At 45.6% G+C, this 144,179-nt stretch overlaps 2 protein-coding genes across 2 annotated transcripts; one reads left to right on the plus strand and one right to left on the minus strand.

Moving 5' to 3' along the window:
• Window positions 1–2,264: 2,264 nt before the first annotated feature.
• LOC121000858 (gastrula zinc finger protein XlCGF17.1-like) lies at window positions 2,265–4,076 on the plus strand. Its single transcript, XM_040431590.1, has one exon. The coding sequence runs from the start codon at window positions 2,618–2,620 to the stop codon at window positions 3,770–3,772; it is 1,155 nt and encodes a 384-aa protein (XP_040287524.1). The 5' UTR covers window positions 2,265–2,617; the 3' UTR covers window positions 3,773–4,076.
• A 13,335-nt stretch (window positions 4,077–17,411) lies between these two features.
• On the minus strand, window positions 17,412–85,178 carry LOC121002649 (gastrula zinc finger protein XlCGF26.1-like). Its single transcript, XM_040434085.1, has 4 exons — window positions 85,009–85,178; window positions 80,326–80,390; window positions 55,320–56,654; window positions 17,412–17,803 (listed from the first exon to the last, which is right to left on the minus strand). The coding sequence occupies exons 1-4, from the start codon at window positions 85,020–85,022 to the stop codon at window positions 17,412–17,414; spliced, it is 1,806 nt and encodes a 601-aa protein (XP_040290019.1). The 5' UTR covers window positions 85,023–85,178.
• Window positions 85,179–144,179: the final 59,001 nt, after the last annotated feature.

A 144,179-nucleotide genomic window follows, 5' to 3' on the forward strand; every position in this document is an offset into this window, starting at 1 on the left:
TAAATGCCAATCTGTTCTAAAACATCTTAAATACATCCTTACATCCGATGCATATCCAGAGCAGATTACATGAACAAACTGGCCCATGCAATCGCCAACTGGATACATCTAAGCTCAAGATTGCCTAGCATTGTTCCACAACACTTGTTACTGGCAAATATAATGTCAGTGATGTATATCGGTGACAACAGATCAGCCAGTGCTAAAAATGGCAGATGATCGATTAGAAAGCGTGCTGATAAATATTCCTATTGTGTGATTACAAAATAGTGAAATAATGTTATATAAAAAATACCCAGTAAAAACATGTTATACTGAATTGGACTTCAATATTCAAAACGGAATCTTCTATCTATCTACATTGTTTGCATTAAACTCAATATTTAACCCATGAGGTTGTAGAGCCTGTAAAGTAAAAATCCATTTCAGTTCTTTTTTCTTTAATATACGTTCCCTGTCACTTCCTCTTTTTGGAATTGGAACAGAGTCGATGACTCGGAATCTCAATTGGCTGACAGAGTGTCCACAGTCCACAAAATGTTTGGCCACTGGTTTGTCTACCATTTTTTTCCTTATTGTACTTTTGTGTTTGTTGATGCGCTCTCTAATCTCCATGGTCGTCTCCCCCACATAGATTAGGCTGCAGGGACAGACGATCATGTAGATGACAAACTTGGAACGGCATGTATAGTATTCCCTGATGTTGTATTTTTTGCCACTGTCTGGGTGAACAAAGGTGTTACCTTTCAGCATATTTCCACAATTGCAACAACCCAAGCAAGGGAAATTGCCTGTCTTCCTGGGTTTCAAGTATGTCTGGCCTCCTTGGTTAGCTTCCCCTATATCGGTCTTAATAAGCTTGTCATGTAAATTAACACCACGTTTATATGCCATCAATGGCGGTTTCTCAAATTCACCAACAGAAGGAAGACCACTGTGCAAGACATGTCAGTCCTTTCTCAGGATCTGTGCAATATCCGCACTGTGGTGGCCAAAGGTAGAAACAAACGGGATTATTCCCGTGTTCCTACTCCTGGATGGAGCCTGTACGGTGGACACCCTGTCAGTCAAGGAAATCCGGGCCCTCGACCTGCACAGAAACCTGTTTGGATATTTTCTCTTAGCAAATTTGTTGCACATCTCATCTATCCGACTGATAAATACATCATCGTCTGACACCACTCGTCTCACACGCAGCATCTGGCTCCAAGGTAAGGAGTCCAGCATGCGGCGTGGATGACTACGGTCATATCTTAAAAGATTATTCCTGTCTGTAGGCTTTTTATATAGGTCAGTTTTTAATTTGCCATCCTCTAGGTATACCCTGACATCAAGAAACTGCAGCTCCTCGCAACTCTTTTTTTTTCCATCTACCCAATAGTAATAATGTCAGCATTGTGCCCATACTAGTAATCCTGTTCCCCTAGTCCCCCAGTAGTAATAATCCCCCTTATAATGTGTGCCAGTACAAAGATCTCCCCTTGTGTGTGCCAGTATAAAAAAAAGCCTCTTTGTGTGCCAGTACAAAAAATACCCCTTTTTAGTGCCCCACTCCCTAAATAATGTGTGCTAGTGGAAAAATGCCCTATCCTAGCACCCCCAGTTATAATAATGCGCACCCCGATGTGGCCAAACAGCATGCTGCAAAGAAAAAACAAATGAAATACCTCCATGTAGCTGTCAGGATACAGTGCGGTGCAAAGGCCTGGTCTGTGCCCTGAGCTGCGCTGGCCTCTGATGGGCTTCAGGCCTAGTGTCTGTAGCTTTGCAGAGGGGATGGCGGAGCAGGGAGGCATCCTACAGTTATATATGCAGAGATGAATCCTTCCACAATGGAAGCGCTCATTGCCCAGGTCCCTGCCACCAACCCCTAATTGACCCTACCTGGAACCGCCTCAGACAATCACCTCACGTTGCTTATTTGGCACTGCGACCCTGTGAACACCTTTATTAGCATATCAAATAATTTCTGAAAAACAGGACACTGAATTTCAAGAGAGGTTGTTTCACTCAGTGTGATCAACTCTAAGAAGCAGTATGTCTGGTTTAATAGGGTTGATCCTACTGACACATGCTTTTTAATGCATGTTTTATTTTATTTTAAGGGAAGAGAACATTCTAATAGAGAATGGTAATCCAGCCTTACACTGACTCCATAGCCATAGCCTCCTCATATATCACCGCACTGTTCCTCTTCACTGCCCTGTACGCCAGTGCATGTAGCTGTCAGGGAGATGGGCACCACCTAATTGCACTGACTCGCAGGTCCCTTTATGATTCTCCACTCGGCATTCGAGCCTGGTGGTCTGAGGTCTACTGTCTTTGTCAATTTATCATAGAATTTTGCTTCAAGTTTTGCAATTTGTATCAGAATTTTTATGTTATAAAAAATCAATATCATTTTAAAGATTATATTATTTAAGAATTATTTTTAAAAGTTTTGTTCTTGACAGACGACTGTACCGGGATCACAGAGGAACACCTTATACCTACATATTATGATGCGGATGATTCGGTTGTCGCACCAGATACATATGAAAACCGTGCCATTATCCCAGTTGTACCCTCAGACCTTCAAATCAAAAATCTGCCATCTGATCCTTTAAAAAAGACTGTTATGCAGAATGCAAGCCACAGAAGTGGTGCTGGATCCCAAAGAGCTCAGAAAGGGAAGAAGTCTTATTCATGTTCAGAATGTGACAAATGTTTTACTCATAAATCATATCTTGTGAGGCATCAGAATATTCACACAGGGGAGAATCCGTATTCATGTTCAGAATGTGGCAAATGTTTTACTCAGAAATCAAATCTTGTGAGGCATCAGAATATTCACACAGGGGAGAATCCGTATTCATGTTCAGAATGTGGCAAATGTTTTACTCATAAATCATATCTTGTGAGGCATCAGATAGTTCACACAGGGGAGAAGCCGTATTCATGTTCAGAATGTGGCAAATGTTTTACTGTAAAATCACATCTTGAGAGGCATCAGAAAATTCACACAGGGGAGAAGCCGTATTCATGTTCAGAATGTGGCAAATGTTTTACTCAGAAATCAAATCTTGAGAGCCATCAAAGATATCACATAGGGGAGAAGCCGTATTCATGTTCAGAATGTGGCAAATGTTTTACTGAGAAATCACATCTTAAGAGCCATCAAAGACATCATACAGGGGAGAAGCCGTATTCATGTTCAGAATGTGGTAAACGTTTTGCTAGGAAATCAATTTTTCATAACCATCAGAGAATTCACACAGGGGAGAAGCCATTTTCATGTCCAGAATGTGGAAAATGTTTTGCTTTGAATACTCAGCTTGCTGATCATTTAAAAAATCACACAGGGGAGAGGCCATTTTCCTGCCCAGAATGTGGAAAATGTTTTGCTCATAAATCAGTTCTTAAGGTTCATCAGCTTATTCACACAGGAGAGAAGCTATTTTCATGCCCAGAATGTGGGAAATGTTTTACTCAGAATGCATCTCTTTATAAACATAAGAAAAGTCACACAGGAGAGAAGCCATATTCATGTTCAGAATGTGGGGATTGTTTTAGCCAGAAATTTTATCTCCAGAGCCATCAGAGAATTCACATAGGGGAGAAGCCATACCATTGTTCCGAATGTGAGAAATGTTTTGCTAAAAAAGTATCTCTTCTTAAACATCTAAGATATCACACAGGAGAGAAGCCATTTTCATGCCCAGAATGTGGGAAATGTTTTACTCGAAAAGCAAATCTTGTTACACATCTGAAATCTCACACTGAGGAGAAGTGATATTTATGCCCAGAACGTGTTTTACAAAAAAATCTAAATTTGAGAATCATTAGGGAAGTCACACAGTGGTGCAGCCATGTTCATGTTCAGAATGTGGAAACTGTTTTATTCAGAAATAAGCCCTTGTTCAATATCAGAGAATTCATACAGGGGAGAAGAAGTTCTAACCCCTTGCCAACATCCTCCATATATGTACGGTGGATGTTGGGAATTTAAAGATGGTGCACACTCAAGAGTTAAGTGAGTGCCATAGGCGAAGCATGCGTGCGGTTTCACACAGCAGATGACTGCTGGCAGCGTCCATGATTGGCGATAGCTCTGATCGCTGACATTCCATCAGATGCTGTAGCCAACTGCAACCACAGAATCTGAGCAGTCATTTACTGGGAGCGAGTGAGGTGTTACAGCTTGAAGAGCAAATGAATTAGAACCATAGATAACTTCATAAAACCAAATATAACAATAGCCACATGATGTATCCTGAATAAAAGATATAACATAGAATGGATTGTAGTTCAAGGCCTTTACCATAGCTACCATAAACAAACCATTAGAGAGATTGCTTACATGATAACAGAGTTTTTTTCTGTTCTTGAATCAACATGTAGATAAAAGAAACAGCGGCACTCACCAGTATTCCTCCTGCAGCTTTTATTGATCGATTAAAACGGTGGATGCGGGTACGTCACTATCGCTACATAGGACAACTCGATATAAAACAGAGTACAAAAACAGAACTATACAAATACCGCTAAATCGTTCTTATCATTTAACCCCAAAGGACCCATTGCATTTGTCTTGATAATCCATGAAGCCTCTCTTTGTAGTAGTATACGGTTTCTGTCCCCACCACGATCTGGGACTTGCTCGATCTCTATTCCTGCACATGTCAATACATCATTTCTCCCTTCATGTGCTTCATGTACATGTTCTATCAATCTAGATGCTCCTATACTTGTCTCTATGGACCTCTTATGTTCCCTAAATCTCACATGCAGACATGTTATGGTTTTTCCTATATAAAATCTACCACAAGGGCAAAAAAATGACATATACCACTGTCAGGAATAAGAACCGCCTTATTCCTAGTTATTATAATGTTTGCTGTGATAATATATGTTTTATGGTTATGTGTTGTAGTGTAACATGTTCTGGTGTGATTCACATATATATATACAGTATGTATTTATGTTGCCACGCCAGCAGCCATTGATGAAGGTTGAAGGCTGCATATAGGCCGAGATGTCTGCCTCATACCTGGGAAAACAGCAGCCTGCTCCCCGGGGGGTGGTTAGCACAGAGATGCTAACGAGGATGGGCCCGTTTGCTGGTCACACTTGGGACAGGGGACAGCAGACTCCGGCGCCTTGTGTCAGCATGGGGGATTCCTAAACAGAGTATGATCCATAATCCTTCATAACTTGTTCAGGAGGGATCGGATGTCCCCAAAATCGAGCTGATCATCTCTAGTATGATGGGGGCATCGCATGGACACCAGACATGGCATATCAACTAGACTTCATCTTCTTAAAATAAGGATCTCCTCTTTTGAGCGTCCTGGACGTGTAGCGTTTGATATGCTAGGACTCAGAACGATGAGATATGAATTATGAAGAAGGGCTGTATCTTCACCAGGGCAACTGGGAAACTATCTTTTTGATATTTTCATACCTGTTTCTTACATGGCCAGAGGATCGGCTGCATGGGTAATGTAGCTTGGTCCAGAGGGGCTGAGCCAGAGATGGGAGTGGGAATCCCCCTCAGGCCTGCCCCTGGAGGAAAGGCATAAACATGCAATCCCTGGATAGTTGGGTGTCACAAATCGAATTTGTTTGTGCACCATTACTCTGCCCAAATGTCCTGGGTGGAAAGGACTTTTACCACACAAATGTTAAGTATTAGAACTTTCTTTGTTTTCTCCTTTTTATTTTACAATTGTTTGCCATTTATGTATGTCTCTTGTTAATCATTTTTTGCAACCAAGTACTGTCTATTTCTTATACATTAAATCTAAGAGTTTGATGGTTTGTCTTGTAACCTTAAGAACCTGTTAGCTCCATGAAGAGTGTGTGTGCCGTCTGAGTCTGTATGTTGTTTTTCCGTGAGGCTTGCTATCGTGTGAGTGTCTGCTTGCGAGTGGAACACTCAGGTGTCCTGTCGACCTTATAACTGATGGGTTGCGTGAGTGTGCTTGCAGGCCTCAGGTGGCGATTTATGATCAAGTTACGGCCCGGCGTAGGGCGTAACAGCGTGTGAGGGCATGATGTGAATAAGCCTGAAGGGCTTGGGCAACCCTTGTCACGTGACGTGGTGGGCCGGTCTGGTCCCCGGTATGTGACAACCACAAATTGTGTCTTACAGAATATGAAGTGTCTCACCACATGCTCAACCCCTCCTATCTTAAGATACTTACGTCTGCACATAAACCTACACATGGAGCAATGCCCACAACTAAAATTACCTTGTGGGGTACACTTTCCTAGCCAATCCAGGTCCTCTTCTTGGAAGCGACTTCTTAATTCAAAATCCTTAATAGTTCTACTCCTCCTCAAACTAATAATGGGATTAAATTGAGTTTTCTCTTTTAAGGATTCATCCTGGGCCAGTACATGCCAGTTGCTTAAAATGGCCATTTTATTTATAATTATTATTATTACATAACAACAGTAGGGTACGCAGACCCCAACAAAGAACATTTTTTATTAAGTCAATGCAATTGTATATATCTGGGGTATGCAAACCTCGAAACTATATCACCAGCAAAAGAGCTCTATAAATCCTCAAACAATGTCGCTTGCAATTAGGGTACATCTCTTATTAGGGTAAATAAAAATCAGTTTTTATGTTCAAGTGAAAGAAAAGGAAGAAATAAAAACATAAATTTTATGGAGGGCAGGGGAACTCGAAACAGTCATGGAGCTTGGGATGTTATAATGTTAACATATTTTGAGTTAGAGGATTAAAAGGGAATGAAAAAATAAAATGGGAATCAGAGGATAACTGCTAATTTTGCCTAATGATTGTAGAAGATTGTACACTGTATATGATGAGAGACGGGAATAATGCTAGAAATGTAATCTTCATGCTTCCGCTAATTGTTGTAACCAACTATCAACATGTATACCTTTTGTTTTTCCTTAACCGCCTCACGTCCGCCCATAGGATATAAACGTCCTATGGGTGGACGTCTATTTCTGAAAGCACGTTTTAAAACGTCCTGTCAGAAATAGCAGCTGCACGCTAATCGTGCAGCTGCTGATCGGGTTGCCAGCTGTCAGTGACAGCAGGGCAACCCAGAGAGGAGGCAGGGACAGTGCCCAGGTGTCCCTGCCTTCACGATCGCTGCAGACACAGCGCTCACCGAGCGCTGTGTCTGCAGAGCAGGAAGCGCTATGCGCTTCCTGTTCCGGCCCGGCGGTCATGTGACCGCCGTGACCGGAGTGTGCAGGAGCTGTGTGAGGTCTCTCAGAGACCTCGATCAGCCCTGCTCTGAGGCTGTACAGCGCTGGATTGCTGCTGTACAGCCTCTATAGGGGTGTATTTGTCCTGTAACTGGGGCTACTATCTCAGCCCCAGTTACAGGAGAAATCAACAGTGTAAAAAAAAATAAAAAGTGAAGTAAATGTCCCCCAGAGGTCTTGTATGACCTTATGGGGGACGAAAAATGTAAAATAAAATAAAAATAAAATAAAGGGTTGAAAAAATAAATAAAAAAAAAAGTTTCACATGTAAAAAAAAAAAAAAATCCCAAGTAAGGAATAAAAAAAAATATTAAAAATAGAAAAAATAAAATAGACATATTTAGTATTGCCGCGTCCGTAAAAACCAGCTCTATAAAAATATCACATGACCTAACCCCTCGGGTGAACATCGTAAAAAAAAAAAAAAACGGTGTCAAAACAAGCAATTTTTGTCACCTTGCATCACAAAAGGTGCAACACCAAGTGATCAAAAACGCGTATGTCCCACAAAATGGTACCAATAAAACCGTCACCTCATCCCGCAAAAAATGAGCCCCTACATAAGAAAATCTCTCAAAAAATAAAAAAACTATAGCTCTTAGAACATGGAGACATTAAAACATAATTTTTTGGTTTCAAAAATGCTATTATTGTGTAAAACTTTAATAAATGAGAAAAAGTATACATATTAGGTATCGCCACGTCCGTAACAATCTGCTCTATAAAAATGTCACTTGACTGAACCCCTCAGGTGAACGCTGTAAAAATAAATAAATAGAAACTGTGCTAAAACAACCAATTTTTTGGTCACCTTGCCCCATAAAGTGTTATAATGAATGATCAAAAAATCATATGTACCCAAAAATAGTACTAATAAAACTGGCACCTTATCCCCTAGTTTCCAAAATGGGGTCACTTCTTGGGAGTTTCTACTGTAAGGGTGCATCAGGGGGCTTCAAATGGGACATGGCATCTAAAAACCATGTGGAGTTCCTTTCCTTCTGCGCCCTGCCGTGTGCCCATACAGCAGTTTACGACCACATGTGGGGTGTTTCTGTAAACCGCAGAATCTGGGTAATAAATATTGAGTTTTGTTTGGCTGTTAACCATCGATGTGTTAAAGAAAAAAATTGATTCAAATGGAAAATCTGCCAAAAAAGTGAAATTTAAAAATTTGATCTCCATTTTCCTTTAATTCTTGTGGAACGCCTAAAGGGTTAACAAAGTTTGTAAAATCGGTTTTGAATACCTTGAGGGGTGTAGTTTCTACAATGGGGTCATTTATGGGGGTATCCACTATGTAGGCCCCACAAAGTGACTTCAGACCTGAACTGGTCCTTATAAAGTGGGTTTTGGCAATTTTCTTAAAAATTTGAAGAATTGCTTCTAAACTTCTAAGCCTTCTAACGTCCTAAAAAAATAAAATGACATTTCCAAAATGATGCCAACATAAAGTAGACATATGGGGAATGTTAAATAATAAATATTTTATGAGGTATCACTTTCTGTTTTAAAAGCAGAGAAATTGAAATTTAGAAAATTGCGAATTTTTCAAATTTTTGGGTAAATTTGGAATTTTTTCATAAATAAAGGTGAAATATTTTGACTCAAATTTATGACTATCATGAAGTACAATGTGTCACGAGAAAACAATCTCTGAATGACTTGGATAAATAAAGGCGTTCTAAAGTTATTACCACATAAAGTAAGATATGTCAGTTTTGCAAAATTTGGCCTGGTCAGGAAGGGGGCAAAGGGCCCAGATGGGAAGTGGTTAATAAAATTTGCTTAAAAAAACCCATACATTTTCAGATCATTATTTTTCTCCTGCCAATTAGTTATACCATGTTTCTTCCCTGTACTTGACCAAGGGTATCTTGTTTAGGAGTCACTTTGTACATGTCTAATGTCAGCAGCCTTTAATAACAACCTTCCCAGTTTCCCTCTTATCTGCTCAACTAGATACCATTATGTCAAAGAAAATGGCTGCGTTATGTGTTGTATTTCTGTGTCTGAGATATACCGGTGTGTGTGTATGTATATACGCTGCTCAAAAAAATAAAGGGAACACTTAAACAACACAATGTAACTCCAAGTCAATCACACTTCTGTGAAATCAAACTGTCCACTTAGGAAGCAACACTGAGTGACAATCAATTTCACATGCTGTTGTGCAAATGGGATAGACAACAGGTTGAAATTATAGGCAATTAGCAAGACACCCCCAATAAAGGAGTGGTTCTGCAGGTGGTGACCACAGACCACTTCTCAGTTCCTATGCTTCCTGGCTGATGTTTTGGTCACTTTTGAATGCTGGCGGTGCTTTCACTCTAGTGGTAGCATGAGACGGAGTCTACAACCCACACAAGTGGCTCAGGTAGTGCAGCTTATCCAGGATGGCACATCAATGCGAGCTGTGGCAAGAAGATTTGCTGTGTCTGTCAGCGTAGTGTACAGAGCATGGAGGCGCTACCAGGAGACAGGCCAGTACATCAGGAGACGTGGAGGAGGCCGTAGGAGGGCAACAACCCAGCATCAGGACCGCTACCTCCACCTTTGTGCAAGGAGGAACAGGAGGAGCACTGCCAGAGTCCTGCAAAATGACCTCCAGCAGGCCACAAATGTGCATGTGTCTGCTCAAACGGTCAGAAACAGACTCCCATGAGGGTGATATGAGGGCCCGACATCCACAGGTGGGGGTTGTGCTTACAGCCCAACACCGTGCAGGACGTTTGGCATTTGCCAGAGAACACCAAGATTGGCAAATTTGCCACTGCCGCCCTGTGCTCTTCACAGATGAAAGCAGGTTCACACTGAGCACATGTGACAGAGTCTTGAGACGCCGTGGAGAACATTCTGCTGCCTGCAACATCCTCCAGCATGACCGGTTTGGCATTGGGTCAGTAATGGTGTGGGGTGGCATTTCTTTGGAGGGCCACATAGCCCTCCATGTGCTCGCCAGAGGTAGCCTGACTGCCATTAGGTACCGAGATGAGATCCTCAGACCCCTTGTGAGACCATATGCTGGTGCGGTTGGCCCTGGGTTCCTCCTAATGCAAGACAATGCTAGACCTCATGTGGCTGGAGTGTGTCAGCAGTTCCTGCAAGACGAAGGCATTGATGCTATGGACTGGCCCGCCCGTTCCCTAGACCTGAATCCAATTGAGCACATCTGGGACATCATGTCTCGCTCTATCCACCAACGTCACGTTGCACCACAGACTGTCCAGGAGTTGGCAGATGCTTTAGTCCAGGTCTGGGAGGAGATCCCTCAGGAGACCGTCCGCCACCTCATCAGGAGCATGCACAGGCGTTGTAGGGAGGTCATACAGGCACGTGGAGGCCACACACACTACTGAGCCTCATTTTGACTTGTTTTAAGGACATTACATCAAAGTTGGATCAGCCTGTAGTGTGTTTTTCCACTTTAATTTGGAGTGTGACTCCAAATCCAGACCTCCATGGGTTGAAAATTTGATTTCCATTTTTTTATTTTTGTGTGATTTTGTTAGCACATTCAACTATGTAAAGAACAAAGTATTGCAGAAGAATATTTAATTAATTCAGATCTAGGATGTGTTATTTTTGTGTTCCCTTTATTTTTTTGAGCAGTGTATAATAAATCTTCTCCATTTTTGAAAGTGCTTGCTTGTGTGTGTGCCTATCTTTCATTATATCTGAAAGTTCCATATGGAACAATTTTTTTTAACTGTTCCATAATGGTGTTTAGTGTTGGCATTTCCATCTGTAACCATCTCTGTAATATACATCTTTTTACTACCATGCAAATCGAATGAAACAGGCTAGGATGAGACCTTCTTGTACCCTCCTCTTCCTCTGAGGGTAAATAAGAAGAGCTGTGAGGTTAATTCCACTCTCTGCCCCCAAATATCTCTGATCATGTCCCCCACTTCTTTCCAGAGTCCAGGGCCCATGGTATAGGTCTGTATATCCTTGTCCACATTTAGGACAGTTTGTTATACGGTCAGGCTTTTCTGGGTGTGGGGGTATATTAAAACCATATATGGCTCTATATATGATTCTCAGCTGCGTATCTCTCCATGCTTCATTTACAATATGTCTTCTCACTCGCATCCAACCTCTTTGTATCATCTGAGCTATGTATCTTCTAACTTTTCTGCCCATTTTTTTAAGTCCCTAACCCTTTCATTCTGTGATTCTTCTTTTCGCATTTTATAGAAGAGACTGAGACCCTCCCAACTCCAGGATTTTATCTAGTGTGCTTTGATTCATTTCCTTATGTACCACTACTAGGTTTGAAGTGATAGCTGCTTTAATCTGAGCAAACTGAATAGTCTGAAAGGGGTTAAGGGAGAATTTATCTATTAACTCTTTCTCCTGAAGCCACCTGGGTTCCAAATCATGTAGTAAGTGTCCGACTTGTGTAATCCCTTTAGCTTTCCACTCTGTGAAAAGGCTATTTGTATGACCATGTATGAACTCCATTTTTTCCATATTGGAAGATGTTTAGATATTCTATAAGACAGCCAAAACCTATTTTTAATATTCTCCAAGTTGCTATGGTGTCTTTTATAAGTATAGACTGTTTAATCCACCCGGGAATATGCGTCAACCTAGCGTGTAATAGCGCCACCAGGGAGCACAGAAACCTCTTTCCAGTGATAGAGCCCAGTAATAACTTGTCCCATTAATCCAATCCGCTATATGTCTAGCCATACACGCTAAGTTGTAGCCTCTAATATCTGGAAAAGTTATTCCACATTTCTCTTTAGCTGCCATTAATTTATGCAAATTAATTCGGGAACGTCTTCCATGCCAAAGAAACACCGTAATAGCTTTTGTTAACCTATTGATATCAGCATGTTTTAGTAATAAAGGAATGGTTTGTAATGGGTATAGCAATTTAGACATGGACATCATTTTAAGTAGATGATTGCGTCCCATTAGTGATAACGGGAGATCGTGCCATTGCTGCAATTCTCTCAGAATCTTAGTAATCAGTGGAGCATAACTTGACTTCAAGGTGTTCCCTATTTTGATTCCCAGATAGGTTATATGTGAATTTGCTACCGGTATGCCCTCTACTTCTGCTACTCGTTACCTGTGGTACTTATTCTGCATGAAAAGTATCTCACTTTTTGTATAATTAATTCGAAGTCCTGAAAAGGACCCAAAGGTTTTTAATACTTGCGTGACTTTGACCATGTTTTTAATAAGGTAAGCCATAAATAATACTATGTCATCAGCAAATAGCGCTAGGGGCATGATATATGCTGACCTACTTCCAGTCCCTCAAAAATCTCGGATGAGTCTAAGTATCTGGCTAATGGCTCTATTGCCAGGCCAAATAATAGTGGGACATAGGGCCCCCCTGTCTAGTACCCCTCTGTAGGGTAAAAAAGTTAGACATATCCCGCAGTATATATCCTAGCCTTTGGGTTTAAATATGTCCTTTTAAGAACTGTTCGGAATAGACTAGTAAAACCCATAGCATCTAAAACTAGATCCAGCCTGTGACGGGCTGAACCGTCACTGGGGCTGCTGGAGAAGCCTGAGGGCCAGCCTCCTTCCTACAGAGTATGGACCGAGAACTATGGAGACCCCCTCAGACCTTTTGGGGTTACAAGGAACTATGAACCCTGATTTATGTGTGTAATTTATATGCCTCATATTTCCTATTGCCCATTAAAAAGGCATGGTGTGGATTCAGCAACACAAAAAAGGTTAACTCTGCACTGAGACTCCCACTGATTGTGTTAGTGATGGGATTAAGATAGTTGATTATAATAGCAGCCGACTCCTATGATACACTCAGGAGATAATCCCATCACATGTGTTTCCTCGTCCCCTATTCATCCATTATGGAGGGGGTGAAGATATCTGTTTGCATGTTCATTGTTGATTGTGTCACAGACAATGCCATTGTGTTTGTTGAATAGGGTTAGTTTGTGTTTAAACTGTACAGGATTGGCTGCTATGTCATGTCCTCAGTATGTCATGTGTCTATAAGTCAATGCTGTGTGTTCAATAAATAGTTCCTGTTTTACCCTTCATCATGTTGAGGCTGGTGTTTGGGTAACTGATCGACACTGGGGATTGCTATACGCTGAAGATTTGCTATACTCCCCTGGCTATACTATTGGCTCTTGTAAGAGCTGTTCCTGGTTCCTGTGGTGGTTTTGGTGTAGAGCGGAGTGCTTGGAGTCCTCGGGAAGCACTAGGAGCATCCATCAACGGAGGTACCCGGTCGGGGTGCTAGGAGATCCGTTACACAGCCATTTCCAGCTAATACTGTCAAACGCCTATTCGGTGTCTAGCGTGATAATGGCTGAATTTCTCCCTTGATAGGTCGGTGATCTCGCAACCGACAACGCCAGTAGTACCTTGTGGATATTAGTAACTGCTGATCTACCTTTAATAAAACCCACCTGTCTTGTTGAAATTAGTGTGGGAAGACTAGCTGCTAATCTATTTGCCAATAATTTGGAAAGTATTTCCAGTTCTTGATTTATCAATGAAATTGGTCTGTATGAGGATGGGTCTTCCGGGTCCTTCACTTTTTTATGTATTCGGGTGATGAAAGCTGTATTCATGTGGTCAGATATTTTACTCCCTTCCACTATAGAAGAAAATAAAGTAGTTAGTTCTGGAGCTATCTGAGTACTCATTGCTTTATAAAAGTCAGAAGTATACCCATCTGGACCTGGGGCTTTTCCGGAAGGGAATGATTTTATAGTAGATTGAATCTCTCTGGCTGTTATCGGGGCATTTAAAGAGGCAAGCTTTTCGTTAGTGATTTTCGGTAGAGACAATGCATCTAGGAATGTCTGTCCCTCTCTTGATAAAACCTAGCAAAAAAATTCCCAAGTATTTCATTTATATGTTTATGTCTATGCTCCCTGTTCCCATCTCTCTTCATACTATTAATGTGCGATTTTCGGTAGAGACAATGCATCTAGGAATGTCTGTCCCTCTCTTGATAAAACCTAGCAAAAAAATTCCCAAGTATTTCATTTATATGTTTATGTCTATGCTCCCTGTTCCCATCTCTCTTCATACTATTAATGTGCGTCATCGGGAGCCTATCTCTTGTTAAAGAGGCCAACAGTCTCCCTGATTTATGTCCATATTTGTGCAGCTCTACTTCAAGTCGAGACCTTTTTATAGTTTCCGGTCAGCCCACACGTCAAAGTCTCTCTGGGCCGAGATCCATTTATCTTTGGTAATCTGGGTCTGAGCCGGGAGAAAGTCTGCATATGCCTTACTCAAGTCATCACTCATCCTTTTAAAATTTACTCTGGCCAACTTCTTTTTGGACGAGACATTTGCCATTAAGCGTCCCCAGGGCTTGAGGCAGCTCATATTCAAATATGTAGCGCAGATCTTTTGGCGGCACCGATTCAGTTATTCCTACCATTCTCAAGTTGCTCCGTCGAGATCTATTCTCTAAATCATCTACTCAATCATTTAGTCGGTTAGATATCTGGAATAAATCTTGTAGTCTGGTTGTGACCTCAGTGGAGTTTTCCTCAATACACGCCACCCTTTGTTCCACCTCAGAGAATGCTTGTGAAGTTCAACTTCTTCCTGTAGCTTGTTCAACGCTATTTGCACCGTGGATGACAAAGAGGCAATGATGTCTGGCGCTAGTTGTTTCACCACTTCTATGGAAAGCTGTTTTATGTCCACATTTTCCCCTGTATTATCAAACAGATCCACCTGTGAGTCCACTGGGTGGTTGTTGCGCTTTTCACAATCCCTATGCGCTGGGATGGAAGGTGGAGACAGCGCCATATTGGGAAGCGTGGGGCCCTGTGTGTTAGTAGTTCGGCCCGAGGAAGTAGTTTTCTGCCCGCTCGGGAGTAATGCTCCATACACTTACAGAAGCCAGTAAGTAGTAGAGTAATCTCCCGTTACTGTGGGAGGATATGGTCAAGTGGGCTTCTGTATAATTCAGTGGCGAGGAGCTGATGTCTCTGCGTCCTCACATATCGGCACCGGAACCGAAAGTCTCATGGCCTTTTTAGTAAAGAGAGCCATTGGGTTGTAATTAAAAGTAAAAACTGGTCTCTCACTCTTGCTTTTACCTCTAATCTATGTTTAATGAGGTCCGCTCGTTCTCGTGCAAGGGCCTTCCTATAGGCAGAGTATCACATTCTCTGGGTATCCTCTCTGCAAAAAACTTCTTTTTAACTTTAGATTGTTGAATGAACTCATCCCTATCAGTTACTATCCTTCTAAGGTGCATGAACTGTCCATACGGGACTGCCAATGGGGCGGGTGGAAGCTACAATAGTGCAAGAGTGAATTTGTGAAAGTGGGTTTCCTATAGACAGCAGTACATAGATTACTATCTCTTACACTAATCTTAATATCTAAAAACTACAACTCCTCAATGTATATCTTAGTGGTAAATTGCATATTCATGTGGTTGGTCACATTCATATATTCCACAAATGCATCAAATTGCGCCATTCTACCTGTAAAGACATCGTCAATGAATCTCACAAATACCTTAATATATGCCACAAAAGGATTCCTCACCGTAAATACATATAGATCTTCGAAAACTGCAAGAAACAAATTGGCAAAAGTACAGGAGACCGGAGTCCCCATGGCTGTCCCCGTTTTTTGTTTATGCCACTTTTTGTCAAACCTAAACGCATTATGGGTTACACTGGACCCCCAATTGTTGTGGTATCCTGGTATATAGGCTTTCTACTTCAATAGATGCCAACAAATATCCATCTTGCCATTCCAAATCCCTAATCACCTGCATTAGTGATGATGTTGATCAGTTGGATAAGCGAGTGATGGACACACTTTTGGAATTGCAGAGATGTGAACCACATACAGAGCAGGAGATGGTGAACGCTTTACTAAGGGTATTAGATCCACGTTTTCCCCACCCTTACCGGCTAGTGGCAAACTGGATTTATTTCAGAAGCAGGTACTTAAAGGAGTTAGAGCATTAGTGTACTCATGTAGTGAGAGCAACCTAAATGAGGGAGGAAAAAAAAAAGCTTTAAAATGGTTGAGTAGTCAAAGGGATCTGATTGTCAAACCGGCCAACAAGGGTGGGAATATTGTGGTGATGTATAGGAATTATTATTACGTAAGTGAAGCAGAAAGACAATTGAATAATGAAGATTTACAGGTGAAACTTGAAAAATTAGAATATTGTGCAAAAGTCAATTTATTTCAGTAATGCAAATTAAAAGGAATTGCATTAATGCAGCTTCAAATTAGAATTTTGTGAAAAGGTTCAATATTCTCGGCTCAAAGTGTCCAGACTCTATTCAGCTAATTAATCCGTACCCCCTGAGCAAAGGGTAGCTGAGATTGTGACTTTGGGGTTTCATAAGCTGTAAGCCATAATCATCCAAATTATAACAAATAAGGGCTTGAGATATCTCGCTTTGCCTGTAATGAGTTAATCTCATATGTTAGTTTCACCTTTTAAGTTGCATTACTGAAATAAATGAACTTTGCACGATATTCAAATTTTCACCTGTATATACAGACCTGAAGTCAAATCCCATGTATAAATATCACAACCAGTTGAGATCTTTTTTATGGAGATATACGGAAATGGGTTTTTTTGTCCATAAATCCTGTCGGAGAAACTATACCCACAGTTTCCTACTAAGCCTGTGTGGTATTTTATACCTAAAGTACATAAATCACTGGTGAATCCACCGGGGCGACCTATAGTGGCGGGGATTGGTTCAGTTACCGAACCCCTTTCACAATATGTAGATTGGCTACTTCGTCCTATTTGGAAGACACCAGTGATTTTTTTGGAGGTGGTTAGGGATTTACAATGGCAAGATGGATATTTGTTGACATCTATTGATGTAGAAAGCCTATATATAAGCCTCCCCTCCCCCATTTGCTAGCCAAGCTGTCTGTTTATGCAACAAGAAGAGCGGAGGGTGGCACGCAGCTCATCCTCACGTCTCACACAAGATGTGTCAACAATGATGAATGGACTGTAGAAGAATGCTTGAGCCAATTACCTAGTTAAATGATACTCATGTATACTCAGTGCCTATAGAAAAGCACCTCCTTGAAGTGTCACATATGAGGTATGCAGTATTGATTAGGGATGTCCCGATACCAGTATCGGGCCGATACCGGACATTTGCACGAGTACTTGTACTCGTGCAAATGTTGCCGATACCACGGCCGATACTTCATGGCCCTAGATCAGCGGTGGCGGAAGCGTGTCCCATCTTCCGGGCAGCGGCTGCAGCAGCGTGTCCCATCTTCTCCCGGGCGGCGGCTGCAGCAGCGTGTCCCATCTTCTCCCGGGCGGCGGCTGCAGCGGCGTGTCCCATCTTCTCTTCCGGCCGGCTGTGGCGCTGCTCCCAGCTGATCAGCGTGGGGATGGCAGCGGATATTATACACCTTGGGACGTGCTGGCTCGGCAGCGGCAGGAGGAGGCCGCCTCTGGCTGGGGTTCTGGATATTATCCTCAGGGGACTGCAAGAAGCTGGGCCGGAGGTGGAGAGATGGCAGGAGCTGCTGGAGCCCAGGTACTGCAGTCCATTCTTATGTTTGCCAGCCACATCTGATTCTGAGAAAGCTGTGTGACAGCCAATATGGCCGCCTCTCATAAGCAGAGCCATCCAGAGCAGAAACGGGAGGAGCTGGCATTGAGAACTTCAGGGAAAGTGGGTGACAACCCCTGTGACTGCTGTGATGATGGCTGCTGTGGTTGTCACCAAGGATCTACCAGACTGGGAGCACTCCTACAGTCTGTGACTACTCAGTCGCCTTCATTATGCTGGCCATTAAAGGGGTTGTCACAGATTTATGCCGGAAATATGTAATGAAGTAAAGAATATCGGAGAGGTCACGTGGCTGAACTCTGTGCATCTGCATGGGAGGATTACATCAGGCCAGGTGGGTATGATGCATGAAATGGAGAAGAAATCCGGTTAATTTCTCTCCATTTCATGTTAAAACAGACAAACAGTGAATAATAAAATAAGGTGGGGGGGGGGCAATAGGCATATAATAGTGATCCCCAACCAGTGTGCCTCCAGCTGTTGCAAAACTACACCTCCCCAGCATGCCCGCACAGCCAAAAGCTGGAGGCACATTGGTTGGGAAGCACGGTTATATGTCCATTTATTAATTTATTAACCCTTGTACAAAGGAAAAGTAAAGCAGTTGTCCATAGCAACCAAATTCCAGCTTTAATTTTTTTCATTGCTATCAGCAACTGCGCCGCTATTTCTTTGTACAAAGTTTGATAAATCTCCCCTAAGACTAAATTAAATTTGAAGTAAAAACATTACCACACCATAATTGGTATCGGTGAGTACTTAAATAAAAGTATCAGTACTCGGTCTTAAAAAAATGGTATCAGGACATCCCTAGTATTGATGTTAGAGCATCCAATAGCAGCAATTTGCAAATAGTTGAATATGTGTGTCACTCCACAAAGGTTCACCAAACACATGAACACACACATATAATGTAACATCATATTTTATTAATCAGAAATTCGTACAGTACATAATAAACATCATTAGTAAAAAAGCAGCAATGCAAGATATACTATGACAGAATGCTCCCCTCCCCCCCCGGGTACACCAGATCAGATGCTATATCTATTAGAGTCTGACATTAGTTGTCAATAACTGAACTCGGATGATAAGCAAACGTCCCAAGCCCTGCTCACGACAATGCCCACCTCAATGACCTATTGCCTACATATAATAGCAGTAAACCAGTGCCAATAGGGAATATCCCTCACTACACCGTATCAGGTACAGAATACTACATCAGGCAATCCAGCAATTGTAAGTGAATAATACAAGAGTACAGGGTAACCAAATACTGACCAGGTGTCACAATGCGGTCTTCTGGGAAGCGGGGACGGCCGGGGCGCGCTGATGATGCTCGCCCGTTCCCATGACAACCGCAATAGGGCTGAGTGCCGAGCTGATCACTCGGCGCTCGGATGCATCAGAACTCAGGAATCATGTGACGCTGGCCACGTCACATGACTCCACCAGCGCTCTATTTAAACAGGCAACCTGCTGGCCACAGATTGTCTGTTATTGAGGTCCTTCCTGCAGGATACTCACCTGGTTTGTTTGTTCCTGCTTGGCTTCCGATTTTCTTTCCGTCTCATCCTCTGGTCTTGGCGTGCTCTCCTGGTTTGACTTCGGCTTGTCCTGACGATTCTCTGCTTGCTCCTCCGGTACCTATTCTGCCCTCTTGGCTTTGACCCGGCTGGTTTGACCTTTCTGTTCTATGTGTTTGTCTTCCCTGCACTATCCGAGCGAAGGGTTTGTCGACCAGTTGTCCCTTGTCGCTAGGACTTGCAAGGCAAGTAGGCAGGGACAGGGGTGAGGGTGGAGTTCAGTGGTCACTACCCCACCCCCTGCGTGTGTGACACCAGGGACCTGGTGGGTCAGCACATGGACACACCCCTACCCTTTAAAAGAACCGGATCTGGCAGCCATTTTACATTCTGTCTTTTGTCAGTGTAGGGAGAGGTTGCTTTATTGAGTAGGGACAGTTAGGGACACCAAACGCTAGCTAATAGGGTCACAAAAGTCCTTTTAAGGACTAGTATAGGTGTGCTATCGATAGGTGTGACATACTGAAGGGTGTGATATACCTATAATATACTATCTAACATAGAAATTATAGTGCATTTGTATTGTGCAGCAGTTGTGTGCGGTTCTGCTGCGATACCGCAGCTAGATAGAGGGACAAATGCTATTGGAACAACTAATTGCAACGGGTGCGATATACCTGTTGCCCCCCCCAAAAAAAATGATTGAGGGGTGCGATATACCTGCTTCCACCAAATACTGATTGATGGCTGTGATATACCTGCTTCCATAAAACACTGATTGAGGGGTGCGATATACCTGTTTCCGCCAAATACTGATTGATGGCTGCGATATACCTGTTTCTGCCAAATACTGATTGAGGGGTGCGATATACCCGCTTCCACAAAACAAATGAGCTACCTCACATTTCTACAAATGAATGAGGCATAGATGTCGGAGGAATTCAACACCTGTGAGGACCACGTGTAACTGAATTTCCTCCTTGTCTTACTCCTCTGCCTCTCATTATGGTGGCGTATGAACCGCATTCACCATAAGGACCTTCTAATGTCACAGGGTCATGGACTGTGCCCCCCCGCCCTGTACTGTGCCCCCTTATAACCTGCATTTTGCCCTCTTACCACACCCAGTGCAGTGCCCCTAGTCATTCCCTATACTGTGCCCTCTTATACCCTTTTATCCGGTCACGGTATGGCGGTGTTATCTGGTCAATGTATGGCGTTGGTATCCAATAACTGGATGGCCATAACTGTATCCCTTTCCCTGCCCACGCCACCTTTTTTAGACCTGGCATGAGCGGGAAAAATATGCTAAGGACCTTTGCGCCACAATCTGTGTCAGAAATACATAGACGTATTTCTATATAATAAATTACCACCTAATTGTATTTTTTTTTGGGGTAGGGCTAATATCTTTATTTTATATTGATTCTAGTGTATTATACTGTGCCCTGTATTTCCCAGTAGAAAAATGATCCTTGGGAAGCACAGTCCTCACCCCTGACCACCAGGACCAGGCAGCGCTCTGTCAGTACATGGCGACCTCCCCTCTCCGCCACGCTGCTCCGCTGTGTACTGGGGCTTATTCTGACACTAGGGCTGGGTTCACATCCTATTTTTGCCATCCATTAAATGCATACCAAAAATGTATGCGTTAGCAGATGCCTCAGACTGATGCCGTACAGTGGCGTCCGTTCACCATACAGTTCCATGGTAGAAAAAAAAATTACGTTAATGTATGCATTGTTTGTATTTGGTGGCTGCAAGTATGACCTGAAGGTTTTTCCGGTTCGCCTGCTATTAAAGTCAATAGGCAGTTCGCTGTTGTACATTTTCATACGTATACAATATTATCTAATGACATTATAATCAAAATGAATGCTCATCTCATTGCCTTTAAGAATAAGATCAGCCTGAACCAAAGTTTTGTTATGTGGCTGAAAAAGCCAAGATGAGTTCATGGCAAGTTCAGTCTATATAAAATAAAAATAAAATTGTTAACATAAACGGACATTGTATTAAAAGTTATTGCTTAAGATATGAGACCATCTGTAAGGAGTATGCCAACTCCCTAAAACATGTCTGTCTGGAGGGAACAAGGTTACTCGATAAGGACTCATGTCCCTGAGGCACACCTGCTGTATGAGATTCAATTTATATATTCATAATTATATTTTATATATATCTCTGCATGGTGTATATTTAGTTTACAACATATGTTAATCAATAATTCATATAATGTGTTATCTATATGTAACAATGTATCGATTTATATATATGTTATACCATGTATTTACATTTAGAAGGTATAGAAACAAATAAGTTTAAGTTAATTGGATTTCAAAACAATAGTTATTCATGGATGTAGATAAATGAAATGTACAAGTTCCGATGCCAAGCATGAAAGCCGCTATATAAAACTTTCACCAAGTCAACCTATATTTCAAAAAGATAGGAGAAGACAGTCAACTCCAACAAGTCCAGGATATAGGTAATTAAAAGTGTCAGGAAAAGACCTTCCTCAATGATTTATAGTGAGAAAGGTCAACGAGGTCATATAAACATATTATTAGATATTTAATTTTAATGCTTAAAAGTTGGGATGTTCACCTACGGTACTGCAGTGCCATCTGGAGGCAGATGGGCAACATTATATTATTTCATTATTTATTCTATGCCATATTAGGAGTTGAGATAACGTCATGATGTTATTAGCATGCAAATACACCCACCCTACCTGATTGGGAATCCATAATCTAAAGGGGATGATTCTTAGATAAGGGGGGGAATAATTACTCGTGTGCGGGGTAGCATAAAAGGTTAGCAAGAGAAAAAAAAAGAGCTAGAGAAAAGATCCATATATCCATTGATCCATCCATTCATTCAATCAAAAAGAAAACTTTACCAGAAGAAACTTTGATTATTCTTTTTGGATTACTAGGAAAGTTCTTCAGAACTGGTCCCATCTGAACTCTGTCTACCTTTGACCCGGTAACGTATATTTTGTCTACTACTCGTGATATTAATAAGATATTTCTCTCAGTATATAGCCAAGAGTTCCCATATTGTGGAAATATATAGTGTTAGGTGCCTCCATAATGCTGATTATTCTCTTAGCAAAGATGCATATTGTTAATGGAAGATCTGACATTATTTGAAAAGAGGACAAAACCCTTGGAAAGTTATTTTCCCTAGTCTGATTGCCGAGTTGAATATTTTATCATATTAATATCATATATTTTTGATTGGTCATAGGAAAACAGAGTCAAGGGATAACAGTTATTTTCCTGTAAATCCGTATTGTATTGTTATAGCCTGTTTGATAACAGAAGATCCTAAGTTTCTCTTGGTATATGAGTCCGTTTGACACTGGTTGTCAAGAATCAATAAATCATACTGTGCTGATCAGATAGGGTGTGTGAACACCACCGTGTGGTACATTTTGGGTGTTACGTTGTAACGTCATCATTTGTTTTGCAATCGTATTGTTTTTATATTCTTTGTTTTTATAATAAACGATTATATATTTTTGCATATACAATTGTTCCTTTGTTTCACTGCTTGCACAAATCAAATTAAGATACTTGATAAAAAGAACTTAGAGGCGTTTTTTATGTCCGCCTGAAGGATAATATACTTTTTATATTTTTTTTTATCCTCTCTTTTATATGAAGATTCTTTTTCATATAGAAGATATATGACATAGAGCTCACGAATCGTCCCGGCCAATGTTCGTCCATCACTACTCACGATACCATGCCAGTCTTGCACATGAGCTGCTACTGCTAATATACTCATTAACTAATCTGAACCTGGGATTGTGGAGCATGCTACAATCATTACGAATCTTGGTTTATTCATACCCAAATCAAATCTGCCGACCGATTTATTCAATTTGGACCTAAAATGGATATCAAGACATTCACTTATCTCTAGTAAATTCATGGTAAGCAGGATAAGAAAAGAAAAGTCCATCTCTGAAGGTTTTGGGGGGTATGGCTGCCTGGTGGCATTAGAGGCAGAGCTCGTTAAGTAATTTGCATCCCTTTCTTCTCTGAAGGTTGTAGCAGACAAGTGTTCTTCTCTATTCTTGGTCTTCCACTGTCAGTGATGTTTCTGTGGCTCATGTTCGATATTTCCTCTTCCATGTAGAATAACTGAGTAATTGTAATCTTGACTGGATCAAGCAGCAATGTTGCAGTACCTCTTGGCATGCAGACCTCGGTAACAGATATTCTGGCTGAGATGTAATGACAGTTATTCAATATTCACTCTACAGCCCCTCGTACAAGTCCAGCTCCACTTCATACCTGCATCTTAACATTTTCTTGCACTCCTCCGGATTAATATTGAAGAATTTCTTGAAAATCTTTTAGTAACATCTTGTTGCAGAAGAGGTTTAGGTCGCTGCAAATAGCGCTTACTTCTGTAGAGGAACATGGAGTAGAATTATAAGAAAACAAAAAAGAACTGTGATTAGTAAGGAAATAAAAAAGAGAAATGTGTAAAAACAGAAATGATAAAAATAAAACCATTGACCCTGACGATACTCCTTCTGCCCCTTCCCACTGAGTGAATGGGACGGAGGAGCTGGGATTACACCTGCTCGACACTGCAATGTTGACGGCGAGCAGGTAAACAGCGAAGAGAATGCAGCGCTCACATAAGCGACGTGTTCTCTTCAAACAGCTGATTGGTAGGAAGTCAAACCTCCGCCGATACAATATTGATGACACCAGCGAATGCCTTCAATACATTGCCAGAGGGATCCACCCTTTGTCTTGATAAAGATGAATCCGGCACCTGCTGGTGAAGAGGACTTCCGAATGAAGCCCCTCTCCAGGTTTGCTTTAATGTAGACAGATATGGCGTACATGTATGTTTGTGGCAGAGACAATGGGAAGACATGGCCACGTGTTTATGCCTTTTATCACAGATTTTATTCGGTAAATCATTTTTCACTTACCTGCTGTTTAAGACTATTTGTTCCCATATCCCAGATTCCATAGTAAAACATCCACAGAGTACTGCTGATGCCACTACTACCCCTACACGGGCGCAGACACGGCTCTAACTGTACCCATTGCCTATCTATGTGCGCCTAATTCTCTCCAGTCCTCATAGTGCTCTCAAATGGTAATGGTATTACCCATTTGTGCCTACCATACATCAGTTGTGCCCTCACAAACTAATTATGCCCACATTGTGCCCCCATACAGTAGTTATGCTTCCATTGTGCCACAAAACAGTAGTTATATCCATATTGTGTCCTGATACAGTAGTTATGCCCACATTGTACCCCCACACAGTAGTTATTGTGCCCCTACATGGTACTTGTGCCCAACTGGTGCCCCACACAGTACTTATGCCTCTGTTGTGCACCCAGCAGTAGATATGCCCAAAATGTGCCCTAAAACAGTATTCTTATAGTGTCCTCACACAGTAGTTATGCCCACTGAGATATAGGTAATTGATCCTTTTTTTCTTCCTTTGGGGCCAATTAGATAAGGAAGTTGTGGAGAAGGTAGAGAAGACGGGGGAATTCTGCCGCATTGAGTAAATTGGCCTTGTGTACATATGATAAACTAAAATCCTTCCATTTACCCAACGTGGATTCTGAATTATTAATATACAGATTGATACTGAATATAATTTGGTGTCTCATCACGTAAACTCCCAAATATTTTAGGGGAACTGAGAAGGAAACCCGAGGACCAGAACAGTTTAGAAGGGCCCCACAGCATCGTTATTATTTTTGGTAAATGCCCCACATACTCCAGCTCCCGTATGAGGGAGGTCATAGTGACCATGAGCAGGATATCATCCACAAACGCTGGGACTTTCATCTCCCCAGATCCCACCGTGAGTCCCTTAGAAGTCGGGGTACACAGTCTGTGAAGCATGAAAGGGTCGATAGAAAGGTTAAATAAAAGGGCATCACTGGTTCCCCGGAAGAGATCTATTAGCGGTGAATTACACCCATTGGCCGCCACACTGGTAGTTGCATTTATATGAAGATACTGAATAGACTGATGAAACCATGGGCGAAATCTCCCCGCCTAACACTCTATAAAGACGGGGTCACTCCACCTTATCAAAAGCCTTTTTGGCATCTGAACTCATCGGCATTGCGAATGGCTGTAATGGGTCCTGAGCCAAAACAGTAGTTGCGACCACTAGCCTAATATTTGCCACACTACTGCACCACTGAGTAAAACCCGCCTGAGCCCCACAGCGAAGGCCAGGGAGGAACAATTGTAAACTATTTGCTACAATTTTCTCCTGTAGTTTATAAAGGTGGTTGAGAAGTGGGATCGGGTGATATGACTGGGGCATTAGAGGGTCTTTATTAGGTACAGGGAGGACATTAGTACGTGAATCAGTAATGGTCAATGGGAGCACCCCAAAGAAATGGCAAATTGGAAAGTTTAGTTAAAATGGGATCCATGTTGGGGGCCAGAATCTTGTAATATTCGGCTGAAAAACCGGGGTCATGCCCGGTAGGCGCAGCAGATAGCCTGTCTCACTGTATCCTCAGTGATCGCCACGTCCAACGCTTCCTCTTCTTCAATGGTCAGAGACAGCAAATCAGTACAAACAGGAGTTAATAGCGGGGCCAGGGGTCAGCGGGAAGGCTCTGTAAAGTCCCTCGTAGTAGTCACAGAATATCTGTGCAATCTCCGCACGGTCAGTAGTGGAGGACCACAATAGAAGGGCACCAGCCATGTGCACTCCGTGGTGCGGATGGGTTCGCGATCCGCAAGATATGGCCAGATAGGACATTCTTATCTTTTGCGGAACGTAGGCACGGATCGGAAACCCACTGAAACACTACAAAGAGCTTCCGTGAGATTTTGGGTCCATGCCTCCGTATCTGTCTTGGCTGTATCTTGCGGATCGTGAACCTATTCAAGTCAGTGGGTCGGCATCCGCACCACAGAGTACACATGACTGGTGCCTGTGCATTGACTAACAATTTACCAGTCTTGTTTCCCCAACGGTAACATTATTTTGGGATGGTTGGGAATGTATAAAGGAGTCTATAATGTGCTTGGCCATAGAGTGCGCTGATGCGTTTCAGGGGAAGGGATTGAAGCTTATGGGGGCACGATCTGAGATAAGTATGGGGGATGTGGACATGATTTGAGATCAGTTTGGGGGAAGGGGTGTGACAAGCACCCGCCAATCCCGTCGTACTATGCCACAGTTGCCATACAGGTCTCGTCCACTAGAGACTTCTGGAGGAGAATCCACTGTGAGCACAGTAGACGTTTAAGATTGGTTGGTGTGCCCATAGATGATACAATCGCGATTGTATGTACAATCGGTAAAATAAAATTATCGATTTCGCGCTGGAAATCAAATTAATTTGCTGCCACCACTCTTCGTATTGAATCGTGCGAAGAGACCCCGGCTAGCTAATCCTAAAGGGACGAAACGGTTATTTGCAACCTAGCTAACCAATTAACAATGTATAAAAATAAGACAAATGCGGTAGTATGTCTCCTCTGAGGACAGAGTTCTTAGCATAGACCAGATAATACGTAACAAGGGCAAAACTGGAACAATTAAATAGTTAGTTTTATTTTAAAAACTATACACAAAAATTTACATTAAAACTGACAGATAATATAACTGCCAGTCGAACAAATTGGTTGGATGAAATAGGTAAGAAATGGAAAGGAGTAGAATGTCTAAGTTCAGAATTACCGTGGTAGTGTCCAGTAAAAGATAAAGTCTTTGCAAGGAATATTCCAAGATGGCGGTGTGCCCGTGTCCAGCGGGCGGTCGTGATGTTAATCGACTTCAGATAGCAGGTGAAGGACCAGGACCTGAGTGGGTCACTGTGTTTTACCCCCTCTGTAGCGGGGAGTGGCTCTGACACGTACAAACCCAGCCCTGTGCAATTGGAAGAGGGTCAGTTCTTACCCTGAGAGGGAGAAAATCTTGCAGAATCTTGACTTTGCCAGTTTCTCCGTACCCGTAGGTCAAAGTAAGAAGTTCATATTTCCAATTGACTTGCGGATTTCCTGGAAGGTGGGTTAGAAGAACCGAAACATTTTCTGAAGAGATTGTTAATTTCGTATTTTCCTAACCCAGGAAATATGAAGGAAATATGGGAAAAATAAGAATATGGATTGGAGGTAACCTTAAAGGATAACTGTCATATTTTTATTTATTTGCTAGTTTATTAGAGCTCGGCATGTATACCTGCGTTAGTCTGTCAATGATTGCCAAAAGATCTGTAATTACCTTATAATAACAGCTTTCATTAATGTCCTCTGTCCCTCCTATAAAAGACCGTTACTAGGGCTTGTCTGTCTCCCAACTAATGTAAACAGAAGACAGGGGGCGGTCCTTCACACTGCATGCCTGCCTTAGGCTTCAGAGTGAGGAGGCGTGTCTCTCAGTAATCCAATCTGATTGGCTGGCAGGGAGCTGCTGGCTACAGCAAGTGTGTATGTGAAGTGAGGGAAAGCAGTTTTGGCCTAAAAAAACTGGCAGAGGAGCCATCTTGAGAAGGTCATCATAATGTAGGATTCAAAACAGCCGGAACTAAGGGGAAAACTCAAGGAAAACAGTGGTAAGTGAAGAAACTAAAGATTGCTTTATGCATAATGCTGCTACAGCAGTAACATACGCTAAAATAGATTTTTTGATGAAAATATGACAGTTATCCTTTAAGGTCATCTTCCTTCTTGTACCAACCAGCTGTGTGATAAGGATCTGTCCTTCTCTTTTGAAGATCTGACCAGGCTTAAGGAGTGTGAAAACTCATGCTGTGTTGGGGCCGCTCAGATTAGAGAGAAGGCCCTTTTATGAGGTTTTGTCATGATGATATCAGATTGATGGATGTATAACCTGACAGGGGGTCAGTAGGAATCTTTGGCCAGAGTTTGCTAATTAACCTCTGCTCTGTAAGCTGTAACAGGAAGTTTTAACTCTTTGTGTGCAGGAGAGGGCTCTGGCGATTCTGTGATTTTAGAACATGATGTAATCGCGATTTCTTCGTATTGCTGAGATCGAGAAGCGTCACAGGGGGCATGATGTGAGATCAGTATCTGGGGATAGGGACATGATCTGAGATCAGTATGGGGGGGATGGGGGCATGATCTGAGATCAGTATGGGGGATGGGGGCATGATCTGAGATCAGTATGGGGGCATGATCTGAGATCAGTATGGGGGGATGGGGGCATGATCTGAGATCAGGATGGGGGCATGATCTGAGATCAGTATCGGGGATGGGAGAAATATCTGAGATCAGTATGGGGGATGGGAGCATGATCTGAAATCAGTATAAGGGCATAATCTAAGATCAGTACGGGGGGATGGGGGAGTGATCTGAGATCAGTATCTGGGGATGGGGGCATGACCTGATATCAGTATCTGGGGATGGGGGCATGTTCTGAAATCAGTAAGGGGAAGATGGGGGCCTGATCTGAGATCAAGATGGGGGATGGGAGGGCACGATCTGAGATCAGGATGGGGGCAGCAGACAGTATCACACAGGATAGGATTAGATACACAGCTCAGCAGACAGTATCACACAGGATAGGATTAGATACACAGCTCAGCAGACAGTATCACACAGGATAGGATTAGATACACAGCTCAGCAGACAGTATCACACAGGAGAGGATTAGATACACAGCTCAGCAGACAGTATCACACAGGATAGGATTAGATACACAGCTCAGCAGACAGTATCACACAGGATAGGATTAGATACACAGCTCAGCAGACAGTATCACACAGGATAGGATTAGATACACAGCTCAGCAGACAGTATCACACAGGATAGGATTAGATACACAGCTCAGCAGACAGTATCACACAGGATAGGATTAGATACACAGCTCAGCAGACAGTATCACACAGGATAGGATTAGATACACAGCTCAGCAGACAGTATCACACAGGATAGGATTAGATACACAGCTCAGCAGACTGTATCACACAGGATAGGATTAGATACACAGCTCAGCAGACGGTATCACACAGTATAGGATTAGATACACAGCTCAGCAGACAGTATCACATAGGAGAGGATTAGATACACAGCTCAGCAGACAGTATCACACAGGATAGGATTAGATAGACTGCTCAGCAGACAGTATCACACAGGATAGGATTAGATACACGGCTCAGCAGACAGTATCACACAGTGTAGGATTAGATACACAGCTCAGCAAATAGTATCACACAGGATAGGATTAGATACACGGCTCAGCGGACAGTATCACACAGGATAGGATATTAGATACACAGCTCAGCAGAGAGTATCACACAGGATAGGATTAGATACACAGCTCAGCAGACAGTATCACACAGGATAGGATTAGATACACAGCTCAGCAGGTAGTATCACACAGGATAGGATTAGATACACAGCTCAGCAGGCAGTATCACACAGGAGAGGATTAGATACACAGCTCAGCAGACAGTATCACACAGGATAGGATTAGATACACAGCTCAGCAGACAGTATCACACAGGATAGGGTTAGATACACAGCTCAGCAGGGAGTATCACACAGGACAGGATTAGATACACAGCTCAGCAGACTGTATCACACAGGACAGGATTAGATACACAGCTCAGCAGACAGTATCACACAGGATAGGATTAGATACACAGCTCAGCAGACAGTATCACACAGGATAGGATTAGATACACAGCTCAGCAGACAGTATCACACAGGACAGGATTAGATACACAGCTCAGCAGACAGTATCACACAGGAGAGGATTAGATACACCGCTCAGCAGACTGTATCACACAGGATAGGATTAGATACACAGCTCAGCAGACAGTATCACACAGGTTAGGATTAGATACACAGCTCAGCAGACAGTATCACACAGGATAGGATTAGATACACAGCTCAGCAGGCAGTATCACACAGGATAGGATTAGATACACAGCTCAGCAGACAGTATCACACAGGATAGGATTAGATACACAGCTCAGCAGACAGTATCACACAGGATAGGATTAGATACACAGCTCAGCAGACAGTATCACACAGGACAGGATTAGATACACAGCTCAGCAGACTGTATCACACAGGATAGGATTAGATACACAGCTCAGCAGACAGTATCACACAGGTTAGGATTAGATACACGGCTCAGCAGACAGTATCACACTGGAGAGGATTAGATACACAGCTCAGCAGACAGTATCACACAGGATAGGATTAGATACACAGCTCAGCAGACAGTATCACACAGGATAGGATTAGATACACAGCTCAGCAGACAGTATCACACAGGAGAGGATTAGATACACAGCTCAGCAGACAGTATCACACAAGAGAAGCTGTGATCCAGGCTCAGCAGACTGTATCTCACATGAGAGGCTTAGATACGGCTGTGCTGGCCGCTCCCAGTGTTTGGGGCTCTGGAGATGGTGAGGGAAGCGTCTGTGGCCCTCAGTGATGTGAGGAGAGGAGCAGGAGCCATGTCTGGGTGTACTAACATGGCCGCCGGAGGTGTAGGGGGCGGGGCTAGTGCTGACTGACCAGTGTGCCGGGCGGGGCCAGCCCTGTGACGTCACACCGCAAAGCATGCTGGGAGAGGAAAACTCCAGGAACCTGAGGGAAAGAGGAAGGGTTGTGACTAAATCCTATACTCCATAAGGACCTGGTCCTCACCAGTGATCGGGAATAGCAGACATTACAGGAGCTGTCTACTTCCCATCATTTGTAAGGACCTCTTCTTCTGCCTCGTTGATCTGGTTACTGAACTGTGTTAGGATTTAGTTGTTTCTCAATGACTTGGCTAAATCCCCTTGTCTATTAGGACCTGGTCATGAACTATGTCCAGTAACACAGCTTCTACATGGATACGGTGTTATAGTATACAATACAGTTATATAGTTGACTATTGTAAAATAAGCCTCTTTTATGTTAATTTTTATTTCTGAAAAATCTTTACAATAAACAATAAAAAAAAACTATCATGTGACTTCTGAGCACTTGTCTCTGCAGAAATGTCCGGTCCTGAGATATTCATGGTAAAGCGCTTTGCAGAAACATCTGGTCATGTGATCTCTGTACTTTCCTAGAAGTTAAAGGGGATATCGAAAATATCCCACTAATGCCCGGGCCCCTTGTATGGATTATACTTACCTGCTCAGTGGCACCCACGTCTCTGCGGATCCCTGCATGGCCGCTGCGCATCTCCCTGTCACTCTGATCAAAACATCCAGTGACGGGGGAGCAGCCAATAGCAGGCCGCAACGGTGACCAGACCCAAGGGGGTTCGTCCCAGTCACGGCCTGCTATTGCCTGCTCTCCCCGTCGTCGTATATTTTGATCCGTGTGACGGGGAGATGCAGCGGTGGCCATGCAGGGATCCGGAGCCACGCGGGTTCCCTGAGCACATACAGTTGTATTCAAAATAATAGCAGTGTGTTTAAAATAATGAACAAAGCTCAAAATCCTTCTAATAGCTTTTATTTCCATTCACACAAATACATTGGGAACACTACACATTCTATTCCAAATCGAAACATGAAGAAAAATGTATCAAATTTGTGTTGTTCCTCTAAAAAAATTGAAGAAAAGTGAATATTAGACTGTTCAAATAAAAAGCAGTGTTTGTATTCTTCTTTATAAACTGAGAAATGTTTGAAGATTTTGCTTTCCTTTGAATTACTGCACTAATATTTAGTTGTATAACCGATGTCTCTGAGAACTGCTGGACGTCTGTGCTGCTCGGAGTCACCACCTTCGGGCCCCTGTGACCAGGTATTCCAGCCCAGGATGATTGGACGACATTCCACAGTTCTTCTCTATTTCTTGGTTTTGCCTCAGAAACTGCATTTTTGATGTCACCCACAAATTTTCTATTGGATTAAGATCTGGGGATTGGGCCGGCCGCTCCATAACATCAATCTTGTTGGTCTGGAACCAAGATGTTGCACGTTTAATGGTGTGTTTGGGGTCGTTGTCTTGTTGGAACACCCATTTCAAGGGCATTTCCTCTTCAGCATAAGGCAGCATGATCTCTTCCAGTATTCTGATGGATTCAGACTGATCCATAGAATGTGTCGGCAGATAAGAACCATTTGGCCCATCTAGTCTGCCCAATATACTGAGTACTATGGATAGCCCCCGGCCCTATCTTATATGAAGGATAGCCTTATGCCTATCCCATGCATGCTTACACTCCTTAACTGTATTTGCAGCTACCACTTCTGCAGGAAGGCTATTCCATGCATCCACTACTCTCTCAGTAAAGTAATACTTCCTGATATTACTTTTAAACCTTTGCCCCTCTAATTTAAAACTATATCCTCTTGTAGAAGTTTTTCTTCTTTTAAATCTTCTCTCCTCTTTTACCTTGTTGATTCCCTTTTTGTATTTAGAAGTTTCCCTCATCTCCCCTCTGTCTCGTCTTTCTTCCAAGCTATACATGTTAAGGTCCTTTAATCTTTCCTGGTAAGTTTTATCCTGCACCAGTTTAGTCGCTCTTCTCTGAACTCTCTCCAAAGTATCAGTATCCTTCTGGAGATATGGTCTCCAGTACTGCGCACAATACTCCAGATGAGGTCTCACTAGTGCTCTGTAGAGCGGCATGAGCGCCTCCCTCTGTCTACTGGTAATGCCTCTCCCTATACACCCCAGCATTCTGCTAGCATCTCCTGCTGCTCTATGACATGGTCTGCCTACCTTTAAGTCTTCTGAAATAATGACCCCTAAATCCCTTTCCTCAGACACTGAGGTTAGGACTGTATCACTGATTGTATATTCTGCTCTTGGGTTTTTACGCCCCAGGTGTATTATCTTGCACTTATCAACATTACATTTTAGTTGCCAGATTTTTGACTATTCCTCTAGTTTTCCTAAATCCTTTTCCATTTGGTGTATCCCTCCAGGAACATCAACCCTGTTACAAATCTTTGTGTCATCAGCCAAAAGACACACCTTACCATCGAGGCCTTCTGCAATTTCGCTGATAAAGATATTAAACAATATGGGTCCCAGAACAGATCCCTGAAGTACCCCACTGGTAACAAGACCTTGGTCTGAATATACTCCATTGACTACAACCCTCTGTTGTCTGTCCCTCAGCCACTGCCTAATCCATTCAACAATATGGGAGTCCAAGCCCAAAGACTGCAATTTATTGATAAGCCTTCTATGTGGGACAGTATCAAAAGCCTTACTAAAGTCTAGATGAGCGATGTCTACTGCACCTCCTCAATCTATCATTTTAGTCACCCAATCAAAAAAATCAATAAGATTAGTTTGACATGATCTCCCTGAAGTAAACCCATGCTGTTTTTCATCTTTCAATCCATGGGATTTTAGATGTTCCACAATCCTCTCCTTAAGTATGGTTTCCATTAATTTCCCCACTATTGATGTCAGGCTTACTGGCCTATAGTTGCCCGATTCCTCCCTACTACCTTTCTTGTGAATGGGCACAACATTTGCTAATTTCCAATCTTCTGGGACGACTCCTGTTGCCAGTGATTGGTTAAATAAATCTGTTAATGGTTTTGCTAGTTCACCGCTGAGCTCTTTTAATAGCTTTGGGTGAATCCCATCAGGCCCCTGTGACTTATTTGTATTAATTTTAGACAGCTGACTTAGAACCTCTTCCTCTGTAAAGACACATGTATCAAAAGATTCATTAGTCTTCTTTCCTAACTGAGGTCCTTCTCCTTCATTTTCCTTTGTAAAAACTGAACAGAAGTATTCATTGAGGCAGTCAGCTAGTTCTTTATCTTCTTCCATATACCTTCCTTCTTTTGTTTTTAATTTGGTAATTCCTTGTTTTAGTTTCCTTTTTTCATTTATGTATCTGAAGAATGCCTTCTCGCCTTTTTTCCCTGACTGAGCTAATTTCTCTTCTGCCTGCGCTTTAGAAGCTCTTATAACTTGTTTGGCCTCTCTCTGCCTAATCATATAAATTTGCCTTTCATCCTCGTTTTTTTTATTTTTTTTATACTTCCTAAAGGCTATCTTTTTGTTTTTAATGATTTTGGCCACTTCTGCTGAGTACCACAGTGGTCTCTTCCTTTTTGTGCTTTTACTAACAAGCCTAATGCAGTTTTCTGTTGCCTTCAATAGTGCCACTTTTAAGTAGTCCCATTTCTCCTGGACTCCAATGAAACTGTTCCAGTCTGATAGGGACTCGTATACCACTAATCTAATTTTAGAAAAGTCTGTTTTTCTAAAATCTAAAACTTTTTTGTTTTTGTGTAGTGTGACTCAGTCACTGTACTTATAGTAAACCACACTGACTGGTGATCACTAGATCCCAAGCTTTCCCCTACAGTAATATCATATACCAAATTCCCATTTGTGAATACTAAATCTAAAATGGCCTCCTTCCGCGTTTGCTCCTCAACTACTTGCTGTAGAGATAATCCCAGTAGGGAATTTAGAATATCTGTACTCCTGGCAGAACTAGCTATTTTGGTTTTCCAGTTTACATCTGGAAGATTGAAGTCTTCCATAATAATAACTTCCCCCTTCAATGTCATTTTAGCTATTTCCTCAACTAGTAGATCATCTAATTCTTTGACTGGGCTAGGTGGTCTATATATCACACCTACACGAGTTACCTTATGATTATCAAGCTGCAAGGTAACCCAAACTGACTCTAAATTGTTCTCGCTAACTTGTATCAAGTTAGATTTTATGCTATCTTTCACATACAGGGACACCCCTCCCCCCTTCTTGCTTTCTCTGTCTTTCCTGTATAGAGAGAACCCTGGTATTGATATATCCCAGTCATTACTCCCCTTGAACCACGTCTCAGTAACAGCCACTACATCTATATTCTCAGATGCCATTATAGCCTCAAGTTCATTGATCTTATTCCCTAAACTGCGAGCATTTGTAGACAAGAATCTGAGCTTGTCATTTCTTAACCTTTGTGCTACTGGCATCTTCTGGCATTGTTCCGGGAGGCAGTTGGACTGCTGGATTATCACTCTTTTGCCCCCCTTTCCTAGTTTAAATGCTCCTTAGAAAATACTTGGAACTGTTCACCGAGGACATTCGTTCCCTTGAGAGAAAGATGCAAACCATCTTTCTTGTACAGTTCTTTTCCATTCCAACTAGAGCTAACATGAGACACAAAGCCAAACCCTTGGTCCAGACACCATTCACCAAGCCATACATTGAATTCCTTAATGCGCATCTTCCTGTCATGCTGAAGGTTATGCACAGGCAAAACTGCAGAGAATGAAACAGTTGATGCAACCTCCCGTATATCCTTTCCAAGTGTGTGAAAAGCTTCTTTCACCTTTGAAACCTCATTGCAAGCCAGATTGTTTGTCCCAAGATGGACAATAACATTCACTTCCCTTTCCTGCTTTGCTTGCCTAACAATATTAAGGATCCATTGTCTATCCCTGCTAGCGGTAGCACCAGGGGGACATCTCACAACACCATTCTCCTCAAACTTCACACCTCTTATGATGGAATCCAACAGCTGCTTACTATCAATCCTCCCCTTCTCCTTTTTGTCTTTGGCTGCAGTCTTACATACTTTAGCATGGGAGATGATTGTTCCTCACCCACTGTGCTTGAGCCATCCTCCATGTTGCTCTTGCACTCTGAAAGTGCTGCAAATGAATTATGGAGAGCCACAGACTGTGGGACATGTCTTCTATCCACAACTCTCAGTCTACCAGAACCTACAGTAACCCATCTTCCATTTCTAGGGGGCCTCTGTGGCACTGGCATTGCAATGTTCTCAGCCTGAGTTTGTTTAATGGTTAATTTACAAATCTCATATTTCAAAAAGGTAATTTCCTGCAGCATTATGGAGAGCTGTCTACAGATCAGACAGTATCCAAACCTCCGAAGAGTGGAACCTGAAATAAAAGCACAACGATTCCTGCACAGAACCAGGTCTGCCATTGTAAAGAGGGGAAAGATTTTAAACAAACAAATCTTACTTATTTAGATTGTATCCACCTCCAGATTACCTCCTGAGTATCTCCTGAATATCTCCAATGCACTTGTAGATCAGCACTTGGTATTGCAGCCTTGGAAAAGCAGCAAGCTATAATTAGCAAGCTAATACTATGTTGCTATATATACACACACTCCCACAAAGGCTCCTCCACAACAGCAAATTAACACCTACTCGCCTATGCTCATTTGCAATCAGACAATAAAGATACCGTGTCTAACAAATTCCTTACCTCTTTTGAAACACAGTGTCTGAGTATCCACCAGAAACACCACTAAAGATCTGCTACAGTGAAAACTGAGTTAGACTAAGTTAGTCTCCTGAATATCTCCAATGCACTTGTAGATCAGCACTTGGTATAGCAGCCTTGGAAAAGCAGCACCATGATCCCTGGTATGCGATAAATAGGCCCCGTAGTATGAGAAACATCCCCATATCATGATGCTTGCCCACTATGCTTCACTGTCTTCACAGTGCACTGGGGCTGAATTCAGTGTTTGGGGGTCGTCTGACAAACTGTCTCCGGCCACTAGACCCATAAAGAACAATCTTACTTTCATCAGTCCACAAAATGTCTCTTTAGGCCGGTCAATGTGCTCTTTGGCAAATTGTAACCTCTTCAGCACATGTCTTGTTTTCAACAGTGGGACTTTGCGGGGGCTTCTTGCAGATAGCTTGGCTTCACATAGGCGTCTTCTCATTGTAACAGGACTCACAGGTAACTTTACACCTTCTATCATCTTCCTGGAGCTGATTGTTGGCTGAGTCCGTGCCATTTTGGCTATTCTTCTATCCATTCGAATGGTAGTTTTTTGCTTTCGTCCACGTCTTTCAGGTTTTGGTTGCCATTTTAAAGCTTCTATTACTCTACTACACCTGCTAGTAAATTATTTGCCATGTAGAAATATCATTCCTACCAAAAACAGTGTACTGATGAGCGTCAGGGTCATATTCGAATTCGCGATATAATACAAAATATTCGCGAATATACGACAAAAACGAATATATAGCAATATATTGAATATAGTGCTATATATTTGTTTTTCAGAATATTCGTAATTTTTCTAAAACAAGAATATATAGCAATATAGCAAATCGAAAAAAAACCGAATATAGAGCAATTTAGTAATAAACAAGCAAATGAGCAGGCACACCACCTTCTGGAGTAAATAATATGATGACAATTTATTCAAATACAATAATAGACCATAAAGTGGAATCCTACACCTTAGAAAATAAAATAAGCAATAAAAATCAATAAAATATATAATCACATAAATCCACTGATTTGAGGAGGTGTAAAAATTAACGGTTGGCAATCTGCGTTTTCTCTATACTCTGCTGGTCCGGACCAGAAGGAAGAAGAACCTCTTTTGCCTGTAAAGAATCACTTTTATCCTCATCTAAATACAGCATTTTTTAGAATTGCCATATAGGACCTGTGACTGACAGGACCCGTGAGTCAGATGACCATAGCAGCTGACCAACGAACAAACCAGCTGATCGGATCATCTGACCTTTCCGACTGGATCACCTGATCTCCGCAACAGTTACACACGCCTACCAAGTATCGGAGATAAGCGCTTTCACCATGCAGAGTTGTTTTGACAAAAGAAGAAGAGGGTGTATTAGGGAGAGGCCTTAAATTTGCACCCACCAAGGGGTTAAACAAATTTGCAGTTTTTCTTAATGTACATAAATACATTAGAAAAATTTATTTGGATAAGTATTTTATTAACAACCAAACCCCTGCGATTAAAAATGCAGAACAAATAGGAGGGGTGATCCATACCAACCTACGGGAAAAATCACAGTTTTTTGCAAGGAATAAAGAAAATGAATGCATAGAGGCATTCAAGAGAGGTGTTCTGAACGAAATAGAAAAAATTCAAGAAAAACCTAGAACATATAATCTCGCTAAGAAAGAAAAAGAGGCTTTGAAGAACTTGGAAAAGAATCCAAAAATAATAAAACCGGCAGATAAGGGGGGTGGGTTAGTTATAATGGACACAGAAAGGTATGAGGCCGAATTAACTAGACAATTGGCTGATAAGTACACGTATCGTCGCCTTACAAAAAATCATTTAATAGAATTTAAAGCACAACTGAAGGTGTTGCTTCAAGAGGGATACCGCACTGGGGTGATAAATAAAAAAGAATATGATTATCTATTTATCAAGAATCCTGTCACCCCAGTAATATATAATTTACCGAAAGCTCACAAAAGTCTCACAAACTCCCCTGGACGACCTATTGTCTCCGGGATTAACTTTTTGACCAGCAGATTAACTGAATACATAGACTTCTTCTTGCAGAAATATGTGGTTAGATCTCCATCATACCTAAAAGATACTAGAAGTGTTATTGAATTGGTGAGGGGTCTAGGACCGGTGACTAAAAATATATGGTTAGCTACAGCTGACGTCACCTCCCTGTACACCATAATCCCTAAAGATCTGGGACTTAGAGCCATTAGCGATATACTGGAGCAGGACCCAGATATGTTACCATCACAAGGAGAATTTATCCTGAAGTGTACGGAGTATTGTCTTAGCCATAACTACTTCTGGTTCAAGGGGGACTTCTTCTTACAGCAGCTCGGGACAGCGATGGGGGCGAAATTCGCCCCCAGTTTTGCTAATATTTTTATGGCCGCTTGGGAAGAGGAGAGAATCAGTCCCAATTTGCACAGAAGCACAGATTCAGGCAAATTAACAGTATGGCAAAGATACATAGACGATTGCCTATTGGTTTGGGAAAAAGAAAAAATAGGATCAGAACATTTTCTGAAGTCCCTAAATAACAATGATTGGAATATTAAATTTACCAGTTTTATTAGCAACACCTCTGTTAAATTTTTAGATTTAACCATCTATATAGAAGGGAAATATTTTAAAACTAAAACCTTCTTCAAAAGTACGGACGTTAATGGTTATATTGATACGAATAGTTGTCACTACAGACCTTGGTTGGAGAACATCCCAAAGGAACAACTAAAACGAAATAGACGCAATTGTTCAGAGGTAGAAATATATAGAGAACAGAGTCGTATCATACAGGATCGATTTAAAGAGAAAGGGTATGATGAGCAACAATTGATTAAATGTAGCCAAGAAGTAGAGGAAGTGAAAACAGAAAAGAGAGATGGAGAATATGGCACAAAAAAGAAGGACTTTCAATTTTTCTTCTTGACACAGTATTATGCGCAAGCAGGATTAATGAAAAATGCGGTAAAAAAGAACTGGGCTAAGTTAAAGAATGATCCAGTTATAGGTAATTTAATACCAGACCGCCCAGATGTGATTTTTAGAAAAGTCCCAAATACCGTACATTCTAATAAAAGAGATAGAAATCTAAAGATTGTGGGTGACATTACGTGTGAGTCCTCGGGTGTAGTCTACGTGCTGGAGTGCCCATGTGGCCTCCAGTACGTCGGCCGCACCACGAGGAAATTAAAAATCATAATACAAGAACACATCAGAAATATTAAAAAGGGAATAGAAACCCATGGAGTTCCATTACATTTTAAAACTGCCCATAATAAAAATCCGAAGGGTCTGACTCATATTGGAGTAGAACGAGTGCAGGCAAACTGGCGATACTATAAAAAAGATTGATCGAACTGAAGTAAAATGGATCTATGAGATGGGTACATTGCAACCGCATGGTCTGAACGTGGAGTTGGACCTGAAACCCTGTCTCATAGATTAGAACACACCCAGCCATATCAACTGAACATTGGGAACACAAATGTGAGAGGGAGAAACTGAATCGGAGTGAGTGCTATAGCTTTTGGTAGAGTATTATTTGTTTTATCTGCTTTTGAAGAATTTTAACATTTCATGCCCCGGTCCCTGTTATCTTGAAAAACTAAGGTACATCAGAATGTATCAAATGAAACTGAGTAGGAGTTTTTAGTAAACAATCCATTCAATGTAAAGCGTAATTAGAGCAGCTCTCACCTGCCTGGAAACTCCAACCGTTGGGACACGGACCGCTCCCTCACCCGGACTGGGAGCAATGAAGATAAGTGAAAAAGAGAAGTTGTCCAGCCTTGCTTTGTGGAGTTCCAAAAAGCACTTTATTGAATATCAGTAGTTAAAAACATCCAAGTACAGGTTGCCTCAGTCTACCCGTTTCGGTCGGAAAAACAATTTTAGCCCTTAATCATGACCGCTAAAAATACACTGAATTTTCACCTTTATAGGAGGAGAAAGCCGCACCTGGACCAATCAAAGGGTCATGTGGCTACTCCCTTCTGCAAAGGTTCATGACGGTAAAACAAGCTTAAAATATCATCATAAATGGCTTGAAAAAATGGGAAATCAAATATTTAGTATTGTAGGATCAAGTCTAATCTTTTATTAAACCCTTAAGGTTGGCGACTGTCTAACCAGAAAATCCAGTAGGATTCTCTATTCAAAAGTTTCCTTTTGCGGTCACCTCCCCTTGTTGGTTTGTTGACCCTTTCAATACCTTGTACAGACATATCTGTGGTGTCACCACCATGAACTATCGCAAAATAAAGACTTGCCGCTGAAATATTGCGGCTTTCATGGTGTGGCACATTCCTTATCCGTGTTTTTATAGCATTCGTCGTGCAGCCTACATATTGTAACATACATTTGGTACAAGTGATCAAATATATGGCATAGGTTGTATTGCAATTTAGAAATGATTTCATCACAAAACTCTGGCCATTGACACAGGATTCAAAAGATCTGGAAATTTTCATATATTTCCAGCAAGTACACACAGAATGCCCGCATGTATAGTTACCTTTGATTGATAACCAAGTACCGATGTCAATGTTTTTTTAGTTTTTTTTTAAAAGGTTCGGGCTCACTGTATTGGCAACAGTAGGAGCTTTACATGCCGCACATTTTACACCATTCAGTGCTATTTCCATCCAGTTTTTATCACATGCTAGCACTGGAAAATGTTTTTTAATAATGTTGCAGATCTGTGTATACTCACTGCTGAATTGTGTGACAAAGATATTCTTTTTTGTATAGTTTGTATCACAATCCATTTCCATTCCCTTTACATCAGTTTTCTTGTAGACCAGCTGAGATCAATTTGTCCCTGTTCATATCTAGGACCTCTTTGTTATATTTCATCATCATCTGTTTGGAATATGCTCTACATGACAATCTATTGATAATGTCTTGAGCCTCAACTTCATAAGTTGCTTTTTGGCTGCAGTTTCTTCTGGCTCTAATGAGTTCCCCTTTAGGTATATTCCTAACCGTATGAGAAGATGACATGACATAGCATGTACTGTAGTAATGTGTTGCCTGCTGTGGGTTTCCTGTAAGTACTCGTGTATATGGAGGCTGTGGAGGAGTCCCCCCTTAAGCGGAGATCCAAAAACACTATGCTGGAGGTATCATGGTGGACAGTAAATTGAATACTGTTCACACGTGTGTTGAGATAGTTAGAGAAAGGCGGTATGGCAGTCACATCGCCGGACCAGATGAAGATCAGGTCATCGATGTAACGGCCATACCACCTGATACTGTCTGCAAACGGGTTGGTGTCGATGAGGAGGAAGCCCCTCTCCCACCATGCCATGAAAATATTGGCTATGGAGGGAGAGAACTTGGCCCCCATCGACACCCCCGATGTCTGAAGAAAAAACATTTAATCAAACATAAAAAAGTTCCGCCTAAGGAGGAAGTCCACCACAGATTCTATTAATTTGCAGTGAAATTCCCAAATTCATCCAGAAATGGAAAGGCTGTGTGGAATGCTGGGATATAGTGCAATGACGTCTGCCGTTACCCATGAATATTGGTTAGACCACTCCAACTCATTTACTGCTTGTAAGACTGATTTAGTATCCCTCAAAAAACCTGGAATGAGGGGAATTAATGGCTGCAGTAATGAGTCTACCCATTGACATAAGTGCTCAGAATACGACCCTATACAATGGGTCTGAGGGGTAGAGGAAAGGTCTGTTTGTGCACTTTGGGAAGGGCGTGTAATATAGGGATAACAGGGTGGTCAACGTAAATATAATCATATTCTTTCTGATTGAGAGCACCCATATTTAACCCCCGATATAACAATTCTTTGAGTTCTGCTTGAAAAGAGGGGAGCGGGTTACTAGGCAAAGCCCTATATACCTTTTCATCTTGTAACATCTGGTGAATCAAAAACCTGTATAATTCACTATCTAAGATAACCACCGCTCCCCCCTTATCAGCCTGTTTGACCACGATGTCAGCCCTGTCACCTAATCCACGAAGTGCTACAGATTCTTTTTTGGATAAATTGTTGGATAAATACTTGGTTATCAATCAAAGGTAACTATACATGCGGGCATTCTGTGTGTACTTGCTGCAAATATATGAAAATTTCCAGATCTTTTGAATCCTGTGTCAATGGCCAGAGTTTTGTGATGAAATCATTTCTAAATTGCAATACAACCTATGCCATATATTTGATCACTTGTTCCAAATGTATGTTACAATATGTGGGCTGCATGACGATGGCTATAAAAATACGGATAAGGAAACTTATCTCAGATGTGCCACCCATGAAAGCCGCAATATTTCAGCGGCAAGTCTTCATTTCGCGATAGTTCATGGTGGTGACACCACAGATATCTCTGTACAAGGTATTGAAAGGGTCAACGAACCAACAAGGGGAGGTGACCGCAAAAGGAAACTTTTGAATAGAGAATCCTACTGGATTTTCTGGTTAAACAGTCGCCAACCCCAAGGGTTAAATAAAAGATTAGACTTGATCCTACAATACTAAATATTTGATTTCCCATATTTTCAAGCCATTTATGATGATATTTTAAGCTTGTTTTACCGTCATGCACCTTTGCAGAAGGGAGTAGCCACATGACCCTTTGATTGGTCCAGGTCTGGCTTTCTCCTCCTATAAAGGTGAAGATTCAGTGTATTTTTAGCGGTCATGAGTAAGGGCTAAAATTCTTTTTCTGCCTGAAACCTGTAGACTGAGGCAACCTGTACTTGGATATTTTTTAAATACTGATATTCAATAAAGTGCTTTTTGGAACTCCACAAAGCAAGGCTGGACAACTTCTCTTTTTCACGAGTTTTTAGTAAAGCATTGAGAATAGTGGGTGGAGTGAAGGATTGTGGGAATGCCTGGAAGCCACGCCCCTGATGAAGCCATTCGGTCGGGCAGGACCATTGATTTGTGATGATTTTATTATTGCGCATTTTATCTCATCTGAATGTGAGTATAATACACCATATTTATGAATTTTAAAATACGGAGTTTCACTATGGGAGCAATATTGAATCATCTGTAGGAGGCACAACGAGAACAACTGTGCAGAGGACCTACTGGTCGACTTTATTTTGAGACGCATATTCTACTTACACACTTGTGAGTATAACATCGAGAGGAGGAACGGCTGGTTGTTGCAGTGCTTCACTATGTGCGTGTCTTCTCTACAATCTCACAGGATGTTAATTGAAAGTAACGCCTAACAAAGCTAGTGTGTGTTTGCTGAAAGTTGGTGGAAGACGTACATCAGTCCTATTGGTTTGGAGTTTTGCCTGGCACATTAATAGTATGAAAAGAGATGGGACCAGAGAGCATAGACCTAAACATATAAATGAAATAATTGGGAATTTTTTTGCTAGGTTTTATCAAGAGAGGGACAGACATTCTTAGATGCATTGTCTCTACCGAAAATCACTAACGTACAGCTTGCCTCTTTAAATGCCCCGATAACAGCCAGAGAGATTCAATCTACTATAAAATCATTCCCTTCCGGAAAAGCCCCAGGTCCAGATGGCTATTCTTCTGACTTTTATAAAGCAATGAGTACTCAGATAGCTCCAGAACAAACTACTTTATTTTCTTCTATAGTGGAAGGGAGTAAAATATCTGACCACATGAATACAGCTTTCATCACCCGAATACATAAAAAAGGGAAGGACCCGGAAGACCCATCCTCGTACAGACCAATTTCATTGATAAATCAAGAACTGGAAATACTTTCCAAATTATTGGCAAATAGATAAGCAGCTAGTCTTCCAACACTAATTTCACCAAGAAAGGTGGGTTTTATTAAAGGTAGATCAGCAGTTACTAATATCCACAAGGTACTACTGGCATTGTCGGTTGCGAGATCACCGACCTATCAAGGGATAAATTCAGCCATTGTCACGCTAGACACCGAATAGGCGTTTGACAGTATTAGCTGGAAATGGCTGGATCTAGTTTTAGATGCTATGGGTTTTACTGGTCTATTCCGAACAGTTCTTAAAGGGATATATTTAAACCCAAAGGCTAGGATATATACTGCGGGATATATGTCTAACTTCTTTACCCTACAGAGGGTTACTAGACAGGGGTGCCCTATGTCCCCCTATTATTTGACATGTCAATAGAGCCATTAGCCAGATACTTAGACTCAGCCGAGATTTTTGAGGGACTGGAAGTAGGTAAGCATATATCATGCCCCTAGCGCTATTTGCTGATGACATAGTATTATTTATGGCTTACCTTATTAACCACCTCAGCCCCCATAGCTTAAACACCCTGAAAGACCAGGCCACTTTTTACACTTCTGACCTACACTACTTTCGCCGTTTATTGCTCGGTCATGCAACTTACCACCCAAATGAATTTTACCTCCTTTTCTTCTCACTAATAGAGCTTTCACTTGGTGGTATTTCATTGCTGCTGACATTTTTACTTTATTTGTTATTAATTGAAATTTAACGATTTTTTTGCAAAAAAATGACATTTTTCACTTTCAGTTGTAAAATTTTGCAAAAAAAACGACATCCATATATAAATTTTGCTCTAAATTTATTGTTCTACATGTCTTTGATAAAAAAAAAAATAGTTTGGGTAAAAGTTATAGCGTTTACAAACTATGGTACAAAAATGTGAATTTCCCCTTTTTCAAGCAGCTCTGACTTTCTGAGCACCTGTCATGTTTCCTGAGGTTCTACAATGGCCAGACAGTACAAACACCCCACAAATGACCCCATTTCGGAAAGTAGACACCCTAAGGTATTCGCTGATGGGCATAGTGAGTTCATAGAACTTTTTATTTTTTGTCACAAGTTAGCGGAAAATGATGATTTTAATTTTTTTTTTTCTTACTAAGTCTCATAATCCACTAACTTGTGACAAAAAATAAAAACTTCCATGAACTCACTATGCTCATCAGCGAATACCTTGGGGTGTCTTCTTTCCAAAATGGGGTCACTTGTGGGGTAGTTATACTGCCCTGGCATTTTAGGGGCCCAAATGTGTGGTAAGGAGTTTGAAATCAAATTCTGTAAAAAATGGTCGGTGAAATCCGAAAGGTGCTCTTTGGAATGTGGGCCCCTTTGCCCACCTAGGCTGCAAAAAAGTGTCACACATGTGGCATCTCCGTATTCAGGAGAAGTTGGGGAATGTGTTTTGGGGTGTCATTTTACATATACCCATGCTGGGTGAGAGAAATATCTTGGCAAAAGACAACTTTGTATAAAAAAAATGGGAAAAGTTGTCTTTTGCCAAGATATTTCTCTCACCCAGCATGGGTATATGTAAAATGACACCCCAAAACACATTCCCCAACTTCTCCTGAATACGGAGATACCACATGTGTGACACTTTTTTGCAGCCTAGGTGGGCAAAGGGGCCCATATTCCAAAGAGCACCTTTCGGATTTTACTGGTCATGTTTTACACATTTTGATTTCAAACTACTTACCACACATTTGGGCCCCTAGAATGCCAGGGCAGTATAACTACCCCACAAGTGACCCCATTTTGGAAAGAAGACACCCCAAGGTATACGCTGATGGGCATAGTGAGTTCATGGAAGTTTTTATTTTTTGTCACAAGTTAGTGGAATATGAGACTTTGTAAGAAAAAAAAAAAAAATCATCATATTCCACTAACTTGTGACAAAAAATAAAAAATTCTAGGAACTCGCCATGCCCCTCACGGAATACCTTGGGGTGTCTTCTTTCCAAAATGGGGTCACTTGTGGGGTAGTTATACTGCCCTGGCATTTTCCAGGGGCCCTAATGTGTGGTAAGTAGGTAAATGACCTGTGAAATCCTAAAGGTGCTCTTTGGAATGTGGGCCCCTTTGCCCACCTAGGCTGCAAAAAAGTGTCACACATGTGGTATCTCCGTACTCAGGAGAAGTTGGGGAATGTGTTTTGGGGTGTCTTTTTACATATACTCATGCTGGGTGAGAGAAATATCTCGGCAAAAGACAACTTTTCCCATTTTTTTATACAAAGTTGGCATTTGACCAAGATATTTATCTCACCCAGCATGGGTATATGTAAAATGACACCCCAAAACACATTCCCCAACTTCTCCTGAATACGGAGATACCACATGTGTGACACTTTTTTGCAGCCTAGGTGGGCAAAGGGGCCCATATTCCAAAGAGCACCTTTCGGATTTTACTGGTCATGTTTTACACATTTTGATTTCAAACTACTTACCACACATTTGGGCCCCTAGAATGCCAGGGCAGTATAACTACCCCACAAGTGACCCCATTTTGGAAAGAAGACACCCCAAGGTATACGCTGATGGGCATAGTGAGTTCATGGAAGTTTTTATTTTTTGTCACAAGTTAGTGGAATATGAGACTTTGTAAGAAAAAAAAAAAAAAATCATCATATTCCACTAACTTGTGACAAAAAATAAAAAATTCTAGGAACTCGCCATGCCCCTCACGGAATACCTTGGGGTGTCTTCTTTCCAAAATGGGGTCACTTGTGGGGTAGTTATACTGCCCTGGCATTTTCCAGGGGCCCTAATGTGTGGTAAGTAGGTAAATGACCTGTGAAATCCTAAAGGTGCTCTTTGGAATGTGGGCCCCTTTGCCCACCTAGGCTGCAAAAAAGTGTCACACATGTGGTATCTCCGTACTCAGGAGAAGTTGGGGAATGTGTTTTGGGGTGTCTTTTTACATATACTCATGCTGGGTGAGAGAAATATCTCGGCAAAAGACAACTTTTCCCATTTTTTTATACAAAGTTGGCATTTGACCAAGATATTTATCTCACCCAGCATGGGTATATGTAAAATGACACCCCAAAACACATTGCCCAACTTCTCCTGAGTACGGCGATACCACATGTGTGACACTATTTTGCAGCCTAGATGCGCAAAGGGGCCCACATTCATTTTATGAGGGCATTTTTAGACATTTGGATCCCAGACTTCTTCTCACGCTTTAGGGCCCCTAGAATGCCAGGGCAGTATAAATACCCCACATGTGACCCCATTTTGGAAAGAAGACACCCCAAGGTATTCAATGAGGGGCATGGCGAGTTCATAGAAATTTTCTTTTTTTGGCACAAGTTAGCAGATTATTATTTTTTTTTTCTCACAAAGTCTTCCTTTCCGCTAACTTGGGACAAAAATTTCAATCTTTCATGGACTCAATATGCCCCTCACGGAATACCTTGGGGTGTCTTCTTTCCGAAATGGGGTCACATGTGGGGTATTTATACTGCCCTGGCATTCTAGGGGCCCTAAAGCGTGAGAAGAAGTCTGGAATATAAATGTCTAAAAAATTTTACGCATTTGGATTTCGTGAGGGGTAGGGTGAGTTCATGTGAGATTTTATTTTTTGACACAAGTTAGTGGAATATGAGACTTTGTAAGAAAAAAAAAAAAAATTTCTGCTAACTTGGGCCAAAAAAAATTCTGAATGGAGCCTTACAGGGGTGTGATCAATGACAGGGGGGTGATCAGGGAGTCTATATGGGGTGATCACCACAGTCATTGATCACGCCCCTGTAAGGCTCCATTCAGACGTCCGTATGCGTTTTGCGGATTCGATCCATCTATCAGTGGATCCGTAAAAATCATGCGGACGTCTGAATGGAGCTTTACAGGGGTGTGATCAATGACAGGGGGGTAATCAATGACAGGGGGGTGATCAGGGAGTCTATATGGGGTGATCACCACAGTCATTGATCACGCCCCTGTAAGGCTCCATTCAGACGTCCGTATGCGTTTTGCGGATTCGATCCATCTATCAGTGGATCCGTAAAAATCATGCGGACGTCTAAATGGAGCTTTACAGGGGGGTGATTAATGACAGGGGGGTAATCAATGACAGGGGGGTGATCAGGGAGTCTATATGGGGTGATCAGGGGTGATCAAGGGTGAATAAGGGGTTAATAAGTGACGGGGTGGGGAGTGTGGTGTAGTGTAGTGGTGCTTGGTGCAACATATTACTGAGCTACCTGTGTCCTCTGGTGGTCGATCCAAACAAAGGGGACCACCAGAGGACCAGGTAGCAGGTATATTAGACGCTGTTATCAAAACAGCATCTAATATACCTGTTAGGGGTTAAAAAAATCACATCTCCAGCCTGCCAGCGAACGATCGCCGCTGGCAGGCTGGAGATCGGCTCTATTACCTTCCGTTTCTGTGAGCGCGCGCGCCTGTGTGCGCGCGTTCACAGGAAATCTTGCGTCTCGCAAGAGGACGCGCTGGCGCGTCCAGTCGGAATCAATCAACCACCTCCAGGACGCGTCGCTGCGTACGGCGGTCCGGAGGTGGTTAAAGGGTTTCTATCACTTCGTATGCCATAATTAGCTCTCATACACTAGCGATCCACTAGTGTCTGCTCTGGCCAACCATCCTAATATAAGAGCTTTTTGGGCAGCCGTTTTGCTAAAAAAATAACTTTTATAAATATGCTAATGAGCCTCTAGGTGCTATGTGGGCGTCATTAGCACCTAGAGGCTCCGTCTACCTTCATATACAGCCACCGGCCAGCGCGTCCCTCCAGCCCGCCCATCTCTGGCTGAATGCGATCCTCCGTGTGACGCAGCGGACGAATTCTCGCGCATGCGCCGTGCGCGGCTGTATTCGGCGCATGCGCAGAGAATGTCTGACCGCTTCCCTGCTCAGACATCTCCACTGCGCCTGTTCCTTGGAGCACTATGACGTCATCGGCGCAGGCGCAGTGGAGATGTCTGAGCAGGGAAGCGGTCAGACATTCTCTGCGCATGCGCCGAATACAGCCGCGCACGGCGCATGCGCGAGAATTCGTCCGTTGCGTCACACGGAGGATCGCATTCATCAGGAGATGGGCGGGCTGGAGGGACGCGCTGGGCGGTGGCTGTGTATAAAGGTAGACGGAGCCTCTAGGTGCTAATGACGCCCACATAGCACCTAGAGGCTCATTAGCATATTTATAAAAGTTATTTTTTTTGCAAAACGGCTGCCCAAAAAGCTCTTATATTAGGATTTTTGGCCAGAGCAGACACTAGTGGATCGCTAGTGTCTGAGAGCTAATTATGGCATACGAAGTGATAGAAACCCTTTAAAAACATGGTAAAAGTCATGCAAGTATTAAAAACCTTTGGGTCCTTTTCAGGACTTCTAATTAATTATACAAAAAGTGAGATACTTTTCATGCAGAGTAAGTACCACAGGGAACAAGTAGCAGAAGTAGAGGGCATACCGGTAGCAAATTCACATATAACCTATCTGGGAATCAAAATAGGGAACACCTTGAAGTCAAGTCATGCTCCACTGATTACTAAGATTCTGAGAGAATTGCAGCAATGGCACGATCTCCTGTTATCACTAATGGGACGCAATCATCTACTTAAAATGATGTCCATGTCTAAATTGCTATACCCATTACAAATCATTCCTTTATTACTAAAACAAGCTGATATCAATAGGTTAACAAAAGCTTGTACAGTGTTTCTTATAGAATGTCTTATAGAATATCTAAACATCTTCTAATATGGAAAAAATGGAGTTCATACATGGTCATACAAATAGCCTTTTCACAGAGTGGAAAGCGAAAGGGATTACACAAGTCGGACACTTACTACAAAATTTGGAACCCAGGTGGCTTCAGGAGAAAGAGTTAATAGATAAATTCTCCCTTAACCCCTTTCAGACTATTCAGTTTGCTCAGATTAAAGCAGCTATCACTTCAAACCTAGTAGTGGTACATAAGGAAATGAATCAAAGCACACTAGATAAAATCCTGGAGTTGGGAGGGTCTCAGTCTCTTCTATCTACTATAAAATGCGAGAAGAAGAATCACAGAATGAAAGGGTTAGGGACTTAAAAAAATGGGCAGAACAGTTAGAAGATACATAGCTCAGATGATACAAAGAGGTTGGATGCGAGTGAGAAGACATATTGTAAATGAAGCATGGAGAGATACGCAGCTGAGAATCATACATAGAGCCATATATGGTTTTAATATACCCCCACACCCAGAAAAGCCTGACCGTATAACAAACTGTCCTAAATGTGGACAAGGATATACAGACCTATACCATGGGCCCTGGACTTGTCCGAAAAGTAAGCAGCTCTGGAAAGAAGTGGGGGACATGATCAGAGATATTTGGGGGCAGAGAGTGGAATTAACCCCACAGCTCTTCTTATTTACCCTCGGAGGAAGAGGAGGGTACAAGAAGGTCTCATCCTAGCCTGTTTCATTCGATTTGCATGTTAGTAAAAAGATGTATATTACAGAGATGGTTACAGATGGAAATGCCAACACTAAACACCATTATGAAACAGTTAAAAAAAATTGCTCCATATGGAACGTTCAGATACAATGAAAACTAAAGATAGGCACACACAAGCAAGCACTTTCAAAACTGGAGAAACTATATAATAAAATATCAAACATTATATATATATACACACATACACACACTCACCTAAAGAATTATTAGGAACACCTGTTCTATTTCTCATTAATGCAATTATCTAGTCAACCAATCACATGGCAGTTGCTTCAATGCATTTAGGGGGGTGCTCCTGGTCAAGACAATCTCCTGAACTCCAAACTGAATGTCAGAATGGGAAAGAAAGGTGATTTAAGCAATTTTGAGCGTGGCATGGTTGTTGGTGGCAGACGGGCCGGTCTGAGTATTTCACAATCTGCTCAGTTACTGGGATTTTCACGCACAACAATTTCTAGGGTTTACAAAGAATGGTGTGAAAAGGGAAAAACATCCAGTATGCGGCCGTCCTGTGGGCGAAAATGCCTTGTGGATGCTGGAGGTCAGAGGAGAATGGGCTGACTGATTCAAGCTGATAGAAGAGCAACGTTGACTGAAATAACCACTCGTTACAACCAAGGTCTGCAGCAAAGCATTTGTGAAGCCACAACACGCACAACCTTGAGGCGGATGGGCTACAACAGCAGAAGACCCCACCGGGTACCACTCATCTCCACTACAAATAGGAAAAAGAGGCTACAATCTGCACGAGCTCACCAAAATTGGACTGTTGAAGACTGGAAAAATGTTGCCTGGTCTGATGAGTCTCGATTTGTGTTGAGACATTCAAATGGTAGAGTCCGAATTTGGCGTAAACAGAATGAGAACATGTATCCATCCTCTGATGGCTACTTCCAGCAGGATAATGCACCATGTCACAAAGCTCCAATCATTTCACATTGGTTTCTTGAACATGACAATGAGTTCACTGTACTAAAATGGCCCCACAGTCACCAGATCTCAACCCAATAGAGCGTCTTTGGGATGTGGTGGAACGGGAGCTTCGTGCCCTGGATGTGCATCCCTCAAATCTCCATCAACTGCAAGATGCTATCCTATCAATATGGGCCAACATTTCTAAAGAATGCTATCAGCACCTTGTGGAATCAATGCCACGTAGAATTAAGGCAGTTCTGAAGGCAAAAGGGAGTCCAACACCGTATTAGTATGGTGTTCCTAATAATTATATATATATATATATATATATATATATATATATATATATATATATATATATTAGGGCTGCACGATATGGGAATTTTGTGCGATTGCGATTTGGGCCCTAAAAATTGCGATAAAGATATGCGATATTTTAAGGGAATTGTGTTAGAGGTCTATTTGCTTGGATTTTCAAGGCAAAAGCACACAGAAATTACTGATAATGCTGAAATGTAGTTATGCTTAATTCAAGAACTGAAATGCACAGTGTTTTTCAAAATAAAACATCTTTTACTAAATTAAATAGCATATTTGCATTACTGCAAAAGTACAAAATACAAAACTTGCCATTTTCTTAAGGTGTATTCATATAAATGGCCCACCCTGTAGTTGAGCAGATGAGAGGGAAACTGGGAAGGTTGCTATTAAAACATTATAACATCTCAAGCTCCATGACTGTTTCGAGTTCCCCTGTCCTCCATAAAATGTATGTTTTTATTTTCTTCCTTTTCTTTCACTTGAACATAAAAACAGATTTTTATTTACCCTAATAAGAGATGTACCCTAATTGTAAGCGACATTGTTTGAGGATTTATAGAGCTCTTTTGCTGGTGATATAGTTTCGAGGTTTGCATACCCCAGATATATACAGCTGCATTGACTTAATAAAAAAAATTCTTTGTTGGGGTCTGCGTACCCTACTGTTGTTATGCAAAAATAATTATAAATAAAATGTCCATTTTAAGCAACTGCCATGTACTGGCCCAGGATGAATCCTTAAAAGAAAAAAAACAATTTAATCCCATTATTACTTTGAGGAGGAGTAGAACTATTAAGTATTTTGAATTAAGAAGGGTTGTCCAAGCCCTTCAGGCCGATTCACCTCACACGCTGTTACGCCGGGCCGTAACTTGATCATAAATCGCCACCTGAAGCCTGAATGCACACTCAAGCACTAACACAAAACTTTCACTGCCACCACCCATCAGTTATAAGGTCGACAGGACACCCCTGAGTGTTCAACTCACAAGCTGACACCCACACGATCGCAAGCCTCACGGAAAAACAACATACAGACTCAGACGGCACACACACTCTTCATGGAGCTAATGGGTTATTAAGGTTACAAGACAAACCATCAAACTTTTAGGTTTAATGTATAAAAAATAGACAGCACTTGGTTACAAAAAATGATTAACAAGAGACATACATAAATGACAAACAATTGTAAAATAAAAAGGAAAAAACTAAGAAAGTTCTGATACTTAGGAGTTGTGTGGTAAAAGTCCTTTCCTCCCAGGAGATTTGGGCAGAGTAATGGTGCACAAACCAATTCGATTGGATCTCCCACTTTGTGACACCCAACTATCCAGGGATTGCATGTTTATGCCTTTCCTCCAGGGGCAGGCCTGAGGGGGATTCCCACTCCCATCTCTGGCTCAGCCCCTCTGGACCAAGCTACATTACCCATGCAGCAGGCCCCCTGGCCATCTAGGAAACAGGTATGAAAATATCAAAAAGATAGTTTCCCAGCCCTTCTTCATAATTCATATCTCATCGTTCTGAGTCCTAGCATATCAAACGCTACACGTCCAGGACGCTCAGAAGATGAGATCCTTATTTTAAGAAGATGAAGTCGAGTTGATATGCCATGTCTGGTGTCCATGCGATGCCCCCATCATAGTAGAGATGATCAGCTAGATTTGGGGGACATCCAATCCCTCCTGAACAAGTTATGAAGGATTATGGATCATACTCTGGTTAGGAATCGCCTATGCTGCCACAAGGCGCCGGAGAGTCTGCTGTCCCCTGTCCCAAGTGTGACCAGCAAACGGGCCCATCCTCGTTAGCATCTCTGTGCTAACCACCCCTGGGGGGCAGGCTGCTGTTTTCCCAGGTATGAGGCAGACATCTCGGCCTATATGCAGCCTTCAACCAATTCATCAATGGCTGCTGGCCTGGCAACATAAATACATACTGTATATATATGTGAATCACACCAGAACATGTTACACCACAACACATAACCATAAAACATATATTATCACATCAAACATTATAATAACTAGGAATAAGGCGGTCCTTATTCCTGACAGTGGTATATGTCATTTTTTTGCCCTTGTGGTAGATTTTATATAGGAAAAACCATAACATGTCTGCATGTGAGATTTAGGGAACATAAGAGGTCCATAGAGACAAGTATAGGAGCATCTAGATTGATAGAACATGTACATGAAGCACATGAAGGGAGAAATGATGTATTGACATGTGCAGGAATAGAGATCGAGCAAGTCCCAGATCGTGGTGGGGACAGAAACCTTATACTACTACAAAGAGAGGCTTCATGGATTATCAAGACAAATGCAATGGGTCCTTTGGGGTTAAATGATAAGAACGATTTAGCGGTATTTGTATAGTTCTGTTTTTGTACTCTGTTTTATATCGAGTTGTCTTATGTAGCGATGGTGACGTACCCGCATCCACCGTGTTTTAATCGATCAATAAAAGCTGCAGGAAGAATACTGGTGAGTGCCACTGTTTATTTTATCTACATGTTGATTCAAGAACAAAAAAAACTCTGTTATCATGTAAGCAATCTCTCTAATGGTTTGTTTATGGTAGCTATGGTAAAGGCCTTGAACTACAATCCATTCTCTGTTATATCTTTTATTCACTATACATCATGTGGCTATTGTTATATTTGGTTTTATGAAGTTATCTATGGTTCTAATTCATATGCTCTTCAAGCTGTAACACCTCACTCGCTCCCAGTAAATGACTGCTCAGATTCTGTGGTTGCAGTTGGCTACAGCATCTGATGGAATGTCAGCGATCAGAGCTATCTCCAATCATGGACGCTGCCAGCAGTCATCTGCTGTGTGAAACCGCACGCATGCTTCGCCTATGGCACTCACTTAACTCTTGAGTGGGCACCATCTTTAAATTCCCAACATCCACCGTACATATATGGAGGATTTTGGCAAGGGGTTAGAACTTCTTCTCCCCTGTATGAATTCTCTGATATTGAACAAGGGCTTATTTCTGAATAAAACAGTTTCCACATTCTGAACATGAACATGGCTGCACCACTGTGTGACTTCCCTAATGATTCTCAAATTTAAATTTTTTTGTAAAACACGTTCTGGGCATGAATATCACTTCTCCTCAGTGTGAGATTTCAGATGTGTAACAAGATTTGCTTTTCGAGTAAAACATTTCCCACATTCTGGGCATGAAAATGGCTTCTCTCCTGTGTGAGTTCTTAAATGCACAGCAAGATTTGCTATCTGACTAAAACATTTCTCACATTCTGGGCATGAAAATGGCTTCTCTCCTGTGTGATATCTTAGATGTTTAAGAAGAGATACATTTTTAGCAAAACATTTCTCACATTCGGAACAATGGTATAGCTTCTCCCCTGTGTGAATTCTCTGATGGCTCTGGAGATAAAATTTCTGGCTAAAACAATCCCCACATTCTGAACATGAATATGGCTTCTCTCCTATGTGACTTTTCTTATGTTTATAAAGAGATGCATTTTGCGTAAAACATTTCCCACATTCTGGGCATGAAAATAGCTTCTCTCCTGTGTGAATAACCTGATGAACCTTAAGAACTGATTTATGAGCAAAACATTTTCCACATTCTGGGCAGGAAAATGGCCTCTCTCCTGTGTGATTTTTTAAATGATCAGCAAGCTGAGTATTCAAAGCAAAACATTTTCCACATTCTGGACATGAAAATGGCTTCTCCCCTGTGTGAATTCTCTGATGGTTATGAAAAATTGATTTCTTAGCAAAACGTTTACCACATTCTGAACATGAATACGGCTTCTCCCCTGTATGATGTCTTTGATGGCTCTTAAGATTTGATTTCTCAGTAAAACATTTGCCACATTCTGAACATGAATACGGCTTCTCCCCTATGTGATATCTTTGATGGCTCTCAAGATTTGATTTATAAGTAAAACATTTGCCACATTCTGAACATGAATACGGCTTCTCCCCTGTGTGATGTCTTTGATGGCTCTCAAGACTTGATTTCCGAGTAAAACATTTGCCACATTCTGAACATGAATACGGCTTCTCCCCTGTGTGAATTTTCTGATGCCTCTCAAGATGTGATTTTGCAGTAAACCATTTGCCACATTCTGAACATGAATACGGCTTCTCCCCTGTGTGAACTATCTGATGCCTCTCAAGATTTGATTTCTGAGTAAAACATTTGCCACATTCTGAACATGAATACGGATTCTCCCCTGTGTGAATATTCTGATGCCTAACAAGATATGATTTCTGAGTAAAACATTTGCCACATTCTGAACATGAATATGGCTTCTCCCCTGTGTGAATATTCTGATGCCTCACAAGATATGATTTCCGAGTAAAACATTTGCCACATTCTAAACATGAATACGGTTTCTCCCCTGTGTGAACTCTCTGATGCCTCTCAAGAAGTGATTTTACAGTAAAACATTTGTCACATTCTGAACATGAATAAGACTTCTTCCCTTTCTGAGCTCTTTGGGATCCAGCACCACTTCTGTGGTTTGCATTCTGCATAACAGTCTTTTTTAAAGGATCAGATGGCAGATTTTTGATTTGAAGGTCTGAGGGTACAACTGGGATAATGGCACGTTTTTCATATGTATCTGGTGCGACAACCGAATCATCTGCATCATAATATGTAGGTATAAGGTGTTCCTCTGTGATCCCGGTACAGTCGTCTGTCAAGAACAAAACTTTTAAAAATAATTCTTAAATAATATAATCTTTAAAATGATATTGATTTTTTATAACATAAAAATTCTGATACAAATTGCAAAACTTGAAGCAAAATTCTATGATAAATTGACAAAGACAGTAGACCTCAGACCACCAGGCTCGAATGCCGAGTGGAGAATCATAAAGGGACCTGCGAGTCAGTGCAATTAGGTGGTGCCCATCTCCCTGACAGCTACATGCACTGGCGTACAGGGCAGTGGAGAGGAACAGTGCGGTGATGTATGAGGAAGCCATGGCTATGGAGCCAGTGTAAGGCTGGATTAACATTCTCTATTAGAATTTTCTCTTCCCTTAAAATAAAAAAAACATGCATTAAAAAGCATGTGTCAGTAGGATCAACCCTATTAAACCAGACATACTGCTTCTTAGAGTTGATCACAATGAGTGAAACAACCTCTCTCTTCTTGAAATCCAGTGCCCTGTTTTTCAGAAATTATTTGATATGCTAATAAGGTGTTCACAGGGGCGCAGTGCCAAATAAGCAATGTGAGGTGATTGTCTGAGGCGGTTCCGGGTAGGGACAATTGGGGGTTGGTGGCAGGGACCTGGGCAATGAGCGCTTCCATTGTGGAAGGATTCATCTCTGCATATATAACTGTAGGATGCCTCCCTGCTCCGCCATCCCCTCTGCAAAGCTACAGACACTAGGCCTGAAGCCCATCAGAGGCCAGCGCAGCTCAGGGCACAGACCAGGCCTTTGCACCGCACTGTATCCTGACAGCTACATGGAGGTATTTCATTATTTTTTTCTTTGCAGCATGCTGTTTGGCCACATCGGGGTGTGCATTATTATAACTGGGGGTGCTAGGATAGGGCATTTTTCCACTAGCACACATTATTTAGGGAGTGGGGCACTAAAAAGGGGTATTTTTTGTACTGGCACACAAAGAGGCTTTTTTTTATACTGGCACACACAAGGGGAGATTTTTGTACTGGCACACATTATAAGGGGGATTATTACTACTGGGGGACTAGGGGAACAGGATTACTAGTATGGGCACAATGCTGACATTATTACTATTGGGTAGATGGAAAAAAAAGAGTTGCGAGGAGCTGCAGTTTCTTGATGTCAGGGTATATCTAGAGGATGGCAAATTAAAAACTGACCTATATAAAAAGCCTACAGACAGGAATAATCTTTTAAGATATGACCGTAGTCATCCACGCCGCATGCTGGACTCCTTACCTTGGAGCCAGATGCTGCGTGTGAGACGAGTGGTGTCAGACGATGATGTATTTATCAGTCGGATAGATGAGATGTGCAACAAATTTGCTAAGAGAAAATGTCCAAACAGGTTTCTGTGCAGGTCGAGGGCCCGGATTTCCTTGACTGACAGGGTGTCCACCGTACAGGCTCCATCCAGGAGTAGGAACACGGGAATAATCCCGTTTGTTTCTACCTTTGGCCACCACAGTGCGGATATTGCACAGATCCTGAGAAAGGACTGACATGTCTTGCACAGTGGTCTTCCTTCTGTTGGTGAATTTGAGAAACCGCCATTGATGGCAAATAAACGTGGTGTTAATTTACGTGACAAGCTTATTAAGACCGATATAGGGGAAGCTAACCAAGGAGGCCAGACATACTTGAAACCCAGGAAGACAGGCAATTTCCCTTGCTTGGGTTGTTGCAATTGTGGAAATATGCTGAAAGGTAACACCTTTGTTCACCCATACAGTGGCAAAAAATACAACATCAGGGAATACTATACATGCCGTTCCAAGTTTGTCATCTACATGATCGTCTGTCCCTGCAGCCTAATCTATGTGAGGGAGACGACCATGGAGATTAGAGAGCGCATCAACAAACACAAAAGTACAATAAGGAAAAAATGGTAGACAAACCAGTGGCCAAACATTTTGTGGACTGTGGACACTCTGTCAGCCAATTGAGATTCCGAGTCATCGACTCTGTTCCAATTCCAAAAAGAGGAAGTGACAGGGAACGTATATTAAAGAAAAAAGAACTGAAATGGACTTTTACTTTACAGGCTCTACAACCTCATGGGTTAAATATTGAGTTTAATGCAAACAATGTAGATAGATAGAAGATTCCGTTTTGAATATTGAAGTCCAATTCAGTATAACATGTTTTTACTGGGTATTTTTTATATAACATTATTTCACTATTTTGTAATCACACAATAGGAATATTTATCAGCACGCTTTCTAATCGATCATCTGCCATTTTTAGCACTGGCTGATCTGTTGTCACCGATATACATCACTGACATTATATTTGCCAGTAACAAGTGTTGTGGAACAATGCTAGGCAATCTTGAGCTTAGATGTATCCAGTTGGCGATTGCATGGGCCAGTTTGTTCATGTAATCTGCTCTGGATATGCATCGGATGTAGGGATGTATTTAAGATGTTTTAGAACAGATTGGCATTTACTATACATTCGATTGACTCCTATTTCCTGCCTGTGTCTCTAGGACATTCCGTATGTCATGTGATTGTCACATGACTTGTGACGCGCCGGACATGTGACCATGATCGGCGTTATGCATTGGCTCACATTCGGCGCTAGTCCAGGGAGAAGACCGTCCATTTGGCTGACATTGTGGACGGCGTACCGCCCACTCTCCGACGTGATGACATCACAGACATGCGCGGTGGGGTCGTAGAGATGCCGACAAGCATGACTATCATGGAGATTAAGCTAGGAATTACCTAATGACTAACAGGTACCTTTGACCTTTTGAAGCAACATTTCATTGGCAGTTTGGATGATTTTAATTACTACACAGGTGATATTAAGGCCTCTTTCACACTTGCTTTGTCCAGATCCGTCGTGCACTCCATTTGCCGGAAGTGCCCGCCGGATCCGTAACAACGCAAGTGAACTGAAAGCATTTGAAGACGGATCCGTCTTCAAAATGCGTTCAGTGTTACTATGGCACCCAGGACGCTATTAAAGTCCTGGTTGCCATAGTAGGAGAGGGGAGCGGGGGAGCAGTATACTTACCGTCCGTGCGGCTCCCGAGGCGCTCCAGAATGACGTCAGAGCGCCCCATGCGCATGGATGACGTGATCCATGCGACACGTCATCCATGCGCGTGGGGCGCCCTGACGTCACTCTGAAGCGCCCCGGGAGCCTCACGGACGGTAAGTATACTGCTCCCCCGCTCCCCACTACACTTTACCATGGCAACCAGGACTTTAGCGTCCTGGCAGCCATGGTAACCATTCAGAAGAAGCTAAACGTCGGATCCGGTAATGCGCCGAAACGACGTTTAGCTTAAGGCCAGATCCGGATTAATGCCTTTCAATGGGCATTAATTCCGGATCCGGCCTTGCGGCAAGTGTACAGGATTTTTGACCGGAGCAAAAAGCGCAGCATGCTGCAGTATTTTCTCCGGCCAAAAAACTTTCCGGTCCTGAACTGAAGACATCCTGATGCATCCAGAACGGATTTATCTCCATTCAGAATGCATTAGGATAAAATTGATCAGGATTCTGCCGGCATAGAGCCCCGACGACGGAACTCTATGCCGGAACACAAGTGTGAAAGAGCCCTAAGTAATATGTCTTTTTCATTGGCTGAATATTATCACATGGGGGGCCTATTATAGTATTTATATGTCTGTTGAATTTAGTACCAGACTGCTACTGCGTAGCCGAAACGTTGTGTATTTTTGTGTGTGCACTTTTGGTCCCGAAATAGAAAGTCACACCGGACATGCTGCTGTGAAACTCTTTTTTTCATCTACCTGTGCTTATGGAATGGCGTAGGATTGGCGATTCCACCACGGCTGATGCATTCCGGACAGGTCAAGAGATCCATGATGTGCTGCTCTACAATTACTTCTTGTAAATATTACTATTGGGGGCACTGATATTACGGAGTGCCTTCTGGCAGAGATTTATTACTATTAGTGGGACTTTGGGTAGAAGTATTACTGTGGGGGGAGGGGGCACCCTGGCACAGTATCATCTCAGTGCAATTATTTTTGGGGAACGTTAGGTTTACACTATTAGTGTCACGGACACTATTTGCTGAGTGCAGTTATTTTTTAGGGAACCGTGTGCCAATAATATTTGAAGGGGGCAATATCTGTTTCTACAGTACAGTATTGGGGAGCACAGCGGGCATAGTATCGGGGATGGCAGGATGGGATATTGAGAAGGTGGGAGGATGATGGAAAAGTAAGAAACAAAGATTTCCGTTTGTGAAACTCTGCAGAGATGAGAGATGCTGAAAGAAATCATCATGGCAGTCTGGGGTGAATGGAGAAGATGAGGAAAGAGAACATCTACATGAGAGAAGACCTCACTGGATGTAAGAGGTATGTGGTGCTGTATTACAGATGTCTGCTGGATTCTGCTACAATCACTGCTTATTAAATACCAGTCTTGGGCAGTGGCGCATGTCGTAGGAGTCTCAACAGCGTCCTGAAGCTAAGCGACTTCCTTATTTCTGCATGCTGCCTGCTTAATTATTCTGCATCTATCATATTTTGTATCTTTATATATAGAAACTACTGGTGTGTTTCCATTTTTACTTCTCATCGTCTGATTACCATCCCCATCCTGGTCCAGTCATCTACTGATGGGTTCCTATCTTCTGGCTCTCTTCTTACCTGCTAGTGCTGTGATATGTGCTTTGTATTACACAGTTTGGTCCCACTGCAAGTCCTGGGGGTATCTGAGTACTGGGGACACCAAGTACCTGGGGAAGGCGCCTGCTATAGGAGAAGTCCAGTTCAGGGTAGTTACAGTTACAGACTCATCTCTACTTCATTTAGTGGTCACTACTCACCTGGGCTCTTATCTGTAGGAATCTCCTCCTTAAACTGGTCAACACCCCTCACATCTGTCTCTGTAGGAATCTCCTCCTCGTTTCTCTCATCACCCCTCACATCTGTCTCTGTAGGAATGTCCTCCTTACACTGGTCATCACTAGAGTTGAGTGGACACCCGGATGTTCGGGTTTGACGGATTCGGCTGAACTTCAGAAAAAAGTTAGAGTTCGGGACCCGAACTTCACTCCGATCCCGAAACTCATTGAAGTCAATGGAGACCCGAACTTTTGAGCACTAAAATAGCTGTAAAAATGTCATGCAAATGGCATCAAAATGTGGTTTAGAGCATGGCAAGTGCTCTGCAAACAAATGTGGATAGGGAAATGACTTTAAATAACATAAAATACGTAAAAATAAAAAATTTAAAATCTTGATCTAGGAGGACGAGGTCCATATGGAGTAGGAGGTTGAGGAGGCGGTGGATTTGGCGGTGTAGGTGGAAGTGGCGGAGGAGGTGGAGGAGGTAGCCTACACTGCTTTTTGGTTTTAAATTTATTTTTATTAATTAGGGTACACCCCAAAACATTGGGAAATATAACCTGTGATAACCCCCTCTGCTAAACACACGTTCAGACAATACACTGGCGGCAGGGCAGGCCAGCACCTCCAAGGGGTAAAGGGCAAGCTCAGGCCATGTGCACAATTTGGAGACCCAGAAGTTGCAGGGGCTGACCCCTGTCAGTCAGTTCGTGTAGGCGTGTGCATGCTTACTGCCCCATCATGTCACACGTCCCCGTGATGTTCACGATCCAATTTGATATCTGCTCTATCAACTTTCGATGTTCTTTTATGCGCCTACCATGGTGATCACGGGTGGCGGGGAATCGGGGGTCCAGGCCGGAGAGGGAGCGTGAGAAAGAGACCATATCCAAGGGAGGATTCATTTTTTCAAATTTTAAATTATAGAGCGGAAATATGGGACATAAGTATTAAAGCGTAAAAGTGGGACAACTTTTTAAAGTTTAAGCATTGAATGAAAGGATTTGCCGCGCATTAATTAATGAAGAATTTCTTAAATTTTATTCCCTGTCACCTATGCAGAGCAGGGGTTTCTATCCGGCAAAATTAGAAAAATGTCACCTGACAATGTAATTGACGATTTTTTTAAATTTATGTTCCTGTCATGTAGAGGTTCCCCAGTGACATCCACCATCCATTTGGATATCTTCTCTATTAACTTTCGATGTTCTTTTTTGAGCCTACCATATTGATCATGGTTATCGGCGAATCAGGGTTCCAGGCCGGAGAGGGAGCGTGAGAAAAAGAGACCAAATTTAAGGGAGATAAAATTTATTTTAAAAAATTTGGATAGAGTGGAAATGTGGTAAAAGTTATTGAAGCGCAAATGTGGTACAACTTGTTTAAGTTTAAGCATTGAATGAAAGGAGGTGGCGCGCATCAATTAAAGAAGCATTTCTGAAATTTTATTTCCTGTCACCTATGCAGAGCAGGGGTTTATTCACGTCTAAAATTGTAAAATGTCAACCCAAGAATGTAACAGAAAAATTACAGAAATTTATTAACCTGTCTACTTGGTAGAGCAGGGGTCTATGACGGAAAACAATTGTTTATTGTCACCCGAAAATGTAAAAGAAAAATTATTGAAATTTATTGAGCTGTCAACTAGGTAGAGGAGGGGAATATTACACCCAAAAATTAGTGAATTTCACCCGAAAATGTAACTGACAAAATTTTATTTTATTTTTTTACCGGTCTAATAGGTATAGCAGTGGTACATCACACCAAAAATTGGTGAATTTCACCAGAAAATGTAACTGACAAAGTAGTGAAATGACATAAAATAAAATACATACAAATAAAAAAAAATTAATTTGATTTATAAAGGTGGAGTTCCGTATGGAGTGGGAGTTTGAGGAGGCGATGGACGTAGCGGAGTAGGTGGAAGCGGCGGTGGAGGAGGACGAGGTAACCAACACTGGTTTTTGGTTTTAATTTTTTTTTTTAATTAGGGTACACTCCAAAAGAGTGTGAAATATCCAAAATACAAGAATGAGCAATTGTGCTGCAGTATAACAATGGCTGCTTAGTGCCGGTATACATGTCTATTCTGCACAAGGTACGGACAAGTCCAGAGGGATCCCTGCCTGGTTCATTTTAATGAACGTGAGCTTGTTCACATTGCTGTGGACAGACGGCTGCGCTTCTCTGTGATGACGCCCCCTGCCGTGCTAAACACACGTTCAGATAATACACTGGCTGCAGGGCAGGCCAGCACCTCCAAGGGGTAAAGGGCAAGCTCAGGCCATGTGCCCAATTTGGAGACCCAGAAGCTGAAGGGGGCAGACCCGTCATTCAGTACGTGTAGGTGTGTGCACACATACTGCTCCACCATGTTGGTGAAATGCTGCCTCCTGCTAAGACGTTCCATATCAGCTGGTGGTGCTGGTTGTTGTGGCCTGCTGACAAAGCTTTTCCACATTTTGGCCATGCTAACCCTGCCTTCTGAGGTGCTGGCGGTGCCCCAGCTGCGTTGGCGACCTCTTCCTCCTCCTCTGCCTTCGCCTTGTGCTTCCACTGTGCCCCCGCTGTCAGGTGGGAATGCCACCAGCAAGCGCGTCTACCAGCGTGCGCTTGTACTCGCGCATCTTACGATCACGCTCCAGTGATGAATTAAGGACGGTACGTTGTCCTCGGAACGGAGATCCAGCAGCGTGGCCACCCAGTAATCAGCACAAGTTAGAATGTGGGCAACTCGGCGGTCGTTGCGGAGACACTGCAGCATGTAATCGCTCATGTGTGCCAGGCTGCCCAGAGGCAACGAAAAGCTGTCCTCTGTGGGAGGTGTATAGTCTGTGTCCTCTGTATCCCCCCATCCATGCACCAGTGATGGCCATGAGCTGGTCTGGGTGCCACCCTGCTGTGAACATGGTTCCTCCTCCTCCTTCTCATTCTCCACCTCGTCATCCTCCAGAACTGTGCCCTGGCTGGACAATTGTGGACCTGGCCTTTGTGGGTGCAGGAACCCACCCTCGGAGCCACTTGTGAATGACTGGCCGGAAACCCTACGAAATGATCCCTCTTCCATCATCGCCAGCAGCGTTTTTTCAAGGAGGCATAGAAGTGGGATAGTTACGCTGAGAACGGCGTTATCGGCACTGGCCATGTTGGTGGAGTACTCGAAACAGCGCAACAAGGAACACAGGTCTCGCATGGAGGCCCAGTCATTGGTGGTGAAGTGGTGCTGTTCCACCGAGCCACTCAACCGTGCGTGCTGCAGCCGAAACTCCACTATCGCCTGCTGCTGCTCGCACAGTCTGGCCAGCATGTGCAAGGTGGAGTTCCACCTTGTGGGCACGTCGCATATGAGGCGGTGAGCGGGAAGGTCGAAGTTACACTGCAGCACTGACAGGCGAGCAGCAGCAGGGTGAGAACGCTGAAAGCGCGCACAGACGGCCCGCACTTTATGCAGCAGCTGACATATCTGGGTAATTTTTAAGGAATCTCTGCCCCACTAAATTCAGCACATGCGCCAGGCAAGGGATGTGCGTCAAACCGGCTAGTCCCAGAGCTGCTACAAGATTTTGCCCATTATCGCACACCACCAGGCCGGGCTTGAGGCTGATTGGCACAAACCACTCATCGGTCTGTTGTTCAAGGCCCATCCACAGCTCCTGCGCGGTGTGGGGTTTGTCCCCCAAACAGATACGTTTTAAAACTGTCTGCTGTCATTTACCCCTGGGTGTGCTGAAGTTGGTGGTGAAGGTGTTACGCTGACCGGATGAGGAGCTGGTAGAGGATGAGGAAGCAGAGTAGGAGGAGGAAGCAACAGGAGGCAAACTGAAGCGCCCTGCAATCCTCGGTGGTGGACGGACATGCGCCAAACTGCTATCCGCCACTCAGGCCCAGCCGCCACTGCATTTACCCAGTGTGCTGTTATGGAGATATAATGGCCCTGACCGTGCTTACTGGTCCACGTATTCATAGTCAGGTGCACCTTGCCACAGATGGCGTTGCGCAGTGCACACCTGATTTTGTCCCCTACTTGGTTGTGAAGGGAAGGGATGGCTCTCCTGGAAAAGTAGTGGCGGCTGGGCACGACGTACTGTGGGACAGCCACCGCCATAAGGCCTTTAAAACTATCCGTCTCCACCAGATGGAATGACAGCATTTCAAAGGCCAGTAATTTAGAAATGCTGGCATTCAGGGCTAGGGATCGCGGGTGGGTAGGGGGGTACTTCCTCTTCCTCTCCAGCGTTTGAGAGATGGAGAGCTGAACGCTTCCGTGGGACATTGTGGAGATGCTTGGTGACCCAGGTGGTGGTGTTGCTGGCAGATCCTCTGTTTGCGGGGTGGCAGGTGGCACTGTCATTCCAGAGGTGGATGAAGAGGCCGAGACTGCAGCAGAAGAGGAAGCAGGAGGAGACAGAGACCTTTCTTGGTTTTTGAGGTGTCTACTCCACTGCAGCTCGTGCTTTGCACTTAAATGCCTGGTCATGCAGGTTGTGCTCAGGTTGAGAACGTTTATGCCTCGCTTCAGGCTCTCAGCGTGCAAACCACTCGTGTCTTGTTGTCGGCACATTGTCTGAAGAACTGCCACGCCAGGGAACTCCTTGGAGCTGGCTTTGGTGTGCTCAGTCCCTTGCTGCGGTGGGCAGTAGCAGGCGTACTGTCTAGAGGACGGCCGCTCCGCTTTTGCACCCTGCTCCCTCTTCTGCTGTGCTGGTGGCTCTGTGCGACCAACGTCTCTTCCTCCGAACTACATAGGTCACTCGCATGACCTTGATTCCATGTGTGGTCGAGGACCTCATCGTCCTTCACATCATCTTCCACCCAGTATTCTCCCCTGCCCTCCTTGTCGGTCTGCACACTTTTGAAAGCCCCAGCAGTTGTCACCTGTGTTTCGTCATCATCCGAGACGTGCTGCGGTGGTCCTCCCATGTACTCATCTTGAAAGATAAGTGGTTGGGCATCGGTGCACTCAATCTCTTCCACTTCTGGAGCAGGGCTAGGTGGATGGCCCTGGGAAACCCTGCTAACAGAGTCATCAAAAAGCAGAAGAGACTGCTGCATGACTTGGGGCTCAGACTGCTTGGCTGATTTGCAAGGGGGTGAGGTGAAAGACTGATGGACATCGGCTGCAGGTGCCAACTGTGGTCTTTAAGCAGGAGATTGGGTGGGAGACAATGTGAAGGAACTGGAGCCACTGTCAGCAACCCAATCTACTATCGCCTGTACTTCTTCAGGCCTCACCATTCGTAGAGCCGCATTAGACCCGACCAAATACCGCTGCAGGTTCTGTCGCCTACGTGCACCTGGAGGAAGGGGTTTCACTTGTGCGTGTAGCTGGCACAGATCGACCACGTCCTCTCCCTGCAACAGGAGCTCCACCAGCAGCACCACGACCGGGGCCACGTCCCTTATCTGATGCTCTCCTCATATTTCTTGAATTTAGGATCTTGCCCTAAATGGGTGTTTAATTAATAGAAGAATATAACGACAGTATGTAAAGGGTGTATCTCACACGGCCTGAACCAGACTAGGCCGCAATTATAGATTTGTGCCCAAAATGGCTGTATTTCAAATAACTGAATATAACCCCTGTATATAAAGGGTGTATCTAACAATGACATCTGCAGCAAAGGCTGCCAAATAAAAAAAAATTGCCCAAACGGGTGTTTGTTTAATAACTGAATATGACAGCAGTATATAACCCTGCAATTTCACACGTGCTGATGCTGCAAGGCCAGAAAAATAGTGGATTTTGGCAAAAAAGTGTGTTTTTAAAAGCCCAGAAAATGATGGCTGTATTTCTAGCTTAAATTGCACACTGACTAATCTAGATGTTGTATATTGCCAAAAAAGTGTGTTTTTTACCTAACAGAATATGAAAGCTGTATATAACGTTTGAATTTCACACGTCCAGATGCAGCTAGGGATGTAAAATAGTGTAATTTGCACAAAAAGGGTGTTTTAAAAAAAACAGAAAATAATGGCTGCATTTTTAGATTAAATTGCACAGACTAATCCTACAAATGCACCAGATGTTGTAGATTGCCAAAAAAGGGTGATTTTTTACAACCAGATTATTAGTGCAGTTTTCAAAGATTGGATTTCAAGCTTGATAAAATGATGGCCGCCGCCGCCGCCACCGCCACCTAACTAACAGACGGATAAAAGTGTTTTTTTTTCCAGTCACTGGGCTCAGGGTAAAAAGATTGAGCCCTGCACCCACACAACTAAATGTATGTCGATCGCTGAGTTAGATTCATGTTCTGAACCAAAGATTCTTTCCTATTCTCTCCCTGAAATCACCAGCAGCGTCCTCTCCCTACACTGATCAGAGCAGAGTGACGGGCGGCGCTACGTGACTCCAGCTTATATAGAGGCTGGGTCACATGCTGCACTGGCCAATCACAGCCATGCCATTAGTAGGCATGGCTGTGACGGCTTCTAAGGGCACAGAGTTGAACGCTTGTTGATTGTTGCTCTGCAGCCTTTCAAAAAAGCGCCGAACACCGAACCTGAACCTTTACTGAAATGTTTGGGTTCGGGGTCAAAAAATCCTAAAGTTCGGTACGAACCCAAACTTTACAGTCGGGTTCACTCAACACTAATCCCCACCGCTCACATCTGTCTCTGTAGGAATGTCCTCCTTACTCTGGTCATTAACCCTCTCATCTGCCTCTGTAGGAATGTCCTCCTCGTATCTCTCATCATCCCTCACATCTGCCTCTGTAGGAATGTCCTCCTCGTATCTCTCATCATCCCTCACATCTGTCTCTGTAGGAATGTCCTCCTCGTATCTCTCATCATCCCTCACATCTGTCTCTGTAGGAATGTCCTCCTTACTCTGGTCATTACCCCTCACATCTGCCTCTGTAGGAATCTCTTCCCCGTATCTCTCATCATCCCTCACATCTGCCTCTGTAGGAATGTCCTCCTCGTATCTCTCATCATCCCTCACATCTGTCTCTGTAGCATTAACATTCTTTATATCTTCATCCTCTTATAAATTCTGTTAAATACTGTAAAAGTCAGTGCATTGTCTAAGAAACTGCATGGAATGTTTTATATGATCATTTACCCTTTCGCTACCAGCGCCGTACATGTACGGCACTGGTAGCGCTGTGCAAGCATGACGCCGGCTCATCATGGCCGCCAAGCCTCTGCTGTTTCAAAGAGCAGGGACCTGCGGCTAATTATCGCAATCGGCAATAATGCAGTATAGCGGTAATTAAATGCTTTAGATGCCGTGATCAAGTGAGATCACGGCACCTAAATGCACAAATACCCGGAAGCGTCCTACCGATGCCCCGTGTGGCCAATTCGGGCATCGGTACTTGCGCTGAACACCTTCAGTCTCGCTGATGAGGCTAAAAGTGTTCAGGCTGCAATTCTTATATTGGCCACCAGATGGCAGGCCAGGATAAGAAATGAGCAAAATTGCCTTTCAATGGCAATTAAAAATCCCAAATAGAACAAAAAAAAAAACATAATTAATAAGCTCATATATGAGCCACAAAATTATCACAAAAAATAAAAAAAGTTTTATTTTTTAAAAGTTTAAATCACCCCCTTTCTGTATAATTAAAAAATACCTAAATAACAATAAATATAAAAATCATGGGTATCACTGCGACTGAAAACGCCCATACTATTAAAATAGAATAAAAAACACTTCGATACAGCGAATGGCGTAACGGAAAAAAGGGTCAAAATGGCCAATTTGCAATTTTTTTCATTGCTTCTCTTACCCCAAAAAAAAATATAAAATGTGATCAAAAAGTCTCACACACTCCAAAATGGTAACAAAAAGTAGCTAAAAAGCTCAGTAGACATAAGTATAAAAAAGTTATGGGGGTCAGAATATGGTGATTTAAAAAAAAAAAAAATATGTATTGAACTTTACATTTATTTTTACACTATTTAGACATGAAAAACCTATATAAAGTGCCTTGCAAAAGTATTCACCCCCCCCTACCTTTTTGACTTTTTTCGTATTTTGGTGCCTCACAACCTGGAATTAACATGGATTGTTTGAGGATTTGCATCATATAATTTACAGAACGTGACGACAACTTTGAAGATGTTTTTTTTTATTGTGAAGCAAACAACAAATAGGAAAAAATAACAGAAAAAGTCCATGTGCAGAACTATTCACCCCCCTAAAGTCAGTACTTTGTAGAGCCCCTTTTGCCGCAATCACAGCTCCAAGTCGCTTTGGATAAGTCTCTTTGAGCAGTTGCCACATCTCACCACTGGGATTTTTGCCCATTCCTCCTTGCAGAACTGCTGACAGCTCCTTCAGGTTGGATGTTTGCGCTTGTGAACAGCGATCTTTACGTCTGACCACAGATCTTCTATTGGATTGAGATCTGGGCTGTGACTCGGCCATTCCAACACATTTACATGTTTCCCCTTAAACCCCTCGAGTGTTGCTTTAGCCGTGTGTTTGGGGTCATTGTCCTGCTGGAAGGTGAGCCTCCGTCCTAGCCTCAGATCATGCACAGAGTGGGGCAGGTTCTGCTCTAGAGCAGGCATCCTCAAACTGCGGCCCTCCAGCTGTTGCAAAACTACAACTCCCAGCATGCCCCAACAGCCGACAGGTATCAGCCTACAGAAGGGCATTGTGGGAGTTGTAGTTTTACAACAGCTGGAGGGCCGCAGTTTGAGGATGCCTGCTCTAGAATATCCCTGTATTTAGCACCACCCATCTTTCCCTCCACTCTGACCAGTTTCCCAGTCCCATCCCCCAGTATGATGCTGCCACCACCATGTCTCACTGTGGGGATGGTGTTCTTTGGGTGATGTGATGTGTTGATGCGCCTTTTCACAACCTCACAACGCGCCTCATTGTTTCTAGCTGACAGTAATGGCTTCTTCTGGCCGCTCTGCCATAAAGCCCAACTCTGTGGAGCGTACGGCTGATTGCCGTCCTATGTACAGATCCTCCAGTCTCTGCTGTGGAACTCTGCAGCTCCTCCAGGGTCTCCTGAGGTCTCTGTGCTGCCTCTCTGATTAATGCCCTCCTTGCCCGCTCCGTGAGGTTTGGTGGGCGGCCGTCTCTTGGCAGGTTTGCAGTTGTGCCATGCAGGGTGGATTTGATTTAAAGCAAACTGATTTAAATCACTAGTCAGTAAGGCTTGATTTAAATCATAGTTTTCTACAAACCGGATTCCAAAAAAGTTGGGACACTAAACAAATTGTGAATAAAAACTGAATGCAATGATGTGGAGATGGCAAATGTCAATATTTTATTTGTAATAGAACGTAGATGACAGATCAAACGTTTAATCCGAGTAAATGTATCATTTTAAAGGAAAAATACGTTGATTCCAATTTTCACGGTGTCAACAAATCCCCAAAAAGTTGGGACAAGTAGCAATAAGAGGCTGGAAAAAGTAAATTTGAGCATAACGAAGAGCTGGAAGACCAATTAACACTAATTAGGTCAATTGGCAACATGATTGGGTATAAAAAGAGCTTCTCAGAGTGGCAGTGTCTCTCAGAAGCCAAGACGGGTAGAGGATCACCAATTCCCACAATGTTGCGCAGAAAGATAGTGGAGCAATATCAGAAAGGTGTTACCCAGCGAAAAACTGCAAAGACTTTGCATCTATCATCATCAACTGTGCATAACATCATCCGAAGATTCAGAGAATCTGGAACAATCTCTGTGCGTAAGGGTCAAGGCGGTAAAACCATACTGGATGGCCGTGATCTCCGGGCCCTTAAACGACACTGCACCACAAAACAGGAATGCTACTGTAAAGGAAATCACAGAATGGGCTCAGGAATACTTCCAGAAACCATTGTCAGTGAACACAATCCACCGTGCCATCCGCCGCTGCCAGCTGAAAATCTACAGTGCAAAGAAGAAGCCATTTCTAAGCAAGATCCACATGCTCAGGCGTTTTCACTGGGCCAGGGATCATTTAAAATGGAGTGTGGCAAAATGGAAGACTGTTCTGTGGTCGGACGAGTCACGATTCGAAGTTCTTTTTGGAAATCTGGGACGCCATGTCACCCGGACCAAAGAGGACAAGGACAACCCAAGTTGTTATCAACGCTCAGTTCAGAAGCCTGCATCTCTGATGGTATGGGGTTGCATGAGTGCGTGTGGCATGGGCAGCTTGCATGTCTGGAAAGGCACCATCAATGCAGAAAAATATATTCAGGTTCTAGAACAACATCTGCTCCCATCCAGACGTCATCTCTTTCAGGGAAGACCCTGCATTTTTCAACGAGATAATGCCAGACCACATTCTGCATCAATCACAACATCATGGCTGCGTAGGAGAAGGATCCGGGCACTGAAATGGCCAGTCTGCAGTCCAGATCTTTCACCTATAGAGAACATTTGGCGCATCATAAAGAGGAAGGTGCAACAAAGAAGGCCCAAGACGATTGAACAGTTAGAGGCCTGTATTAGACAAGAATGGGAGAGCATTCCTATTTCTAAACTTGAGAAACTGGTCTCCTCGGTCCCCAGACGTCTGTTGAGTGTTGTAAGAAGAAGGGGAGATGCCACACAGTGGTGAAAATGGCCTTGTCCCAACTTTTTTGGGATTTGTTGACACCATCTCTCTCCTGGAGCTCACATCTGACGTTGTGCTGGGTCATCCCCTCACTATTCTGGCTCCCCATGACATTTCTGCCATCCTTCAGCAGACTCAACCTAAGCACCTCACTGCACAACGCCACCTCCGGCTGCAGTGTAGTCTACTCCTGCCAGATAATGTCACCATTCAGAGATGCCACATCCTCAATCCTGCTGCACTCCTTCCTCTTCTAAGGGGGAGTATACTGGACATTCTGAAGATTTTATTGATCTACATGCTGAAGAGGATCTTCAGAAAGAAGAACTATGGGCCTCAACCGACTCTCTTTACAAGGAACAAGAACATGATTGCATCACAATGATGGAAGCTGAAGTAGGGACTCCATCATCAGTCCAAGACACTCCTCTGACAAACCCACATTGGACTCTCTTTGTGGACGGCTCAAGGTACGCCGATGACAAGGGGAAGTTCCATACAGGTATGACGGTCACTAGTGAGCATGAGGTGAGGTGCAAGACAATTGCTCCCAGACCAGTCAGCACAGGAGGCTGAACTCATTGTCCTCACTGAATCCTGCCTCATGGCAAAAGATTCTACCGCCAATATCTACACAGACTCTAGATATGCCTTTGGAGTAGTTCATGACTTAGGAGTAATATGGAAGGCCCGGGATTACATCACAGCCGCAGGAACCCCAATCAAGAATGCTTCAGCAGTAGCGGCTCTAATGGCAGCAGTACTCCTGCCCACCCAAGTGGCAGTGATCAAGGTAAAGGCCCATACTCGAGCTGAAACCTCTGAGGCCAGAGGAAACACCTTAGATGACCAAGCAGCCAAAAAAGCAGCAGTGAAAGAGGAAAGAGTCCAATCAGACCAGATTATGGTAGCACAGGAAGACCTGGAACAAAAAGAAAAGAAGTCACATAGGACCTACTGAAACAAATGCCTAAACAGGCCACTCCCATGGAAAAGGAAACCTGGTTGAAAGAGCCAGCCCTCGAAGAAGAATCTGGACTCTGGACACAAGGAAAGAGAGTATGCCTGATTAACGTGCATAACAAAACACAAGGTGCATATTAAAATACACTGCTCAAAAAAATAAAGGGAACACTTAAACAACACAATGTAACTCCAAGTCAATCACACTTCTGTGAAATCAAACTGTCCACTTAGGAAGCAACACTGAGTGACAATCAATTTCACATGCTGTTGTGCAAATGGGATAGACAACAGGTGGAAATTATAGGCAACTAGCAAGACACCCCCAATAAAGGAGTGGTTCTGCAGGTGGTGACCACAGACCACTTCTCAGTTCCTATGCTTCCTGGCTGATGTTTTGGTCACTTTTGAATGCTGGCGGTGCTTTCACTCTAGTGGTAGCATGAGACGGAGTCTACAACCCACACAAGTGGTTCAGGTAGTGCAGCTTATCCAGGATGGCACATCAATGCGAGCTGTGGCAAGAAGGTTTGCTGTGTCTGTCAGCGTAGTGTCCAGAGCATGGAGGCGCTACCAGGAGACAGGCCAGTACATCAGGAGACGTGGAGGAGGCCGTAGGAGGGCAACAACCCAGCAGCAGGACCGCTACCTCCGCCTTTGTGCAAGGAGGAACAGGAGGAGCACTGCCAGAGCCCTGCAAAATGACCTCCAGCAGGCCACAAATGTGCATGTGTCTGCTCAAACGGTCAGAAACAGACTCCATGAGGGTGATATGAGGGCCCGACGTCCACAGGTGGATGTTGTGCTTACAGCCCAACACCGTGCAGGACGTTTGGCATTTGCCAGAGAACACCAAGATTGGCAAATTCGCCACTGGCGCCCTGTGATCTTCACAGATGAAAGCAGGTTCACACTGAGCACGTGACAGACTCTGGAGACGCCGTGGAGAACGTTCTGCTGCCTGCAGCATCCTCCAGCATGACCGGTTTGGCATTGGGTCAGTAATGGTGTGGGATGGCATTTCTTTGGAGGGCCGAACAGCCCTCCATGTGCTCGCCAGAGGTAGCCTGACTGCCATTAGGTACCGAGATGAGATCCTCAGACCCCTTGTGAGACCATATGCTGGTGCGGTTGGCCCTGGGTTCCTCCTAATGCAAGACAATGCTAGACCTCATGTGGCTGGAGTGTGTCAGCAGTTCCTGCAAGACGAAGGCATTGATGCTATGGACTGGCCCGCCCGTTCCCCAGACCTGAATCCAATTGAGCACATCTGGGACATCATGTCTCGGTCTATCCACCAACGTCACGTTGCACCACAGACTGTCCAGGAGTTGGCAGATGCTTTAGTCCAGGTCTGGGAGGAGATCCCTCAGGAGACCGTCCGCCACCTCATCAGGAGCATGCACAGGCGTTGTAGGGAGGTCATACAGGCACGTGGAGGCCACACACACTACTGAGCCTCATTTTGACTTGTTTTAAGGGTATTACAATAAAGTTGGATCAGCCTGTAGTGTGTTTTTCCACTTTAATTTTGAGTGTGACTCCAAATCCAGACCTCCATGGGTTAGAAAATTAGATTTCCATTTTTTAATTTTTGTGTGATTTTGTTGTCAGCACATTCAACTATGTAAAGAACAAAGTATTTCAGAAGAATATTTAATTAATTCAGATCTAGGATGTGTTATTTTTGTGTTCCCTTTATTTTTTTGAGCAGTGTATAAAACACTATATAATGACTATATAAACTGACTATGGTCTCTGCTGCACTGGTCTCTGCTGCACTGGTCTCTGCTGCACTGGTCTCTGCTGCACTGGTCTCTGCTGCACTGGTCTCTGCTGCACTGGTCTCTGCTGCACTGGTCTCTGCTGCACTGGTCTCTGCTGCACTGGTCTCTGCTGCACTGGTCTCTGCTGCACTGGTCTCTGCTGCACTGGTCTCTGCTGCACTGGTCTCTGCTGCACTGTACCGTATTTTTCGCCCTATAAGATGCACCTAGGTTTTAGAGTAGAACAATAAGAAGAAAAAAAATTCATTACACCTCATGTTATTTTTCATTACACCAATGTTAATCAGATCTCAGATCAGACCCCCATGTCAGTCATATGTCAGCCCCCCAGGTCAGCCATCAGCCCCTCAGGTCAGCCATCAGCCCCCAGTGCAAAAAATAAAAAATAAAATAAAAACACTTAACTCTTCTGCTCCTGGTCACCATCGCAATCCTCTTCATTCTGCTGTCGGCTGTGTATAGCGGCACACAGTGTGAGGTCACACAGCCGATAGCCGAGCCGAGGACCAGGAAGCGGTGAGTACAGATCCTTCACCGCTCCCTGGTCCTTCTGTACTAATGAAGCGCTTCCATAATGCGCAGCCACAAGGAGACGTTACACTGTATGGGGGCAGCCACAAGGAGCCGTTATACTGTATGGGGGCAGCCACAAGGAGCCGTTATACTGTATGGGGCGGCCACAAGGAGACGTTATACTGTATGGGGGCAGCCACAAGGAGACGTTCTACTGTATGGGGGCAGCCACAAGGAGACGTTATACTGTATGGGGCAGCCACAAGGAGACGTTATACTGTATGGGGCAGCCACAAGGAGACGTTATACTGTATGGGGCAGCCACAAGGAGACGTTATACTGTATGGGGCAGCCACAAGGAGACGTTATACTGTATGGGGGCAGCCACAAGGAGACGTTATACTGTATGGGGGCAGCCACAAGGAGACGTTATACTGTATGGGGGCAGCCACAAGGAGACGTTATACTGTATGGGGGGGCCACAAGGAGACGTTATACTGTATGGGGGGGGCCACAAGGAGACGTTACACTGTATGGGGGCAGCCACAAGGAGACGTTACACTGTATGGGGGCAGCCACAAGGAGACGTTACACTGTATGGGGGCAGCCACAAGGAGACGTTACACTGTATGGGGGCAATCACCAAAAAATTAAGCTGACTTTCGTGTATATGAAAATCCAAAAAGCTTTATTATAAATATATATGAACAGTACATACTTTTTTTTATAAAACAGGCAGCACAAGGCGGGACACACAGATGAGGAGCAGGACCCAAGGCAAGAGCAAACCTCAGAGCCTCATGGCAGCAACGCCCCAAACACAATGCAACAGAGGCGATTGTAGAGACTGAGGTTAAGATGGAAGGAACACAGTTAAACATACCCTGAATGGTGCAAAGATCTCTCGGCCAACTCCTGACCCAACGCCGTTTCGCCAGTAGATCTGGCTTCTTCCGATCCTTGGCTTGGACACGGATTGCTAATGCTGACTGACTTTGCGCGCTTCGCTCCTGTGCTCGGCCAGTGGGTGGAGACTTGAATATGGGAGCGAGGAGGAGCCGGAACAGCAGGAACTAATATGTTATGTATGCACGATGCAGGGGCGGGCTGTCACAGATTTAGGAGCGGTCAGCACGCATATGACCGCTCCTATGACGTCACCAAATACCGCGGCTATTTGGAAACGGGGATATCGCCGTTTCTTCATACTGCGGTAAATCGTGGACACCGGTTTACCGCTCAACCCTAGCTGGACGCACATAAAGCTGATAAAGATACATGGTGGTCTGATACCTTCTCCTTCCTTAAAGGGGTTGTCCGGGTTCAGAGCTGAACCCGGACATACCTCCATTTTCCCCCCGGCAGCCCCCCTGACAGGAGCATCGGAGCAGTTCATGCTCTGATGCTCACCTTTGCCCTGCACTAAATCGCGCAGGGCAAAGGCATTTTTTTGGAGATCCGGTGACGTATCGGGGCTCTACATGGGGCTGCCAGGAAGCCCGGTGACGCCAGTAAAACGGCTAGGGCAGTGCTAAAGCCCGCCCATCAGAGCCGGTGACGTCACCAAACACACTGCCGGGTGGAAGTTTCTGCCTGGCAGTGTGTTATTGAAAACAAGAGAGCCCGTGCCCTGCGCAATTTAGCGCAGGGCAAGGGAGCGCATCGGAGCATGAGATGCTAGCCTCAGGGGGGCTGCCGGGGTGAAAAGAAGGGTATGGCCGGGTTCAGCTCTGAACCTGGACAACCCCTTTAACCCCGCCAACTGGTTTAAAAGGTATTGGGGGTTGGCTCATGGGAATTGTCCAAGGAATATTACAGGTAGCCCTAATATTGGGGATATATACAGTAATTAAGCTCGTTCTTATTTGTGTGACCCGCCTTTCAAAAAGAATGAAGAAAACTGATGAGCGACCCATCATGCTTCTCTATGATGAGGAAGAACAAAAGGAAACGCCATTCAAGGCGGTTCCCCCTCCTCGCGATGATGTCTTGCAGAGATGGGGTGAGAGGAATCCCAGGGTATTATCACAAGTCCGAGCAATCTGGAGCTTACCTAGAAGGGGTAGGTTGTCACCACTGCGGGTGGAGAGGGTACGAAGGGTATGCCCAGGGGATTCGCTAGGCAGGGGAAAGTCTACAATCAAGTCTCCAAGGGGGGACTGTTCTGGAATATTGAGACAAAGTGGATACTTGCTTGTTGAGAACTATACTGTAGTTAAAATGGCGGCCAGGCACCCAGCCAACGCCTAGAACAAGAATCTTACTTTCTGCTTCATTATGTGCCTCAAGACAGTTTCTGTTCATCTCAAGCAAGCAGCTTCCCCCATCTGGAAGGGGGAGGGGGGAACTTCCTCTTGCACATAGATGTGACAGAAAATACAGAGTTTATAGCCAATAGAAGAGCTACACGCCACCGTGCACCCCCCACTCCTCCCCGTCCTATATACCGTCTGCTGTTCCGCAATAAACCAGAAGCAAAACAGTTGTAGTGTAGGATCGTTCCCATAAACATTAGTCATCTCTGGAACCCAAATGTTCCTCCACATGAACCTCCGACACCAGATCTCTACGACTAGTTTCACACTAGCATTGGAAGATCCGGCAGGGAACAGCCGACTGGGTCTCTCTGGATCTGCCAGAAGCCACTGCGATCCTGTCCGGACTACTTACCGCTGCACGCAGTGGATTCCAGCAATGCCGGATCCAGAGAGACCCGCAGACTGTTCTCCGGATCTCACAATACTAGCGTGAAGCTAGCCTAAATCTAGAACGTCCTCTCCTCTGTGGGGGATGTGACGAGCTGCCGCTCCTGTAAGTGCATCCATTAGATTCCTGCTCCGACATGTAAGAGCACTGGAAATATCCCAGTCTACACCAGTCACCCATAACTACAAGATCCCCATTAATGCCATTTCAAAAATGTCACCCACCACCTTGATATGGTGATCTCCACCGTGTGGGGGGGCACAGAGAGGGCATCACCACCGTGTGGGGGGGCACAGAGAGGGCATCACCACCGTGAGGAGGGGGGGGCACAGAGAGGGCATCACCACCGTGAGGAGGGGGGGCACAGAGAGGGCATCACCACCGTGAGGAGGGGGGGGGGCACAGAGAGGGCATCACCACCGTGAGGAGGGGGGGGCACAGAGAGGGCATCACCACCGTGTGGGGGGGCACAGAGAGGGCATCACCACCGTGTTGTGGGGGGGCACAGAGAGGGCATCACCACCGTGTTGTGGGGGGGCACAGAGAGGGCATCACCACCGTGTTGTGGGGGGGCACAGAGAGGGCATCACCACCGTGTTGTGGGGGGGCACAGAGAGGGCATCACCACCGTGTTGTGGGGGGGCACAGAGAGGGCATCACCACCGTGTTGTGGGGGGGCACAGAGAGGGCATCACCACCGTGTTGTGGGGGGGCACAGAGAGGGCATCACCACCGTGTTGTGGGGGGGCACAGAGAGGGCATCACCACCGTGTTGTGGGGGGGCACAGAGAGGGCATCACCACCGTGTTGTGGGGGGGCACAGAGAGGGCATCACCACCGTGTTGTGGGGGGGCACAGAGAGGGCATCACCACCGTGTTGTGGGGGGGCACAGAGAGGGCATCACCACCGTGTTGTGGGGGGCACAGAGAGGGCATCACCACCGTGTTGTGGGGGGGCACAGAGAGGGCATCACCACCGTGTGGGGGGGGCACAGAGAGGGCATCACCACCGTGTGGGGGGGCACAGAGAGGGCATCACCACCGTGTGGGGGGGCACAGAGAGGGCATCACCACCATGTGGGGGGGCACAGAGAGGGCATCACCACCGTGTGGGGGGCACAGAGAGGGCATCACCACCGTGAGGAGGGGGGGGCACAGAGAGGTCATCACCACTGTGAGGAGGGGGGGCACAGAGAGGGCATCAACACCTTGAGGGGGGGGGGGCACAGAGAGGGCATCAACACCTTGAGGGGGGGGCACAGAGAGGGCATCACCACCGTGAGGGGGGGGCACAGAGAGGGCATCACCACCGTGAGGAGGGGGGGGCACAGAGAGGGCATCACCACCGTGAGGAGGGGGGGCACAGAGAGGGCATCACCACCGTGAGGAGGGGGGGGCACAGAGAGGGCATCACCACCGTGAGGAGGGGGGGCACAGAGAGGGCATCACCACCGTGAGGAGGGGGGGCACAGAGAGGGCATCACCACCGTGGGGGGGGGCACAGAGAGGGCATCACCACCGTGTGGGGGGGCACAGAGAGGGCATCACCACCGTGTGGGGGGCACAGAGAGGGCATCACCACCGTGAGGAGGGGGGGGGGCACAGAGAGGTCATCACCACCGTGAGGAGGGGGGGGCACAGAGAGGTCATCACCACCGTGAGGAGGGGGGGCACAGAGAGGTCATCACCACCGTGAGGAGGGGGGGCACAGAGAGGGCATCAACACCTTGAGGGGGGGGGGGGCACAGAGAGGGCATCAACACCTTGAGGGGGGGGCACAGAGAGGGCATCACCACCGTGAGGGGGGGGCACAGAGAGGGCATCACCACCGTGAGGAGGGGGGGCACAGAGAGGGCATCACCACCGTGAGGAGGGGGGGGGCACAGAGAGGGCATCACCACCGTGAGGAGGGGGGGGCACAGAGAGGGCATCACCACCGTGTGGGGGGCACAGAGAGGGCATTACTACTGTGTAGGGGCACAAATGTGAACAGACAGATTTAAATCAATGGGTATGTGTGCAGTCTGTCAAAAACGGAAATGTGGACGAGGGCTGAGGCACGCCACTGGCCGGACATGCTGCAGGTGGTTTCCGCGGAGGAGATCGGCTTCTACCAGACGCGTCCGGACTCGTTCCTCTCGGGGACATAAACCTATTGGTTCCTTATTCCCACCAGTGGTCTCCATAGCCAGAGACTTGTAGGAAGAAGCAGAGAACATGGAGCGTCTGTGGTCAGCTGTAATCCCACCATCTCCAGTTCATTACACCAGTATAAACCTAGAATAGTACTGGATAAAACAAGGCGTCCTCCTACAGAGGAGGAGACATCTCCATTACCTGACCATCCTGTGGAAGGAGAGGACGCGGACATCTCTCTGGTGTTGTCCTCTGACTGGATCTCTCTGCAGGAGACACAGAGACTGGACTCAGACTTTACAGACAGAGAATTCCAGGACATTTGTATTTAGTCCTGTCCGTTACCTGGAGATGTGAGGGGCTGGTCCTCCTCCATCATCACCTCCTTCTACAGCCGTCCTATCCTCCTCCATCATCACCTCCTTCTACAGCCGTCCTGTCCTCCTCCATCATCACCTCCTTCTACAGCCGTCCTGTCCTCCTCCATCATCACCTCCTTCTACAGCCGTCCTGTCCTCCTCCATCATCACCTCCTTCTACAGCCGTCCTGTCCTCCTCCATCATCACCTCCTTCTACAGCCGTCCTGTCCTCCTCCTCCAGCTGTCCGGACATCATACACTGCACTACTGAAGCTAGGGGTGGGCGATATGCGATATAAATTTGTGCCACGATATGGATTTTGAGCATATCGCCTATATCGCCGGACCGCGATATGATCCTGAGCCGGCACAGTGGAGAAGGAGAGAGTCCCTCCCTCCCCACTGTGCGCGGCTGCCGCTGACCACCAATGACAAAAGAGGAGGAGGGGAGGGACTGACAGTAAATCATTGAGTTTTCACGATCTCAGTGAGCGCGTGAAAACTCAAATCCGATGGTATATTCTAACCCCCAGGCGTTCCCATGGTGACAGGGACGCTTGCCTGGGGGTTAGAACATACAGGGCCACGCCGCTGACAGTAGAACATTCAAAAACTAATCAGTAACTTTAACTTTATTCATTGGAGATCTCTTTACTGTATACCTTACTAGGTCTTAGCTCCGGTAACAGCAGGCAGTGCGGGGGGCGGCGCTCACTCACTGACGTCACGCGCCTGCTCCTTCCACTAGGCGGCGCAGGCCCGTGACGTCAGTGAGTGAGCGCCGCCCCCCGCACTGCCTGCTATTACCGGAGCTAAGACCTAGTAAGGTATACAGTAAAGAGATCTCCAATGAATAAAGTTAAAGTTACTGATTAGTTTTTAAATGTATTCCTGTGAGCGTCGGGGGGGGGGGGGGGATCTGTGGATGGCACCGTTTAGGGGAGGGGGGGGATCTGTGGATGGCACCGTTTAGGGGGGGGGGGGGATGATCTGTGGATGGCACCGTTTAGGGGGGGGGGGAATCTGTGGATGGCACCGTTTAGGGGGGGGGGATGATCTGTGGATGGCACCGTTTAGGGGAGGGGGGGGATGATCTGTGGATGGCACCGTTTAGGGGAAGGGGGGGGATGATCTGTGGATGGCACCGTTTAGGGGAAGGGGGGGGGATGATCTGTGGATGGCACCGTTTAGGGGAGGGGCGGGATGATCTGTGGATGGCACCGTTTAGGGGAAGGGGGGGATGATCTGTGGATGGCACCGTTTAGGGGAGGGGGGGGGATGATCTGTGGATGGCACCGTTTAGGGGAAGGGGGGGATGATCTGTGGATGGCACCGTTTAGGGGAAGGGGGGGGGATGATCTGTGGATGGCACCGTTTAGGGGAAGGGGGGGGGGGGGTTTGATCTGTGGATGGCACCGTTTAGGGGAAGGGGGGGGGGTTTGATCTGTGGATGGCACCGTTTAGGGGAGGGGGGGGATGATCTGTGGATGGCACCGTTTAGGGGAGGGGGGGGGATCTGGGGATGGCACCGTTTAGGGGAGGGGGGGGGATCTGGGGATGGCACCGTTTAGGGGGATCTGGGGATGGCACCGTTTAGGGGGATCTGGGGATGGCACCGTTTAGGGGGATCTGGGGATGGCACCGTTTAGGGGGATCTGGGGATGGCACCGTTTAGGGGGATCTGGGGATGGCACCGTTTAGGGGGATCTGGGGATGGCACCGTTTAGGGGGATCTGGGGATGGCACCGTTTAGGGGGATCTGGGGATGGCACCGTTTAGGGGGATCTGGGGATGGCACCGTTTAGGGGGATCTGGGGATGGCACCGTTTAGGGGAAGGGGGGGGGTTTGATCTGTGGATGGCACCGTTTAGGGGAGGGGGGGGATGATCTGTGGATGGCACCGTTTAGGGGAGGGGGGGGGATGATCTGTGGATGGCACCGTTTAGGGGAGGGGGGGGGATGATCTGTGGATGGCACCGTTTAGGGGAAGGGGGGGGATGATCTGTGGATGGCACCGTTTAGGGGAGGGGGGGGATGATCTGTGGATGGCACCGTTTAGGGGAAGGAGGGGATGAACTGTGGATGGCACCGTTTAGGGGAGGGGGGGGGATGATCTGTGGATGGCACCGTTTAGGGGAGGGGGGGATGATCTGTGGATGGCACCGTTTAGGGGAGGGGGGGGATGATCTGTGGATGGCACCGTTTAGGGGAGGGGGGGGGATGATCTGTGGATGGCACCGTTTAGGGGAGGGGGGTGGATCTGGGGATGGCACCGTTTAGGGGGATCTGGGGATGGCACCGTTTAGGGGGATCTGGGGATGGCACCGTTTAGGGGGATCTGGGGATGGCACCGTTTAGGGGGATCTGGGGATGGCACCGTTTAGGGGGATCTGGGGATGGCACCGTTTAGGGGGATCTGGGGATGGCACCGTTTAGGGGGATCTGGGGATGGCACCGTTTAGGGGGATCTGGGGATGGCACCGTTTAGGGGAAGGGGGGGGTTTGATCTGTGGATGGCACCGTTTAGGGGAGGGGGGGGATGATCTGTGGATGGCACCGTTTAGGGGAGGGGGGGGGGATGATCTGTGGATGGCACCGTTTAGGGGAGGGGGGGGGATGATCTGTGGATGGCACCGTTTAGGGGAAGGGGGGGGATGATCTGTGGATGGCACCGTTTAGGGGAGGGGGGGGATGATCTGTGGATGGCACCGTTTAGGGGAAGGAGGGGATGAACTGTGGATGGCACCGTTTAGGGGAAGGGGGGGGATGATCTGTGGATGGCACCGTTTAGGGGAGGGGGGGATGATCTGTGGATGGCACCGTTTAGGGGAGGGGGGGGATGATCTGTGGATGGCACCGTTTAGGGGAGGGGGGGGGATGATCTGTGGATGGCACCGTTTAGGGGAGGGGGGGGGATGTGGGGATGGCACCGTTTAGGGGGATCTGGGGATGGCACCGTTTAGGGGGATCTGGGGATGGCACCGTTTAGGGGGATCTGGGGATGGCACCGTTTAGGGGGATCTGGGGATGGCACCGTTTAGGGGGATCTGGGGATGGCACCGTTTAGGGGGATCTGGGGATGGCACCGTTTAGGGGGATCTGGGGATGGCACCGTTTAGGGGGATCTGGGGATGGCACCGTTTAGGGGGATCTGGGGATGGCACCGTTTAGGTGAGGGGGGGGGGGATATGTGGATGGCACCATTTAGGGGAGGGTGATCAGCTCCCTGCTGTTGAGTGCACAAAGCACAGGGCAGCATGGAGAGTGTAAAGTCCTATTCACCCTAATAGAGCTCTATTAGGGTGAATATGACAAGGGTTTTAGCCCTTAAGGAGACTAATAGTTATTAAATAAAAAGTAAAAAAAAGTTTAAACACGCCCCCCCAAATATAGAAAACAATATATCGCAATATATATCGCATATCGCACATGCTTAAAATTATATCGCAATATAGATTTTAGGCCATATCGCCCACCCCTAACTGAAGCATCAACTGTCAGAGACATCATACACTGCACTACTGAAGCATCAACTGCTACAGACATCATACACTGCACTACTGAAGCATCAGCTGTGACAGACATCACACACTGCACTACTGAAGCACCAGCTGTGACAGACATCACACACTGCACTACTGAAGCATCAGCTGTGACAGACATCACACACTGCACTACTGAAGCATCAACTGCCACAGACATCACACACTGCACTACTGAAGCATCAGCTGTGACAGACATCATACACTGCACTACTGAAGCATCAACTGCCACAGACATCACACACTGCACTACTGAAGCACCAGCTGTGACAGACATCACACACTGCACTACTGAAGCACCAGCTGTGACAGACATCATACACTGCACTACTGAAGCATCAGCTGTGACAGACATCATACACTGCACTACTGAAGCATCAGCTGTGACAGACATCACACACTGCACTACTGAAGCATCAGCTGTGACAGACATCATACACTGCACTACTGAAGCATCAACTGCGACAGACATCATACACTGCACTACTGAAGCATCAACTGCCACAGACATCACACACTGCACTACTGAAGCACCAGCTGTGACAGACATCATACACTGCACTACTGAAGCACCAGCTGTGACAGACATCACACACTGCACTACTGAAGCATCAGCTGTGACAGACATCACACACTGCACTACTGAAGCACCAGCTGTGACAGACATCATACACTGCACTACTGAAGCATCAGCTGTGACAGACATCACACACTGCACTACTGAAGCACCAGCTGTGACAGACATCACACACTGCACTACTGAAGCATCAGCTGTGACAGACATCACACACTGCACTACTGAAGCATCAGCTGTGACAGACATCATACACTGCACTACTGAAGCACCAGCTGTGACAGACATCATACACTGCACTACTGAAGCATCAGCTGCCACAGACATCACACACTGCACTACTGAAGCACCAGCTGTGACAGACATCACACACTGCACTACTGACTGCGGCCCCCGGCTCCCCGGTACCTGCTCCTCCTCATGCCGGGGCTCTCCCTCCCGCTGTCCGGACATCAGAGCCTCTTTACAGGACGTTTCCAGCAGAACTTCCTCTTTCCCTCAGGTTCCTGGAGTTTTCCTCTCCCAGCATGCTTTGCGGTGTGACGTCACAGGGCTGGCCCCGCCCGGCACACTGGTCAGTCAGCACTAGCCCCGCCCCCTATACCTCCGGCGGCCATGTTAGTACACCCAGACATGGCTCCTGCTCCTCTCCACACATCACTGAGGGGTAGATGCTAGAGTGGAGTTGTTAGAAGGAGGTCTGTGACGTCACTGGTCACATGCTCCTTCATGGTCACATGGTCAAGTGTGGGAAGTGCTTATAAACCCAGACTGCAGGAGCTTGTGGAGGAGGAGGAGCTGTGTGTGCCTGGATGTGCTGCAGAGCTAGAGTCCATAGGAGCGCATACATGAGGAGGCAGGTACAGATCTGTGGAGTGACCTGGTCCCCCCCAGTTATGGGATTTAGCTGGTGTTCTGTGCAAATCTGCTGCCCGCGTCACTTCCTGTCTGTACGTGCGGCTTCTTAGGTAGGTGTGTTCTAAATCCTGTAATCTTATTGGATATAAAGAGGGCTTGTCTCAGGGCAGCTGATCTTAACAGCTGCTTTCGGTGAACGCGCGGGCAGCAGATTTGCACGGTAGCCTCAGTGTATTTTATCTGTGCTAAAACCTATATAGGGGACAATTGGCAGACTCGGAGGTGGCATCTTTTATTGGGGGACAGTGGGCAGACTTGGATGGGGGCATCGGACACTTAACCACTTCAGCCCCCCTAGCTTAAACCCCCTTAAAGGGTTTCTATCACTTTGTTTCACCTATTTAGCTTTCAGACACTAGCGATCCGCTAGTGTCTGCTTTATCTAACCATCCTAATATAAGAGCTTATTGTCCTGCCGTTTAGCTAAAAAAATAACTTATATAGATATGCAAATGAGCCTCTAGGTGCTATGGGGGCGTGATTAGCACCTAGAGGCTCCGTCTACCTTAACAAACTGCCGCCGCCCAGCGCGTCCTTCCAGCCCGCCCATCTCCTCCGGAATGCGATGCTCCTCGTATTCGGCGCATGCGCAGTGAATGTCTGATCGCTTCCCTGCTCAGACATATCCACTGCGCCTGCACCGATGACGTCATAGTGCTCCGAGGATCAGGCGCAGTGGAGATGTCTGAGCAGGGAAGCGATCAGACATTCACTGCGCATGCGCCGAATACGAGGAGCATCGCATTCCGGAGGAGATGGGCGGGCTGGAGGGACGCGCTGGGCGGCGGCAGTTTGTTAAGGTAGACGGAGCCTCTAGGTGCTAATCACGCCCCCATAGCACCTAGAGGCTCATTTGCATATCTATATAAGTTATTTTTTTAGCTAAACGGCAGGACAATAAGCTCTTATATTAGGATGGTTAGATAAAGCAGACACTAGCGGATCGCCAGTGTCTGAAAGCTAAATAGGTGAAATGAAGTGATAGAAACCCTTTAATGACCAGACCACTTTTTACACTTCTGACCTACACTACTTTCACCGTTTATTGCTCGGTCATGCAACTTACCACCCAAATGAATTTTACCTCCTTTTCTTCTCACTAATAGAGCTTTCATTTGGTGGTATTTCATTGCTGCTGACATTTTTACTTTTTTTTGTTATTAATTGAAATTTAACGATTTTTTTGCAAAAAAATGACATTTTTCACTTTCAGTTGTAAAATTTTGGAAAAAAAACGAGATCCATATATAAATTTTGCTCTAAATTTATTGTTCTACATGTCTTTGATAAAAAAAAAATGTTTGGGTAAAAGTTATAGCGTTTACAAACTATGGTACAAAAATGTGAATTTCCGCTTTTTGAAGCAGCTCTGACTTTCTGAGCACCTGTCATGTTTCCTGAGGTTCTACAATGGCCAGACAGTACAAACACCCCACAAATGACCCCATTTCGGAAAGTAGACACCCTAAGGTATTCGCTGATGGGCATAGTGAGTTCATAGAAGTTTTTATTTTTTGTCACAAGTTAGCGGAAAATGATGATTTTCTTTTTCTTACAAAGTCTCATATTCCACTAACGTGTGACAAAAAATAAAAAGTTTGATGAACTCACTATGCCCATAACGAAATACCTTGGGGTGTCTTCTTTCCAAAATGGGGTCACTTGCGGGGTAGTTATACTGCCCTGGCATTCTAGGGGCCCAAATGTGTGGTAAGGAGTTTGAAATCAAATTCTGTAAAAAATGACCTGTGAAATCCGAAAGGTGCTCTTTGGAATATGGGCCCCTTTGCCCACCTAGGCTGCAAAAAAGTGTCACACATCTGGTATCTCCGTACTCAGGAGAAGTTGGGGAATGTGTTTTGGGGTGTGTTTTTACATATACCCATGCTGGGTGAGAGAAATATCTCGGTCAAATGCCAACTTTGTATAAAAAAATGGGAAAAGTTGTCTTTTGCCAAGATATTTCTCTCACCCAGCATGGGTATATGTAAAAAGACACCCCAAAACACATTCCCCAACTTCTCCTGAGTACGGCGATACCACGTGTGACACTTTTTTGCAGCCTAGGTGGGCAAAGGGGCCCACATTCATTTTATGAGGGCATTTTCAGACATTTGGATCCCAGACTTCTTCTCACGCTTTAGGACCCCTAGAATGCCCGGGCAGTATAAATACCCCACATGTGACCCCATTTTGGAAAGAAGACACCCCAAGGTATTCAATGAGGGGCATGGCGAGTTCATAGAATTTTTTTTTTTTGGCACAAGTTAGCAGAAATTGATATATATATATATATATATATTTTTTTTTTTCTCAGTCTCCCTTTCCGCTAACTTGGGACAAAAATTTCAATCTTTCATGGACTCAATATGCCCCTCATTGAATACCTTGGGGTGTCTTCTTTCCGAAATGGGGTCACATGTCGGGTATTTATACTGCCCTGGCATTCTAGGGGCAATTTTACGCATTTGGATTCCGTGAGGGGTATGGTGAGTTCATGTGAGATTAAATTTTTTGACACAAGTTAGTGGAATATGAGACTTTGTAAGAAAAAAATAATAATTTCCGCTAACTTGGGCCCAAAAAATGTCTGAATGGAGCCTGACAGGGGGGGGTGATCAATGACAGGGGGGTGATCAGAGAGTCAATATGGGGTGATCACACCCCTGTCATTGATCACCCCCTATAAGGCTCCATTCAGACGTCCGTATGTGTTTTGCGGATCCGATCCATGTATCCGTGGATCCGTAAAAATCATACGGACATCTGAATGCAGCCTGACAGGGGGGTGATCAATGACAGGGGGGGTGATCAGGGAGTCTATATGGGGTGATCACCCCCCCTGGAAGGCTCCAGGGAGACGCCTGTATGTGTTTTGCGGATCCGATCCATCTATCAGTGGATCCGTAAAAATCATGCGGACATCTGAATGGAGCTTTACAGGGGGTTGATCAATGACAGGGGGGTGATCAGGGAGTCTATATGGGGTGATAACCACAGTCATTGATCACGCCCCTGTAAGGCTTCATTCAGACGTCCGTATGCGTTTTGCGGATCCGATCCATGTATCCGTGGATCCGTAAAAATCATACGGACATCTGAATGCAGCATGACAGGGGGGGGGGGGGGGGGTGATGCATGACAGGGGGGTGATCAGGGAGTCTATATGGGGTGATCAGGGGTGAATAAGGGGTTAATAAGTGACAGGGGGGGTGTAGTGTAGTGGTGCTTGGTGCAACATATTACAGAGCTGCCTGTGTCCTCTGGTGGTCGATCCAAACAAAAGGGACCACCAGAGGACCAGGTAGCAGGTATATTAGACGCCGTTATCAAAACAGCGTCTAATATACCTGTTAGGGGTTAAAAAAAAACACATCTCCAGCCTGCCAGCGAACGATCGCCGCTGGCAGGCTGGAGATCCATTCTCTTACCTTCCGTTCCTGTGAACGCACGCGCCTGTGTGCGCGCGTTCACAGGAAATCTTGCGTCTCGCGAGAGGACGCGCCGGCGCGTCCACCCAGAAGAGCAGGGCCGCTACAAAGACGCAATCCTGCGTACGGCGGTCCTGAGGAGGTTAAAGCAGGCCACTGATGCATCATGTATTCAAAGCGGGGCAGCAGATTCGCACGGTAGGCACAGTGTATTTTATCTGTGCTAAAACTTACATAGGGGACAGTTGGCAGACTTGGAGGGGGCATCTTTTATTGGGGGACAGTGGGCAGACTTGGATTGGGCATCGGACACTTAAAGGGGGCCTCCGATGCATCATGTATTCAAAGCAGGGCAGCAGATTTGCATGGTAGCAATATATTGGGGGGGGGGGGGGGGGTGTCTGCGCAGTATATTTTGTGGGGGTTGTCTGTGCTATATATTGGGGTGGTCTTTGCAGTATATGGGGGGGTCTGTGAAGTATATTGGGGTCGCCTGTGCGTTAGATGTTTGGGGGCAGTGTATTATATTTGGGGGAGCTGTGCAGCACGTGTGGCCTGTGTGTAAGATGTGTACAACCCTAGTTTCACCCAAAAATATTTTTTCCCTAGATCTCCTCTGCCATGGCATGCTTTTTGCTACAAAACTGCAGCCATCTCGTCACTCATTGGAGAAGGATGAGAAGCTGCCCCCCAGCCAGAGGGACACATCTGCCACCAAATCCGTCGCTCACTGGATTCTGTCATCTCCGTCTCTGTGTCTCCCACAATCCGTGTGTCTGTCTGCTGCACTGCGTCTGTCCTGCCATTTACTCTAACCTGTTTTTTTTTTGTGTCCCAACTCTGACCAGCATGTTCTCCTATGGAACACGAAGTACCTGAGGTGTAGTCCAAAACATCTGGAATACCAAATGTGGAGGAATGAAAAGTATGGTGTGTGACTGGTCAGTAACAAGGGTTGGAGCCTTGACGTGGCGTTACTGCTCACATGTGTATCCATGTGCCAATTCAACCAATGTGAGTGACTGTAATACTGATGAGGTAACTAAATACTGTGACGATGGAGAATTAAACGACCGTATCTCCTACACACTGCTTACACTGTGACTGTATCTCCTACACACTGCTTACACCGTGACCGTATCTCCTACACACTGCTTACACTGTGACCGTATCTCCTACACACTGCTTACACTGTGACCGTATCTCCTACACACTGCTTACACTGTGACCGTATCTCCTACACACCGCTTACACTGTGACCGTATCTCCTACACACTGCTTACACTGTGACCGTATCTCCTACACACTGCTTACACTGTGACCGTATCTCCTACACACTGCTTACACTGTGACCGTATCTCCTACACACTGCTTACACTGTGACCGTATCTCCTACACACTGCTTACACTGTGACCGTATCTCCTACACACTGCTTACACTGTGACCGTATCTCCTACACACTGCTTACACTGTGACCGTATCTCCTACACACTGCTTACACTGTGACCGTATCTCCTACACACTGCTTACACTGTGACCGTATCTCCTACACACTGCTTACACTGTGACCGTATCTCCTACACACTGCTTACACTGTGACCGTATCTCCTACACACTGCTTACACTGTGACCGTATCTCCTACACACTGCTTACACTGTGACCGTATCTCCTACACACTGCTTACACTGTGACCGTATCTCCTACACACTGCTTACACTGTGACCGTATCTCCTACACACTGCTTACACTGTGACCGTATCTCCTACACACTGCTTACACTGTGACCGTATCTCCTACACACTGCTTACACTGTGACCGTATCTCCTACACACTGCTTACACTGTGACCGTATCTCCTACACACTGCTTCTCTTTTTATTATAAAAGTACAAAACTTTACAAAATAAAACAAACAATTTCAAATAAAACAATGTTATTACTGGCCCAGCCACATACATCCACACTCACACTCACATTCATGCCCCAACAACATATCAAACTTAACAACTAACCTTATAACTATAAAACTTACCTGGCCGCCTGGCTGTAAAACTCAAACAAAAATAGGACTAATCGTCATAAACAGAAAAGTATATAATGAACAGAAAATAACAAACATAAACATAAATCAATATAACTAAATAAATAAAGGCGACCTTTGCCAAAAGAAAAAAAACAACAAGGCGACTTTGCCAAATATATACATAATTATTTATATACTCTTTTTTTTCCTTTTTTTTTTTATTTTTTCTCCCGTCACCTGTTTATAGAAAAATCACCAACCTAACCTATTCTATCCCTACTCACACTATCCTTTTACCCATCACCCGACACCCAGGGCTGACCTTCGCCTCATGTCCGCATAGTCCAAGGCCAGCCCTTCCTTCACCACCCACATCTAGCCCCTCGCCCCATGTCCTCCCATGTCCGCATAGTCCAGGGCTAGATGCAGGCCTCCCCACTCAAAACACAAAAGGACACATAAAAATTATCCCCCCCCTTCCTCACCCACCCAACCTAACTAATCCCAACTTTCCCTCCTCTAGCAAACATAACTCACATAACTCACATAACTACATAAACTCCCGAAGGCCCAAGTTCGGTCTTTGCAAGCCTTTTTCAAAAACCTCAACTTACTACAAAACAAAAATCTAGTGTGGAAGCGTCAGCCCACCACCAGGAACAGTACGACTAGACTTACGGTACATCAAAAGCAAAGCCTCTCCAGAGGAGAGAGGCCCTACTGGTACCCAGTCTCTCATACTCAAGAAAACGCACCTTCACCAGGCCACCCAAGATGTTCCTACAAACCTCGTCCACCGGGAGGACTTTCTGCTGCGTAGAAACTAAACACCGTGCGTTCCACGTGTAGAACCTAACCACTATGCTAACTAAAAAACTTGTGCACGGGTCCCTCCTTCCCAGGTCTCTGAACACTCCGTAGGCCCACTCCGCATAGGAGAGGCTGGCTAGCCTGGGCCAGCCAATGGAAGCTCCCACCCGTTCATACACCTCTGTATTAAAAGGACAATGAAGCAGGAAGTGCTCCATACTTTCCAGTATGGAGCCGCACTCCTCCCGGGGACAACCCCTTTCCTCAGAGTTCCTGTACTTCAGGTTGTCCCTTACATACAGCCTCCCGTGAAAGCAGCGCCAAGCCAAGTCCCAAAACTTCAAGGGGATCCTTGCAGAATTTAGCAACTGTAACCCTTTGTCTAGATCCCGGCTTGGGCAATCCTTGAGGGCCAGGGGCTTCTGAAAGTGGGACAACAAGACCCTCTCGTCAAGGGATCTCCTTGACAGAGTCCTGATTTCCCTCACCTCCAAACCCCACCGGCGGATCACCTTCAGAATCGGGGTGACATAAGCCGGAAGATATCTGTGAGGCGTACGCAAGTCCTTCACTCGCCCTCCTGTCTCCCATTCCTGGAAGAAAGGCCGAAACCACCCCCTGCAGGAGACTATCCACGGAGGAGCCCTCTCCATCCAGAGGTTTGCCAAATTGATCTTAACAAAGGTGTTTACGAGAAACACCACGGGGTTGACCATAGATAACCCCCCTAGTCTCCTCGTGCGATAAGTCACCTCTCTCTTGATCAGGTTCAGCCTATTCCCCCATAAAAGCTGGAAGAACAGGCTATAAACCCGAGTCCAGAGAGGCTCTGGCAAGATACACACGCTACCCAAATAGATAAGCAAAGGGAGAAGGTAAGTCTTGATCAGATTCACCCTTTCCCTGAGGGTCAAAGACCAACCCTTCCACTGGCCGACCTTCTGAGCGGCGATCTTGAGCCTGTCGTCCCAATTTTGGGTGGGATAATCCCCGTGGCCGAAATGGATGCCTAGAACTTTTGCTGACGACTGGGGCCCCGGAAGGGTGTCCGGGAGATCGAACACTGGATCACCCCCTCCCAGCCAGAGACTCTCGCACTTATCCCGATTGATCATGGACCCGGATGCCTCCGAGTAGCTGTCCACCTCAGACATCACGTACTCCGCCTCCCCTCTCGAGGACACGAAAACGGTGACGTCGTCGGCGTACGCTACTGCCCTCAGAGCGGCTGCCGGATCCATCCCGACTCCCGCCAACGGACCACGATCGATCCTCTTAAGAAAGGGATCGATCACGAACACGTATAAAAGCGGGCTCAAAGGACAACCCTGACGAACGCCAGACCCAACCTCGAAAGAGCAGCCAGACCAACCGTTCACAAGCGGGAAACTCTCCGCCCCCGCGTACAAGATCTTTAACCAATCAACAAACCCCCCCGGCAGGCCGTACTTCAGAAGGACCGACCAGAGGTACTCGTGGTTCACCCGATCAAATGCCTTTGCCTGATCTAAGGACAGCATGTACCCCTTCCAGTGACCCGCTCTACTCCGCTCCACTGCCTCTCAGACACCGAGCACAGCACTGAGAGTACTGCGGCCTGGAACCGAGCAATGCTGGGCCACCGAAAGGAGCTGGGGTGCAAATTTCACCAACCGATTGAACAGTATCTTGGCCAGAATCTTTCTGTCCGTATTGAGAAGCGCTATGGGACGCCAGTTCTCGATACGGCTCGGATCTTTACCCTTTGACAGAAGGATCAGGGCTGACCTCCTCATTGACTTCGGCAGAGTGCCCGAGGATAGACACTCATTGAATACCTCAGTCAAAAGGGGACATAAAGAGTCCTTAAAGGCCTTATAAAACTCGGATGTTAAGCCATCCGGGCCCGGCGACTTCTTCAGAGCTAACCCTTCCACCGCCAGGATTACTTCCTCCTTCCTGATCTCTTCCACCAAAACGTCAAAAGAGAGGTGAGCTCCCGACTCAGGGGCGATGTCAGCCAGGAAAGCCGACATCTTGTCCCGATCCAGATCCTTCTTTCCCAAGAGGCGCGAGTAGAAGGATCTGACGACTTCCAGGATCCCCGATCTGGACCTGTTCAGAGATCCCGTACTATCGACCAGTCCTGTCACCAACTTACTACTCACTGACATCTTGCAGTTTCTGTAAGGGTCGGGCGAGCGGTACTTCCCGAAGTCCCTCTCAAAAACCAAAGACGTGTGCCTATCGTACTGGCACCCCCTGAGCAAAGATTTCACCCTGGAGATATCCTCGCGGCTACCTCCAGTCGAGACCAGACGCTCGAGTTTCCTCCTCAGACCCTGATACAGGCGGTACCTGTCCAGGGACCTGAGGCTCGAGAGCTGGCGGAAGAACTTTGCCGCCCGATCTTTGAACATCTCCCACCACTCTGACCCAGTATCACAGAGATCCAGCAAAGCCACCTGACTCTGAAGGAAGTCCTCAAAGGATTGTCTCACCTCCGCTTCCTCCAGGACTCCCGAATTCAGCTTCCAGTAACCTCTTCCCATTTGGGGGGACTCTGAAATATTCAAAGAAAACATAATCAGACAGTGATCGGAGAATTCTACCTCTACGACCCTTAAGGGCGAGAAAATAGCCTCCTCCTTTAAATAAAACCTGTCTATTCTAGACCTAGTCTGACTTCCTCTATAATAAGTGAAACCCCCGTGGCCTGGGGTATGCCTGATGTGGACATCCACCAGGCGAGCCTCGCTAGCTACGCTATTTAAAGAGATGCTATCGTAAGCCAGCCGGTCTCTGGCGCCTCCCCTATCCTGGGACCTCGTGATCGTGTTGAAATCCCCTCCAAAGACCACTTGCCGACTCGTAAAAAGAAAAGGCTTGATCCTCATAAAGAGACTTTTCCTGTCCCGTTTGGTCTGGGGCCCATAGATGTTAATTAGGCGCAGTTCTTGTCCCTTCATGAGGACATCCAGGATCAAACACCTCCCCATTTCCAACTCGATCACTCGTCGGCTTTCTACCGGTGCGGTAAAAAGGACCGCCACTCCGCTATACGGCTCGGCCGCAAGAGACCAGTAGGAGGGCCCTGATCTCCACTCCCTCCTGGCTTCGTGAATCGCCGCCAAATCTGGCAGCCTGGTCTCTTGCAAAAACAAAACGTCAGCCCCAATTCGGCTGAGAAAATCAAATGCCGCGAAACGAGCCGCATCCGACTTAATGCTGGCGACATTAATGGTCGCCAGTGTCAGCAGAGCGGGTGCCGCCATGCAGAGTGATCGAGTTAGACGGCCTTCTTCCCAACCCTCCCTCTCCCGGGGCTGTCTTCTAAGGCGGCACGACCCCTCTTGAGGGAGACGGTGGTGTCCATCTCATTTGTCACCACCGCCTCCCCCCGCGCACCACCCCCGGCTTCCTCGGTCTCAGGGCCCGGTTTTGCCACCCCTCCTGAGGACCTTACGTCCCCACCAGAGGGGGGCGCGGGGCCTCCCGAAGGCCTTCCCTCCTTCGCCCCCGGTCTCCCACCTTCAACCTCCTCCCCAGAAGAAGAGGAGGCGGAGGTCTCATCCAAGGTGAGAAACCGGTTGGAGAGCTCCAGAGGGGAGTCGGTTAGGCCCTCCCTGGCTACTTTGGTCGAGCCGGGTCTTTTCTTAGTACGGCGTTTCCGTCTAATTATTTTGGACTCCGTCCCGCTATCCTCTGCGGCGCTTTCATAGTGCGAGGACAGAGTCCCCTCGGCACGCTCCAGTCTTTCGTTCTCCTCATTCAGCTCCCTGTCCCCTAGGGTCTCCGATGCAGGAGGGGCAGCCGCTTGGGAAGGGGCAGGCATCACCCCAGGACGGGGTTCCTCCCGCTCCCTCTCCGCCTGGCGCCTCTCCCTCTGCCGGGACGGATCATCTTTGTTCTTCACCGACCCCTGAACTCTGCCGTCTCCGCCAGCACCCGCCTCAGCCGAAGGGACCTCCCGGCCCGCTCCTGCGTGAGCTCGGGCCGCATTGACCTCAGAGAGAGGACAACGACTGAAAGGGTGACCGAGTTCACCGCACAGGTTGCATCTAATCTCCCCACAAGATGCGGCTAGATGACCGGTCCCCCCACACAGCGCGCACTTCTGCACTTGGCAGCTGGCGCTGAAGTGTGAGGGGCTGCCGCACTTGTGACAGAGCTTAGAAAACCAAAATCCTGTCACGGCCGATAAAGGCAGATGATGGAATGTGGGAAACCGTACTCCCCAGACGCTTGAGTTTGATGTTAAACGTCCAGGCGCCCGACCAAATGCCAAACTCGTCCAGGTTCTTGGATGGAACCCCCTGGATCTCTCCATACCTGCCCAGCCAGGTCATGATGTCAACACAAGAGAGCGACTCGTTACGGGTCAAAACGGTCACTCTCTTGACCTCACTCTGACGGGTTATTGCTTTTGCAAGGAAACCGCGCCAGTCCGGCGTGTTCTTCGCCAGCTCATACCCGGACCAGAAGAGCTCCAGCCCCTCCGGCCGGACAAAGCTGACGTCGAACTCCTTGGAGCCGTACGGATGGATCAAGGCAAAGATGTCGGTCGCCTTGAAACCCATCCCAAGCAGGAGCTCCGCCACCCTCTTTCTTGTAGGGCAAGCTTCATCGCTACTCCACTTGAGACAGACCACATTCCGTCTGACCCCAGGGCCGGTTGTAGGTGACGACCAGGCGGTCTCGCCCCCATTCTGCTCTCGGAAAGCCCTCACGCCATGTCTGTTGAACCAGAACGACAGATCAACCTTCTTTCCCTCTACAGTGATGGAGCTCTCCCCCTTTTTGAGGGCCTCCAGCAGTCGCCGCTGCAAGTCACCATCACCGGACTGTGAGAGCGAGGAAGCCAACGAGGACAGCCCCTCCCCCCCCACGGCCGCAGCCACACTGGCATAACTTCTGCCAGGCGCCACGGACGCGGGAGGGGCAGCCGAGCCGGCCCCCCCCTCCCCCACCATGCCTAACGCAGACACTGCACCCCGTCCCCCCGGAGGGGCCGCACGGGGGCCCGCAGCCGCTTTCCCAGCGGCCGACCGCCCCCCCGCATCCACCCCACCACCAGAGACCGGGCCCGCAGCCCTAACACACTCCCGCACACTCTTTTGGCCACTGACCCCAGAAGCCCGAGAGGCCACGGAGGCACCGGCCGGTTTAACAGGCGCACCAGCAGCTACTCCAGCCACCGGTGTCCCACCGACCCCCACCTCCATAGCCCCCCCAGCCCCAGCGGCCAGAGACCCATCACAGGTTTGTCCGCTAGGAGCAACCCCTTTTCCAGGAGCCGCCTCCCGCGAACAAACCGCTGGGCCAGCAGAGACTTCCATTACGGAATTCATTACAGCATTCGTATTAATATCTATGTTATCGCTGCCGGCCTCCCTCAATACTTGGGCGCCGGTTACCACTACCTCCCCCTTTCCAGCGCTTGATTCAGTGCCGGAGGAGGAGGCAGAGGCCCCAGCAATAAACCCGGTCTTTATGTAGTCGGCCACCGCACTGGGCGATACAAACCCCGCTTTTAACCTCTTAGCCTTTTTGGCCCTCTTAACATTCTTCACCTTTTTTATTTTAATTTTAATGGGGAACTGGTGCGCTGTAGAACCACTGCTCCCAGCCACACCAGTCCCCGCTTCTCCTGCTGCCGCCACTCCCGCCGCCACTGTGCGCTGCTGCTTGGGCGCGTCCCCGGACACACACCCAGCTCCGCCCCCAGACAAGGGAGCATCGCCGGGAGCATCCCCAGGCACGCCCCCAGCCGCGCTCACCGCACCGTCTCTCGCCTCCATCTCCAGGACCTTTAGGCTCCGCCCATGTGTGGGAGGAGCAGCGTCGCCGCCGTACCGCCTCAGCTCCACGCCACAAGCGCTCACCGAGGCAGCGGACGGGGACACTTTTTCCATGGGAGCGGACCCCAGCGCCAAGCCACTCCCCCCTCCCACAGGAGAGCAGCCCACAGCGGCTCCCAACTGGCCAGCACCGCAGCTAGCCCCGCCTCCTCTATTGCCAGCAAGACCGGCGTCCTGCGCCGTCTTTCCAGCACCTGACCCCGCCATGACAGCGGGACCCAGAGGACACACCTGCGGCTCACCCTGCACGGACTTTTCAGCCCGCACAGAGGGAGCCACAGGAACATATACATAGCGAACTTCAAATTTTTGTTCTTTGTTCTTTTTGCTTTTTTTGTTTTTTTTCTTCCCTTCTCTGTCTTTCAACAATTCGTTGCCAAAGGCAAAATCCTTAAACTCCATAGGGGATTCCAGCAGCCGGATCTGTTCCATAAGACCCCCACCGTTCCCGCTCTCTTCCTCGCTGAAGTCGCTCGCATAGGAGGCGCTGTCGTCAGATGGTGGCAATCCAACTTGCTCAGCTGGGATCCCACTTCTGCAATCCAGGCTCTGCATCGGCTCCCGGAAATCAGGGGGTGCAGGGGCAGGCTCAGGCTGGGCTGTCACCCTGGACCCAGTTACCTCACTGGGTTTTGGGGTATCTGCCTCACTATCACTGCCCTCACCACACTGCTCCCCTTTCCTCTCCATTTCCATGAAGCGGTCCTCATTTTCCAGCTTTTCTCTGAAAGGACCGCTTTCATTAAGCAGCTTCTGCTTTTCCACCACGGCAGCTTCAATCACTGCCTTTAGGTCCCTGATCCTCTCCGCAATAGGGAGTCTCTTCCTGCTGGAGGTATTATTTGCTTTTATCCTTTCAAGCTTTAGCTCATTTCTCAGAGCTTTGAGGTGTCGCCCCAGCTCCTTATACTTCTCTAGGTTGGCTGCTACCCGGGAGCTGTAGGTGGCGGTGGAATCTCCCTCCCACCGGGACCCCCAACCTACCTGGGACGACACCTCCATAGCCTCCGCAGGGACTTCACCTTTCCTTCTTGCGTCTCCATGGGGGACCTGGCTATTATCACCAGGTTTCTTGACCCCACTTCCGCTCAGGGCCAGTTGCCTGGACCCCCTGCTCCCCCCCGACCCTGACCGGAGAGCAGGGGTCCTCGTCTTGGACACCATGGTCCAAGACCCCACCAACTCCCTAGGGAGAGGCAGGGCCTGGACTGGGAGTAGATGTTAAAACTCCCTAGAAGACAGGTGGCTCTACAGGGGAAAAGCTGGTGAATCACCCTGGAGCACAAGCTGGGATGCAGGAGCTTCACACAGGCACGTCTGATCACTGCAGCTGCTAGCACCAGACTGAGCTCAGCAATCTCCGCCCCTGTCTCTCCTACACACTGCTTACACTGTGACCGTATCTCCTACACACTGCTTACACCGTGACCGTATCTCCTACACACTGCTTACACCGTGACCGTATCTCCTACACACTGCTTACACCGTGACCGTATCTCCTACACACTGCTTACACCGTGACCGTATCTCCTACACACTGCTTACACTGTGACCGTATCTCCTACACACTGCTTACACTGTGACCGTATCTCCTACACACTGCTTACACCGTGACCGTATCTCCTACACACTGCGACCGTATCTCCTACACACTGCTTACACCGTGACCGTATCTCCTACACACTGCTTACACCGTGACCGTATCTCCTACACACTGCTTACACCGTGACCGTATCTCCTACACACTGCTTACACCGTGACCATATCTCCTACACACTGCTTACACTGTGACCGTATCTCCTACACACTGCGACCGTATCTCCTACACACTGCTTACACCGTGACCGTATCTCCTACACACTGCTTACACCGTGACCGTATCTCCTACACACTGCTTACACCGTGACCGTATCTCCTACACACTGCTTACACCGTGACCGTATCTCCTACACACTGCTTACACCGTGACCGTATCTCCTACACACTGCTTACACCGTGACCGTATCTCCTACACACTGCTTACACCGTGACCGTATCTCCTACACACTGCTTACACCGTGACCGTATCTCCTACACACTGCTTACACCGTGACCGTATCTCCTACACACTGCTTACACCGTGACCATATCTCCTACACACTGCTTACACCGTGACCGTATCTCCTACACACTGCTTACACTGTGACCGTATAATCACGTTAAAAATAATCTTTATAATCACCTCTCCTTTCTGCCCAAGGGGCGTTCTTTGTGGCGCATTTGTGCCCAGCCGCGTCCCAACTGCCGGGTCCTTAGACACGCCCATCTCATTAGTATTCACTTGGCGCAATGTGATCCCAGCGAGCAAGGGTTTTTTGCTATATCCTACATCAGGGGCAAGCTGCCACCAAGTCCATTTAACCATAAATAGTGTGGTTATTTTTTGCTATATCCCACACTATTGGTGGTTAAATGCACTTGGTGGTAGCTTGTGCTGGCGCACCACAAGCCACAAAATGGCCGCCGATCACCCCAGAAAAAAGTGATATAAAAACGCTCTGGGCAGCCTAAAAACAGTGAGCAATTGAATATTAGCACTTCAATGATCCACAGCTGTAGATCGATCACTGAATGAAGTCTTTTGGAGGAGTTAATCTGCCTAATGTCGCAGCTGCAACCTCTCCCTACACTTGTATCAGCAGAGTGACGTGTGGCGCTACGTGACCCAAGCTTATATAGAGGCTGGGTCACATGCTGCACTGGCCAATCACAGCCATGCCAATAGTAGGCATGGCTGTGATGGCCTCTTGGGGCAAGTAGTATGACGCTTGTTGATTTGGCTGCTTTGCAGCCTTTCAAAAAGCGCCAAGAAAGCGCCGAACACCGAACTCGAACCCAGACTTATACGAAAATGTTCTGGTCCGTGTCACGGACACCCAAAAAATCGGTACGAACCCGAACTATACAGTTCGGGTTCGCTCATCCCTATTAAAAACCTTACAGAAAAGCATTGAGTTAATGCTTTCCGATGGGGAGGCCCAAATGTGAGCGCAGGAGGGACCTGATGTTGGCAGAGCCTTACACAGCAATTGGGTAACTAAAAAAAAAGGGTGCAGAGGAAACTAAAGTGTTAGAAATACAGTTTTATATTTCTAGCACTGTAGTTTTTACCGGCTTTCAATATTTATATACGGTCCCAAAAAATCTAGAACGCCAAAAAGGCACTCCGATCTGTGCTCACCAAGAGAAAGTGAGGTTTCTTTTTTCTACTCTGAAATCCACCATCTCATATGGCCATTACATCACACCCACTATAGAATTGCAGTGATGTCATAGATTGGGACACAGCTAGTGCTGCTATTTTTTATTTATTTTTTACACAAAGTAACACAAATTTCATGTCAAGTTGTCTGCAATATAATTTATTTCTTCAAAGTTAATCTTTATCTCAATTAAAAAAAATAAAGTGTAACTTAAATTCCTGGCATGCAAAGCCAGACTGTGGTAACCACACAAGTCTACTTTCACACTGGCTTTTCACAGTTCCGTTTGAAACACATTTGAAACGGATCAATCAATAAAATTAATAAACGGAGAAGAACGGAAGCCAATCAGACAGATCCATAATGCGGATCCGTTTGTCACATTCTTTTCTGTTTTTGCCTCCGTTTTGGATTGAGTAGCATCTCAAAGTGTCCCCCCACTTCATGTATTTAAATCCCCAGGGTTGTCATTAGCTGTTAAATGCTTCGTTGCTAATCTTGTAGAAATTCCAAGTCAGTCCGGTTTCAGCTCTGATCACGGACCACACCTTTTGGACTCTTGTACATGACTATATGCACTAAAACATGTATAGTGTTCGTTAGCGGGCCATATTGATCGTGCGTACAGGAGTACATGGCATCATGATGTTGTCGTCCATGTTGTGCACTATGATGCTGTGTACTCCCGTGGGCACGATCAATGCCACTACAGGACATATGGCCCGCTCACTGACCATATGTCTCGGAGGGCATACAGTAGTGTGCAAGAGGCCTTAAAGGGGTTTTCTCATCTCAGACAATAGGGGCATATTGCTAGGATATGCCCCCATTGTCTTATAGGTGCTGGTCCCACCACCTATAGCGAGAACGGAGTGCTGAAAGTGGAGGAGGGCGCACTGCACAAGCGCAGCCGCCCTCCATTCATTTCTATCGGAGAGGTGGGGATTAGCACTCGGTGGTGGACGGACCCCGTCAAATCTGGTGTCCTTCAGCCACAGCACTACCCGCTCTGTTCTCAATATAGGTGCGGGTCCCATTGGTGGACCCCACACCTATCAGACAAAAGGGGCATATCCTAGCAATATGCCTCCATTGTCTAAGATGGGAATACCCCTTTAACAACTGCGTGTCCCTTGTGGTAATCACACTAGTAATATTAGAGCGTCATTGGGAAATCATTAAACTGTAAAATTACAATTTATTATTATAATTTATTGATTGAACAATGAACAAGCATTTGCTGTGCCAATCAGAGGGTCTACGATCAATAAAGAGCCAGAAGATCGCTCATTATTGATGGTCATGTTCATGGTTCAGCCACCTTAAAAAAATCAACCAAGGGCGTTATAATAAACGCACAGTAGTGACGTATGGTAGTTTTAATGTCAACGCAGCGGGAGTGCCTAAGGTTACAGGTACCCTGTACAGAACAATGAAAACAGACACATTGAAGTAAACTATTATTATTATTTTTTTATTAGAAACAAAAAACAAATATATATATAATATTTATTTAAATTGTGCCAAATTTTGAGGGGAGGTGGTCTGGAGCGGGCAATGGTAGCCTGCCCCTGTCCTGTCGATTGCGGGAAAGGATGCAGGGCAAAATTGTGGGGTGTGGAGAAAGGAAGGGTCTGAGGAGGAGGGGACCCGAGCATGTGTAGAGGTGGAGGGAGTTTGGAAAGAAGTGGGAGGAAAATAGTGGAGAGGAGAAGTAGAATAAGAGACAGAAGGGATCACATGTTCAGGTGGGGTGGGAATGGGAAGGTTGTCGGTAATGGTCACTGCTGTGGGATGGTGCATAATTTTCCATGACCCGTTCTCTAGCATGATCTTAAACTCATGCAAGTGCTTGGGCGTCATTGAGTCCATCAAACTGATTATGCTTAGCCCATAATGGTAGTTTGGGCTGCGTTGAATCGCCAAATCCGCCCCCTCCCAGCGGCAAATCAAGTCAGCACTAAACTCCATCTGATGTTTCGGCAAAAGCTTGCAGAGTGTCGGAAACGACCTCTACAAGGTTCACATAATCAGTTCGATTTGGCCTACCGGATCTCTGCCTGCTCACCAGGGCACTCAAATTTGGCCAGAAACCTAAGAGCCTCTGTTGAGCGGAGGGATCCGGTAGGGGACCCGGATTGTCCTGAGCCGATGCATGAGGGATAGGAGGGCTGGGGCTGGCGATCCATTCCGGTTCCGCCTCAGGAGGTTGTTCAGGCTCCCGAGTGCTGCAGGCACTTCTGTAGGAAAAAAAAGAAAAAGGAAAGTAAAGAATTGTCCTTTAAATAAAACATCCATGTTCTATGCTATGTCTACCGTATACCATAGGGGGCTGGCCAAAACAGGAGAGCCAAATGCTCCGCTGTATCAGACAGCCCCTAAAATATTTTTTTTTTACAGTTCTTAAAAAAATGGACCTTCTTGGTGCCATTGTTCGTTGCATGAACCCCAGGGGCGCTGTATTGATGTATGTAGACCCTGAGGTTGCTCCAGAGCCACTTGGGGCCTTAACCTCCTTTGTTATAGTCCCTCCTGAAGTGGTCCTCCTCAAGGTGTTTGGCTCCTTCCCTCTGGATCTGGAAAAATCTAAAATGAAGTTAAAACTCACCAAAATGTATTGCTTGAGTAGAGCGCTTCTGTTGGCTCCTGGCAGATTAACGCTCCAGGAGCTGAAGTTGACCTTGAGAAAGAAGATGCATACAAAGGAAATTTTAAAGGGACACTGACAGGCCTTCTGAGCATAATTAGCTCTTTATATGCCCCCCTAGGTCTTATAACACGCCCATCTCATTAGTATTCACTTCGCTGGGCGGTATTTTCCAGTCCCCGACATTCGGAGATACTGCGCATGCGCCCGGCACCCTCGCTCGCTGGGATCACATTGCGCCAAGTGAATACTAATGAGATGGGCGTGTCTAAGGACCCGGCAGTTGAGACACGGCTGGGCACAAATGCGCCACAAAGAACGCCCCTTGGGCAGAAAGGAGAGGTGATTATAAAGATTATTTTTAACGTTTTATAATGTGCACAGGGATAATACTTATTATAAGACCTAGGGGGCATATAAAGAGCTAATTAGGCTCAGAAGGCCTGTCAGTGTCCCTTTAAGTCAATTACCTTCACCTGCCCTTCATGGCCCCTGGAATACAAGTGGAACAGTGACTATCCGGGGTCTTTGGACAATATTCTAAATACATAAATAAAATATCATAAAAATATTAAGTGATTTAGGGTTTAGGCATAATCTCAGAATTGGGTCTAATGCAACAGAGGGTTCCCTTTTATTAACCTGTTTAATTCCTGAAGCAGTGTGTAGGAGATACGGTCACGGTGTAAGCGGTGTGTAGGAGATACGGTCACGGTGTAAGCAGTGTGTAGGAGATACGGTCACAGTGTAAGCAGTGTGTAGGAGATACGGTCACGGTGTAAGCAGTGTGTAGGAGATACGGTCACGGTGTAAGCAGTGTGTAGGAGATACGGACACAGTGTAAGCAGTGTGTAGGAGATACGGTCACAGTGTAAGCAGTGTGTAGGAGATACGGTCACAGTGTAAGCAGTGTGTAGGAGATACGGTCACAGTGTAAGCAGTGTGTAGGAGATACGGTCGTTTAATTCTCCATCGTCACAGTATTTAGTTACCTCATCAGTATTACAGTCACTCACATTGGTTGAATTGGCACATGGACGCACATGTGAGCAGTAACGCCACGTCAAGGCTCCAACCCTTGTTACTGACCAGTCACACACCATACTTTTCATTCATACGCATTTGGTATTCCAGATGTTTTGGACTACACCTCCCATAATGCTTTGCCAGCATGATGGGAGATGTAATTCACAGCATGTGGACGGCCTATGGTTGCCGACCTGTGAACTGGCGGTGATCACCGTACACAATGCTGAAGTAGCGGTGCAAACAGGAGCAGCTTGTCACCTGTCAGATGCCCCTTCACTGCTCCAGCCGGGGGCGCGGGCCTCAGACATGGGCTTCTTCATTCCACTTCAGGTACTTCGTGTTCCATAGGAGAACATGCTGGTCAGCGTTGGGACACAAAAAAAAAACAGGTTAGAGTAAATGGCAGGACAGACGCAGTGCAGCAGACGGACGGTCCACACATATACACAGCAGACAGACACACGGATTGTGGGAGACACAGAGACGGAGATGACAGAATCCAGTGAGCGACGGATTTGGTGGCAGATGTGTCCCTCTGGCTGGGGGGCAGCTTCTCATCCTTCTCCGAGTGACGAGATGGCTGCAGTTTCGTAGCAAAAAGCATGCCATGGCAGAGGAGATCTAGGGAAAAAATATTTTTTGGTGAAACTAGGGTTGTACACATCTTACACACAGGCCACACGTGCTGCACAGCTCCCCCAAATATAATACACTGCCCCCAAACATCTAACGCACAGGCGACCCCAATATACTTCACAGACCCCCCCCCCATCTACTGCAAAGACCACCCCAATATATAGCACAGACAACCCCCAATATACTGCGTAGACCCCCACAAAATATACTGTGCAGACACCCCCAATATACTGCGTAGACCCCCACAAAATATACTGTGCAGACACCCCCCCCCCCCAATATATTGCTACCGTGCAAATCTGCTGCCCCGCTTTGAATACATGAAGAATCGGAGGCCCCCTTTAAGTGTCCGATGCCCCCTCCAAGTCTGCCAACTGTCCCCTATGTAAGTTTTAGCACAGATAAAATACACTGTGCCTACCGTGCGAATCTGCTGCCCCGCTTTGAATACATGATGCATCAGTGGCCTGCTTTAACCTCCTCAGGACCGCCGTACGCAGGATTGCGTCTTTGCGGCAGCCCTGCTCTTCTGGGTGGACGCGCCGGCGCGTCCTCTCGCGAGACGCGAGATTTCCTGTGAACGCGCGCACACAGGCGCGTGCGTTCACAGGAACGGAAGGTAAGCGAGTGGATCTCCAGCCTGCCAGCGGCGATCGTTCGCTGGCAGGCTGGAGATGTGTTTTTTTTTAACCCCTAACAGGTATATTAGACGCTGTTTTGATAACGGCGTCTAATATACCTGCTACCTGCTCCTCTGGTGGTCCCCTTTGTTTGGATCGACCACCAGAGGACACAGGCAGCTCAGTAATAAGTAGCACCAAACACCACTACACTACACCCCCCCCCCTGTCACTTATTAACCCCTTATTCACCCCTGATCACCCCATATAGACTCCCTGATCACCCCCCTGTCATTGATCACCCCCCCCCCCCCCCCCCCCCTGTCATGCTGCATTCAGATGTCCGTATGATTTTTACGGATCCACGGATACATGGATCGGATCCGCAAAACGCATACGGACGTCTGAATGAAGCCTTACAGGGGCGTGATCAATGACTGTGGTGATCACCCCATATAGACTCCCTGATCACCCCCCTGTCATTGATCACCCCCCTGTCATTGATCAACCCCCTGTAAAGCTCCATTCAGATGTCCGCATGATTTTTACGGATCCACTGATAGATGGATCAGATCCGCAAAACACATACAGGCGTCTGAATGGAGCCTTCCAGGGGGGGTGATCACCCCATATACACTCCCTGATCACCCCCCCTGTCATTGATCACCCCCCTGTCATTGATCACCCCCCCTGTCATTGATCACCCCCCCCTGTCAGGCTCCATTCAGACATTTTTTTGGCCCAAGTTAGCGGAATTTTTTTTTTTTTCTTACAAAGTCTCATATTCCACTAACTTGTGTCAAAAAATTAAATCTCACATGAACTCACCATACCCCTCACGGAATCCAAATGTGTAAAATTGCCCCTAGAATGCCAGGGCAGTATAAATACCCGACATGTGACCCCATTTCGGAAAGAAGACACCCCAAGGTATTCCGTGAGGGGCATATTGAGTCCATGAAAGATTGAAATTTTTGTCCCAAGTTAGCGGAACGGGAGACTTTGTGAGAAAAAAAATTAAAATATCAATTTCCGCTAACTTGTGCCAAAAAAAAAAAAATTCTATGAACTCGCCATGCCCCTCATTGAATACCTTGGGGTGTCTTCTTTCCAAAATGGGGTCACATGTGGGGTATTTATACTGCCCTGGCATTCTAGGGGCCCCAAAGCGTGAGAAGAAGTCTGGTATCCAAATGTCTAAAAATGCCCTCCTAAAAGGAATTTGGGCACCTTTGCGCATCTAGGCTGCAAAAAAGTGTCACACATCTGGTATCGCCATACTCAGGAGAAGTTGGGGAATGTGTTTCGGGGTGTCATTTTACATATACCCATGCTGGGTGAGATAAATATCTTGGTCAAATGCCAACTTTGTATAAAAAAATGGGAAAAGTTGTCTTTTGCCAAGATATTTCTCTCACCCAGCAAGGGTAAATGTAAAATGACACCCCAAAACACATTCCCCAACTTCTCCTGAGTACGGAGATACCAGATGTGTGACACTTTTTTGCAGCCTAGGTGGGCAAAGGGGCCCATATTCCAAAGAGCACCTTTAGGATTTCACAGGTCATTTACCTACTTACCACACATTAGGGCCCCTGGAAAATGCCAGGGCAGTATAACTACCCCACAAGTGACCCCATTTTGGAAAGAAGACACCCCAAGGTATTCCGTGAGGGGCATGGCGAGTTCCTAGAATTTTTTATTTTTTGTCACAAGTTAGTGGAAAATGCTGATTTTTATATATATATTTTTTTTTTCATACAAAGTCTCATATTCCACTAACTTGTGACAAAAAATAAAAACTTCCATGAACTCACTATGCCCATCAGCGAATACCTTGGGGTCTCTTCTTTCCAAAATGGGGTCACATGTGGGGTATTTATACTGCCCTGGCATTCTAGGGGTCCTAAAGCGTGAGAAGAAGTCTGGGATCCAAATGTCTGAAAATGCACTCATAAAATGAATGTGGGCCCCTTTGCGCATCTAGGCTGCAAAAAATTGTCACACATCTGGTATCGCCGTACTCAGGAGAAGTTGGGGAATGTGTTTTGGGGTGTCATTTTACATATACCCATGCTGGGTGAGATAAATATCTTGGTCAAATGCCAACTTTGTATAAAAAAATGGGAAAAGTTGTCTTTTGCCGAGATATTTCTTTCACCCAGCATGGGTATATGTAAAAAGACACCCCAAAACACATTGCCCAACTTCTCCTGAATACGGCGATACCACATGTGTGAGACTTTTTTGCAGCCTAGGTGGGCAAAGGGGCCCACATTCCAAAGAGCACCTTTAGGATTTCACAGGTCATTTACCTACTTACCACACATTAGGGCCCCTGGAAAATGCCAGGGCAGTATAACTACCCCACAAGTGACCCCATTTTGGAAGGAAGACACCCCAAGGTATTCCGTGAGGGGCATGGCGAGTTCCTAGAATTTTATATTTTTTGTCACAAGTTAGCGGAAAATGATGATTTTTTTATTTTTATTTTTTTCCCTTACAAAGTCTCATATTCCACTAACTTGTGACAAAAAATAAAAAGTTCTATGAACTCACTATGCCCATCAGCGAATACCTTGAGGTGTCTTCTTTCCAAAATGGGGTCACTTGTGGGGTAGTTATACTGCCCTGGCATTCTAGGGGCCCAAATGTGTGGTAAGGAGTTTGAAATCAAAATGTGTAAAAAATGACCAGTGAAATCCGAAAGGTGCTCTTTAGAATTTGGGCCCCTTTGCCCACCTAGGCTGCAAAAAAGTGTCACACATGTGGTATCTCCGTATTCAGGAGAAGTTGGGGAATGTGTTTTGGGGTGTCATTTTACATATACCCATGCTGGGTGAGAGAAATATCTTGGCAAAAGACAACTTTTCCCATTTTTTTATACAATGTTGGCATTTGACCAAGATATTTCTCTCACCCAGCATGGGTATATGTAAAAAGACACCCCAAAACACATTCCCCAACTTCTCCTGAATACGGAGATACCACATGTGTGACACTTTTTTTCAGCCTAGGTGGGCAAAGGGGCCCATATTCCAAAGAGCACCTTTCAGATTTCACAGGGCATTTTTTACAGAATTTGATTTCAAACTACTTACCACACATTTGGGCCCCTAGAATGCCAGGGCAGTATAACTACCCCACAAGTGACCCCATTTTGGAAAGAAGACACCTCAAGGTATTCGCTGATGGGCATAGTGAGTTCATAGAACCTTTTATTTTTTGTCACAAGTTAGTGGAATATGAGACTTTGTAAGAAAAAAAAAAAAATCATAATTTTCCGCTAACTTGTGACAAAAAATAAAAAGTTCTATGAACTCACTATGCCCATCAGCGAATACCTTAGGGTGTCTACTTTCCGAAATGGGGTCATTTGTGGGGTGTTTGTACTGTCTGGGCATTGTAGAACCTCAGGAAACATGACAGGTGCTCAGAAAGTCAGAGCTGCTTCAAAAAGCGGAAATTCACATTTTTGTACCATAGTTTGTAAACGCTATAACTTTTACCCAAACCATTTTTTTTTTACCCAAACATTTTTTTTTTATCAAAGACATGTAGAACAATAAATTTAGAGCAAAATTTATATATGGATCTCGTTTTTTTTGCAAAATTTTACAACTGAAAGTGAAAAATGTCATTTTTTTTGCAAAAAAATCGTTAAATTTCAATTAATAACAAAAAAAAGTAAAAATGTCAGCAGCAATGAAATACCACCAAATGAAAGCTCTATTAGTGAGAAGAAAAGGAGGTAAAATTCATTTGGGTGGTAAGTTGCATGACCGAGCAATAAACGGTGAAAGTAGTGTAGGTCAGAAGTGTAAAAAGTGGCCTGGTCATTAAGGGGGTTTAAGCACTGGGGGCTGAGGTGGTTAAGTGTCCGATGCCCCCATCCAAGTCTGCCCACTGTCCCCCAATAAAAGATGCCACCTCCGAGTCTGCCAATTGTCCCCTATATAGGTTTTAGCACAGATAAAATACACTGAGGCTACCGTGCAAATCTGCTGCCCGCGCGTTCACCGAAAGCAGCTGTTAAGATCAGCTGCCCTGAGACAAGCCCTCTTTATATCCAATAAGATTACAGGATTTAGAACACACCTACCTAAGAAGCCGCACGTACAGACAGGAAGTGACGCGGGCAGCAGATTTGCACAGAACACCGGCTCTGCAGCAGCTGTCTATTTCCCATAACTGGTAAGGACCTTTTGCCCCCTAGTGGTGAGGTCCTGCATAGATACAGTATTCAGCCATGTCCCAGTGAATCGGGTATTTCCCATGACTCAGAAGGACCTGCTCCTCACTAATAATGGAGAATGTCCAGCTCTATAGCAGCGTCTATTTCCTATAATCTTCAGGGACCATTTATTCTCCTATTGTCCTGGACCTGATCTGTCATAGTATTTAGCTTCACAGTGAATTAGCTAAATCCCATTCTCTCCACAAGAACCATCCTGGTAAAGCTTCGGTGACATTATTATTATTATTTATTTTTTATTTTTTTTCACTTTGTAGCATTAACTAAAGTAAGACAGGTGAACAGTGGATAATAAAGTTTGTATAGTTATTTCCTATTTCTCAGACTCCAGGAGGACCTTTTCTATCTATTACATACTGAGAAGGTGACATGTAGGCGAGGGCCCTCTGAGTCATGGGATTTAGCCGGCTCATATAGAAATGACTATTTCCCGGACTCCAGGAAGACCTTTTCTATCTATTACTTACTGTTTGGGTTAAAAACCCGACATGTGTGCGAGCTGTGGACGGGCATGGAACAGACTAGGGATCGACCGATATAGATTTTTTAGAACCGATACTGATAATCTGGGAACTTTCAGGCCGATAGCCGATAAATGATACCGATATTCTGTGAATTTTTTTTTTTTTTTAATCCTACACAAATCTGCTGAAAATGAATATGTTTATTGTTAACATGTAGGTTTTTTTTGTAAATCTTTCTTTTTCATTTATACTTAATAAATGTTTTTTACTAAATTTTAGGCCCCTTAGGGACTAGAACCCTTGTCCTATTCATCCTCTATCAGGGTGAATAGGACTTCACACACTGTCCCTGCTGCCCTGTGCTTTGTGCACACCGCAACAGGCAGCTGACTATGTCACCCAGGGTTTCAATAGCGTCCTGGCTGCCATGGTAACTGATCGGAGCCCCAGGCTTACACTGCTGGGGCTCCGATGGGAACTGCCACGGAGGAGGAGGAGGAGGGGAGAGGGTATCCTGCGGCCACTGCCACCAATGATTGATACTGGGGGGGGCGCACTGTGCCACCAATGTTTTTAATACTGGGGTCGGGGGGCGCACTGCACCACCAATGATTAATACTGGGGGGGGGGCTTGGGTGGGGCGGGGGCGCACTGCGCCACCAATGTTTTTAATACTGGGGTTGGGGGGGGGCGCACTGCTCATTAATTTATAAACAGGAGGCGGGAGCTGGCTGCAGAATCACATAGCCGGCTCCCGACCTCTATGAGCGGTAGCTGCGATCCGCGGTAGGCACCTGAGGGGTTAACTACCGCAGATCGCAGCTACCGCTCACAGAGGTCGGGAGCCGGCTATGTGATTCTGCAGCCAGCTCCCGCCTCCTGTATATGAATTAATGAGAGGTATCTTCATTGGTGGCGCAGTGGCCACAGCCCCTCCCCTTCTCCTCTCATTGGTGGCCACAGCCCCGCCCCTCCTCTTCTCCTCTCATTGGTGGCCACAGCCCCGCCCCTCCTCTTCTCCTCTCATTGGTGGTGCAGTGGCCAGCCCCTCCCCTTCTCCTCTCATTGGTGGCCACAGCCCCGCCCCTCCCCTCCTCCTCTCATTGGTGGCCACAGCCCTGCCCCTCCTCTTCTCCTCTGTCACGGAACCATGAACCAGACGTACAACAAGAGATAAGTGAAAATAAGAAGGCTTTATTGAAAATAAAGCTGTAACGCAAAAGTCCAAGCGGATGGCGAAACCGAAGCAGAGTCTTTGCGAAGCCAGAGGTCAGGAACCAGAAGGGTAGTCAGACGAGGCCAGGATCAGGAACCAGCAGGGTAGTCAGACGAAGCCAGGATCAGGAACCAGCAGGGTAGTCGGACGAAACCAGGATCAGGAACCAGCAGGGTAGTCGGACGAAACCAGGATCAGGAACCAGAAGCAGCAGCAGTCTAGAAGCATGTGAACACAGGAGGACCAAGCAAGGAACTGAAGCCACAGACCTCCTATAAATATGAGCTAGGCATCCAGCTCCTCCCAGTGGGAAGGAGAAGCCGCAGGGTGGGAGGCTACAAGAAACCCAGAAACCAAGATGGCCGCCAGCACATGTCAAACGAAGGAGAACAGCAAGAAGGTAAGACCATGACAGTACCTCCCCCTCAAGGGCCCCTCCTCCGCGGAGTAAAGAACGGTTTCTGAGGGAAGCGTGCGTGGAAGGCTCGGAGCAAGGCAGGAGCATGGACATCTGCGGAGGGAACCCAGGAACGCTCCTCTGGACCATAACCACGCCAATGGACCAAAAACTGCACCCGACCGCGGACCAGGCGTGAGTCCAGGATATTGCTCACCTCATACTCCTCACGATTACCCACTTGGACCGGACGAGGCCGAGGAACCGAGGAAGTGAAACGATTACACACCAGTGGCTTCAACAGGGAGACATGAAACACGTTGGAGATCCGCATGCCAGGAGGAAGCGCAAGGGCATAGGCTACCGGGTTAACCCTGCGAAGCACTCGGAAGGGACCAACAAAGCGAGGCGCCAGCTTGGGAGTGGGCACTCGAAGGTTGAGGTTGCGGGTGGACAACCATACACGGTCTCCGACCTGGTAGGAAGGAGCAGGCGCTCGTCTGCGATCAGCCTGGAGTCTCTGGCGCTGCGCAGAGACCTCAAGGGACTTCTGGATCAGTACCCAAGAAGCACGTAGAACGGAAAGGTGATCCTCCACAGCCGGAATATCCTGGGGAGAGAATACCTCCGGTAACACGGCAGGTTGGAACCCATAATTGGCCATGAAGGGAGACGTCCCAGAGGAAGAGTTCACCGCCGTGTTCCTGGCAAACTCAGCCCAAGGCAGGAGGTCAACCCAATTGTCTTGGTGATCGGAGACATAGCAACGAAGGAATTGCTCCAAGGCCTGATTGGATCGTTCTGCGGCCCCATTGGACTGAGGGTGGTAGGCCGAGGAGAAGGAGAGATGAATCCCCAACTGGGAGCAAAAGGCGCGCCAGAACCTGGACACAAACTGACCCCCCGATCCGACACAATCTCCTTGGGCAAACCGTGCAACCGGAAGACCTCCCTGGCAAAAATCGTGGCCAACTCTTGTGCAGAGGGTAACTTCTTGAGAGGAACACAGTGGCACATTTTGGAAAACCGATCCACAATCATGAGAATGACCGTATGGCCTCGGGATGCAGGGAGGTCCACAATGAAATCCATCCCCAGGTGTGACCATGGGCGCTCCCCGGTGGCTATGGGTTGCAGAAGGCCCAACGGAAGGTGCCGAGGGGACTTACTCTGGGCACAAACGGAGCATGCCGCTACATATGCGGCGATGTCGGAACGTAGGGAAGGCCACCAGAACAGACGTGAAACAGCCCAGGACAGCTGATTCTTTCCAGGATGCCCCGCGGTCTTGGAGTTATGGTAGGTTCGCAACAACCGAGTGCGCAACTCCTCAGGCACAAAACATCTGCCGTTGGGTCTCCCAGAGGGAGCACCAGATTGAGCCGCCAAAATCTGCTCACCCAGGGGAGAGGTCAGGCTGGTGCGAATGGCGGCCAAGATCTGATTCGGAGGTATGACCGAAGTCGGAATCGACTCCTCCCTGGACAGCTCGGAGTACTGCCGTGATAAGGCATCCGCCCTGATGTTCTTGGAACCGGGTAGGTAGGAGACCACGTAATTAAAACGTGACAAGAACAGAGCCCATCTGGCCTGACGTGGTGTCAATCTCTTGGCCTCAGAAAGGTAGGTCAGATTCTTGTGGTCCGTCAGGATGAGGACCGGAACCACCGAACCCTCGAGCAAGTGCCTCCATTCTTTAAGGGCCTGCACGATGGCCAATAACTCCCTGTCACCAATCTGATAGTTGCACTCCGCGGAAGACAGTTTCCGGGAGTAAAACCCACAAGGAAGCAGAGGACCCTCTGGTGTTCTACGCTGAGACAGAAGGGCGCCTACTCCCGTCTCAGACGCGTCCACCTCGAGGACAAAGGGCAACCCAGGGTTGGGATGCGACAGAATCGGAGCCGACACAAAGGCGGACTTTAGAGCCTCAAAAGCTCGGATGGCCTCGAGCGGCCAGACCTGGGAATTACTGCCCTTCCTGGTCAGATCCGTGAGAGGCTTGGCTAGCATGGAAAAGTCCCTGATGAACTTCCGATAATAATTGGCGAAGCCCAAAAAGCGCTGCAGGGAACGAAGACCACTGGGCTGGGGCCACTGTAAGACAGCCGAAACCTTCTCAGGATCCATGGAGAACCCCTCAGCGGAAATGATGTAACCTAAGAAGGTTACCTGGGATCGGTGAAATTCGCATTTCTCAAGCTTACCGAACAGCTTGTTCTCTCGTAACCGTTGCAACACTCGTCTGACATCCAGAATGTGGGCCTCCATGGATTCAGAATATACCAAGATGTCATCCAAATAGACCACCACACACTGCTGCAACAGGTCACGGAAAACATCGTTGATGAATTCCTGAAAGACTGCGGGCGCATTGCACAACCCAAAGGGCATAACCAAGGATTCATAATGACCGGTCCTGGTGTTAAACGCGGTCTTCCACTTTTCGCCCGCCTTGATCCTTACCAGGTTATATGCCGCCCTCAGGTCGAGTTTGGTAAAGACCGTGGCCCCTTTAAGGCGATCGAACAGCTCGGAAATCAAGGGTATCGGGTAAGCGTTCTTGATCGTGATGCGATTGAGACCCCTGTAATCGATGCAAGGCCTCAACTCACCGCCCTTCTTTTTCACAAAGAAAAATCCAGCCCCTGCCGGGGACGAGGATTTGCGAATGTGTCCGCGTGAAAGCGCCTCCCTCACGTACTCCTCCATGGCCTCATTCTCTGCTACCGACAGTGGATAGACTTTGCCACGAGGAGGAACGGCACCAGATTGTAACTCTATGGCACAATCGTATGGGCGGTGCGGAGGTAGGGCAACCGCGCGCACCTTATCGAATACATCCCGGTACTCCTCGTATTCAGGAGGCAACAGAGAGTCCGAGGAAGTACACAGCAACTTGACAGACCCATGGATGCAACTAGCCCCACACTGCGGTGACCACGAGAGGATCTCGGCCGATCTCCAATCGAAAGTCGGATTATGCTTCCGGAGCCAGGGGTACCCCAAGACCACCGAGTAGTGTGGAGACGAAATAACCTGGAGGCAGACCGACTCTCTGTGAACGGCACCAATGGCTATCCCCACTGGAAGGGTCTCATGAGTCACGTGTGGCGGCAGAAGGGGTCTGCCGTCTATCGCCTCAAGAGCCAGTGGGGAACCTCGAGCCTGCAGAGGAATGGAATTGGCGGCAGCGAACACATTATCAATGAACAAACCACCAGCACCAGAGTCCACCAACGCCTGGGTCGTCACCGAGCCCCCGACCCAGGAGAGGACAACAGTGATCAGTGGTTTGTCAACACGGGAAACCGGGGACGAGGAGACTCCACCCAAGATCTGCCCCCGACAGGATCTCAGGTGCGAGCGTTTCCCGGACGGTTCGGACATGCCAACCGAAAATGCCCACCGAGACCACAGTACATGCATCGGCCCTCGCGTCTCCGGAGTACCCTCTCCCCCTCGGACAGGCGAGCAAAACCCAGCTGCATGGGTTCACCCTCAGACAAGTCATCCCCAGGAGGCGTGGGAGGAGAGGGAGGCACGGGTGGGACAACAAACGTAGGCGCCAATCTGTTAGAAAACCTCCGCAGGCTCTCCTTAAAGGAAGGTCTCTCCCTGAGTCTGGTGTCAATCAAAATCAGGAAAGAAATAAGAGACTCGAGCTCCACTGGTAGGTCCTTAGCTGCAACCTCATCCTTCAAGGCATCCGAGAGACCATGAGAGAAAGCAGCGACCAGAGCCTCATTATTCCAGCCCACCTCTGCTGCCAGGGTACGAAACTCAATGGCGTATTCAGCTACGGATCGTGAACCCTGTCTGATGGACATAAGGAGCTTCGCAGCAGAGGCAGCACGAGCCGGCACATCGAATACCTTCCGAAGAGAAGCAACAAAACCGGAAAACTCGGCAACCACCGGATTGTTGTTCTCCCATAAAGGGCTGGCCCAGGCCAAGGCCTTGTCCGAGAGCAGCGAGATCAAGAAGCCCACCTTTGATCTCTCAGTAGGAAAGGCATGTGGCAGCAACTCGAAATAAATGCCCACCTGGTTAAGGAAACCTCGGCACTGAGTTGGCTCTCCCCCAAAGCGCTGTGGAAGAGGGGCAGAATCGGTCATACCCCGAAACACCGCAGGTGCAACAACAGGTGTCGGGGTAGACTCTGGCGCAACAACCGGAGCGGCAGTAGGAGCGGGCCCAGGAGCGACAACCGACCCATCGGCAACGGGAGCGAAATGAGCCGTGCGTTCAAGCAGGGTTTGCAACGCCACAGCGAACCGACCCAACAGGTGATCCTGCTGATCAAGTCTGGCAACCAGCGTGGGTAGCGAGGATGGCCCTGTACCGTCAGAATTCATGGCTTGGTCCTAATGTCACGGAACCATGAACCAGACGTACAACAAGAGATAAGTGAAAATAAGAAGGCTTTATTGAAAATAAAGCTGTAACGCAAAAGTCCAAGCGGATGGCGAAACCGAAGCAGAGTCTTTGCGAAGCCAGAGGTCAGGAACCAGAAGGGTAGTCAGACGAGGCCAGGATCAGGAACCAGCAGGGTAGTCAGACGAAGCCAGGATCAGGAACCAGCAGGGTAGTCGGACGAAACCAGGATCAGAAACCAGCAGGGTAGTCGGACGAAACCAGGATCAGGAACCAGAAGCAGCAGCAGTCTAGAAGCATGTGAACACAGGAGGACCAAGCAAGGAACTGAAGCCACAGACCTCCTATAAATATGAGCTAGGCATCCAGCTCCTCCCAGTGGGAAGGAGAAGCCGCAGGGTGGGAGGCTACAAGAAACCCAGAAACCAAGATGGCCGCCAGCACATGTCAAACGAAGGAGAACAGCAAGAAGGTAAGACCATGACATCCTCTCATTGGTGGCAGCGGCAACAGCACAGGGGCAGGAGACACTGCTTCCTTCTCCCCTGTGCTGCTGAGGGAATACGGAGAGCGCTGACAGCAGCGCGATCCGTGATCCTGATTCGTTATCGGAATATCGTCAAATTAGATGCCGATAACTTTCAAAATCCTGAATATCGGTAAAACCGATAATCGGTCGATCCCTACAATCGACCGATGAGTGGTTGGTGCCAGTGAGCCTCAAGCCCGGCCTGGTGGTGTGCGATAATGGGCGAAATCTCGTAGCAGCTCTGGGACTAGCCGGTTTGACGCACATCCCTTGCCTGGTGCATGTGCTGAATTTGGTGGTGCAGATGTTCCAGGAAAACTACCCCGACATGTCAGAGCTGCTGCATAAAGTGCGGGCCGTCTGTGCGCGCTTTCGGCGTTCACACCCTGCCGCTGCTCGCCTGTCTGCGCTACAGCGTAACTTCGGCCTTCCCGCTCACCGCCTCATATGCGACGTGCCCACCAGGTGGAACTCCACCTTGCACTTGCTGGACAGACTGTGCGAGCAACAGCAGGCCATAGTGGAGTTTCAGCTGCAGCACGCACGGGTCAGTCGCTCTGCGGATCAGCACCACTTCACCACCGAGTGAACATCCATGCGAGACCTGTGTGCCCTGTTGTGCTGTTTCGAGTACTCCACCAACATGGCCAGTGGTGATGAGGCAGTCCTCAATGTTACTATCCCACTTCTATGTCTCCTTGAAAAAAACGCTGCTGGTGATGATGGAAGAGGATGTGGCCCAGGAGGAGGAGGAGGAGGAGGAAGAGGGGTCATTTTCATGGTTATCAGGCCAGTCATTCACAAGTGGCTTGGAGGGTGGGTTCCTGCACCCACAGAGGCCAGGTACACAACAGCAGTGATGGTCAGTTCACATGATTCGCCCGCGAACACATGCGGGCTGCCATCTTTTCTCACAAGTCCGGCGAGGCACAGGTAAGCCCTTACCTGTGCGCAAACCGGTCTGAAAAAAAGTGCGGTCAGCGGGAGTAGGCAGTTCAGAGAACAGCCACCGGGGGCATTCATCGGGCTGTTCTCGGAACTGCCTGTTCCCGGTGACCGCGTTTGTTTTTTTAGATGGCTCGCGGCACAGGTAAGGGCTTACCTGTGCCTCGCCGGACTTGTGAAAAAATATGTCAGCCCACATATGTTCGCGGGCGAACCATGCGAACTGGCCATCACTACACAACAGTCCAGCCAGGGCACAGTTATGGATGATGATGATGAGGAGGAACAGTTTTCACAGAAGGGTGGCACCCAAAGCAACTCATGGGCATCATTGGAGCGTAGCTGGGGGGATACTGAAGATACACACGTTACACTTCACAGAGGACAGCTTGTCGTTGCATCTGGGCAGCCTGGCACACTTGAACAACTACATGCTGCAGTGTCTCCGCAGCGACCGCCGAGTTGCCATCATTCTAACCAGTGTTGATTACTGGGTGGCCACGCTGCTGGATCGTTTCTACAAGGACAACGTGCTGTCCTTAATTCCGTCACTGGAGCGTGATCGGAAGATGCGCGAGTACAAGCGCACGCTGGTAGACGCGCTGCTGGTAGCATTCCCACCTGACAGCGGGGGCACAGTGGAAGCACAAGGCAAAGGCAGAGGAAGAGGTCGCCAACGCAGCTGGGGCACCGCCAGCACCTCAGAAGGCAGGGTTAGCATGGCCGACATGTGGAAAAGCTTTGTCTGCACGCCTCAACAACCAGCAGATCCTGCCTCCTGCTAATACATTCTGTATTTCAGTAACATGGTGGAACAGTACATGTGCACAAGCCTAAACGTACCGACTGATGGATGTGTCCCATTCAACTTCTGGGTCTCCAAATTCTGCACATGGCCTGAGCTTGCCCTTTACGCCTTGGAGGTGCTGGCCTGCCCTGCAGCCGGTGTTATTTCCAAACATGTTTTTAGCACGGCGGGGGGGGGAGAGGTAATCGGAGACAAGCACAGCCAACGTGGACAAGGTCATTAAAATGAACCAGGCATGGTGTGAACCAGCCATTTCCCATTTCCCAATTCCCAATTTTTTGATGTCTTCCTAATTTTATAAAAAAATAAAGGAAAAAAAAATACAAAAACAGTGGTGGCTAAATCCTCTTCCACCTACCCGTCCATCGCCTCCTCAACCTCCTACTCCACTTTGACCTTCGCCTCCTAGATCATTTTTTTTTAATATTCTATGTTAAAGTCATTTCCCTATCCAAATTTGTTTGCAGGGCAGTTGTCCTGCTCTTACCCACATTTTGGTTCCTTTTGCAGCCCTCTAGCCCTTTCCTTGACTTTTTTTGAGCCATTTTAGTGCCCCACAGTTCGGGACCCCGTTGGTTTCAATGTGTTTCGGGGACAATTTCGGCACCCGAACCTAAACTTTGCGGCGAAGTTCGGACGAACTCAGCGAACCCGAACTTCTGGGTGCTTGCTCGATCCTACTTCTAACAAATATTTACAAACCAATTTGAGCTTATGCAGGATATACCATTAAAATGTAGTCAACCTTGTTGATCATTAAAGATGTTTTCCAGTTTTGGCGAGTATCCTTATGAGTATTTTCATAATAAACCACATCCACTATGCTGTGCACTGCAGCCACTCTCCAATAGACCTCTATGAGTGACTCCATAGTACATGGCACACTTGTATAAACTGGAAAATTTTCTCTTTAATCTAAATGTCCCTATGTTCTATTTTTTTAAAAATAAACTATTTACATTTTTTATAAAATAAAAAACAATTTTTTTTTTAAATAAAACATTTAATTACTTAAAATATATATAACATATAATAACATTTGTTTACCCTCTGTGGGTAATACCTTAACATATGGATTTACCATACACAATTAAATCAGGAACTACCACATTTGTTGCAAACATAATTATTATTTTTTTGGTTTTAATGCAAGAAGAAAGTTCTCTGACCCCAACACACTGAAAGTGGTGCCACATTTCACAAGCGGAGCATTCCACCATTTGTTCTTTAGGGTTATAAAGCCGACATAAGCAGTAGGTGCTTAGTGTCATTTTTTTACAATAAATTGGGGCGCGTGATTTTGTCAGCATTGAATGGAAATCTCTTGTGTCTCAAGGCAATTAACAATGAGCTCGCATTTTACTTTGCTCAAAGACAACATCGCTCAACCGCATTCCATATGCCAAACAAACCGCATTTGCTATTGCAAATAACCCACAGTCATTTGCATTTTTTTGTTTTTGGAATGTAATGCACTTTAGGTCAAGCACTGAATATTCACCTTCAAAAATTTTTTTAGACAAATGTACAATTTGTTTTTTTTAAAGTGTCTGAGCGTTGTTTTAAGTGAGTCCTACACTGTGACATCAGCCGCAGATCCATGAGATTCCAGCCAATGTGCTCCTGAATGATGAATTTGAATGTTTTCTTTTTGGGTACCTTGGCCGACTTTATTGTGTGCCAGGAGCAAGGTGTCAAATAGACCGAGCACATGAGGGAATTCAACTGAAATTAGATATTGGCAAACATTAATTATTTTGTCGTCAAGCCACTTCTTCCCTTCAATATCTGACTTATCCTGGTACCTTAATTTGATGCCATTTATCACTTTCCAGGCGTCATTGCAGGCATCTTGTCCGATACCACTGTCCAAAGCGCAAAACTGGTTTAAGGATGTTCTTTCCTCTCCAATATCCCACACATCTTCCCTAAGCATATCGGCTTTGGTACCAACTCTTTGAGAAGATGGATGTTTGGGCCGGCCATATGTTCAAAATTCTTAAATGCATTTTTTCTCTTTGGGGACTCTAACAATGGTAAACCGTCTCTTCTTTTGGCACCAAACTCTTCACATTGTTGACCAAGCTCTCCAGGTCCTCCTCTACTTTATTTAAATCCGAAACCTCTTTTAGAAGATACAAGGAGTCCACGAGTTGTTTAATAAGTAAATGACCATTTCTGATTTTTGTGGTTCTCAATGCTCTCCGACGAGGTGCTGGGTCCAGTATATGTTCAGCAGGTGGTAGTTTCAAGTCCGGAAAATGGGTCTGGCCCTCAAATGTCTCCTCTTTTACTTTTTTGGGAAAAACAATGTATGTCTAGTGAAAACAGTGGGTTGTCAGTGTAAGACTTACTCAGTCTATGCCATCCCCATTCACGGATGGATTTTAAAATGCAACATATGTGTTTACACGGAAGTACAACATTTCCCCAGTCTTTACCCGTGCAGGATGGAGTTTGCCCTCCTAAATTCACTGTATGTGTTTCCTTTATTAGTTTCACCGTCCACTTTAAAAATCCCACTAGTGCTGTTCACACCTACAATGTTTTTAGCTCCAGTCTGCTCTCCGTTCTTTGCATAATGTGGCTAATTATTTCCCTTGGGCGATTTTTTTTTTTTTGAAAACTCGAATTTCCAGTTTGTACTTGCGATAATATTCGGAGCTTTTCACATTTAGCTCCACATACCTAGATAATAAATAGATAAATAGTCATTAAAAGTGCTAATTGTACATGGCTCTACTTTACATTTTATATAGTCACTTTTTAACATATACAGTTTCATGCTGCAAACATCTTTAAGCTCATTCTGTGTTATAACAAGAAACATTTAGTGAAATATTTATTTATATTAACAATTATAATTATATATCCCTATAAAAACAGACGGTGTCCCCAGTATACATTTATGCTGGGGGTATCAGACCTTTCGGTAACCTTCAAATATGGATGGTTTTGCAATGTTCATATTGTAGGCAGAATATGGAGGAAATGTGTTCAATCCGTCCACTATACTTGTACTGTAAACACTACGGATCTGTTGTCATGTGAGGACCTCCGCTTACTGTCTATCCTAGGAGTACCGTCAGTATTTATTCAGGAATACCGATGCAAATGACATCACATACAGGAAAAACAATCTTCTTTCCCTTAACACCAAATTCTCTCTGGCATGGCATCACAAATGACCCAAAAAGTCTGGTCTAAAGGAGTTGTCCTACTTGGGACATTTATGACTTATTAACAGAATATGCTAGAAGTATCTTCTAAGTGCGGGACCGCAACTATCTTGAGAATGTGCTTCTCCTAAGCCACTCGAGGTTGTCATTCAAGTTTCTTCCCAAAGACGTACAAGAAGGACTGTGATCATTTCACTAAGAACAGTTTCTGTAACCCTCTTCTAGGTGACTATATTTTCGGATTTCATGCTGTCGCTCAAGTCCATTGTTTGGGTGTATGCCAACTTGTAATACACTATGCCGGTAAACACGAGCCCATTTCTGTTCGAGAATGAAAATAAACATCTATTGATTTTGATTACATTGTTATGCATATCATCAGATTATTTAAACGATATAGTCAATACAAATTGAAGCATAACATCGAGATTTAGTATATAAATGGTTATTTATACACAATCATCATCATCAGTGTATGCAGTCCTATGTAATAACAGTAAAGTATGAGGACATATCTGCAAATATGGCACAGAAACAGTTTCCCTAAACACAGCACATAAGAAATACTCCAAACACGTTGGAGATTTATCAAAACTAAAGTAATTGAAAAGAAGAGCAACCGATCGCACTTCTGTCTGTGAACAGCACTTGTCTGACTGAATGGTCTCACAGCCTGGTGGAGTCTGGATCACGGGGAGGGAAGTAAACGTTCCAGTTAAAGGAATTCTTAGGCTTCGTGCACATGACGGTACAAAAAAACGTCCATTAAAAAGGAATAAACTTTCTCACTGATGCCTTTCTGAGGAAGAGATGTTAAAAACGGATGCATTTAATTGTATGGGGCATTTTGTCAGTGACAAACAGACCAGATAGAACATATTCTACTTTTTGGACGACATTGACCATTAAAAGAATTGCATCATGGTTTGTAGAGTGAAACTAAATCGCACCTCCTCATTCCTATACTATTGACTACTGTATGTAATAAGCAGCATTTCTTATGATAAAATGTGGCTATTCAGTAATGCTGATAATTGAAAACAGTTGTTATATCAGAAGCATAGGAATGAGGATGTGCGATTTAGAGATTCTCTACATATCTATACAACTTATGCTATACCTTCTTTATCCCCCTCTGGATCAGCACTCCTCCCCATTTGGCTCAGGTGCTTTTAACTAGCAGAAGTCTGCAAAGGGTCTATAAATTCCTACCACATCTCAGTTGGAGTTCCTGGGAGGTTGTGAACAGGTGAGCTCTTTGCACCAGTTCACACACGGCGCTGGACGGCGGCCGTCGCTGCTTCTGTGCCGTGCTGGTGGAGTGATGGGACTCGGGGCCCAGGTGGCCTCACTGTACAGTGGGGCCGCTGTGCGGCTGCTGGTTCCCGTTGCCTGCTGGAGCGGTGTGGAGGCGCGGTGGTCGCCGCACGGCGCTGCGCCATGGTTAGAGTAGGTTCTCACTTAAACAAGAGGCAACCTTGTCGCGGTAAGTGGGCCTATGCTCTTTGATCAAACTGTATACTAATTGCCTCCTAATAGTGCACAGCAAATGATTGATAACAGCGCTGTATAGCCATGTTTTATCATAAGAAATGCTGAAAATTTAAAACAGTTGTTATATCAGAAGCATAGGAATGAGGATGTGCGATTTAGAGATTCTCTACATATCAATAATATTAATGGAATTGCCATGAGAATAACCAAATAGACCGGTGATGGCCGGTGAAAACACCATCCATCACCTGTACATACATGTTAATGCTTCAGAATAACCAGAAATTCTGGATAATTTCGTGCTCAGAAGCGTACATGCGCACGGACGTTGTTTTTTCTGTGTTTTGTGCACGGATAGGATGCGACTCATTAATTTCAATGGATCAGCATAAAATATGGACAACGCACCGCGTGCTGTCAGCAGCAGTATGTCCGTTCTGTAGCCCCGCAAATTTTTTTTTTTAACATATATTATTCTTGTCCGTTTTGCAGACAATGATATATTGTTACAATGGATCCGCAGAAAAAACGGATGGCATACAGATGGCGTATCCGCAATTTGAGGATCACAAAACACATACGTCCAGGTGTATGTAGGCTAACTTTGTGGAAACCGTTTGGAGATGGCCCTTTCCTGGTTCTACCTCAATGGTCACCAGTGCACAAGGTCAATGGCTGACAGGACTGCGGGAGCTTGGTGCGGAGTCCTGACCGCCATCCCACAGAATGGGAGGAATGAGAGCGTAGAAGGCGAGAGAGGACTTAGTGTTCAATATCCGTATCTGACCTCACAAATGTGAACGGAGAAAACTGACCGCAAACAAAACATTGAGGAAAAGCTTCTCCAAAAGAGTGCAAGCTTTATTAGCTGCATAGGGAGGGTGTATATGTGTATATGTGTGTGTGTGTATATGTATGTGTGTGTGTATATGTATGTGTGTGTGTATGTGTGTGTGTGTGTGTGTGTGTGTATGTGTGTGTGTGTATATGTATGTGTGTGTGTATATATATATCGCATGGGTATATTTTATCTATTTAATTTCATGTTTGTGTGTCATTAAAAGATATCGACAGTAATGATTACAGCACAGCAGCCCTTTAACACTGACCCCCCCCCCCCCCAAAGTGACCAGCCACCTTAAAATGGAACCTCCTCAGCAGCCTGCCCCCTTATCAGTGAGATGCACAGCAGTTGTCACTTTAATAGGGACCTCCACTGTGCCCTGCCCCTTTAATGATAGTGTGATACTGTCTGCTGAGCTGTGTATCTAATCCTGTCCTGTGTGATACTGCCTGCTGAGCTGTGTATCTAATCCTATCCTGTGTGATACAGTCTGCTGAGCTGTGTATCTAATCCTATCCTGTGTGATACTGTCTGCTGAGCTGTGTATCTAATCCTGTCCTGTGTGATACTGCCTGCTGAGCTGTGTATCTAATCCTATCCTGTGTGATACAGTCTGCTGAGCTGTGTATCTAATCCTATCCTGTGTGATACTGTCTGCTGAGCTGTGTATCTAATACTATCCTGTGTGATACTGCCTGCTGAGCTGTGTATCTAATCCTATCCTGTGTGATACAGTCTGCTGAGCTGTGTATCTAATCCTATCCTGTGTGATACTGTCTGCTGAGCTGTGTATCTAATACTATCCTGTGTGATACTGTCTGCTGAGGTGTGTATCTAATCCTCTCCTGTGTGATACTGTCTGCTGAGCTGTGTATCTAATCCTATCCCGTGTGATACTGTCTGCTGAGCTGTGTATCTAATCCTATCCTGTGTGATACTGTCTGCTGAGCTGTGTATCTAATCCTATCCTGTGTGATACAGTCTGCTGAGCTGTGTATCTAATCCTATCCTGTGTGATACTGCCTGCTGAGCTTTGTATCTAATCCTATCCTGTGTGATACTGTCTGCTGAGCTGTGTATCTAATCCTATCCTGTGTGATACTGTCTGCTGAGCTGTGTATCTAATCCTATCCTGTGTGATACTGTCTGCTGAGCTGTGTATCTAATCCTATCCTGTGTGATACAGTCTGCTGAGCTGTGTATCTAATCCTATCCTGTGTGATACTGTGTATATAATCCTATCCTGTGTGATAATGTCTGCTGAGCTGTGTATCTAATCCTCTCCTGTGTGATACTGTCTGCTGAGCTTTGTATCTAATCCTATCCTGTGTGATACTGTCTGCTGAGCTGTGTATCTAATCCTATCCTGTGTGATACTGTCTGCTGAGCTGTGTATCTAATCCTATCCTGTGTGATACTGCCTGCTGAGCTGTGTATCTAATCCTATCCTGTGTGATACTGTCTGCTGAGCTGTGTATCTAATCCTATCCTGTGTGATACTGTCTGCTGAGCTGTGTATCTAATCCTATCCTGTGTGATACTGTCTGCTGAGCTGTGTATCTAATCCTATCCTGTGTGATACTGTCTGCTGAGCTGTGTATCTAATCCTATCCTGTGTGATACTACCTGCTGAGCTGTGTATCTAATCCTATCCTGTGTGATACTGTCTGCTGAGCTGTGTATCTAATCCTATCCTGTGTGATACTGTCTGCTGAGCTGTGTATCTAATACTATCCTGTGTGATACTGTCTGCTGAGCTGTGTATCTAATCCTATCCTGTGTGATACTGTCTGCTGAGCTGTGTATCTAATCCTATCCTGTGTGATACTGTCTGCTGAGCTGTGTATCTAATCCTATCCTGTGTGATACTGTCTGCTGAGCTGTGTATCTAATCCTATCCTGTGTGATACTGTCTGCTGAGCTGTGTATCTAATCCTATCCTGTGTGATACTGTCTGCTGAGCTGTGTATCTAATCCTATCCTGTGTGATACTGTCTGCTGAGCTGTGTATCTAATCCTATCCTGTGTGATACTGTCTGCTGGGCTGTGTATCTAATCCTATCCTGTGTGATACTGTCTGCTGGGCTGTGTATCTAATCCTATCCTGTGTGATACTGCCTGCTGAGCTGTGTATCTAATCCTATCCTGTGTGATACTGTCTGCTGAGCTGTGTATCTAATCCTATCCTGTGTGATACTGTCTGCTGAGCTGTGTATCTAATCCTATCCTGTGTGATACTGTCTGCTGGGCTGTGTATCTAATCCTATCCTGTGTGATACTGTCTGCTGGGCTGTGTATCTAATCCTATCCTGTGTGATACTGTCTGCTGAGCTGTGTATCTAATCCTATCCTGTGTGATACTGTCTGCTGAGCTGTGTATCTAATCCTATCCTGTGTGATACTACCTGCTGAGCTGTGTATCTAATCCTATCCTGTGTGATACTGTCTGCTGAGCTGTGTATCTAATCCTATCCTGTGTGATACTGTCTGCTGAGCTGTGTATCTAATACTATCCTGTGTGATACTGTCTGCTGAGCTGTGTATCTAATCCTATCCTGTGTGATACTGTCTGCTGAGCTGTGTATCTAATCCTATCCTGTGTGATACTGTCTGCTGAGCTGTGTATCTAATCCTATCCTGTGTGATACTGTCTGCTGAGCTGTGTATCTAATCCTATCCTGTGTGATACTGTCTGCTGAGCTGTGTATCTAATCCTATCCTGTGTGATACTGTCTGCTGGGCTGTGTATCTAATCCTATCCTGTGTGATACTGTCTGCTGGGCTGTGTATCTAATCCCATCCTGTGTGATACTGTCTGCTGAGCTGTGTATCTAATCCTGTCCTGTGTGATACTGCCTGCTGAGCTGTGTATCTAATCCTGTCCTGTGTGATACTGTCTGCTGAGCTGTGTATCTAATCCTATCCTGTGTGATACTGTCTGCTGAGCTGTGTATCTAATCCTATCCTGTGTGATACTGCCTGCTGAGCTGTGTATCTAATCCTATCCTGTGTGATACTGTCTGCTGAGCTGTGTATCTAATCCTATCCTGTGTGATACTGTCTGCTGAGCTGTGTATCTAATCCTATCCTGTGTGATACTGTCTGCTGGGCTGTGTATCTAATCCTATCCTGTGTGATACTGTCTGCTGAGCTGTGTATCTAATCCTATCCTGTGTGATACTGCCTGCTGAGCTGTGTATGTAATCCTATCCTGTGTGATACTGTCTGCTGAGCTGTGTATCTAATCCTATCCTGTGTGATACTGTCTGCTGAGCTGTGTATCTAATCCTATCCTGTGTGATACTGTCTGCTGAGCTGTGTATCTAATCCTAACATGTGTGATACAGTCTGCTGAGCTGTGTATCTAATCCTATCCTGTGTGATACTGTCTGCTGAGCTGTGTATCTAATCCTATCCTGTGTGATACTGTCTGCTGAGCTGTGTATCTAATCCTCTCCTGTGTGATACTGTCTGCTGAGCTGTGTATCTAATCCTATCCTGTGTGATACTGCCTGCTGAGCTGTGTATCTAATCCTATCCTGTGTGATACTGCCTGCTGAGCGGTGTATCTAATCCTCTCCTGTGTGATACTGTCTGCTGAGCTGTGTATCTAATCCTATGTGATACTGCCTGCTGAGCTTTGTATACATTTTCCTTTCATCATTGGTAAACAATAATTTAATTAGAAGTCTAACACAATAAAATAAAACCTTTCATCCATATACAGTAAACATTATCTGTAGATCTTTCGCCCTTATTTCGGCCGTTTATCGGAGAACCGCTGCCTCAGTTCTGTAGTTTTTTCCATACAGTTGAATTGGTCCGTTAGGTTCCTCCGTACTTCTGGCATTTTCAAAACGCCTTTTCCGAAATTCTCGAACTTTGTGATCTTTTTTTGTAACTTTTTCTGTCCAAGCTTTCTCACGATGAAAATCACAAAGTAATATATTGGAATCTACATAAAGGTTAATTCAGAGACTGTACTAAGTATAAAGCGTTATAATGCTACCCGAACAATACACCTGAAACTACTATCGCATTGTTTTAGTTCTCACGAACGTTTACATTTATTGTGGTCGGAAAAAGCCGATTTCCTCACCTCCTTGACCTCCTTGACCTCCTTGACCTCCTTGACCTCCTTTGACTTACATTGTTGATAGAAAAAATTCCTGTGTTTCCAACCCAGAAAAAAAAGTATTATGTAACTCGTCAATTTTATTTTCTCAACAATGAAAGTTAATGGAGGTAAAGAAAAAAACATTCACACGTTCTTTCACACTTGCGGCAGAGAGATCCGGCAGGCAGTTCCGTCACCGGATCAGGCAAAACGTATGCAAACTGATGGCATTAGTAAGATCAGGATCGTGATCATTCGGAAAAATGCATTGAAATGCCGGATCCGTCTTTCCGGTGTCATCCGGCATTTATTTTTTTTTATCCCCCTTTTTTCAGTCTGCGCATAAGGACGGATCCGCACTAATACATTCCTATGGGAAAAAATGCCGGATCCGGCATTCAGGCAAGTCCTCAGTTTTTTCGCCGGATATAAAACCGTAGCATGCTGCGGTTTTCTCTTTTGCTTGATCATTCAAAACACTGAACTGAAGACGTCCTGATGCATCCTGAACGGATTACTCTCCATTCAGAATGCATGGGGATATACCTGATCAGTTCTTTTCCGGTATAGAGCCCCTAGGATGGAACTCAGTGCCGGAAAAGAAAAACGCAAGTGTGGAAGTAGCCTTAGTCTTAAGCCGGCTTCACGGCGTTATTGGAGTGTATATGAGAGAGAGAAGTGCTGGCACCGCAGGAGGAAACCGGCACTATCATAGAGACCTGGTGCACTTACACACCGCTATTTGTGCATTGGGGAGCGCACGGAACGGAACCAATATGTTCGTGTGCATGAGGCCTTAGGCTGGAACCACCCACATGTGACGTGCCGCCATGGCTGCCAGCGTAACGGGGTGAAATGTAGAGATGGAGCTTGTTGTCTGGTTGGGTCTAAAACTCATTGGTGTTGCTTTTTCTGCTGCAAATCCAGTCTTTCACCAGCTTCACACAGCAGATTAAAGCCACAAATGTGCACTGAATATTTCCGTGGAATCCTGGACTGACACATAATATGGCGCGCGTGCGTCCGGTCTCGAGGTGAGAATAATTAAAAACAAACCAGAAAATGTCAGCTCTTTTTGTATTCTTCTGTATTTGTTATGCAATATGTCAACATTTTATTATTTACCAGGAAATGCTTTCTTGTTGATTTCTGCCTAGAAGAGATAAATGCAATCACAAAAGTAAGATGGATTCCAATTCTCATTCCAGGACTTAAAAACCGTTAGCGCCTCGAGAATGCTTTCCGAATTTTCATACTGGGTGACAAAGGCGCCTACTACTACAGACCAAACCTTTGCCCTTACACATAGAGAAAGCAGTGGCAGAGCGTAGCGGGTGGTCCGGTATGTAGCATCTAATAGTGTCGTGTCATTTCCATATCTCTGCAACAGCCTTTTTTGCCGCTCCGTTTTTTCTGCGCTCTTCGTCATTGGCCGACAATGAATATTAAGATTAGAACTTTCTTTCTGCCATTCATTTAAAATCTGAAGTGGATTAGATTGATCGGTTGAAGAATTTTGTTATTGATTTTGCTTTAGCCGTAATATTACAGACATCTTTCCTAGTGGGAGAGAAGCGTCGCCGATATTCCGCAGGTGGATCTGTACCTGGAGACCTTCCAATAGTCACACATGTATCAATGTGACGCCTCATCTCACTCACCTCTGTGTAAACTCATAATTTTTTCTTTTACTCTAATGTCAACTTTTTCACGTAAGTTGGCTACCTGAAAATAGAAATGGCAAAATTGGTAATCTCCTATTCTAATGCATTACACCAGACTGAGTACCTTTCCTCTGTTTAACCCCTTCATGTCTCATATATATATATATATATATATATCTATATCTTTTTTACATTTTGGTTTTTCCCTCCCCATCTTAGGCTATTTTAACACTAGGGTTTTTTGGCAGATCAGTCACGGAACTGCAAAAACGTTTCTGTTACAATAATACAACCGCCTGTATCCGTTATAAATCGATCCGGTTACATTATGTCTTCTATAGCCATAACCAATCCTTTTTCTATTGTGCCAGATTTTGTCAGAAAACGGATCCGTCCACTTTAATTAGGGGCTCATGCACACGACCGTCTGCCCTCTGAGACATGCAGTCCATGAGCGGGCCGTATGTCCTGGAGCGGCATAGATCGTGCGCACGGGAGCGTCATATATTACTATATGCTGTGCGCATCGGGCACCTGCGGGGATATTGTCCTGCACTTGTATCGTCATATGAGTGCACGACAATAGTAGAGAAAAAAGGGGGTCAGTCAGCACATCCCAAAGCGCAGGGGCACGTTGCTATGGCTGACAACAAGACTGTTGAACAAAACAAGCAATGCAACAGCTCACTGCAAACTAAATAAAGTACAAAATTGCATCATAATGGCAAATGCTGAACTAATAAGTTAGAGATATTTGGCAAATCGTTTTGTACAAAATTATTTGAGCCCGTCTGCCGCACGTCAAGGCAATCTCTAGTTAGACGGGTTCCTAACACTAAATATACCTGTTATGTGCCATAGCGGCTATCATATAATTCAGAAAGTGCAGGTTCCACTTACATGCTGGGCCCGCCTAAATTTTCTGTCATTTTCGGTGCCAAAATGGCCTCCATTATATCCAGGGAAAGCAGTTACCCACTCCACACCACCCCTGGCGCCACATGGTCACCAAGGACTGCAATGAGAGTCCACACACTATCTCTCTCCTGGTGCCAGGTGGCTTCAGTGAGTGAGGGGGAGCAGGCCAAGCTATACAGGGAGTGCAGAATTATTAGGCAAGTTGTATTTATGAGGATTAATTTTATTATTGAACAACAACCATGTTCTCAATGAACCCAAAAAACTCATTAATATCAAAGCTGAATATTTTTGGAAGTAGTTTTTAGTTTGTTTTTAGTTTTAGCTATTTTAGGGGGATATCTGTGTGTGCAGGTGACTATTACTGTGCATAATTATTAGGCAACTTAACAAAAAAAAATATATACCCATTTCAATTATTTATTTTTACCAGTGAAACCAATATAACATCTCAACATTCACAAATATACATTTCTGACATTCAAAAACAAAACAAAAACAAATCAGTGACCAATATAGCCACCTTTCTTTGCAAGGACACTCAAAAGCCTGCCATCCATGGATTCTGTCAGTGTTTTGATCTGTTCACCATCAACATTGCGTGCAGCAGCAACCACAGCCTCCCAGACACTGTTCAGAGAGGTGTACTGTTTTCCCTCCTTGTAAATCTCACATTTGATGATGGACCACAGGTTCTCAATGGGGTTCATATCAGGTGAACAAGGAGGCCATGTCATTAGATTTTCTTCTTTTATACCCTTTCTTGCCAGCCACGCTGTGGAGTACTTGGACGCGTGTGATGGAGCATTGTCCTGCATGAAAATCATGTTTTTCTTGAAGGATGCAGACTTCTTCCTGTACCACTGCTTGAAGAAGGTGTCTTCCAGAAACTGGCAGTAGGACTGGGAGTTGAGCTTGACTCCATCCTCAACCCGAAAAGGCCCCACAAGCTCATCTTTGATGATACCAGCCCAAACCAGTACTCCACCTCCACATTGCTGGCGTCTGAGTCGGACTGGAGCTCTCTGCCCTTTACCAATCCAGCCACGGGCCCATCCATCTGGCCCATCAAGACTCACTCTCATTTCATCAGTCCATAAAACCTTAGAAAAATCAGTCTTGAGATATTTCTTGGCCCAGTATTGACGTTTCAGCTTGTGTGTCTTGTTCAGTGGTGGTCGTCTTTCAGCCTTTCTTACCTTGGCCATGTCTCTGAGTATTGCACACCTTGTGCTTTTTGGCACTCCAGTGATGTTGCAGCTCTGAAATATGGCCAAACTACTGGCAAGTAGCATCTTGACAGCTGCACGCTTGACTTTTCTCAGTTCATGGGCAGTTATTTTGCGCCTTGGTTTTTCCACACGCTTCTTGCGACCCTGTTGACTATTTTGAATGAAACGCTTGATTGTTCGATGATCACGCTTCAGAAGCTTTGCAATTTTAAGAGTGCTGCATCCCTCTGCAAGATATCTCACTATTTTTGACTTTTCTGAGCCTGTCAAGTCCTTCTTTTGACCCATTTTGCCAAAGGAAAGGAAGTTGCCTAATAATTATGCACACCTAATATAGGGTGTTGATGTCATTAGACCACACCCCTTCTCATTACAGAGATGCACATCACCTAATATGCTTAATTGGCAGTAGGCTTTCAAGCCTATACAACTTGGAGTAAGACAACATGCATAAAGAGGATGATGTGGTCAAAATACTCATTTGCCTAATAATTCTGCACGCAGTGTATACTAACACTAATTAAAATCAACCTGTGGGACAGACGAGCTGGTCAGGAGTGCACGACTGGGGAGGCAGCCACACCTCCAGCACGAACTGCAGAGAAAAAGGGGGTCAGTCAGCACATCCCAAAGCGCAGGGGCACGTTGCTATGGCTGACAACAAGACTGTTGAACAAAACAAGCAATGCAACAGCTCACTGCAAACAAAATAAAGTACAAAATTGCAAATGCTAAACTAATAAGTTAGAGATACTTGGCAATAGTCCCGCAGGTGGCCCGATGCGCACAGCATATAGTAATCTATGTTGCTGTGCGCACGATGTATGCCGCTCCGGGACCAATGGCCGCTCACGGACTGTATGTCTCAGAGGGTATACCGTCTTGTGCATGAGCTTGTGTGTCAGGACAGATCCGCTTGGCTCCGCTTCGTTAGGCGGACAGGCAGCGTTTTGGTGTCCACCTCCAGAATGGAATGGCGATTGAATGGAGGCGAACTGATTAATTCTGAGCGGAACCTTTTCCTATCAGAATGCATTGGGGCAAAACTGATCCATTTTGAACCGCTTGTGAGAGCCCTGAACCGATCTCGCAAACGGAAAGCCAAAACGCCAGTGTGAAAGTAGCCATACAAATGCTAAAAAAAAAAATTCCCATTAACGTACAGTAGTACATATTTTTTGTGTGAAGAGTCCTACTTTCTAATGGTACCATTTAATGTTTCAAATATGCAATTGGAAAGCTAGAAAATTATTTATTTGGTAAAATAAAAATGGTAAAGGTGCAAACGTTTTGTGATCTTGTTTTTGCTGTGTACCTTTTCCAGTAAAAATGACATGACTACTTTATGCTAGTGGTCGGTATGATTACACCGATACCAAGCTTGTGTTTTTTATTTTATTTTTTATACTTAAAAAAATATAAAAAACCCTTTCCAAAATATAAAAAATTTTATAATTTTTCAGTTTGTACAGATGGCATCATACGGACATCTGAATGGAGCCTTATAGGGGGTGATCAATGACAGGGGGGTGATCACCCCATATAGACTCCCTGATCACCCCCCTGTCATTGATCACCCCCCTGTAAGGCTCCATTCAGACATTTTTTTGGCCCAAGTTAGCGGAAATTATTTTTATTTTTTTACAAAGTCTCATATTCCACTAACTTGTGTCAAAAAATAAAATCTCACATGAACTCACCATACCTCTCACGGAATCCAAATGCGTAAAAATTTTTTGACATTTATATTCCAGACTTCTTCTCACGCTTTAGGGCCCCTAGAATGCCAGGGCAGTATAAATACCCCACATGTGACCCCATTTCGGAAAGAAGACACCCCCAGGTATTCCGTGAGGGGCATATTGAGTCCATGAAAGATTGAAATTTTTGTCCCAAGTTAGCGGAAAGGGAGACTTTGTGAGAAAAAAATAAATAAAATCAATTTCCGCTAACTTGTGCCAAAAAAAATAAAATTCTATGAACTCGCCATGCCCCTCATTGAATACCTTGGGGTGTCTTCTTTCCAAAATGGGGTCACATGTGGGCAAGTGTTTTGGGGTGTCATTTTACATATACCCATGCTGGGTGAGAGAAATATCTTGGCAAAAGACAACTTTTCCCATTTTTTTTTTATACAAAGTTGGCATTTGACCAAGATATTTATCTCACCCAGCATGGGTATATGTAAAAAGACACCCCAAAACACATTGCCCAACTTCTCCTGAGTACGGAGATACCACATGTGTGACACTTTTTTGCAGCCTAGGTGGGCAAAGGGGCCCACATTCCAAAGAGCACCTTTCGGATTTCACAGGTCATTTACCTACTTACCACACATTAGGGCCCCTGGAAAATGCCAGGGCAGTATAACTACCCCACAAGTGACCCCATTTTGGAAAGAAGACACCCCAAGGTATTCCGTGAGGGGCATGGCAAGTTCCTAGAATTTTATATTTTTTGTCACAAGTTAGCGGAAAATGATGATTTTTTTTTTTTTCCCCTTACAAAGTCTCATATTCCACTAACTTGTGACAAAAATAAAAACTTCCATGAACTCACTATGCCCATCACGACATACCTGGGGGTGTCTTCTTTCCAAAATGGGGTCACTTGTGGGGTAGTTATACTGCCCTGGCATTTTAGGGGCCGAATGCATGAGAAGTGGTTTGAAATCAAAATGTGTAAAAAATGATGGGTGAAATCTGAAAGGTGCTCTTTGGAATATGGGCCCCTTTGCCCACCTAGGCTGCAAAAAAGTGTCACACATGTGATATCACCGTACTCAGGAGAAGTTGGGGAATGTGTTTTGGGGTGTCATTTTACATATACCCATGCTGGGTGAGAGAAATATCTTGGCAAAAGACAACTTTTCCCATTTTTTTTTTTTTATACAAAGTTGGCATTTGACCAAGATATTTCTCTCACCCAGCATGGGTATATGTAAAATGACACCCCAAAACACATTGCCCAACTTCTCCTGAGTACGGCGATACCAGATGTGTGACACTTTTTTGCAGCCTAGGTGGGCAAAGGGGCCCAAATTCTAAAGAGCAGCTTTCGGATTTCACAGGTCATTTTTTACACATTTTGATTTCAAACTACTTACCACACATTTGGGCCCCTAGAATGCCAGGGCAGTATAACTACCCCACAAGTGACCCCATTTTTGAAAGAAGACACCCCAAGGTATTCTCTGATGGGCATAGTGAGTTCATAGAAGTTTTTATTTTTTGTCACAAGTTAGTGGAATATGAGACTTTGTAAGAAAAAAAATCAAAAAAAAAAATCATTTTCCACTAACTTGTGACAAAAAATAAAAAGTTCTATGAACTCACTATGCCCATCAGCGAATACCTTAGGGTGTCTACTTTCCGAAATGGGGTCATTTGTGGGGTGTTTGTACTGTCTGGCCATTGTAGAACCTCAGGAAACATGACAGGTACTCAGAAAGTCAGAGCTGCTTCAAAAAGCGGAAATTCACATTTTTGTACCATAGTTTGTAAACGCTATAACTTTTACCCAAACCATTTTTTTTTATCAAAGACATGTAGAACAATAAATTTAGAGCAAAATTTATATATGGATGTCGTTTTTTTTTTTGCAAAATTTTACAACTGAAAGTGAAAAATGTCATTTTTTTGCAAAAAATCTTTAAATTTCGATTAATAACAAAAAAAGTAAAAATGTCAGCAGCAATGAAATACCACCAAATGAAAGCTCTATTAGTGAGAAGAAAAGGAGGTAAAATTCATTTGGGTGGTAAGTTGTATGACCGAGCAATAAACGGTGAAAGTAGTGTAGGTCAGAAGTGTAAAAAGTGGCCTGGTCTTTCAGGGTGTTTAAGCTATAGGGGCTGAGGGGGTTAAGATTTGTGTTAGAGAGGGCACAGTATATTATACTGTATTGCACTAATTCTATTATCCTAAAGGAGACTCCACACAAGGACCATGCCTCCCATGCAGCAGACGTTTTGAATTAGTCTTTAGACAGATCAAAGGAGTCTTCTATATTATACTATAGTGTACTATAAGACAGGGGTCAACAACTGGCAGTCCATGGACCATGAAATATGTCTTACCGATGCCCTGGACCGGCGCCAGGCCACAGACGCTCATCTCCTATTACACAGCAGAGGTCAGCACTAATGCAGATCACGGAGGATGACCCCTTACATTTTCAAGGCAGCATCTAAGGGATTGACAGATGGAGGGGGCTCCATCTGTCATCCATAGGCCTCCCCGCGATACGATCATGGGGTGCTGATGGTTGCCTCTGGTCCTGCTATGGCAGAGCCATGTAAACTGCCACTAGTGGCAGCACAATGCATTGCAATTCATTAATGTATAGAACGTGCAATCAGAGTATAAAAAGTATTCCAATAATCCTGCATATCCCAGAGGATAAGTCTTAATGAAGAGAGTTGGAATAAAAGGTTAGATACTCATCATATGCTCAACTTTCTGTTTTCTCTTCCTTTCTGTAACTTGAGTTTCTTTTTTCTTTTCCTTCCCTTTCTAACTACAGTGAATAATTATGCATTAGTATTAGTTAGCACTAAATATATAAAACGGTATAACTAAGGTTATAATAAGATATATGCTTGATAAATATTGGTTTAAAATGTGATTTGGAAATCATTTGTACAAATGGCAATTAGGCTTTTCTATTCAGGTAATATTTTTGTTTAATAAAATGAGAGAAAACTAAAATGATGCATTTCATAGATCTACAAGAGGCACATAAGAGACGATGCAATGTGAATGGCCTTTGTCTGTCGTCCCATGGCATTCTGTCCTTCTATATAGATTACAAAGCAGCTAATCAAAGTCATGACTATAATGTTTATTTTTTGCTTTACGAAAAGGTGTCCTCACTATGGACACTAGTACTGATAATAGACTGCCATGTCCCGCTTTGTAAAGATCACTTCTCAGCAGTCATCTCATTATCATATCTGACAGATAACACCTACATTATATAGATAACACTACCTCACAATAGGTGATATCACAGAATGACCTTCACACAGGTCACTGGACATATCTAGTACACGCTGCTATAGAAGTCAATGGGTCCCCTCCAGTGTTTTGGTGTCGAAGATCATGAGGCGGCTGTAAAGAATATCTTGCAATGCTGTTATAAGATGGGTGCCCCATGATCATGTTCATAATGTAAAATAAAAAAATCAACCATAAAAAGAAAAATGATGGAAACCAAGTAATACGGATCACTATTTGGTATTATTATTATTAAATATATGGATCACACATTCCCTTAAATACCACATAACTCAATTCACATCCAATACATCTAAAACCTACCCCTCCAGGAGTTGCATGAAGTGTATGGTCAGACTGCATTGGAAACCTGGCTACATCTCCGTGACTAGCTTTTACAGTGTCTACATGCTTTGAAAGCTCTAATTTTAATTTCTTGGAATAATTTCTTCTTTTTTCTGTATCAACTGAAATCTAATTTAAAATATACACAAAATATTTGATTTATGACAAAATGGGAACAATTCTAACACGATGGCCCAGATTTACTATAAGAGATGAACCCAAGTTTGTGCCACACATTTTGGTATACATGGGTTTGAGTATATTTAATACTTGTATCAGACTCATTCGACAGGGGGTTATGGCCTATAGAAAAGCAGGTATTTTAAAAACCTAAGCCAGCTGATAAGTGGCGTATAACTTAGACGGAATGAGATTATCAATATGTATTGTAAGACTATAAGCACATTGTTTAAGAATTAGACACCGTTAGTAAATCTGGACCAATGTGATCATGAAGTGTGAATTAACCCTTAGGCCCCTTTCACACGGGCGAGTATTCCGCGCTGATGCGTGAGGTGAACGCACTGCACCCGCACTGAATACCGACCCATTCATTTCTATGGGGCTGTTCACATGAGCTGTGATTTTCACGCATCACTTATGCGTTGTGTGAAAATCGCAGCATGCTCTATATTCTGCGTTTTTCACGCAACGCAGGCTCCATAGTAGTGAATGGGGTTGCGTGAAAATCTCAAGCAAGTGCGGATGCGGTGCGATTTTCACGCACGGTTGCTAGGAGACTATCGGGATGGAGACTCGATCATTATTTTCCCTTATAACATGGTTATATGGGAAAATAATAGCATTCTGAATACAGAAGGCATAGTAAACTAGCGCTGGAGGGGTTAAATTATTTTTTATTTTATTTTTAACTCGCCTTAGTCCACTTGATCGCGCAGCCGGCATCTCCTTCTGTCTCCTTTGTTGAATAGGACCTGTGGTGAGCATTAAGTACAGTTACAGGACCTTTTGATGACGTCACTCTGGTCATCACATGGTCCGTCACATGATCTTTTACCATGGTGATGGATCATGTGATGACCGGAGTGACGTAATCAAAGGTCCTGGAATGAATGCTCACCACAGGTCCTGTTCAGCACAGAAGGAGACAGACGAGATGCCGGCAGTGCCAGCAAGTGGATTAAGGTGAGTTAAATTATTATTTATTATATTTTTTTAACCCCTCCAGCGCTATTGTACTATGCAGTCTGTATTCAGAATGCTATCATTTTCCCTTATAACTATGTTATAAGGGAAAATAATACAATCTACAGAACATTGATCCCAAGCCCGAACTTCTGTGAAGAAGTTCGGGTTTGGGTACCAAACATGCGCGATTTTTCTTACGCGAGTGCAAAACGCATTACAATGTTTTGCACTCGTGCGGAAAAATCGCGGGTGTTCCCGCAATATAAAAACTAAATATTGACATCTATTTTAACAGCTGGTTGGAAGTTCAAATCTCATCTACTTTAAATGCTGCAGGGTTGTTAGACGACAAACCGGCCACGGCTGTGTGCGCCCCCCTTATACTAACAAACCGGCCACGGCTGTGTGTGCGCCCCCCTTATACTAACAAACCGGCCACGGCTGTGTGTGCGCCCCCCTTATACTAACAAACCGGCCACGGCTGTGTGTGCGCCCCCCTTATACTAACAAACCGGCCACGGCTGTGTGCGCCCCTTATACTAACAAACCGGCCACGGCTGTGTGTGCGCCCCCCTTATACTAACAAACCGGCCACGGCTGTGTGCGCCCCTTATACTAACAAACCGGCCACGGCTGTGTGCGCCCCCCTTATACTAACAAACCGGCCACGGCTGTGTGTGCGCCCCCCTTATACTAACAAACCGGCCACGGCTGTGTGTGCGCCCCCCTTATACTAACAAACCGGCCACGGCTGTGTGTGCGCCCCCTTATACTAACAAACCGTCCACGGCTGTGTGCGCCCCTTATACTAACAAACCGGCCACGGCTGTGTGTGCGCCCCCCTTATACTAACAAACCGGCCACGGCTGTGTGTGCGCCCCCTTATACTAACAAACCGGCCACGGCTGTGTGCGCCCCTTATACTAACAAACCGGCCACGGCTGTGTGTGCGCCCCCTTATACTAACAAACCGGCCACGGCTGTGTGTGCGCCCCCCTTATACTAACAAACCGGCCACGGCTGTGTGTGCGCCCCCCTTATACTAACAAACCGGCCACGGCTGTGTGTGCGCCCCCTTATACTAACAAACCGGCCACGGCTGTGTGCGCCACCCTTATACTAACAAACCGGCCACGGCTGTGTGTGCGCCCCCCTTATACTAACAAACCGGCCACGGCTGTGTGTGCGCCCCCTTATACTAACAAACCGGCCACGGCTGTGTGCGCCCCTTATACTAACAAACCGGCCACGGCTGTGTGTGCGCGCCCCTTATACTAACAAACCGGCCACGGCTGTGTGTGCGCCCCCCTTATACTAACAAACCGGCCACGGCTGTGTGTGCGCCCCCTTATACTAACAAACCGGCCACGGCTGTGTGCGCCCCTTATACTAACAAACCGGCCACGGCTGTGTGTGCGCCCCCTTATACTAACAAACCGGCCACGGCTGTGTGCGCCCCCCTTATACTAACAAACCGGCCACTGCTGTGTGCGCCCCTTATACTAACAAACTTGTAAAGATTAACCAACAAAAACACAAGCAGGATCTTGTTCTGTGTTCTTATGAGGTTGTAGGAGAATTGTTCTATCCCCAAACATTGTCAGCAACAAAGGATTTAGTAAAGCACATTTACACAGACAGATGGTCTGACGAATCCTACAAATGGCCGCTTACACAAAGGTTTTCTATAGATCAGTTAAGACAATCGGATCAATTATTGTTCAGAATCTGTTGGTGGAAATTAACGCTTCTGACAGAAGATATCCTTTTAACCAAATGAGTGAATGTTTGGAGGAGGACAGACATTTAGCATGGACTATGCATTCAATAGCGTTAAAAAAAAAATAATAATAATTATGAGATCTGTACTGAAATTGACTGTTAAATTACAAAACAATATATAACTTTGGACTGTTTTCAGTAATCCAAACAATTACCTTTATATGTACAAAGCCTGCCGCTGTGTCCTAAGAGATCCAGTCTTATTGGACCAATGAAAAATGCTTTGTAAATCATTTTTAGTTTAGAGATCAGATATTTTTGTGATCTTGAAGTAACCAAACTCTTGTAAGAAATTTTAATTTGTCTTCCTTAAAACGGCAAATCATCAATAAAAATCAAAAAATCTATTGCATGCGTTTGCATTTATCAGTTCATAGTTAAGAGCCTTTCGCATGAGAAGACAATCTGCCCAAGTGCACATTTACAAATCCAAATGTAGTTGGCTCTGTTTACATGGATGTATCTGTGTTGTCTGGGTTGAACAAGATCCTTGGTGGTTTGCATTTACTGCTGGCATGAGGAGATATTACCCACAATTCTTCTCTTTCTGACAGGACATCTTGGTTATTCAGATGATTGTAGGGTCTTTTACACATGGGGATGACATGAATGAGCGACCCATTCTCAATAATCACATGTTCATATCATTCTTCTCTATCTTGCTACACTGTTAATTTGGATAATTTTTTTTTTTACTTTTTAAATATAAGGAATGAAAATTAACTTTTTTTTAAATCATTTGATAAGCAGAGTATTGCTATTCATATAATCTCAACAGGATATCAATATATAAGAGATTGTGCACTGTTCACAGTTCAGTATCTTCTATAGGGAAGAATTGCTTTACTGATCTAATAAATCATTTTATTACTGTTTAACTATGTAACTGTACTCTTTATCTCCCGCCTGGACTACTGCAACACTCTCCTCTGTGGCCTTCCATCTAGCACTCTCGCACCCCTCCAATATATCCTCAACTCTGCTGCCCGACTAATCCACCTCTCACCCTATTACTCCTCTGCCAATCCCTTCACTGGCTCCCCATTGCCCAGCGAAGTCACTTCAAAGTACTAACAAATACATACAAGGCCGTCCACAACCTGTCCCCTCCCTACATCTCTGAGCTACTTTCCCGATACACCCCCACACGCACTCTCCGATCCTCACAAGACCTCCTTCTCTTCTCTCCTCTCCTCTTATCGCCTCTTCCCACAATCTCCTCCAGGATTTCTCCCGTGCATCCCCCACACTCTGGAACTCGCTACCCCAACATATCAGACTCATCTACAGTGGAATCCTTCAAAAAACCCACCTCTTGAGACAAGCCTACAACCAGTGACCCTGCTGCCTCTATACCGCCATGACCAACTTCACCCGCACCTACTGTGTCCTTCTCATATACCATGTAGATTGTAAGCCTCGCGGGCAGGGCCCTCTCTCCTTCTGCACCAGTCTGTAACTCGTCTTGTTTATGATTAGTGCAATTGTCTGTGTTATGTATGTGCACCGCTTATCATATGTACAGCGCTATGGGATGAATGGCGCTATAATAATAAATAATAATAAAGGTCTATTTTATTACATAGTTGTAAACATTGGAAGACTTTTTCCTACTGTGAACTTACAACCTAAAAGAGGCAATGTAATACTTAGAAATAATAAAATGTTGAATACATGTGTGTATTGGTTGACTATCAAGCATTTACACTGCTCAAAAAAAATAAAGGGAACACAAAAATAACACATCCTAGATCTGAATTAATTAAATATTCTTCTGAAATACTTTGTTCTTTACATAGTTGAATGTGCTGACAACAAAATCACACAAAAATAAAAAAATGGAAATCAAATTTTTCAACCCATGGAGGTCTGGATTTGGAGTCACACTCAAAATTAAAGTGGAAAAACACACTACAGGCTGATCCAACTTTATTGTAATATCCTTAAAACAAGTCAAAATGAGGCTCAGTAGTGTGTGTGGCCTCCACGTGCCTGTATGACCTCCCTACAACGCCTGTGCATGCTCCTGATGAGGTGGCGGACGGTCTCCTGAAGGATCTCCTCCCAGACCTGGACTAAAGCATCTGCCAACTCCTGGACAGTCTGTGGTGCAACGTGACGTTGGTGGATAGAGCGAGACATGATGTCCCAGATGTGCTCAATTGGATTCCGGTCTTGGGAACGGGCGGGCCAGTCCATAGCATCAATGCCTTCGTCTTGCACGAACTGCTGACACACTCCAGCCACATGAGGTCTAGCATTGTCTTGCATTAGGAGGAACCCAGGGCCAACCGCACCAGCATATGGTCTCACAAGGGGTCTGAGGATCTCATCTCGGTACCTAATGGCAGTCAGGCTACCTCTGGCGAGCACATGGAGGGCTGTGCGGCCCTCCAAAAAAATGCCACCCCACACCATTACTGACCCAATGCCAAACCGGTCATGCTGGAGGATGTTGCAGGCAGCAGAACGTTCTCCACGGCATCTCAAGACTCTGTCACGTCTGTCACATGTGCTCAGTGTGAACCTGCTTTCATCTGTGAAGAGCACAGGGCGCCAGTGGCGAATTTGCCAATCTTGGTGTTCTCTGGCAAATGCCAAACGTCCTGCACGGTGTTGGGCTGTAAGCACAACCCCCACCTGTGGACGTCGGGCCCTCATATCACCCTCATGGAGTCTGTTACTGACCGTTTGAGCAGACACATGCACATTTGTGGCCTGCTGGAGGTCATTTTGCAGGGCTCTGGCAGTGCTCCTCCTGTTCCTCCTTGCACAAAGGCGGAGGTAGCGGTCCTGCTGCTGTCACGGCCACGGTTATGGTCGTGACTCCTTGGGAGTCGCATACAGTTTATGCCTTCTTGTATGTCATGTTGTATGTGATGTTCTGTTGGGACCTTCCTTGTCACTTTTGTGCAGTTTACGGTTCTGGATTCCTGTTGCTCAGGGATCCAGTCAGCAAGGCTGTGGCAGGTTGGAGGAACTTCTAGTTCGCCTGCCATACCCGTAAAACTGTTTGTGTTCCCCTTTTTCCCAACAGCTTGGCCAGTGAGACTCCTGCTCCTCCGCGTCTAGGAGGAGTAGGTCGTCTTACCCTGACTCCTAGCGCAGGGACCGGACGGAGGGTGAGTTAGGGATCCGAGGTTCCTGCGCATGGGTCCTCCTACCTTTAAGGTCGGCCCATGCAGTTAGGAGTTAGGGTCAGGGTAGGGACGCTGTTAGGAGGTGACCTGCTCCCTATCCTGTTCTCCTGGCCGAGTAGGCCTACAGCATCTGGCATTGCACGGCTGAGGATTTCCCCCATCCTCAGCCGTGACAGTATGACCACAGCGGCATCTCATGTGGCGTTTTTCCCTCGAAAGAGGGTAGAGCATGCACCGCTATCTACGGATGGGGTGCATGCGCGCTCTTCGGAGGTAGAGCGTTATGGGGGGTTTCGCCGCTTACGGCGCGGTGAGTGGCTTTTCCCCGCCCTTTCCTCACCGTGTTTGTTTGGCGTCCCCTGTTGTTTTTTATCCCCTCACCCTGGTGTTTTTTTCCCTCGAAAGAGGGTAGAGCATGCACCGCTATCTACGGATGGGGTGCATGCGCGCTCTTCGGAGGTAGAGCGTTATGGGGGGTTTCGCCGCTTACGGCGCGGTGAGTGGCTTTTCCCCGCCCTTTCCTCACCGTG

The sequence above is a fragment of the Bufo bufo genome, chromosome 5, assembly GCF_905171765.1.
Source record: "Bufo bufo chromosome 5, aBufBuf1.1, whole genome shotgun sequence".
Classification (NCBI taxonomy): domain Eukaryota; kingdom Metazoa; phylum Chordata; class Amphibia; order Anura; family Bufonidae; genus Bufo; species Bufo bufo.

What these genes read in the sequence shown, in the direction of transcription:
- LOC121000858 (XM_040431590.1), top strand. Translation starts at nt 2,618, where the DNA reads ATGCAGAATGCAAGCCACAGAAGTGGTGCTGGATCCCAAAGAGCTCAG.
- LOC121002649 (XM_040434085.1), bottom strand. An exon ending in TCCTTCCACAGGATGGTCAG is followed by an intron (nt 56,655 to 80,325) that starts GTAATGGAGATG and finishes TGTTCTTGACAG; the next exon opens with ACGACTGTACCGGGATCACA. An exon ending in GCTATACCATTGTTCCGAAT is followed by an intron (nt 17,804 to 55,319) that starts GTGAGAAATGTT and finishes GCTGTCACACAG; the next exon opens with CTTTCTCAGAATCAGATGTG.